We start from the raw sequence: 144,179 nt of genomic DNA on the forward strand, positions 1-144,179 counted from the left end.
TCAGTTTTATTTAAATTTTTAAAAATCACTCTATTAGAGCTACTTTGAAGTGAAGTAGACTTCTTTAGGAATTATTTGAGTGTTCTCTCCCTCCCTGGAAGTTAAATGACTATTTGTCAGGGGAGATTCCCATTAAGATATTGAATTAGATCAGTTCTGAAAATCTTTCCAACACTAAGGTTTTGTAATATCTGATTCCTATTTCTGAACCTCAGTGCTTATGGTTAGGACCAAAACTTGCTAATAGACTTCCCCATACTGAGCAGCTATTTGAAAAGATCTCTACACATTTCTTACTTCTAGATTCCCTGGTTGCTCTGCTTTTCCCAATTGAGATATCATCCTAGACCCCTATGCTGATTGAAGTTCACCCTATTCTTGACTACTCAGAGATTATCCTATTGTCTGCCCTGCTGGAATAGATCTGCCTAATGTTCAAAGCCTCCTTCCCTTTCTATCTTCCCAATATTCTTCTGCCCATCCTACTTATCCCATCCACTGCCCTGAACTCTTTGATCCAATGACACTAGCCTCATTACTATTTCAAAAACAAGACTTTCCAACTCTAGGCCCTGGATATCTTCTCTTGCTATTCACTCTACCTGGAATGTTCTTCCTCCTTATATCTACCTCCCAACTTCCCTAGCTTCCTTCAAGTTCCAATTAAAATCCTTCCTTCTACAGGAAGTCTTTCCCAACCTAGTGTCTTCCCTCTATTTATTCTGTCCTTTTAATTCTGTATATAGCTCAGCTCAATTGTACAAATTTGTTAAGTTGTTGTTTCTCCCCATAGTGTGAATTTCTTGAAAGTCTCTTAACTTGGCATTGCTAGACATATCCTTCTGTTTCTGGTCTTGTTGTCCCTAATTTTCTGGTGAAATGCAAAGCCAAATCCTTTTTTTTTTCTGACTGTCTAGCATAGGGCCTAGGACAAAGGAGTTGTTTAATAAATGCTTATTCACTGACTAAGAGACTGACTTGCTGAGCTTGCCTGAACTGTCTCATCTTTTCATGAGCTGAGTCTCAATTTTGATCCATTGAATTCTTTTTTTGTGTTACAGTTTTTATATACACATCTTTTTTTTTTAAACAAACTAGATTATAAGTTCCATGAAAAATGGATAGATAAATGGATGAATGAAATAGGATTTGTTAAGAACTTACTATATGCCCAACTTTACGCCAATAAATTCGACAACTTAAATGAAATAGAAGAATACCTCCAAAAATATAGCTTACCTAAACTAACAGAGGAAGAAGTAAATATCCTAAACACTCCTATCTCAGAAAAAGAAATAGAACAAACTATCAATCAACTCCCTAAGAAAAAAACCCCAGGACCAGATGGATTTACATCTGAATTCTATCAAACATTTAAAGATCAATTAACTCCAATGCTAAATAAACTATTTGAAGAAGTAGGGATTGAAGGAGTCCTACCAAACTCCTTTTATGACACAGATATGGTACTGATACCTAAACCAGGTAGGCTGAAAACAGAGAAAGAAAATTATAGACCAATCTCCCTAATGAATATTGATGCTAAAATCTTAAATAAAATATTAGCAAAAAGATTACAGAAAATCATCCCCAGGATAATACACTATGACCAAGTAGGATTTATACCAGGAATGCAGGGCTGGTTCAATATTAGGAAAACTATTAACATAATTGACTATATCAACAACCAACCAAACAAAAACCATATGATCATTTCAATAGATGCAGAAAAAGCATTTGATAAAATCCAACAGCCATTCCTAATAAAAACACTTGAGAGCATAGGAATAAAAGGACTTTTCCTTAAAATAGTTAGGAGCATATATTTTAAACCTTCAGTAAGCATCATATGCAATGGGGAAAAACTGGAACCTTTCCCGGTAAGATCTGGAGTGAAGCAAGGTTGCCCACTATCACCATTATTATTCAATATTGTATTAGAAACACTGGCCTCTGCAATAAGAGTCGAGAAAGAGATTAAAGGAATTAGAGTAGGCAATGAGGAAACCAAACTATCACTCTTTGCAGATGATATGATGGTATACCTAGAAAACCCCAGAGATTCTACTAAAAAGCTATTAGAAATAATTCATAATTTTAGCAAAGTAGCAGGATACAAAATAAATCCCCATAAATCCTCAGCATTCTTATACACCACCAACAAAATCCAAGAGCAAGAGATACAAAGAGAAATTCCATTCAAAATAACTGTTGATAGCATAAAATATTTGGAATCTACTTACCAAAGGAAAGTCAGGAATTATATGAGCAAAATTACAAAAAAGTTTTCACACAAATAAAGTCAGACTTAAATAATTGGAAAAATATTAAGTGCTCTTGGATAGGCCGAGCGAATATAATAAAGATGACAGTACTCCCTAAACTAATCTATTTATTTAGTGCTATACCAATCAGACTTCCAAGAAAATATTTTAATGATTTAGAAAAAATAACAACAAAATTCATATGGAACAATAAAAAGTCGAGAATCTCAAGGGAATTAATGAAAAAAAAATCAAATGAAGGTGGTCTAGCTGTACCTGATCTAAAATTATATTATAAAGCAGCAGTCACCAAAACCATCTGGTATTGGCTTAGAAATAGATTAGTTGATCAGTGGAAAAGGTTAGGTTCACAAGACAGAATAGTCAACTATAGCAATCTAGTGTTTGACAAACCCAAAGATTCTAAATTTTGGGATAAGATTTCAATTTTTGATAAAAACTGCTGGGATAACTGGAAATTAGTATGGCAGAAATTAGGCAAGGACCCACACTTAACACCACATACCAAGATAAGATCAAAATGGGTCCATGACCTAGGCATAAAGAACGAGATTATAAATAAATTAGAGGAACATAGGATAGTTTATCTCTCAGACTTGTGGAGGAGAAAGAAATTTGTGACCAAAGATGAACTAGAGACCATTACCATCACAAAATAGAAAATTTTGATTATATCAAATTAAAAAGCCTTTGTACAAACAGAACGAATGCAAACAAGATTAGTAGGGAAGTAACAAACTGGAAAACATCTTTACAATTAAAGGTTCTGATAAAGGCCTCATTTCCAAAATATATAGAGAACTGACTCAAATTTATAAAAAATCAAGCCATTCTCCAATTGATAAATGGTCAAAGGATATGAACAGACAATTTTCAGATGAAGAAATTGAAACTATTACCACTCACATGAAAGAGTGTTCCAAATCACTATTGATCAGAGAAATGCAAATTAAGACAACTCTGAGATATCACTACACACCTGTCAGATTGGCTAAGATGACAGGAAAAAACAATGATGAATGTTGGAGGGGATGCGGGAAAACGGGGACATTGATGCATTGTTGGTGGAGTTGTGAACGAATCCAGCCATTCTGGAGAGCGATCTGGAATTATGCCCAAAAAGTTATCAAACTGTGCATACCCTTTGATCCAGCAGTGTTTCTATTGGGCTTATACCCCAAAGAGATACTAAAAAAGGGAAGGGGACCTGTATGTGCCAAAATGTTTGTAGCAGCCCTGTTTGTAGTGGCCAGAAACTGGAAAATGAATGGATGCCCATCAATTGGAGAATGGCTGGGTAAATTGTGGTATATGAATGTTATGGAATATTATTGCTCTGTAAGGAATGACCAGCAGGATGAATACAGAGAGGCTTGGAGAGACCTACATGGACTGATGCTAAGTGAGATGAGCAGAACCAGGAGATCATTATACACTTCGACAACAATATTGTATGAGGATGTATTCTGATGGAAGTGGATTTCTCTGACAAAGAGACTTAACTGAGTTTCATTGGAGAAATGATGGACAGAAACAGCTACACCCAAAGATGGAATACTGGGAAATGAATGTGAACTATTTGCATTTTTGATTTTCTTCCCGAGTTATTTTTACCTTCTGAATCCAATTCTCCCTGTGCAACAAGAGAACTGTTCGGTTCTGCAAATATGTATTGTATCTAGGATATACTGCAACATGTTTAGCATATATAGGACTGCTTGCCATCCTGGGGGGGGGGGGAAGGGGAAAAAATGAAACATAAGTGATTGCAAGGGATAATGTCGTGTAGAAATTATCCTGGCATGGATTCTGTCAATGCGAAGTTATTATTAAATAAAATAAAATTTATAAAAAAAAAAAAAAAAAAAAAAGAACTTACTATATATTATATACTATGATAAAAGTTTAGGAGAAAATACAAATGTGAAATTGTTCCTCACTTCAGGTAAATTATACTGTAATAGGGGGAGACTATACACATAGGGAAATGATGGCCAGAGAAGGTAGTTTTGGTTTTGAGAGTTACAGGAATAGTAAAATAATGTATAGGATAGTCGATTAACCTTCCTTTTTTTTTTTTTTTAACATTTTTTAAATCTTTCTTTTTCTTTATTAATTGTTTTATTTTTTTCTTGTTACACATGCATATTAACCTTTAAATATACATTTCTTTATGAGTTTTGTTGGGAGAAAAAAAATCAGAACAAAAGGGAAGAACCGAGAGAGAAAAAAATAGGGAAAAAATGAACATAACTTGTGATGACCACGTATTTTAAAATCACCCAGAGTCAGGAATTCAGGTTAAGGGAAAATCCTTGATCTTTATTGTTTCAGAGGTGAAGGGGAAAATGGCGATATGAAGTCAGAGCAGTCCAACATGCAGTGCCTCTGCCTCTCTCACTCCACCCACCAAATCATCTACACAATCTCCTATACAACACATCCAATTTGCATGGAGAGTGGGCAGGGCCATTCTTTCTCCAAGCATATATTAATAGAGTATTGTCCAATTGCTAATTAACCTCAAGTGCTAAGAGGAACTTCAGTGCAACAAGAGCTTCAAGAGCTTCAGCCCATTACAATAATATGTGTTCATTTATATTTAATCTCCATAGTTCTCTTTCTGGATATAGATGGCATTTTCTATCCAAAGTTTATTGGAATTGCCTTGGATCACTGAACCACCGAGAAGAACCAAGTCTTTTATAATTAATCATTCACAATCTTGCAATTACTGTACAATGTATTCCTGGTTATGCTTGTTTTGCTCAGCATCAGTTCATATAAATCTTTCCAAGCCTTTTGAAAATCAGTTTTTTCATCATTTTTATAGAACAAAAATATTCCTATACCACAGCTTATTTAGTCATTCCCTAATTGATGGGCATCTACTCATTTTCCAACTATGCAGATGGCAACATAACCTGAATATATGGATAGATGGCTATGAATGTGAAGTCTGATACGGGTCTCCATCACCTATATACTGTGAACTATGTCCTTTTTTATATTTACCAGTCACCAGGAAAATTGGTTAATGATTAGGGGACAAGCTCCAAAAATAAAAAGAATAATTTCACAAGGCATTGAGAGCAGAAACTGGTAGCTTAGGGGGTCAAAATCAAGGTCTGATACAGAAGGTGCTGATGTAGGTAGTGAGAAATGGGGAAGTGACAACAGGTAGATAGTAGAGAGCTGGAAGGATGATTGGATTATCTGAGAAAAGTCTCTTAACTTGGCATAACTAAACAGATTCCTTTGTTTCTGGTCTTGATGCCCCTACTTTTCTGGTGAAATGCAAAGCCAAATCTTCAAATGCCAGCTGCATCTCCCATATTTCAATGACAATATTGGCTCTACTCCAGAAGACAATATAAAGACAAGACATCTTAGAAGTTAGAGCCATCTGTTCTCCAGATGTTCCCTCGGAATCAGTGGTTCTTGTCCCTTTTCTCTACTACAGTTCCATTTAAAAAATTCAATGCAGATTTCAAGGTCAGACCACAACTAGCTATACCTCAAGTCATCTTGGATCTTAACCCTGTGGTATTGGTACATGGAAAAGTCAAAGACCGTTTGTCATCTATCATTGTATTTTCCTCAACACACAGTAAAATTGACATATAGTTGGTATTCAAGAAATGGTCACAGTATGAATAAAAGTAATTTTAAGGAATATTAGATGATTCTTTTCCCCCTCCCTTATGCTCTCTCATCCTATTATTATTGATTTTAAGAGGAAGAAATATAAAGTGATTAAATATAGAAAATTTCACCTCAGATGAAAGACTGTGCTTCAGAGAAGTTGGCTTGATTCTTCTTTCCTTCCTCTTCCTTCCTCCCTCCCTCCCTCCCTTCCTTCCTTTCTCCCTTCCTTCCTTTCCTCCCTTCCCCTCCTGTTTATCTCCCTCTCTCCTTCCATTTCTCTTTCTTTCTTTTTCTTTTTCTGTTTCTCTCTCTCTCTCTCTCTCTCTCTCTCTCTCTCTCTTCTCTCTCTCTCTCTCTCTTTCTTTCTTTTTCTTTCTTGGTTGCTTGCAATTTTTCCTGACAACCCAAACCAACTCATACAGAGCTCTGGTCTACTAATGTATGATATGTTCTCTGGAAAGATATGAATCAGCATAATTTAATTTGATTAATGATTAGCTTTTTGTGCTTTTAACATAACTTATGTTATTTTTTCTTTTCATATCACCTTCATTATATACATCATACTATTATATATATATATATATATTCTTTCTTTCTTTTCATTTCATTCCTTATTAAAAAGAATTAAAAAGAAAAAAGGAAAAGGCATTTTAATAAAACCAAAAGATATAACTCCCAATTCTGAAATTACATGTATTGTTCCATAACTACAAGGCCACCCCTTTCAAAGCCTGAAGGAAAGGTTCTCCTAGCTCTTCTTCATGGCCATATTTGCTCATTATGAGTTCATGGCATTCAGTTTTTAATTTTTGTTTTGTTTTCTTCCCTTTGGGCTTTTTTCACTGTCATAATTTTAATTATTGTATCTAGTTCTCTTAATTCTGCTTATTTCCTATTGCATCAGTTCATGTAAATCTGCTCATTTTTATTAATTCCTTATATTAATTTTTTCTTATGATAGTTTCCTGTGAGCCAATTTTGAGTTATCATGACCTCTCAAAAAAATGAGTTTTCAGCATTACCTCACAAGCAACTTTTATCATTTCTTTAGGTCTTGTTAGTTTTTGGAAGGAAGAAGGCAGGGGATTCTGGCAGTTGCTTCATATAATATTAAAGTTCACTAATAAGATCAGGAGTATTTGTTTATAAACTTGGATAGAAAGTAAATACATTGAAGGTAGTTACTGTTTCCTTTTTTGTTTTGTATCTCTAGAACCTAGCATAATGTCTGACACATAATAGCTTAATAAATGCTTATTGATCAAGGAAAAGAAGACCCTGGGGAGAATATAAAGGCTATCCTCAAATAGATGGGTTTGTGAGCTCTCTTTCCATAGCCTTTCACCCTGGGGAAGACATTTTGGATGGAAAATGATGACTTTGCAGGAACCCCCTTCCTCCCTCCCTTCCTTCTTGCTGTTTCTACCCTGACAAATGCCTCCTAAGGCCAAATATTTTCCTTTTAAGTTGCTGAAAGTGGAACTTTAGACCCAGAACTCCCACTGTTATAAAGCTGATAACAAGATAGACAGGAGAGAGAATAAGAGGAGGAAACACAAATACAGATGTGTTGTAACACCTCACATGCATACAATGCTTAACTCTTCCCAGAGCCTTGAATATCCAAAGAACCCTTAGGGGAACCTCAAACAGTTCCTTAAGAGTGTCAAAATAGACATTATTATTCCTATTTTGCCGATGAGGAAATAGAGGTTCAGAGAAGATCAGCTGGCTATGGGGAAAAATAATAAAACCTCAAGCATATGAGGACCTGAATCCCTAAAGGATCCCTGAAGGATCACTGGGAAAGACTTTAAAGACTTCTATCTAGTCCAACCATCTTACTGCTCAAAGGAAGAAGTTGAGGTCCCCAGAGGGAAAGTGATTTACCCAAAATCATCAAGCATATGGCTCCCGAATAGAATTCTTTTTGACATCAGTATTCCACACTCCTCCCTCCATCTCACTATTAATTCCCATGATTGTGAACTGATGAAAATACATTTTATCAACCAGAGCAGTTGATTCCTTAAGCCAGTTCCATATGTTCAAAAGCATCTCTTTCCCAGCTGAATGAACACGTGTATAAACATAGAAAAACACACTATGCACATGCATATACATATGTATGCACATGTGCGCGTACACACGCACACACATACACACACACACCAGCCCAGCTTGATTTTTTTGTCAATAGAAATGAATTTACTATCGACATTTTCCTTTGTTCTGCAAGCCAAGTTATTTACTAACTGTATTGATTGTAATCATATTTATATTGGTAGCAAGTAATTTATCTTAGTGGCATCATATGTGTGTGTAGAAGCAGAAGCCTGGGTATGTATCAAGTTATTAACTGATCTGCCAGCAGGCCTGTCTTTATTAATAATAGCATCTCTTCCTGGCAATCTTAATATTGGGCAATGTTAATGAAGTACCCTTGCCTCCCCCAGAAATTTTCCAGAAGACTTCTTACAATAGTTCAAATATCTAGGGCATGTTACTCTGCCCTTTTTGTGGGTTTCTAGTATCAGAATGGGACAGTAAAATGGCACAATGGATAAAGAACCAGGCCTTAAGTCAGGAGGACCTGAGTTCATATCTGACCCTCAGTTTCTAAGTTCCTTGAGGAGGGAAGGTTTTTGGTTTGGGTCCCTACACAATGACTTTCTTTCTTTTGGGGGCACTCAAAGAACTCTTTTCCCATCCAGGGCAAAGCAAAGTGCTTGGCAAACAAAAAAACTTAATAAATGCTCATTGATTGACTAAACTGAGGGAAAGACTCTCAAAAAGCACTTGAAAGAAAATACAACAAAATAGCTAATTATCATAGTGTGTTTATGTGTGGGGAGGTCCTGAAGGCCTGGCTGTAGTTAATTCTAGAATTCAATAGACATTTACTAAATGTCTATTCTGTGCAAGGTACAAAATCAGCAGATGTGTTCTAATAGAAGTTTGAATTTTGAACCAGGTTTGGAAGGAAGAAAAGGCCATGGAACTGACAAAAGAGAATGAAGTGGGAGAAGTGTGTTGAGGTGGTCTAGAAGTAGGCAAATTAGTTGTGTGAGGAAATAGTAGCTAAACTAGCTCAAAAATATAGAAATGCTTTATAAAGTAGTGATAATACATTGGGCTAGAAAGAATGGAGGTGAAGGCAGAAAGTGAGGTACAAGGTTCTGAGGGTTGGTTCAAGACTTCAAATGAATTTTATATGAGAGTCTCTTTAGATAGTGATTTGTTCCATAAAGAATAGAATCATAGAAAGACTCAGAAAGAGCTTCCAAGACCACTTAGTTCAACCTATTGATTCTATGAATAAGGAATGAATAAGGAATTTAACATTAAGTGGCTCCTCTGGGATGTACTTTGTCTTGCATCTTGCTAAGGTCTTTTTTTTAGGTATTACTGTAAACTCCAGTTATCTATAATTGGGTCTAATTACCTTGAGAGACTGTAAACTTCATGAGGGCAGTGATCCAATTTTTTATATTACTTTAATTCTACATTTAATGAGCATCTGCCATAAATGTGTAAGGTCTTGTGCTATATTGCCAAATTATCAAAACTTTAGATCTTGCCAATTACAAGATGGTATTCTGCCCCAAGTAGGCTTTCAATAAATATTTGTTGACCTATTCTGTAATTTCAAAGTAAGTATCTATAAGATATTAATCACTAAGAATTGTTCATAGATTTGGAGTTCATTTGATTTAGAAATCATCTTTTCCAACTCCATTTTAGAAGGAGAGAAAGTCAATTATAAAGGTTATGTGACTTGCCAAGGATTATGTAGGTAGCAAGTGGCAAAGCTGAGATTTGAACCTAGATCCCCTGAGTTCAAGTCTAAGGTTCTTTTCAGGGTACTGTGTTGCCTTGATGGGTTAAAAACAAAAACAAATATACAAAACTCTTGTGAAGCCTAAAGGAAAAAATGACAAATGGTGAAATTCTAGACACCAGTTGGGGAAAAATATTTTGGAGGCTGCAAGTTTTTTGCTAGTCTCCCTAAAATCAGAATATCTTCTGTACATGAATTCACACAAAACTAAGTTATAACTTAACTAGCTATTTTTGTAGAGGGAAATAGAATACAAGATATACATATTTGGTTTTAGCAGTGGAGTTTAGGAGATGATAGGATGGTCTGTGAGTTGTCATTCTGAAATAAGTAGAGAAAGCAATCTAGGATGGGCTGATATTCAAATCAGCTATATTTTCAGCAAGTAATCTGGTCCAGGAGTTAGTTATCAAGGGGATGTCGAAGTACATGCTGGGGTTGGATTTGGCCATGGATGCCTGGGCTGGGCAAGAAGGCAAAGACAGAGGCAACAATTGGGACCAAGACAAGGATTCCTGCAGGAGGTGTCTGCAAAGCTGCAAACAGCCTATTTGAAGGCAAATTTTCTTCCTCCATCTAATCATGCAGGCTGAGTGCATGAACTCACTAGAGTGAGTTTTAAGAAATGCTTTAATGTCAAAATTCTTAGATCTTTATGCTACAAACACCTAATTACCAGGCTTTTCTATCATTAGAATTTTCTCACCATAATGTTATATTACAGCAGTTTTTTCTGAATTATTTTGATCATGTCCCTCATCAGTAAAAAAAAAAAAAAATTAAACATATACCCCCTAAAATATGTGTTTATCTAGAGATTGTGTAGACATAACACTGTGCTAATAATTTGGTGTATTGTAAAACTTATATAAAATATACATTTAAAAAAGATGAGATAAAGATGAAATTATTTTTGACCCTAGAGGCAATAGAGAGCCACTGAAGTTGGTTGAGTAGGAGGAGGAAATGTTCAGACCTGGGCTGTAGGATAGTCACTTTGGCAGGTGTGTGGAGCATGGATTGGAGTAGGGAAAGACTTGAGGCAGGGAAATCAAAAATCCAGATGAAAGATGATGAGAGCCTAAACTAGGAGAGTAACTATGTGAATAGAGAAAGGGGGAGAAATGTGAAGGTAGAGATAACAAGATATAGAAATCACTTGGCTATGTGGGGTGAGTTTGGAATTGAAGATAACACCAACATTGTTACTTTGGGAGACTGGAAAAGGGTGATGCACTTGATGGTTAAAAAAAAAAAAAGAGTGGGTGAGATATAGAGGTGGGAATGAAATTTTCAATGAAAGTCACAATACATACTTGCCTGTGCATTATATGCCATTAACTCTCTTCCAATCCAATCCAAATCCAAATCCAATCCAAAAGTCTGGGAGATAGAACTTTTATTCCCTGTCTATTATTAAAGAGAATAGACTCTATCCTGTAATCTGGAGAACAGAGAGTAGGTTTGCAGAGAAGGGTAAATTTTTCCAATGAAGCCTATACAGCTGTTGCATTCCCTGAAGATGGTTAAGTTGTAATTATCCTGAAGTACTGACACCATTTTTAGAAGAGGAGAGCTCCGATTTTGCATGCTGGAGAGATGGGAACTTACACAGAGACTAGGACAAAGCGAGGAACATTGGGATAAGGGTAGATGTTTATTGTGTTGGAGACAAAACCTATGATTGGCTATCACTGAGAAGATGGGACTCTAAGCATCTTCCCATCCTCTGACTGGCTAATCATATGCCTTATGGGGTCAGGTCAAGGCCTCCCTGGGAAAAAGTCATTCTTCCCATCCCACTTCCCCCCATTTAGAGTCTACAGGATTAGAATAACTATTGGGAATTTGTAATAATAGGGGGGAAATCTCACAATTTGCTTTACAATTTACAAAGTACTTTTCCCATGCTAGCCCAATGAAAGCAGGTAAAATTATTACAGTCCTACACATGAAGAAATTAAGGCAAAGGAAAACTAAGTTACTTGTCTCTTGTCCTAAATAGGTAAGTAAAACAAACTGGTACATCAAACATGTCTGATGAGTAGTCTACTACGTCCTTATCAAGAGAAGAGAAACTTGTTTCATTACCAATCCTCTGAAATCAAGACTGGTCATTGAATTCATTAGAAATCTGCCATCCCTTAGATTTGTTTTCCTTTACATAATTGTGATCATTATGTTCATTGTTCTCTTGATTGTTTTCATTATTACACCAGTGACCAGCTCATACAGGCCTATGTAAATTTGTCTGCATTTCTTATATTTGGGGCAACTAGGGTGTCTCAGTGGATAGTGTTTATCTTGCAGTCAGGTAAATGAGTCTAAATCCTGCTTTCTTAGTTGTGTGACTCTGGGCAAGTCACTTAATCACTCAGCCTTACTTTTTATCATTAGATAAAGAAATAGATAGAAAGAGATATCTTACAGAGTTATTTGGAGGATGAAATGAGGTAACATGTAAAGTGTTTTATAAACCATAAGGCACTATAAAATGCTAGCTATATTTAATGTTTCTAGTGATGCAATAAAATTTCATTAGTTTCAGATAAGTTCATATATCACAGTTTGAACCATTTCTCAATCACTGGACACACACTTTGTTTCCATTATGATTATCATTTTTGCTTCCAAAGAAGGTTCTGGACTAGTTTTTGTTAATACATAGCTGGGCTGTCCCCATTATATCTCATTCCCCATAGATCACAAGAGGCAGCTGCCACTGACCACTGTCTCGACACAATAGCAGATGTTGTGAACATCATCCCATCCTTATGGAAAAAGTCAGCATGAATTCAGCCCCAAATCTAGTACACCAAGAAAGAATGGGTCACAAATTTGGCATAGAACTTTCCAAAGACTGCCAAACCCTGCACTCCTGACCATGAAAAGTTATTTGTTCTTTCTTGATCCAAACTACCTGTGCTTCCCTGGGAAACCTCCTCATGTCAGTTATGTCTATTTGAGGTGAGCTGGTTCTCAGTGACTACTATTGACTACAGGACAATAGGAAGATCACTAATTCCATAGCAAAGGATCCAGAATCAAATACTGTCTCTGAAGTTTATAAACTGTGTGATCCTGGTCACTTGGCCTCAATCCCTCTTAGCTTTAATTTCTTCATCTTTAAAATGATATAGTTGGACTAAATGGTCTCTCAGGTGTTTCTTAGCTCTTGAGTTATGGTTCTATTATCTAACAAAAGAGAAGGAATGTACTCTTTGAATCCCTTAGGGAAGAGGGAAAGGAATAAACATTTATAAAGCAACTACTATGTGTCAGACACTGCTAAGTGCTTTTACAAATATTACCTCATTTGATCCGTTACTAATTCTGTTTCCATAAGTAAATCACAGCTTCTCTGAATCTTGAGTTCTATATCATTAAAATAGGTATAATAACACTTGGATTACTTACCTCCAAAACTGTTGTAAGAAGAAAATTTTAAAGTGTTGTAGTAGAGCTTTGAATGATTACTATCAAGAAGCTAGGTAGTACAGTGGATAGAATGCCAAATCTGGTTTCAGAAACTAGCTATATGACCCTAGACAAGTCACTTAACTCTGCCTCAATTCCTGATTTATAAAATGAGCTGGAAAATGAAATAGTAAACTACTTCAGTATCTTGCCAAGAAAACCCCAGACAGGGTCATGAAGAGTCAGACAGGAGTGAGACACCTGAACAACAACACTATTATATCCCAGCAAAAGTTCTTTGGAGTTTGCCAGTTCTTTAACCATCACCAGTTGTTAGCTCATCCCACCTCCATTCCACAGTCACCTGTTTTCTTCCTTCTCTGTGGAAAATCTACCTTTAGAGCTGGGGCTCTTGGCTTCCCTCTTCAATTATACATCTCTTTATCAAGGGTGTTAAATGTTGGGGTTTGGGATTCCTGGCTAATGAGCTTCTTTCCTTTCCTGCAAGGGAGCCCAGCCAGTTGCTAAGCTGCCAAGTGCTTGACTGTTTCAGTACAGAAAGCCAGGAAGGCTGCAAACAGCAGCACAGATGTGGCTTACAGGGGGCCCCTTCTCCTCCCCCCCAGCATGGGGCTGGGCCAGTCTGCCTCTCTCAGGCAACCATCCAGACAGCTCAGGGAACAACAACAAGCAAGAGAGGGAGTACTGAGGTATTGCAACCCCCCATTTAGCCAATTAGGGAGCAAAATGTGTGTTTTCAGCATGATTAGCCTAAGCTTGGATAGCTTTTATTTGTTCTCATCGCAATTTCCCCACACACAGGTCATAATATTTTGTTCTCAGGGGCTCTTATCTCAAGCTAAAATGGATACGTGTCAAGTGCAAGAGGATGGTCTAATAAATACTAAATTCATAAAAGAGCTTAACACAAATGTTTGGAAGATGTTGCAGGGAGAAATGGAAAAGCTGAGAGCCATAATAAACCAGGTAAATGGGTGTTGGGAGGTAAGAAAGAAAGCTTTTCTGGGAGGTTTTCCTTGATTGCAGTATAAGTGAAACAGCTGCTTAAAGAGTTGATTGCATCTTAGGTTACATGAATAGAGAGACCCAGTGTCCAGAGCGAAGAAAGAGCTAATTACGCTGTCCTTTGTCCTGATTAGAACGCTTCGATAGTACTGTAGAACTCAGTTCTGAGATTCATGTTAAGGACATCATTAAAGAGTATATATGTATGAAGGAGATAGATGGGACAGTACACATATATATATATATATAATTTTCATATCATCATCATTACTTGAAACATACACCAATAACTATGTATATGTATATGTGCATAGATACTTATATGTTCATATGTGTGTATTTACACATGTGTGTGTATACACATACATATAGGTACATGTGTCTGCATATTCTAGTATGAAAATGAAAGGTCTTGTTTTTTGGAGGTAATATGTGACCTACATGGGGTCATATAGCTCATAAGTGAACAGAGGGTTTTGATAAGATTTTGTTTAAAAGAACTAATATTAGGCAGTTTTGTTCAAATAAAAGGGAATATAGTTTTGAGCATTTTAAAATCATTCCATAACCTTTTGAACTTCTGTGTTACCTTAGAAAATACTGCTATGGATTAAACACCATAGATGAAGGTGGAGGGAGTTGGGGAGAGCCACAGTCTCAAGCCTGATTATAGAAGGGTGACCAGACTACGAAAGGTCTGGAAGTCATATCAAAAAATGGTCAACTAAAAGATCTAGAGATACTCTTGGAAATGAGAAGGATGAGAGAACATGATATTTATCTTCATAGATTGAACAACCTGTCATGGAAAAGAGGTATCAGATTGAATGATAGAAGGGATCTTAGAAGCTATCTTATCCAACCATTTCATTTAATGGATGAATGGAATGAGGTCTAAAGAGATTAAGAGATTCATCCAAGATTACACAGATAGTTCATGACAGAGACAGGATTTTAACTTTGGTCCATACTGGATGTTTTCTACACATCCCCTGAAGAGAGAACTCAGAGAAGTAGATAGAAATTAGAACAAGATAGAGTTCAGTTCATAGGATCATAAAATGTAGAAATGGGAGTGAATCCTTCTCTTTTTTCAGAAATGGCAATTGAGGCCCAAGGAGATTTATTCATTTGTTCAAGGTCACATAGGTAGAACTGGGAGCTAAACTCAATTTCTCTGATTCAAAATCTAACTCTTTCCCCACTCTAGCATATGATCTCCCTATATAGGGTGAGCCAAAAGAAAATGCTAAATTTCTTAATCAGAGAGAAGCTATTAAAGCTTTAAATTGTGCTCAGATTTTTTAGACACTTTGTAAAAAGAACATTTTAAAAGTCAAAAGTGATTGATAAGCAAAACAGGCTGCCTTTTGAGTTAATAATGAACCGGAAATGTTCAGTCAAGAGCTGGATTACTGTCCTTAATGGAATTTATAGAGGAAACTCTGGCAGGGCTAAGAAGCTGGACTTTAAAGTGTCACCCATCTTTAAAATCTATAATTCTATGAAGCAACTCCATCCCAAATGTATACAGAGTTACTCCTACCTAAAATCTAATTCCTACCTAAAATTTGTTCCATATAGAAGAGACTTTCTAGTAAAACTGGGCATTTATAATTGAGCACTATTGTTTATATCTCTATTTATAATTATATTAAATTTATATTTATTAAATTCAAAATATTATTTAAACTTAACAAATATATAAATAATTTAATAAAATAAATTTACATAATTATTTATTAAATTTAATTAAATTTATATTTATAATTAAGCACTATTGTTTGATAGTTTGATTCCAATGAGAAACTGAGCTTCTTAGTCCCTGCATCCAGAGACGGTAAACTGTCCACTTTGGCCTAGTCCAAGTTGTTTTACAGAGAGGAACTCCAGTTCTTCCACACAGTAATGAAATATGATACAAAGCAGCCTTGTGTCAATAAATCTACGGGAGAAAGGTCAGGTTTACATTGCTGGACGGAACTGGTAAATGCAATTGTTCTTGCAATGTCTGTGTTTTAAATGCCACCCTCTGATGAACCTGGAGCTGAAACACACTCGAGAGGTTGATGAGATGTCAGTTTCACTCAGTCCTGATCAAATACGATGAATGAAACTGAAGCAAGAACAAAATATAACTTGTGACTTGGTTTTTATTTTTTGTGTCTTGTGCTTGTGGGGAACTGGGTCAGTTGGGAAGATTTCTCTTAAACAAATAATAAATGTTGCATGATATCATTCATAGATATCCCACTCGGTGAGGAAAAACAGCTTTTTTTTCCAGACGAGGCTCCTCTGGGACTGTAATAGGTTTCTTCAGTGAGGATGGTCCCTCCATAGCCTCTTCTCTTGAACAATCCTTGTCTGTATTTTTCCATAAATTGTCCCTAAAGCTTCTCCTAAACACTTGAAACCTTCTCATTGTTTGGTTGTATTGGGAATACCAATGTACTGATTGAGGATCCATTTGTTGTCTCTGACTGTTATTGAGTAACCCACCCACCTCCTTGATTAGTCACACATGTCCTTGAGAGAGTTGGCTTCTTTTCATTTTTATTCATATTTTTGAGATGTAGCATGATGTCATCAGAAAAAGTCAGCGGTTTTGAGTCATGTGACTCAAGTTTAAGTCATGACTCAGTCATTTGAATCCTGCACCACTTAATTTTGTCTTCTTGGTCTCAATTTCCTTAGCAGAAAAAAAAATGGGTTAGGTAGAAAAATGAAAGTTAAGTCAATAGGGAGGCAAAAATTACTTATAATCACTATGTGCCAAACTAGGAGACAGAGCATTGGGTTCAAATCTTGGTTTGGTCATAGAATTATCGATCTTACAGGGTCCATATATTTTATTGGTCCCATAGAACCTATAGAACAAGAAGGGATTTCAGAGGCTTCTTCACATTTTTTCTAGATGAGAAATAGAGACCAAGGAAAGTTAAATGGCTTAAGGTCACTACTCATGGGTGAGGCTCAGATTTGGGTTTGGATCCTCTTATTACAGTCAATGTCCTTTCCACTGTATCATATAATGACCTGAGAGAATCCACCTAACCTCTCTTGGTTTCAGGTTGCTCATCTACAAAGGAAAGTGTGGGAATATTTGGCCTCCTAAGTACTCCTTGCCAACCAATGGTGGGCCCCATGACCCTATCTCTAGATGATCTTCAAAGTGTCTTCTGCCTCTTCTCCCTGATGATCTCCCACTTTCAGCACCCTTTGCATTCTTGGGAACATGCTGCAGTCTGCTTCTTCCAACCATGTGTCTTTTCTTTGCTTATTAGGTTCTTTATGATTTTTCCAATGCTATGATATTTTAAAATTCTCTTCTACCAACCTGTTTTATGGACGCCCCATAGCATATTTGTGGAAGATACAAATGAGAGTCACACAGGATGGGGGAGGTGTAGATGGGTTACCTTTCTCCCATTTGTTGGAATCATCCCTATGGATGAGATTGCAATCGTGTTGAAGTATTAAAAGAATCATATTGTTATCAGGAGAACACTGGCATTTAAAAAATATGACAAGGCTTTTGCAGCAGTAAACACCTTTTTCAATAGAAAAAACTGAGTAATTTTCCCAAAACAATCAAGCCAAACTCTTTTTACTCTCAGTTTGGGGTCTAGCTTTCTGTTGATGTGCATTGACATTCCTAATTATATGTAGGAATAGAGGCTGGGCTTGGGATTTAATTGGCACATGAAGCAACTGGATCAACACACTCTCTGTCAGTACTGAGTCTTCTTTGCCACTTAAAGTCTTAAAGGCTGAGGCCAAGTTTGGGTTTGAGCCGAAGTCTTCTTGGCTATTAGGCTGGTTCTCACTCTGCCAAGCTACCTCTTCTTTTTTTTTTTTTTCAAGCTACCTCTTAAGATATACATTCCAATGAGTGGAAAATTCAACAGGTTGCCTGGCCAGCTGCACTTCATCATCTGCAATGTATAGGGGTTTCCTCCCATTTGTCTAGCATGGATAGCCAAAGAGATTACAATAGCAAAAAAAAATTACTTCAGAGAAGTCATAAACAAAATCCTTTTCCTTCCATTCTGAAAGATAACCCATTTCCTGGCTTATTTTATTGAATTGAAAAATTAGTTTCTAAATTAAAATTATCCAAAAATTAAAATCTAAATTAAAATGTCTAAATAACTTATGTGCTTAACTTTAAGTAACAATACAAGTGATTGAGCATACATCTGTATTTACACTTGATAATGAATCTCTACAAAGGACACACATGTCCTTAACATCTTATCTATTATTTTTACTACTTCTCTTTCCATTTATCTCTGCATTTGCATATACATTTTTCCTTTTCATATTGTCATATGTGCACAGTGTTCTTCTGTCCTCATTTTCTTCATTTGGCATTTCTTCTGATGTCTTTCACTTTGCATTACTTTATGAAGTAATTATGAAGTCTTTCCAAATTTCCTGTTATTTCTCATTTTTACAATTTTAACAGCACTTATTTAGCCATTCACCAACTGTTGGATAATTAAGTTATTTGCACTTTTTTGTAATTACAAATAAGATTGCTCTTAATACTTTTGAACAGAAATCTCATTTTCTTTTTATGGTGACTTTCCTAAAGTATATTGCTGTGAAGTGGATCTAGGGGTCAAAGATAGTGGTTGTTTTTGTGACTCCAGTCATGTACTACCAGAATGAGTTCTAAAGTGAGGAGTTCTAAACATAGTACATTCATTTTCAAAGTCAAACCAATCTAAATCATGACTATTTATGGAATAAGATCCTGAGTTAGACCAGACAGCCCTGGACAAGTAAGCCCCAGTCCCTGCTCCCTTGGAGTTGAAAGTCCAGTTTGGGAGAAAAAAACAAAATACTAGAACTATAGTAGAAATACAAGATTAACACTTCTAAAAAAGTCATCCCAAAGAAGTGTTTGAACAGTTGCCAGAGAGATTATATACTAAGACATGAATAAGATTCATTCAGGATAACGAGATCTGGATAGACTACCTCATGTACCACTGAAGAAAACCTTCCTATTTATGCTATTGGAGTTCAGAGTTATTGCTATCACTTGGGTAGATTAGGAAAAGGGAAGGAGTTGAAATTGAGCTAGATATTGAGGGACAAGTAGGATTTGGATTAGCAGTGAGGAGAAGGGAAGGCATTATATGTAAGAGGAACAGAATAAACACAAATGTCACCACCCTCAATAAAGAAATGGAATTTCTTTTTTTGGATAGACAATTGGGGTTAAGGTCACACAGCTAGTAATTGTCAAGTGTCTCAGGTCAGATGTGAATTCAGGTCCTCTTCGTGCCAAATCTGGTCACTGCTCCTTCTAACTACCCCCACAAAAAGTCTTATATAAAAATTTATCAAAATACTGGATTAAATCAAATTAGCTTATCTATGTATATCCCTTTTCTAATAATAATAACTCCTCTCATGTACATTGTATTTTACACTTCTTGAAAGCACTTTCTTGTTGAGTATGGGAGACTCTAGTTTAGGAAAAGGCCTCCTATTTTTGACCTTAGAGAATCTGAATTTGTGTTCTAGATCTACAGCTGACTAGTTGTATGACCTTGGAGAAGGAACTTTCTTTCTGAGCTTGTTTCCCCATCTTTGAAATGTAGATTGGTTTGACTTTGAAAATGAATGTACTATGTTTAGAACTCCTCACTTTAGAACTCATTCTGGTAGTACATGACTGGAGTCACAAAAACAACTACTATCTTTGACCCCTAGATCCACTTCACAGCAATATACTTTAGGAAAGTCACCATAAAAATAGTAAAACATTTTTAAATCATAAATCACTACATAAATATGAATTGCTATCACCATCTCCCTTGACCCACTCAGTGGTCTTTGACAGCAAGTAGGAGAGAGGATTCCATGCCCATTTTATAGATGAGCTATTTCTTGCATAAAGATGCCATGGTTACCTTCAGTGATACATATCACATGAGTTTTGTATTTTGCATTGCTTTCAAATGAGAACCCATCTTCTTCAGAAAATATGTTGTACTATTTTTGGAATGCTTTTTAAATTTTTTTCTTATTTATTTAACATTTTTTCCAATTACACTGAAAATATTTTTTTTTACATTTTAAAATTCTCAATGTCAGTAATTCTTTTTAAAATTTTTTTATAATTATAGTTTTTATTTTTAAAAATACATGCAAAGATAGTTTTTAATATTTACCCTTGCAAATGCTTGGGTTTCAAATTTTTCACCCTCTTTCCCCACTTTACTGCCTCCCTAGGCAGCAAGTAATCCAATATAGGTTAAACATGTACAATTTTTCCTAAACATATTTCCACATTTATCACGTTGCACAAGAAAAATCAGTTTTAAAGGGGAAAAAATTAGAAAGAAAAAAAAAAAAAAACAAGCAAGAAAACAATAATAAAAAAGGTGAAAATAGTATTGTGCTCCACATTCAGTCCCTATAGTCATCTCTCTAGATGCAAATAGCTCTTTCTATCACAAGTCTATTGGAATTGGCTTGAATCACCTCATTGTTGAAAAGAGCCAAATCTACCATAGTTGTCATCACATAATCTTGTTGTTGCTATGTACAATGTTCTTTTGGTTCTACTGACTTCTTTTAGCATCAGTTCAGGTAAGTCTCTCCAGGACTTTCTGAAATCACCCTGCTGATCGTTTTTTATAGAACAATAACATTATATAACATTCATATATATACCATAATTTATTCAGCCATTTCCCAACTGATGGACATCCACTCAGTTTCCAATTTCTTGCCACCATAAAAAGGGCTGCTACAAACATTTTTGTACATGTGGGTCCTTTTCCATCCTTTAAGATCTCTTTGGAATACAGACCTAGTAGAGACACTGCTGGATCAAAGGAATGCACAGTTTGATAGCCCTTTGGGCATAGTTCCAATTGCTTTCCAGAATGATTGGATCAGTTCACAACTCTATCAAGAGTGTATTAGTTTACCAGTTTTCCCACATCCCTTCCAACATTTATCATTATCTTTTCCTGTCATTTTAGCCAATCTGAGAGATGTAGAGTGGTACACCAGAGTTTTCTTAATTTGCATTTCTCTAATCAATAGTGATTTAGAGCATTTTTTTATAGGATTAGAAATGGTTTTAATTTCTTCACCTGAAAATTGTTCATATACTTTGACCATTTATCAATTAGGAAATTACTTTTATTCTTATGAGTAATTTTCCATATATTTTAGGAATGAGGCATTTATGAGAAACCCTATATTTACATTTGTTTTTTTTTTTAAAACTTTTGAGTTCTAGATTATTTCCCTTATCCCACCCCTAATCCCTACTAAGAAACCACATGTAAAGTTATTCAAAACATTGAAATGCTTTTGTAATATTTTGAAACAGTGTCCTATTTGTCCTATTTGAGCCTCTCTCTTTGGATTGGTAAAACCAGCTTAAAAATGTGACTCCTAAGTGAGTACTGTAATGTACTCCTAGGAACTAGTTTCCTATAGAATAATAGCTTTTTAAAAATTTACAGATGTCCTTTATACTTCAGACCATTTTGCTTTAGGTAAATGCTCATGTTTTTCTTGGTATGTCAGAAATGAGGACATCTACTATCCTTGAACCCACTGCCTAGGACAAGAGACTTATATACCATGAAACGCATTAGCCAGTTTCTGCCCCTCTCCCCCCATTCTAGAAGAGGGGAGGTAACAGAGGAGGGTTAAGGGCAAAGAACAAAAGATTCTTTTCAAATCTCAGGCCACTACTTCTGATTACAAAAGTCGGTCCCTCCCACAAGTGCAAAAATGTTTGTGGCAGCCCTTTTCATAGTGGCAAGAAACTGGAAAATGGGTGGATGTCTATCAGTTGGGGAATGGTTGAATGAGTTATGGTACATGAATGTTAAAGAATATTATTGTCCTTTCAGAAACTATTAGCAGGATGATTTCAGAGAGCCCTGGAGAGACTTACATGTGATGCTAAATGAAATGAACAGAACCAGGAGATCATTATACATGCCAACAACAAGATTATACGATGATCAATTCTGATGGGCATGGTTGTTTTCAACAATGAGATGTTTCAGACTAATTTCAATGATCTTGTGACGATGAGAGCCATCTAGACTCAGAGAGAGGACTGTGGAAACTGAGGGTGGATCACAACATAACATTCTCTTTTTGCTGTTGTTTGCTTAAATTTTATTTTTTTCTCATTTTTTAATCTGATTTTTTTTTGTTTGCAGCAAGATAATTGTATAAATATGTATGCCTGTTTTGAATTTAACATGTATTTTTTAATTACATGCCATTTAGGGAAGGGAGTAGAAGGAGAGGGGGAAATTGGAACACAAGGTTTTTCAAAGGTCAATGTTGAAAAAATTATCCTTGCATATGTTTTGAAAATAAAGAACTTCAATGACATTTTTTAAGTCTGTTCCTGCCCCTGTAATGCTAGAGAAACTGAGACAAGATAGAGATTATAGAGTTTATAATGTTTTATTTGAAAGGGAGAAATATACTGGGACCAAATGGATCCATGGTTTGGTCCCAGAGCTGAATGAGACTATTGTTTCCAAGAGTTCAGCAAACAATGAGAGTTTTCAATGACCTATATACACATGTTTCAGACTCAGAGGTAGACTGAGGTGGGGGCAGAGTCAAGGTGCTGAGAGCAGGAACAGGACTTTGACAATCTGGTTTTGACAGGGTGAGGAGAGGCATGGGAGGAGGAACCCCGGAGATGGGGAGAGGCATCTTGATAAGAGATGGTATCTGACATTCTGATAGCTTGGGATAGGAAGAGGCATTCTGATATTCTAAAATATAAGCTCTTTTATTCTTATCAAATACTCTGATAAAGAGGGAGGGGAGGTTTTGCAGGACTGAGCTTTGAGCTGAAGCAGAGAAAGTGAGTCAGGACTTGGTCAGGATAATTATGGAAACTGAGAACAGTGGCATAATACCCCCAAGGAGCTTACATTCTTTTGGGGAAAGATAAGCTTCCATCCTTGATTATTCTTTGATGTTCTTGTACATTTCAGTTTTCTAATTTAAGTTTCAATTCTCCAATTTAATTTTCATAACTGTGGAAACCAAATAAATGCCCATCCATTTCTCACATAGTCTATGGGCCCTAGAGATATTCATAGAGTTCATTATACTGACAATTCTAATGTCTATCTTAGAATGATCATAACACAGATGGTCAGAAGAACAGGAAGATGGGAGTCAACAGCAAAAACACAAGGATAGTAATTGAGATATTGTCCAATTAAATTGATTTGTTTTATATTATTATTAGGATATATAAATATTATTAAGAGACTAAAATAGAAAATAAATCTATGATTGGAATAGGGAACATCTACCAATGCATCTTGATATCTTTTCTGCAACTTAAACTAAGTGACTTGTCCAAGGGCACAGAAAGTCCATCAAAGTCCAAATTTGAACCCAAGTTCCTGACTCTAGAGTCAGCTGTCTATTCCCCTATATCTTGTTGCTTGTGCATGAATATGCATAGCAATAGTAATTGTCATAATTACTGGCAAAATACTTTGTCAGCTTCCTCTTGGAGACAATTTCATCTTACATTTCTTATTAGAAAGTTCTATTTGGTTGGCTATTGTCCTTCATTCTTCAAGAGGTCCAAAGTGACATGACTATGTTAGGGTCAAGATACAGTATTCCAATAGTAGCTGATCAAACCAATGAGTCTTGGAAGACTCTACTACAGGTAAAGTGCAAATAGTCCTTATGAACATTTAAAGTAGAGATATCCTTAAATTTGCATATTTACATCTCAAGGTTACACTTAACTTTTAACCAAAAAATAACAATCCCAATAATCTCTCCAAATATAATCCACTTATATGTTTATGTATCCTTTTTTTGGTGTGTAATTGTTTCAGTCATGTCCAATTTTTCATCACTCTATTTGGGATTTTCTGGCAAAAATACTAGGTGGTTTGCCATTTCCTTCTCCTGTGTGTTCAGTGGCTCAATTTTTTCAGAGATGAAATGCCCAGGGTAACAATTAGGAAGGGTTTGAAGCTGAATTTGAACTAAGGTCTTGCTGACTCCAGGCTTGTGCTCTGCTATGAGGCAACTGGCTCCCTCTATAAAGCATTTACATTGTGTTTTACTAGAATAATCTATGTTCATATATATATATATATATAAATAATTCATTGATTGGGTAATTATTGAAAAGTCATATGAAAATGCCTAATATTAATAACACTTTTATTGTGTATTGATCCTTCATTGATTTCTGTAAAGTTTTTTATTCAATTCTGTCCAAATAATTTATTCATGTATTTCAATTTCATAAAATATATTTCGAGAAAGAGTACTGGAGAATTTGATGTCTATATGGAAAACTCTATTTAAAACATGCCTCAATACTATTATGTCAAGAACAACTGAAATAAAACATGACATTTTTCAGGAAGACAGATTAAGAATGTTATCATTCTGCTTAAACCATAAACTAATTAATTGTGTCTCCTGAACAGAACTGATTCTAAGTCAAAGAGGAAGTGGTATCATCATATTAATTATTTATTGCATAGTCATGAAATCAAATTATATGATACCATTGAAAAGCATGTCAAATAGTTTCTTTGTTTCATAGAAGCTTTCTCCAGTAATGTCTTATTTAGATTTGATAAGTGTAAACTTTTAATGTATACTAAAGAGAAATAGACATAGCTCTGAGCTAGAATTCATAGGTTGAAAACAACTAATGAATTAAGACAAACTTATAAACATTTTGGTCTTTTCTAGGCAAAAATATGTTAATTATAAATTTGTCAAAAAGAATATCAATGAAGGATATGTCAAGAAACTTGCTGGCATCCTAAAGTCAAAGATAAATGGAAAGAGCACATTTAGAGCAATTAACCCCTATCTTAATGTATACTTTTGGGAGAGTAAAATGATCAATAATGGATTCAGAAGACATTCTAACAATAACCTATACAATATTAATAAAACACAAGCCCATCATTACAAGGCATTTATAAGGAAGATTAATAGTTCCTTACCAAAAAGGAGGAAAACAATTGATATGTTCTCAAAACACAATAAACATGTTAATGACTTATAGAAATATACAAAAGATAAAGGCCAACAGTAGGTACATTATATAGGACTTATATGTAACAAATATAGTATAATCTCCATATAGAACCCTCAAAATGACATCTGAAACAAAAATTTAAATGTTCTCTATGAACAACATCTTTATAAATTCAACTAAAAAGATGGAGACAAAGAATAGTCTAATCACTTGGAACTGTTTACAAAAAAAGAAGGGATTTACAATAATAATTCAAAATCAAGGTCATTGTCCTCAGAAGTGAAAGGTTCCCCTTAAGGAATCTCAGTTTAAAATGCAGATTATACAAGGATATATTGAAAAATATGCAATATATAATAGCAGCTTATAAAAATTTAACATCTTCTAAATACCTAATACATTTACTTTTAAACACAAAGATATCATCTTTTGGGATAAGAATGCACTATTTGATTGCACTAACATAGGATAGTTTACCTCTCAGATCTGTGGAGGAGAAAGGAATTTGAGACCAAAGAAGAACTAGTGATCATTATTGATCACAAAATAGATAATTTTGATTATATTAAGTTAAAAAGTTTTTATTAAAAAAAAAAAACTAATGCAGACAAGATTAGAAAGGAAGCAATAAGCTGGGGAAACATTTTTACATTCAAAGGTTCTGATAAAGGTCTCATTTCTAAAATTTATAGAGAATTGACTCAAATTTATAATAATTCAAGCCATTCTCCAATTGATAAATGGTCAAAGAAAACAACCAGACAATTTTCAGATGAAGAAATTGAAACTATTTGTAGTCATATAAAAAGATGCTCCAAATCACTATTGAACAGAGAAATGCAAATTAAGACAACTCTGAGATAACACTACACACTTCTCAGACTGGCTAAAATGACAGGAAACAATAATGATGAATGTTGGAGGGGATGTGGGAAAACTGGGACACTGATACATTGTTGGTGGAGCTGTGAGTGGATCCAACCATTCTGGAGAGCAATTTGGAACTATGCTCAAAAAGTTACCAAACTGCATACCCTTTAATCCAGCAGTGTTTCTACTACTACTTCTATCCCAAAGAGATCTTAAAGGAAAGAAAGCGAGCCATATGTACAAAAATGTTTGTGGCAGCCCTTTTTGTAGTGGCAAGAAACTGGAAACTGAGTGGATGCCCATCAATTGGAGAATGGCTGAATAATGTGGCATATGAATGTTATGGAATATTATTGTTCTGTAAGAAACAACCAAGAGGATGATTTCAGAAAGGCCTGGAGAGATTTACATGAACTAATGCTGAGTGAAATATTCAGAACCAAGAGATCATTGTACATGGCAACATCAGTATTATACAATGATCAATTCTGATGGATGTAGCTCTCTTCAACAATGAAATAATTTAAACCAGTGCCACTTGTTCAATAATGAAGAGAGCTATCTACACCCAAAGAGAGGACAGTGGGAACTGAGTATGGACCAAACATAGTATTCTCACTCTCTCCGTTGTTGTTTGCTGGTATTTTTTTTCTTTCTCAGTTTCTTTTTCTTCCTTCTTGCTCTGATTTTTCTTATATAGCAAGATTGTTATATAAATATGTATAGATATATTGGATTTAACATATATTTTACATATTTAACATGTATTGGACTGTCTGACAGCTAGGAGAGTTAGTGGGGGGAAGGAGGGGAAAATTTGGAACAAAAGATTGTATAAGGGTCAATGCTGAAAAATTACCCCTGCTGGGTTTATATCCCAAAGAGATTTTAAAGAAGGGAAAGGGACCTGTATGTGCAAGAATGTTTGTGGCAGCCCTTTTTGTAGTGGCCAGAAACTGGAAACTGAGTGGATGCCCATCAATTGGAGAATGGCTGAAAAATTGTGGTATATGAATGTTATGGAATGTTATTGTTCTGTAATAAATGACCCGCAAGATGATTTCAGAAAGGCCTGGAGAGACTTACATGAACTGATGCTGAGTGAAATGAGCAGGACCAGGAGATCATTATATACTTTGACAACAATACTATATGATGATCAATTCTGATGGACATGATCCTCTTCAACAGTGAGATGAACCAAATCAGTTCCATGGAGCAGTATTGAACTGAACCAGCTACACCCAGCAAAAGAACTCTGGGAGATGACTAGGAACTACTACACAGAATTCCCAATCCCTCTATTTTTGTCCGCCTGCATTTTTGAGTTCCTTCACAGGCTAATTGTACACTATTTCAAAGTTTGATTCTTTTTGTATAGCAAAATAACTGTTTGGACATGTATATATATATTGTATTTAACTTATACTTCAACATATTTAACATGTATTGGTCAAGCTGCCATCTGGGGAAGGGGTGGGGGAAGGAGGGGAAAAGTTGGAATTGCAATTGTCAATGCTGAAAAAATACCCATGCATATATCTTGTAAATAAAAAGCTATAATATAATAAAAAAAAAGAAAAATTACACATGCATATGTTTTGAAAATAAAAAGTTTTAATAAAAAAAGATTTACTTTTAAAGCTTGCTATCTTTCAAAACCTAATAGTTTCCCAATTTCAAACAACAAATACAATCTCAAAATATCCTTGAAAATTCAACAACAAAACTATATTGGAATTCAACCATTATAACAGATCAAATGAAAACCCATAATCCCTCTGACATAGCAAAGATTAAAATTTAGGAACTGTTTGAAAATTTATTACCATTCTGGATCCTCAAACCTCCATGCTACATGGAATGAAAAGTTTTCAAAATATTAAGACCTCATAGAAAACATCAAAACTTCATGGAAAGAAGATAAAATACACATTATCCCCGTCACCTAGTCTACTAATAGAGCTATAACAAGGATATCTTCAGAGTTAACAGTGGGTGAGCTTCTATCCTAACACTTATTTCATTCTACTAAAAAAAGTACTAATTTTATCCAATTGTGCCATAGTTCATAACATCTTCAGTGTAAAAAATAATAGTAGGATAGCAACTCCTTAGAGGATCATTTCTATTTGAACCCCATTGAGAAAAATGAAAAGGAAGGAAATATTTTAAAAGCACCTATTATATGCCAGACACTATAGTAAGTCCTGTACAATATTATTTCATTTGATCTTTATAATACTCCTGAAAGGAAGGTGCTATTATTACCCCTATTTGAGGAAATTGAGGCAGATAGAGCTTAAATAATTTATCCAAAGTCACACAATTACACAGTCAATAAGTGTCTGAGGCACATTTGAATTCAGGTTTTTCTGACTCCAAATACTGTGCTTTATCTATAGCTGCCTCTAAGAATAATCCATGATGATAATAAGGGTGCTGGTAGTGATGATGATTATGGTGGTGGTGGAATGATGATGATGTGGTGGTGGTGGTGGTGAAGACAGGATAAACTTACATTCTGAACTTTAATTCAACTACAAAAAATTGTTGTTTTATCACATAGAATGACCTAATGAATATTAAATATAAAAGAATTGTAGAATAGTGACTTGTTCCAGGACCATTGCTATCTGAAGCCCATAAAGATTTGCAGAGTGTGTTACTAGTATTAATAATAGCATGATGAGCTTACATCCTGATTGTTTTACCCAACCAAAAACCCAGCCATTACATCTACTTGTGTAGCAGATCATAGAACTTTAAATATGAAAGAATATAGAATAATGACCTGTCCCAGGATCAGATTTTCTACATAAGCCTCACTTTAAAAAAAGGCAAGAAGAATCAGAAGAGTGTAAGAAGGATGATAGACTTTAGTACTTCAAAGATAGTCATTTTCTTCCTCAATCAAGATCACAACTTCTCTATTGTTAGTAAACTGTTTTCGTGAGTTGCTGTAGCTATGTGCAATCTGATAATGGGTCTCTGACTATTATTAGGCTAGGACAAATTCACAATCCATTTCTAGCTATGTACATGAAGGCTCTCCCTTTCAGTAGAACATGCCACAGTTTACCTTTGACTGGCACAATAGCCTTCAAGAATCCAGGGTTACTGTGCCTCACAATGAAGTGTCTGAGGGGGGCTTTAATGAAAGAATAGCAACAATAATGAAAATAAAACTCTTATGGCCAACGACTGAGCAGGATGTCTTCACTTCTCATTATTAATATGATAGTATGTGTACAACAGTGAGCCCTTAATAAACTCATCCTATTCTGTCCCGTGAAAATACTCTACCAAAAACAAATAACAAAAATCCCTTCACATTTGCTGACTAATCATTTTGTTCTTCTCTATGTGGGTGCCAGTTGCATTTTATAAATGACTTTAATTTACAAAGCATAATGTTTCTATGTATTTCATGCCTCTAAATCCCCATGCAATATTTTGTATCTTTTCCCTTGATAGTTTAACAGTCTCTAACCTTTTTTTGCCCAGTTTTTTTCCTTGTAATGCCATCCAACTATTTCTGCCTGAAAGTACCTGATAAATTTTGAGATATCTGTTTTTTGCAGCATCTCTATTGCCTGCTTGGTAACCTTTATGTCTCTGTTAATATCAATTATATTCATTTTATGCAAATATTTTCCCAGGAAGAATGTCCCAAGTCAGTGCCTTTGCTTTTGCAAATATAAAAGCAAAGCACGAACACACAATAAAGGCTTCACCTGTGCCTTCACCATAGCTGACATGACTGAGCAGCCATCATTCTGCAGGAATTTATTATCCTCATCTGAAGCCACTATCTTCCCCACTTTCTTCTCTCTCCTCTATCTCATCGCCTGGCAATTAAAAAATATATGTTAATGATTAGATTAAAGGAGCCAAAGGATCATAGATTTAGAGCTGGAAGAGACTTTGAATGTCCTTTTTGTTACAGCTGAGGAAACTGAGGTACAAATTAAGTATATGGAAATATGTTTAACATGATTTTGCATGTATTGCCTGTAGTAGATTGCTTGCTGTCTTGGGGAGGGAGAGAGAAGGAAAGGAGAGAAAAATTTGGAACTCAAAATCTTACAGAAATAAATGTTGAAAAATGTCTTCACATGTAATTAGGAAAAAATACTCTTAATTGCAAGAAAAAATTAAGCAGCTTGCTTAGAAAGTTTGATCTGAAGCCATCTGAATATTTCCCATCAGTCAATCAGTAACTACATATCTAATGTTGTTTTTCATGATTAGAGAGGGTGTGAGGATAGCAGAGGGACAGAATAAACAACTGTATTTTGTTAATGCAATGATATATAAGCCTCTTTGATCTGTTGCCCTCCGTTGCCTTTATTTTTCTTCCTATTAAAATTCTTCACAAGAACCAAACAGAATGATATTCCTTGTTCCGGGAGAACAATCAATGAATATGGAATCCAATTCTGTTCAATCCAACACTTATTTAACTACTTACCAATCATGTGTAAGATGCCATGCTGGGTCATGAAATAGATATAGACACCTATACACACATACACACATGTACATGCATGTGTATATATGTATATGTGGGTTATGTGTATACACATATACATACACAAAGAGAAGAGCAAGGGGGGAGAGGGAGGAAGGGGGGAGAGAAAGAGAAAGAGTCAGAACTGTGTTTTTTTTTTTTTTTTATTACAATGACATAGTTTCTTCCCCCAAGGGACTTAACATTCTACTGATAAATTTAAAGCAGAGAATAACAAAAGAAATGTCTGCATTCAGCATAAACTTGGTATTTTATTATCTTTCATACACATATGTGACACTATTAGTATACATCATGCAGTATCCACTTTGGGTTATTTTCGTAGTAATGGAGATGGGACTGAACTGGTGTGTTCAGACTTGCTCTAGAGTGAAGACTTGCTGAGAACTTTCAGAACTACTTGTCCATCTTGTTGTCCGACTCGCATCTGTGGTTCCAAGAAGTTGTGCCCTGCTCAGCAACCATACTTCTGTAAAATCATCTCAGCAGATAGGCTAAACCAGATTGGGGATAACTGACTGAGTTAGGGAGATGTCTATCCCAAGCATATGAAGAATTCCCTCAGCAAAATAGGCAGATGAGAATAATTTGTTCTGATGACCATGAAGGTGGCTAACGTAGGCACTGTGACGCATCTAAAGCTTGGTCATGCATCAGACCACAAAGTCATCGATTGCATCCTGGACTATTGTCCATCTTTTTGACTTTTGTCCTGTCATTGAACTTCAATAATATGGAAGAAAGAGTGAGACATATGGCTTTGTGCATCTGTGCCTCATCTAATTCCAGTTCACGTGCAAGTTGACATCACCCATTATCCACTATTTTACTCCTATATCATGATGTCATTGAACATCTTTGAAAATGAATGGTGAACAACAACTGAGCCAGTCACACCCTTTTTCACCTAGTTCCCTTTGTGATACAAAACATGTATTTGTGAAATGGTTGTTTTAAAGATGGAGTCAATAGTCACAAAATCCAGTCGAAATCAAGAATCACTAAGTTCTTTCTATATGCAAGGCAGTATTCTAGGAGTGCAAAGACAGATGTAGCATTATCCTTGACCTCAAATATCTTACAGTCTAATTATAAAGATAAGTCTTTAATATTTCCATACATATGGGATAGAAATACAGGTATTCCTTCCACCTGTGCAGACTAAGACTCATTGATGCTTTTTCATCCAATGCAATCTTATTCATATCTTCCTATAAATCTCCCAAAAAAGAATAAACTCAAAATTCTAGAAGATTCCCTTTGGTCCCCTTTTTATTGCTTATAAGTTCCACACTTCAGCTCTTTTATTTCACTTGTTATCTTTTATTGGCTATATGAAGTTATCTCATTTTATAAGCATTCATGATTTGATGATATTAAGGTAACAAATGGGAAAGACATTGCCATAATTATTTGTTGTTGATTTTCAACCATTCAGTTGTGTCTGACTCTTTGTAACCCAATGGACCATACTGTCCATGGAATTTTCTTGGCAAAGATACCGGAGTGTTTTTGCCATTTCCTTTTCCAATGGATTAAAGCAAATTGGTTAAGTGACTTGCCCAGGGTCACACAGTTAGTGTCCGAGGTCAGGTTTGAAATCAGGTCCTCCTGGTTCCAAGACTAGTACTCTATCCACTGTACCATCTAGCTGCCTCAGAATTATATGTTTAGAACTGGAAAGGACCTTAGAAGCCACCAAAGCTAATCCCTTTCCTTTAGTGATGAAGAAACTGAGGCAGACAGAAGTTAAATAAGTTGCCAAAGTCCACACAGTCAATTGAGTCTAAAGTGAAGTTTGAACTAAAGGCTTCTTGGTTTCAAATCCAGAGTTTTGTCAGGGAAAACCTCATAGAGAAGGGAGTACCTGATTTGAATCTTAAAAGAAGGAGACTAGGAGTAAGGGAATTCATTACTAGCATGGAGGAATAAAATAAGCACATTATAAGATGGAATAAGCATGTGAAGAGAAGTATTATGAGATAAGGTCACTTGGGTCAGTGGAGGGCCATGAATGCCAGTTATCAGTTTTTTTGTTTTATTTAGTAGACTAATTGGGAACTTCTGAATGTTGAGTAGGAGAATGTTTCAATTGGAGCAATGTATTAGAAATATTATGTGGAAATTGGTGTGGACAGATTAGAAATGGGAGAGATTAAAGGCAGAAAGGTCAGTAGAATTTTTTCCATGTGCAATGGAGATTAAATACTTGATTTGGATCTGTTAACAGTAAACTCCTCTGCTGATGCTGTGGGAAGACAAGCACAATATTGCACTGCTAGTGGAACTGGGAATTGGTCCCACCATTCTGGAAAGCAATTTCAAATTACCCTTAAAAATGACTAAAATGTCCATATCCATTGAAGTTAAGATTCCACTGCTTGTCATATGGAGGAGGAAGGAAAAAATATTTCTATAGCACCCACTATGTGCCAGGCACTATGCTAAGCACTTTGTAAAAATTATCTCGTTAATATATGCCAAAAAGGTCAAAGATAAAAAGAAAGGTTCCATATATGCCAAAATTCTTATTACAGCCCTTTTTGTGGTTGCAAAGAATTGTAAATAAAGTAGGGTATTGCCTAAACAAATTATGGGGCACAGATGTAATGGGATATTTTTGTAATACAAAAAATGGTGAATATGGAAAATACAAGAAAACATGGGGAGGTTATACAAAATGATCCAAGTAGATTTAGGCAAATGACACATAGGTGCATAGATAGATATTTAGATAGATGTATATATCCAAATATAATGACTACAACAATTTAATTAGGAAAAAATAATCTTCAAGTTCCACAACCTGAAGTATATTTCTAATGACCATACTTAGCAACAAAGAAGAAATAAGAAAATGTACCTCCCTCTTTTCTTGGCATATATATATATATATATATATATATATATATATATATATATACATACATACATGTATATATGTATGTGTGTGTATATATATATATATATATATACACACACACATACATATATATATATATCACACTTGGTTGAGAGATTAGTTTTGTTGAATTACTTTTTTTCTGTCTCTCTTTTATTCTATATTATAAGAATAGCTCTCAGGGAGAGATATATTTGGAAATAAATATTATGTCAAAACAAAGGATATCAATAAATGTTTTTAAGGAAACAAATGAAGAACTATGAACTAAGGCAGAGTAAAGTAAAGGCTGACCCAGGAAAACAAGCTATATAAGACTAGCAATGAAATGGAAAGAACAATTTTAATGAAATGTAATATAATGTTATATAATTATAATAATGATCAAGCTTGATTCTAAAGAAGTGATAAAAAAAAAAAAACATAACCCCTCTTCCTTGATGTGGTGAGGAACTATGACCATGAAAGAGAGAGAATAAGAACTTATAAAGTACTTATTATGCTCCAGGCAATATGATAAATGCTTTATAAATATTATCCCATTTGATTTTTACAATAAACGTGTGAAATAGGTGCTATTTTATCCCCATTTTACAGTTAAGAAACCTAAGTCAAATAAGGCTTAAGTGACTTAACAGGCTCACAGTTTGAAAATTTCTGAGACTAGTCTTCCTCACTCCAAGCCAGCCCCTATACCCTGTGCCACTGTATATAGTGTCAGGTTTACTGACACTTTTTCTTTTTCTTTTTCTTTATCAATCTTTGTTTCAGATATGATGTCACTGTGTAAAAAGGGAAAGTGTGTTTTGGGAAATGGATACAATACAAAAGCAGAAAGAATTAATTCCATGCCCCCTCAAAAAAGCACTTCAGTCTTGTGGTGGATAGGTCTTTCCTTCATGATTATAACATCCTTTGAGTGTTGGACTTTGCCTCTGTCAAATGTGTGATTTCAGGAAGACAGTTCCTTGGAATGTTGATTTTTTTCAACTCTCCAAACTCTTTTCCTCTTCCTCCATTATAGTCTTCTATCTGATCCAGGCCCATCCTTTTTTTTTTCCAAACTCAGTAAGTTTGTCACTGACTCAAAGATTTCCTTTTTCTGGTGTGTTCTTTCCCCCCACTCTTCTCAGGTTCTAAAAATTCTATTCAGTATCTGGGTCCAGTTTAAGATCCATCTTCTCCATTAAGTTTTCCATGACCCACCCTAGAACAAACTGCTCTCTCCCACATCTGAACGTCTACATTAATTAATTAGAGCTCATATTTCTATAGACCTTTAAAGGTCACAAGGCACTTTGCTCACAACAAGTCTGTCAGACAGGTAATACAAGCATAGGAGTACAGAATCTAGAATTTGAAGGGACCTCAAGGCTAATTCATTCAACCCAATCACTTCACTACTGGACGGCTTTTGTCATGGAGAAGGGAAGTAACCTGATCAGGGTCATACAAGTGGAAAGGGTCAGAGCTGGCATTTAAAATCACATCTCCATACTCCAAAGTCCAAGCCCTTTTCCTTACTTTCCATGTCAGCCATTGGGCAATTAGCATAAACTATGAAGCACTATAGTATTCAAATCTTGCCTCTGAAAATTTTCTAGCTGTGGGACTATAAGTACGTTTTTTAACCTCCCCTAAATCTTAATTTTCTCATCTGTAAAACTGTGATGATAATAGCTAGCATTTATATAAAACTTTAAGAAATATAAAATACTTTATATGTATTGTCTCATTTAATTCTCAAAATAAATTTGTGTAAGTTGACACTGTTGTGATCCCCATTTTACAGATGAGGAAACTGGTTAGTAAACATCTAGAAAAGAAAGTAGTGATCACAAAGAGCCAATATGGCTTCATCCTGAATAACCCTTGATATAATAATCTTATTTCCTTCCTTTCCAATGAGGATTTCTAAACTGATCTAAACCTGATAGGTTATTGGAATGCTAATAGATATGTTTTACCTTGATTTTAGTAAACCTATTGATAAAGTGTCTGAAGTTATTCTTGTTGAAAAGATGAAGAAATACAGGCTAGATGATAATACAATTAAATGAATTTGGAGTTGATTAAGTGGCCAGATTTAAAAAAGCAGTCATTAGCAGTGCAATTTCAGCTTCTAAAGAGATCTCCAGCAGAGTTCTCTAGGGATCTATGCATGGCACTAAAGTGTTTAATATTTTTAATGACTTAGATAAAGACATAGACTTAATTCAATTCAACAAGATTTCATTAAGTGCTAGGGACTGGCACATAGTGGGCATGCTTACTCAAAGCTGCACATGGCATGCAGCTGGGCCAAGCAGTTAATTTACTGAAAGACAGACTCAAGGATTCAAAAAGGATCTTTATAGGTTAAAAATATAGAACTAAATCAAATAAGGTAAAATATAAAGGATAAACGTAAAGTCTTTTACCAGGGTTCAAAAAATCAACTTTATAAGTGTAAGATGGAGAAGCATGGCCAGACATTATTTGTCTGAGAAAGATCCCTGAATGGCTAAGCTTAGTAGAATGCAAGGTCAAGGAGCCAACAAGTTGCCATAGCAACCAACCAAGAAAGCTGGCCTGCTCTTAGGCTACAATAAAAGAGGCATCAAGTCCAGAAAAAAGATTACAATCCTCCTATCATCTGCTCCAGTCAGATCACAATATGTAATATAGTGTGTGGTTCTGAACATTATATTCTAGGGATATCATTGATAAGCTGGAGAAAATCCAGAGAGAGGGGGCCATTAAGTTGGGGAAGGGTCTCTGGATGATGCTAAATAAGATCATTTGAAAGAACAAGGAATGCTCAGCCTGGAAATGGAAGGACAGCATAGTATAAAAGGAAGGCTATCTATGGGCAAGGAATTTAAAGACTGTGAGGTGGAGGAGGTTCTAGATTTGCTCAGCTTCTACCCAAGGAAAAACAAGGATAAGGGACAGTAGCAAAAGGGTACATTTAAGCTGCCTTATAAGGACAGTCTTCCTAATGATTAGCACTGAGCTATTTGAGGCAAGAGATTGAGTCTACTCGTCCTTCCTGTGGGGGATACAGGGGAAACCATCACTACTACCTGCCTGAGCTGAAATTGAAGCTCTCCCTTATATTGGGATGATTAAGGCCAGCACTTCCACAAAGGCAGGAGCTGGCAAATCACTAAGTTCCATGATAATTGACTCCATTACTCCATCTGGTACCCTCACAACGCCTGGAATTTATAAAGTCACTGCCAGTTTATGCAAAAGCTCTCTCTTTTAATTAAGTGTCCTAGAATCATCCGCTTCAGCAAATAGTGTGACAGGGGCAGAATTTATCAACAGGGACCAATGTTCTGAACAGGAGAGCTGCTGGCCTCAGTGGGAATGCTGCCTGCATATGGTGCTGCTTGGAGCGAACGGTCCCTAAAGGACACTGCTGTTTCAGTGATCTCAGACCAAATATGAGGGCTTATAGGGGTCCCCAGCTGGAGAAATTCTCTTTGTATGCACTGACTTCCCAGGTTCCTTGACTTCTACAGGACATAATGAGATAGAGGAGGTCTGTTAAATGAGATCCTCACAATCCAGAGGAGAGGGGAGGCCCCTGCTGAGATTTTGGATATAAAGTCACAGAGCGAGGTGGTTTGCTTAAAAATGTAGAAAAGAAACAGTTCTTCTTTTAGCTGGCCAAAGTAGAACTTCACTTTTCATGCTACCAAATATAGTTTCTCAAAGGAGTATAGAACTTTTAACTGAATGCTTTAATAATAAACAGTCATTAAAAATTTGTTAAGCTCCTAGTAGGTGCCAGGCACTGACTAAGTGCTGGAGATACAAAAAAAGGCAAAAGACAGCCGTCTCCTGCCTTTGAGCAGCTTACAGTCTAAAGAGGAGACAACATGTAAACAAGTATGTATGAATAAGCCAAAACCAGGATAAAATGGAAATAATCAACTGAAAGTTGTTTGAACTTCCAGTATGGAAACTCCCTCAGATACAGCACAGTTCTAGATTTAAGTCAAAAACAAAAGTTCTAGAGGTTCAAGAAGTCAGCTACCTTCCAAAGGAAAGGGCAATGGGAAAGCAAGAAAAGAGAAGGGAATATATCAGCTACAGAATTAATTGAGATCAAGATTTATTAGAGACCAAAGACAGAACCCCTCCCCCATCATCAGCCAGGAAGTAGGAGAAATCAGGAGTCATAGAATACCTTGCTCAGGTTTCTCACATAATGTCTGGGACCTGAATGTCCTCAAAAGCTGCTTAGAAATTAAGCAACTCAGAGATAGAAGGCAGATAAAGGAGCTGTGATTTCCTAAGACGACCATAGATATGATCCCCCAACCCATCACAAGCTTTCCCCCTTTCCTATTGCCTTCTCAGTTAGGACACTGTTCCATAAAGTTGGTATTTGTGTCACACAGGGAAATTTTTAAATGCTGTATTTGGAAACATGAATGTGTAATGTCTCCCTGGAAATCTACACCATCACGGTGAAAGATACAAGTGCAGTCCAAGACAGACATGTTTAATTAGTGAGCAAACTTGACATTTCCAGTGTTTGGACTAGACAGAGAGAGAGCCAAGAGCAAACCAAGATTTTTCCTCCCTTTTTTTGCAAAGCTTGCCAACAGAGAATAATGTAGTGGGCTCAAAGAAAAATGAATGTCTTTACATTGACAAAGAAGGAAAGTTCATGGGAACCAAAGGTATGTATTAACTGATTGGTTCTATTGATGACTTCATCATTGCCCTGATCGTGTGTTGACTGCCACATAGTGATCTGCCCAGACAGATATTTACAGCAGAAAACATCCCCTTAAAAAAGCCTCATCTCATGTCTCAAATTGACTCAGGAACAGCTTGATGATAACATTAAGAAAAACAGCTAGCAAATATATAACACTTTAAACTTTACAAAGTACTTTACATATGTGAGGGGAGGTAGAAGAAAGAAAGAGAGACAGAAAGAGAATTATTTCATTTGATGCACAAAACAACTCTGGGAGACAGGTGCTATAATTATCTCCACTTTACAAAGAAATTAAGACTGAAAGATGTTAAGTGATTACTCATAGGCACAGAGCTTAAGTGTCTGAAGCAAGATTTGAATACAGACCTTCTTGACTCTAAATCCAGCACTATCTCTGCTGTAGCATCTAGCAAAGGGTGTTCAAATAATACTGGAAAAAAGCTGGGTACTCTGTCACTGCTTTAGAGGATACATGGTTAGTCCATATGGTCAGCCCCCACTACAAGCTACAATAATAGGCTAAGGAAGTCCTTTGGAAATGGTCAATTCATCCCTAAGCTGGTGAGACGCAGAGACTATGGCTGTTCTTTAAATTGTGAAACATGTTCTAGAGATGGTTCTTTTAGACCAGAATTGTTCAATGCATTTGTGCCTGAACTCAAAGCCAGTGATGTCAGTAGACCCTGAAAAGGTTTACCCCAACCTCTCACTCACTGGGTTTCCTAAACCAAAGATGCTCACTTTGCTCAAGGTACCATGGACAAGGGAGCAACCAGATGATGCAGTGGATAAAGCATGGGGCTTGGCGTCATAGCAATCCATCTTCTTAAGTCCTAACCTATCTTCAGACACTTATTAACTATGTAACTTTGGCCAAGTCATTTAAGCCTATTTGCTTCAGTCCTTCATCTGTAAAAATGAACTGGAGAAAGAAATGGCACATCACCCCAGTATCTTTGCCAAGAAAACTCCCAATAAGGGTCACAAAGTGTCAGAAAATGACTGAAAAGCAGAAATGCAACAATGATGATGACAACAACAAATTATGGAGAAAAAATTATTCAACATAAGGGGGATCATTAAAGGAAAAGATAATTCCTGAAGCTATGACATTTGAGGCAGGCACAAAGATCACAAGCTATTCATTTATCAACATTCTAGGGATAAAGAAGCTAGAAGGGAAAAAGGATGCAGTGCATATATAGTCTTGCATTCCTATCTTTCAGAATGCCCCATACATAGCTTTACCTTTCTAGCTTTTACAATTCCAGCTCAAGTGCCACCTGCTTCACAGAGCCTTCCCTGGTCCAACCCTTTAATTTTATAGATTAGAAAAGTGAGACCTGGAAAGGCTAAAATATTTGCCCAGTCACACAGAGCTTAGCATAATGTCTGGCACTTAATTAGTTGACTGACAATAAGTAGCAAAGCTGGGATTTGAACAAAGGTCCTCTGGCTTCCAATTCATTTATCTTTACACTATGTAACCACTTAGATGGTTTATAACACTCGTATATTTTTGGATGCAATTGAAGCTTTATTTCTTCTTCACATTTTTAATCTCCAAAGTCATTCTCTTTCCCGCTCTTTCCCCCACAGAACCCTCATCAAAAGCAAAGAAAAACAGGGAAAACTCAATTTTAGCGTGATCATATTTGATGGCATATGCAACATTCCTCACCCACAGGTTCCACCTCTTTATCAAGATGAGAGAAGCATTACATTTTTAAACTATCATAAATCACTTCATATTATTGCTTCTGTTTAAGCTAAAATTAGATTAAGAAATTGCAGAGCAGATAACTAGTCTTTTCCTCTTGCCCTCTCCAAACTCTCCATCCTTTAGTTCCAGCATGTCACACAGAACTAGAAGAACTATGCATTGAGTACCTGTAATGTGCCAGACTCTGTTGAATGTTGGAGGAAGCCCTATTTAGTTGACCACAAGATAGTGGAGTTAACAAGTCCAAGAGATGAAAATGTCTCTATTGTTCATAGACATGGTAGGTTAGACAAATATTGAACCCCCTACTCTATTCCTTCCTTGGCAATACAATAGAATTCATTCAGAAATAAAGTAATGTAACCCCTTCTCTCAGTCTTCCAGCTGACCGCCTAGCCACCCCCCAATGTTGGGCATCTGGTGTGAAATGTCACACTTAGAATCAGATCAGCTTGGTACGTTTAAAAATACTCTGTTCCAGGAACAAAGAGGTGTTTACAAGAAACAAACACTCTGCTAACAGCTGTTTCTTAACTCACACTGAGCCCCTACAGAGAGACAGACAAAGAGGAAGAGTTTTCTGCTATGGGTGATTTACCAGGCCAGCCTTGGGGCAGTGGGATAAATTGTCTTCTAATTCTTCTCACCTACTCACTGAAAACCCTGGCATTCAGACCCTTCACAGAGCAAGAGGGAACCAGTCTCAGAATGTCAAACCCCTACACAGGATGATCTAGGAGCTCATTCTTCACTCCACAAGACCATCTTTAGGCACAATCAGGGATATCACTCTCTTCCCATTCTCAGTGTCTCCTTCACACCTAGAATTTCTTCCAACACACACATACATATACACACAAACACATACATTCCCCACGCAAAGAGTCATATCATCTCATCTCATCCAGGACTCACCCCACATTGTAGACCTAAACTTCAGTGAGGCAAAGAATTTGTTATTTTTTTGTTTTCTTAAAAAATTGCTTAATCCCTGCATGTCGATATGATTGATTTCTTTTGTAATCTTATCTATTTTATTTTGTGCATTTAAAAGCATTATTCTGAGAAGGAGTACATAGACTTCACCAGATGTCCAAAAGGAGTTATGACATAAAAAGATTAAGATTTTCTAGTCTTGAAGTGGAGCCAAGATGCTAAAGTGAAGGCAGAGATTTAACTGATCTCTCTCAAACCCCTCCAAATACCTTTAGATGATGATTCTAACACAAACTCTAAAGTGGCGGGACCCACAAAGAGATGGAGTGAAACAATCTTCTAGCCCAAGACGATTTAGAAAGTTGGGAGAAAAAAAAAGATCCGTTGCACCAGGGTGAAATAGTAATACTGTTTAGCACAGACCAGACCCTGCTCCAGCAAACCAGAAGCAGATCTTAGGATCATTGATTCAATGGCAGCATTGGAAGTTTCCAGACCTCTGTCCATAAACAGTAAGGGAATCAGATGGTAGGTCAGACCTTGGTGATGACACCAAGGGCAAGACTCAGTTGTGTTGTCTATATTTGGCTCTGGATAGTAGTCCTGGGTCTCATTCTCTGGTCTCAGTTCCAGTGTGAGGAGGATTAGTAGCTCAGCAGAGCTGTTATCCATAAGGAAGAAGGCACCCTGGTCATAGTTCCAGGTTGAAAAGCGTGCTTTTTGTCACTTACAAACCAGTGTGAAGTACAGGAGAACAGTAAACACACTTCTCCCTTGATCAAAACCAATTTGGAAGAGCCAAACTTGCAGGTCCCAAGAATCACTTCTGAAAACAGCTGCACAAAAAAACCTGAAGCTTGAGACAGTGTCCCCTCCACTTGTGAAGCAGAACACCACTTTAGCACTTAATAGTCAAAAAATAACCTGGTAAAATGAAAAACCAACAGGGAAAAATATGATCATATAAAGTTACTGTGGTGATAAGAAAGATCAACACCACACTCAGAAGACAACAAAGTCAAAATGTCTACACTCAGAGCCTCAAAAAATATGAATTGGACTCAGGACATGGCATAGCTCAAAAAGCACTTTTAAAAATCAAATAGGAGAAGTAGAAGAAAAATTAGGGAAGAGAAATGAGTGATGCCAGAAATTCATGAAAAAAGAGCCAACATCTTGTTAAGGAGGTACACACACACACACACACACACACACACACACACAAAAAGAGAAAATAACACCTTAAAATGAGAATAGGCCCAATGGCAAAAGAGATGCAAACATCCAGTGAAGAGAAGAATGCCTTGAAAAGTAGAACTGACCAAATGGAAAAGGAGATTAAAAAAGCTCACTGAAGAAAATAATTCCTTAAAAATTAGAATTGAGGAAATGGAAGCTGTTGACTTTATGAGACCTAAAGGAACAATCAAAATTAAGAGAATGAAAAAAATGTAAAATATCTCACTGGAAAAACAACTGACCTGATGTTTTAAATTATTGGACTATTTTTAACAAAAGACCCTGGACATTATCTTTCAAAAAATTATTGAGGAAAACTGCCCTGTTATTCTAGAACCAGAGGTTAAAATAGAAAATGAAAAAATCCATTCATCACCTCTTGAAAGAGATCCCAAAATGAAAAGTACCAGGAATATCATAGCCAAATTCTATGTCTCTCAGATCATCAAGAAGAAAATACTGCAAGAAGCTTAAAAGAAACAATTGCAACAGGAATTATGATTTTCATGTTAATTAAACATATATAATAAATACACCAATAATTTACATTTTTCAGAGCTACCACTTTTCTAGTAAATTCTGACTTGGCATTCAGAGTTTTATAACACAGCTTGAAGTTACAAATCAGTTCTTAATAATGCTCTCACAATCACTACATTCTTGTGTCTGTGTACATCATTAAGTGAAGACAATGAAAAATGAAAGAATCTGTTTCCATTACAAAACTCTGGTTGGCACTGAGAAATTATCTCCAGAATTTGAAATAATCATTTAAGAACTGTTCCCAGAGGACTTGAGAATGCCTGTATTGGATTTGCACTCTTGGGCTTGTGGTGGGAAATCACTTGGGACTCTGGAAATGATTGTGTTATAACTTCCCTTTCTATTTGTGATTTCTATATATAAACTTTACCTTCATTCCAGCATGAAGAACTCTCCTCAGGAGAACTTCAAATACTTTGGAAATAATATTCCCCATTCTGAAAGTAATTAATTGAATTGCTACTTGTCTGACATTCCTATTTCTGGCCTGCTTTGTGCAGTTCTGCTTAATTCTAGGTTAGAGACTGGTCCTATCAGGATTATATTTAAATTCTGTTAATATATCTAAAATATTGTAAAGCCAGAGTCAATATAAGACAGGATTTAACAGCTTCTACATCAAAGAATCAGAGGGCTTAGAATTTGATATTTCTGAGGGTAGAAAATTAAAAGCAAGATTCACCTACCTAGCAAAACTGAGTACAATCTTTCAGATGAAAAAAAAATGAATATTCAAAGAAATCGAGGACTTACAAGCATTCCTGATGAAAAGGTAAGAGCTGAATTTAAAAAATTGATTTTCAAATACAAGATATAAAAGAAAGATAAAAAGGTTAACAGGAAAGAAAAATCATAAAAGATTTTTTTTTTGCATGTACAATCAACCCATTTTATTTTTGGACAAATCTTTTATTGAAATAATTTAATTTTCTTTCTTTTCTTTAGGTGCATTTTATTTTTTTATTATATTTTTAATAGCCTTTTATTTACAAGTTATATGTATGGGTAATTTTACAACATTGACAATTGCCAAACCTTTTGTTCCAATTTTCCCCCTCCTACCTCCCACCCCCTCCCTTAGATGGCAGGATGACCAGTAGATGTTAAATATATTAAAGTATAAATTAGATATACAATAAATATACATGATCAAACCGTTATTTTGCTGTACAAAAAGAATTGGACTCTGAAATATTGGATAATTAGCCTGTGAAGGAAATCTAAAATGCTGGCAGGCAAAAATATGGGGATTGGGAATTCAATGCAATGGATCTTAGTCATCTCCCAGAGTTCTTTTGCTGGGCATAGCTGGTTCACTTTATTATTGCTCCATTGGAACTGGTTTGGTTCATCTCATTGCTGAGGATGGCCAGGTCCATCAGAATTGGTCATTATATAGTATTGCTGTTGAAGTATATAATGATCTCCTGGCTCTACTCTTTTCACTCAGCATCAATTTGTGTAAGTCTCTCCAGGCCTTTCTGAAATCATCCTGTTGGTCATTTCTTACCACTACAAAGAGGGATGCCACAAACATTCATGTACATACAGAACCCTTTCCTTTCTTTATGATCTCTTTGGGATATAAGCCCAGTAGTAACACTGCTGGATCAAAGGGTATGCACAATTTGATAACTTTTTGAGCATAGTTCCAAATTGCTCTCCAGAATGGTTGGATTCCATCAACAATGTATTAGTCTCCCTGTTTTCCCACATTCCCTCCAACATTCCACATTATCTTTCCCTGTCATTCTAGCCAGTCTGACAGGTATGTACTGGTATCTCAGAGTTGTCTTACTTTGCAATTCTCTGATTGATAATGACTTGGAGCATCTTTTCATATAGCTAGAAATAGTTTCAATTTCTTCATCTGAGAACTGTCTGTTCATATCCTTTGACCATTTATCAATTGGAGAATGGCTTGATTTCTTATAAATTAGAGTTAATAATTCTCTATATATTTTGGAAATGAGGCCTTTATCAGAACCTTTGACTGTAAAAATATTTTCTTAGTTTACTGCTTCCCTTCTAATCTTGTCTGCATTAGTTTTGTTTGTACAAAAACTTTTCAGTTTGATATAATCAAAATTTTGTATTTTGTGATCAATAATGATCTCTAGTTCTTCTCTGATCATAAATGCCTTCCTCTTCCACAGGTCTGAGAGGTAAATTCTCCTGTGTTCCTCTAATTTATTTATAATCTCATTGTTAATGTTTAGGTCATGAACCCATTTTGACCTTATCTTGGTGTATGGTGTTAAGTGTGGGTCGATGCCTAGTTTCTGCCATGCTAGTTTCCAATTTTCCTAGCAATTTTTGTCAAACAGTAAGTTCTTATCCCAAAAGCTGGAGTCTCTGGGTTTGTCGAACACTAGGTTGCTATAGTTATTGACTGTTTTGTTCTTTGAACCTAACCTATTCCACTGATCAACTAATCTATTCTTTAGCCATACCAAATGGTTTTGGTAACTGCGGCTCTTTTTTTTAAATTTTATTTTATTTAATAATAACTTTATATTGACAGAATCCATGCCAGGGTAATTTTTTACAACATTATCCCTTGCACTCGCTTCTGTTTTGATTTTTCCCCTCCCTCCCTCCACCCCCTCCCCTAGATGGCAAGCAGTCCTATATATGTTAGATATGTTGCAGTATATCCTAGATACAATATATGTTTGCCGAACCGAACAGTTCTCTTGTTGCACAGGGAGAATTGGATTCAGAAGGTAAAAATAACCTGGGAAGAAAAACAAAAATGCAAATAGTTCATATTCATTTCCCAGTGTTCTTTCTTGGGTGTAGCTGTTTCTGTCCATCATTTATCCATTGAAACTCAGTTCTCTTTGTCAAAGAAATCAACTTCCATCAGAATACGTCCTCATACAATATCATTGTCGAAGTGTATAATGATCTCCTGGTTCTGCTCATTTCACTTAGTATCAGTTCATGTAAGTCTCTCCAAGCCTCTCTGTATTCATCCTGCTGGTCATTCCATACAGAACAATAATATTCCATAACATTCATATACCACAATTTACCCAGCCATTCTCCAATTGATGGGCATCATTCATTTTCCAGTTTCTAGCCACTACAAACAGGGCTGCCACAAACATTTTGGCACATACAGGTCCCTTTCCCTTCTTTAGTATCTCTTTGGGGTATAAACCCAGTAGTACTGCTACTCTTTAATATAATTTTAGATCTGGTACAGCTAAACCACCTTCATTTGATTTTTTTTTCCTTAATTCCCTTGAAATTCTTGACCTTTTGTTTTTCCATATGAACTTTGTTGTTATTATTTCTAGTCATTAAAATAGTTTTCTTAGGAATCAGATTGGTATAGCGCTAAACAAATAGATTTGTTTAGGTAGTATTGTCATTTTTATTATATTTGCTCACCCTATCCAAGATCATTTAATATTTTTCCAATTGGTTAGATCAGACTTAATTTGTGTGAAAAGTCTTTTGTAGTTTTGCTCATAAAGTTTCTGATTTTCCCTTGCCAGATAGATTCCTTTACTTTAGTAGTTACTTTAAATCTAATTTCTCTTTGTAACTCTGACTGTTGGATTTTGTTAATGATAGTGGGCAACCTTGTTTCACTCCTGATTTTATTGGTTATGGTTGCAGTTTTTCCCCATTACATATGATGTTTACTGATGGTTTTAAATAGATGTTGCTGATTATTTTAAGGAAAAGTCAATTTATTCCTATCCTCTCAAGTGTTTTTAATAGGAATGGATGTTGGATTTTATCAAATGCCTTTTCTGCATCTATTGAGATGATCATATGTTTTTTGTTAATTTGGTTATTAATATGGCCAATTATATTGATAGTTTTCCTAATATTGAACCAGCCCTGCATTCCTGGTATAAATCTTACTTGATCATACTGTATTATCCTGGGGATGATTTTCTGTAGTCTTTTTGCTAATATCTTATTTAAGATTTTAGCATTAATATTCATTAGGGAGATTGGGCTATAATTTTCTTTGTCTGTTTTCAACCTACTTGGTTTAAGTATCAGTACCATGTCTGTGTCATAAAAGGAATTTGGTAGGACTCCTTCATTCCCTATTTTGTCAAATAATTTATATAGCATTAGGGCCAATTGTTCTTTAAATGTTTGGTAGAATTCACATGTAAATCCATCTGGTCCTGGGGATTTTTTTCTTAGGGAATTGATTAATAGCTTGTTCTATTTCTTTTTTTGAAATGGGACTATTCAAACAATTAATTCCTCCTCTGTTAATGGGGAAGTCTATATTTTTGGTAGTCATCCATTTCACTTAGGTTATCAAATTTATTGGCATAAAGTTGGGCAAAGTAACTCCTTATTATTTCTCTAATTTCCTCTTCATTGGTAGAAAGTTCTCCCTTTTCATTTTTAAGACTACTAATTTGATTTTCTCCCTCCTTTTTCTGATCAGATTTACCAAAGGCTTATCTATTTATTGGTTTTTTCATAGAACCAACTCTTAGTTTTATTAATTAGTTCAATAGTTTTTTTTTTACTTTCAATATTATTAATTTCTCCTTTTAATTTTAGAATTTCAAATTTAGTATTTGATTGGGGATTTTTAATTTGGTCTTTTTCTAGTTGTTTTAGTTGCAAGCCCAATTCATTGATCCTCTCTTTCTCTATTTTATTCAAGTAAGCCTCTAAGGATATAAAATTTCCTCTTATCACCACTTTGGCTGCATCCCACAAATTTTGGTATGATGTCTCATCGTTATCATTATCTTGAGTGAAATTATTAATTTGTCTATAATTTGTTGTTTCACCCAATCATTCTTTAAGATGATATTGTTAAGTTTCCAATTATTTTTTGGTCTATTTACCCCTAACTTTTTGTTGAATGTAGTTTTTTATTGCACTGTGATCTTAAAAAGATAGCATTTACTATTTCTGCCTTCTTGCATTTAATTTTGAGGTCTTTAAGTCCTAATATATAGTCAATTTTTGAATAGGTTCCATGAACTGCTGAGAAGAAAGTATATTCCTTTCTGTCTCCATTCAGTTTTCTCCAAAGAGAATATCACACCTAATTTTTCTAATATTCTATTTACCTCTTTAATTTCTTTCTTATTTGTTTTGTGGTTTGATTTGTTTAATTCTGAGAGTGCAAGGTTGAGATCTCCCACTATTACAGTTTTGCTGTCTATTTTTTCTTGCAACTTTCTTAACTTCTCCTTTAGGAAGTTAGATGCTATACCACTTGGTGCATAGATGTTTAGTATTGCTATTGCTTCGTTGTCTATGCTACCCTTTAGCAACATATAGTTTCCTTCTTTATCTCTTTTGATTAGCTCAATTTTTGCATTTGCTTGACCTGAGATAAGGATGGCTACCCCTGCTTTTTTTGCTTCACCTGAAGCATAATATATTCTGCTCCAATCTTTTACTTTTATTCTGTATGTATTTCCCTGCTTTAAATGTGTTTCCTGTAAATAACATATTGTAGGGTTCTGGCTTTTGATCCAGTCTGCTGTCCATCTCTGTTTTATGGGAGAGTTCATCCCATTTCACATTTATGGTTAAAATGACTAATTCTGTACTTCCTGCCATCCTATTATCTCCAGATTATGCTTTTCTTTTTCTTGCCTCCCCTAACCCTCTTTCCCAGTTTTAAACTTATGCGCACCACTTGTATCACAATGCTCACCCTCTTTAGGATCCCTCCCTCCCCACCTTTGAATCTCTTCCCCTTCCTTGTACCCTTTCTTTATTACTCTTTTTCTTTTCCCTTTTCCTCTCCCCCTTTTTAATGATGTGAGAGAAGATTTTCTGTAAAACAAGTAGGTCAATTATTTTCTCTTTGAGCCAACTCTATGAGAGTAAGATTCACACAATGTTCCTCCCCTTCTCTGAGTTCTCTCAGATATAATAAGTTTCCTTTGCCTTTTCGTGGGATGTAGTTTCCCTCTTTTTATCCCTCCTTTCCCCCTTTTCTATTTCTACTTCCCTTTTTTATGTTATATCAGTAAAATCAAATTATATATGTAGTCTTTTTGTATATCCACAACAGAAATACAATTCTCTCTTTTTTTTTTCCAATTTGATTCTCATCTATTTCTTTCTTTTTTTTTTTAATTTTATTTAATTTAATAATGACTTTGTATTGACAGAATCCATGCCAGGGTAATTTTTTACAACATTATCCCTTGCACTCGCTTATGTTTCGTTTTTTCCCCCTCCCTCCCTCAACCCCTCCCAAGATGGCAAGCAGTCCTATATATGTTAAATACGTTGCAGTATATCCTAGATACAATACATATTTGCAGAACCGAACAGTTCTCCTGTTGCACAGGGAGAATTGGATTCAGAAGGTAAAAATAACTCGGGAAGAAAATCAAAAATGCAAATAGTTCACATTCGTTTCCCAGTGTTCCTTCTTTGGGTGTAGCTGTTTCTGTCCATCATTTATCCATTGAAACTCAGTTAGGTCTCTTTGTCATAGAAATCCACTTCCATCAGAATATGTCCTCATACAATATCGTTGTCGAAGTGTATAATGATATCCTGGTTCTGCTCATCTCATTTAGCATCAGTCCATGTAGGTCTCTCCAAGCCTCTCTGTATTCATCCTGCTGGTCATTCCTTACAGAGCAATAATATTCCATAACATTCATATACCACAATTTATCCAGCCATTCTCCAATTGATGGGCATCCATTCATTTTCCAGTTTCTAGCCACTACAAACAGGGCTGCCACAAACATTTTGGCACATACAGGTCCCTTTCCCTTTTTTAGTATCTCTTTGGGGTATAAGCCCAATAGAAACACTGCTGGATCAAAGGATATGCACAGTTTCATAACTTTTTGGGCATAATTCCAGATTGCTCTCCAGAATGGTTGGATTCGTTCACAACTCCACCAACAATGCATCAGTGTCCCCGTTTTCCCGCATCCCCTCCAACATTCATCATTATTTTTTCCTGTCATCTTAGCCAATCTGACAGGTGTGTAGTGATATCTCAGAGTTGTCTTAATTTGCATTTCTCTGATCAAGAGTGATTTGGAACACTCTTTCATGTAAGTGGTAATAGTTTCAAAGAAATACAATTCTCAAGAGTTCCTTTTACCTTTTCTGCATCTCTTGAGTCCTATAGTTGGAGATCAAATTTTTTGTTTAGTTCAGGTTTTTTCCTTAGAAACAAATGGAATTCATTTGTTTCATTAAATGTCCATCTTCTTCCCTGGAAGAAAATGCTCAGCTTAGCTGGGTAGTTTATTCTTGGCTGCATTCCAATTTCTTTTGCCTTTCAGAATATCAGATTCCAGGCTCTTCGATCCTTTAATGTGGAGGCATCCAGATCTTGGGTGATCCTTATTGTGGTACCTCAGTATTTAAATTGTTTTTTCTGGCTGCTTGTAAAAATTTTTTCCTTAATCTGATAGTTCTGAAATTTGGCCACAATATTTCTTGGAGTTTTTATTTTAAGGTCTTTTTCAGAAGGTGTTCGATGAATTCTTTCAATGCCTATTTTACCTTCTGATTCTAATACCTCGGGACAGTTCTCTTTGATGATTTCTTGTAAAATAGTATCTAGGCTCTTTTTTTCATCGTAATTTTTAGAAAGTCCAATAATCCTCAGATTATCTCTCCTAGATCTATTTTCCAGGTCTGTCATTTTTCCAAGTAGATATTTCATGGTTTTTTCCAATTTATCGTTTTGTTTTTTGTTTGTTTGTTTGTTTGTTTGTTTGGTTTTGCTTGACTGATTCTTGTTGTCACAATGAATCATTAATTTCTATTTGTTCAGTTCTGATTTTTAATGATTTTCTTCATTAGCTTTTTTTACTTCTTTTGTTAAATGTCTAATTGAGTTTTTAAATGAATTGTTTTGTTCTATGGAATTTTTTTCCATTTCACTTATTTTTTTTTTGTGAATTATTTTCTTTTTCCAATTCATAGATCCTACTTTCTTGGAAATTCTTTATCTTTTCCAATTCACAAATCTTACTTTCCAGAGATTTTGTTACTTTTTCCAATTCACAAATTTTGTTTCCCTGCACTTCCTGGGAAATTTTTTCCTTTTCCAATGAATACTTCAGCAAGTTTTTACTTTCTTGCATAGCTTCTCTTTTCTTTCCCCATTTTTCTTCTAACTCTCTTTTGAGACTTTTAATGGTCTCTTCTATGAGAGCATTATGTAAGAGGGGACAGGTAACATTCCCCTTTGGGGTATTGTCTGGTGGTTGTTTGCTATTAGTCTCTTCAGGATTGCAGGATTCTTTTTCTGTATAGAAGCTATCGATTGTCCTTTTCATTTTTTTAATTCATTTTTTAAAACCTTTAGAGTATGCCTTCAGGGCAAGGGGGTTACCAACTTCTGCAAAGCAGGGAGAGATGTAAACTGGCTTCTGGGCTCTGAGGTATGGGAGTGCTCTGAGTGAAAGTTTCCCCTTCCCCCAACCGGAGGTGATTTAGTACAGGCCCAACTATGGAAGTGTCCAGTGGAGAACCCGCTGTGTGGTTTAGCAACTGCCCTAAGGCTAGAGACTAAGTGGTGAAAGTGTCACTGCCCCAGGCCAGAGCTCCTTGTGGGGCTGTGGGTATTAACAGCTGACCAGAGAATATCCCTGTTCAGACCTGAAGTCTCTGCCTGGAAGCAAATCGCCCTGCATAAGTTTTATTGCCCCAAGCTGAACTCCTCACTGTGCAGATTAGAGGCTGCTCTGGGCTATGCCCCCCTGCTGTGCAGGTTTGCAACTGGCCCATGGAAAAGCTCTGTACTGAGGGTTGGGGCTTCCGAGCTTGTGCTGTGATTTGTGCTCTCACTTCCAGTTTGGGGCTGTGCTCGGAGCCTCTAGTTCTCTCCCTGCCCGCACTGATCTTCCCCTGGCCCAAGGACAAACCTTTTCTGGTGAGATTCCAAATAATCTTCAGCTGGTGAGTTGATGTACTTCTAATCTTTATGAGTTATAGCAGTCAAGCCTATTTTTGAGGCTGGATATAATATTGATAGTGAGGGTAAGAAAGGAACTTAGAAAGTTGTGTGCCTTCTCCGCCATCTTGGCTCTGCCCCCATAAAAGATTTGATAAGGTTAAACCATTTATATTTATATATGGGGAAAATGATATGTATCACTCTTAAAACTGTTTACATGGCATGTGCACTTAGAAGGAGTATACATAGACAGAAAGCAGAAATGTAATAGTATAATTATTTAAATCGTATGAAATGATGCAATTATCTAAAATGTAATGGTACAATTATCTAAAAAAATAAATTAAGGGATGAGAAAAAAGAATGCACTGGCAAAGGGGAAAGGGAGGTATAGAATAGGATAAATTAATGACATACAAGAGGGCTGAAAGATATTTTCCAGTGGAGGAAAATGAGGAAAGTGAGGAGGGGAGCCCTTGATCTTTACTCTCATGAGAATTGGATCAAAGAGGGAAAAATATACACGCTCAATTGGGTGTAAAAATCTAACTTACCATAAAGGATAGTAGGAAGAAAATGGAGATAAGAGAAGAAAGGGAGGAGGAGATGATAGAAGAGAAGGCAATTTGGGGGAAGTCAAAGTCAGAAGTAAAAATTTTAGTACAGACAGGGTGAAAAGGGAGCAAGAATAGGATAGGAGGAAAATAAGATGGAGGGAAATATATAGTTGGTAATAATTACTGTGAAAAAGAATTTACAATAAGTATCTTTGATAAAAATGTTACCTCCCAAATATATAAAAAACTGAGTCAAATTTATAGATTTAAGAGCCATTCCTCAATTGATAAATGGTCAAAGGATATGATCAGGAATTTTTTTAGACAAAGTAATTAAAGTTATTTATAGTAATATGGTAAAAATTCTCTAAATCACTGTTGATGAGAGAAATGTAAATTAAAACAGCTCTGAGCTACTACCTCACATCTGTCAGATTGAATAGTATGATAGAAAAGAAAAATGATAAATGTTAGATGGCATTTGGGAAAATTAAAACAGCAATGTATTATTAGTGAAGATGTGTACAAATTCAATCATTCTGGAGAATAGTTTAGAACTATGTCCAAAGGGTTATAAAAGCATGCATATCTATTAACCTAGCAATGCAGCTACTATATTTGTATCCCAAAGAGATAAAAACAAAAAGGGAAAAGACCCATAGGTACAAAAAATTTTTGTGGTGGGAAAGAATTAGAAAATGAAGGAATGTCCATCAATTAGGGAATGGCTGAACAAGTTGTTGGAATACTATTGTCCTTTAAGAGATGAAGAATGGGGAGAAGGGCCAAGATGGAAGAGAAGACACATGCTTCATTCTAAGCTCCCCTTCTACCCTTATTATTGATTACCAAATTCAGCCTCTGAAATAGTGCTTGACTGGTAGAATCCATGAATATTGGGAGTATAACAAATTACCAGCAGAAGATAATCTGGAAGATTGCCAGAAAAGGTTTGTCCTGATTGGACAGCAGGAAGCCAGCGCAGGCAAGAAGACAGAACACTGAGGCTAGCACAGGTTGAGCGGACCAGGGGTGGGTGCAGTCTCTGCAGGTGGATAATTTACAGGGAGGACATTACCACAGATTGGCTGCTCTGCTTTGGTTGCAAAGCAGTAGATCAGCAGAGAAGTTACACAAATACCCAAGATAGAGTGTACCCCCCAAAACATCAAAATTTAACAGGACCTGGGCTACACCCATCCAGCACTGGGAGTGACTCAGCATGGACCACGGTGCAGCTGCGCAGCCACAGTCCACAACATGGGGCTTTGCCTGGGGCAGTCACACTTCTGCAGGAGAGAGGACAGGGGCTCTGCCCAGCAGTGGCACTTCTGCAGCTCTGCAGCTCTTTGCAGCCCATTTGCAGGACTGTTACTGTCCATCTATCTATCCATATTCTGTAGAGGAAGCTGGTAACTTCCTTGCCCTGAAGGCAGACCCTAAGGGCTTTTTTAAAAATGAGTAAAATAAACCAACCGAACTTTTAACTATAGATAGCTTCTATACAGAAAGAAAGCAGGTTTCCAACCCCAAGGAGACTAATAGCAGACTGTCTCCAGACAAACCCCCAAATTGGTATATAGCCTGATCCCCTTCACACAAGGCTCTCCTAGAAGAAATTATAAAACATCTTAAATGAGAGCTAGAAGAAAAATGGGGAAAAGAAAGAGACGTTCTGCAAGAGAATATGGAAAAGGCATGTAACTCATTAAAAGAAAAATTTGATAAAATGGAAAAAGAAAACAACTTCCTGAAATGTGAATTGGAAAAGGTAAAGAACTCCCAGGGAAACAGAATTTGTGAAGTAGAAAAGATAAAGGATTCCCAGGAAAGTATGATTTGGAATTGGAAAAAAAAAATATTAGTGAAATGGAAAAAAATTCCATAGAGCAAAACAACTCATTTAAAAACTCAATTGGACATATACAAAAAGAAGTAAAAAAGCTAATGAAGAAAATAACTCATTAAAAATCAGAACAGAACAAATAGAAATGAATGATTCATTGAGACATCAAAAATCAGTCAAGCAAAATCAAAAAAAAAAAAAAAAGAAAGAAAGAAAGAAAGAAAAGAAAAAAATGCTAAATATCTACTTGGAAAAGCAACAGACCTAGAAAAATAGATATAGGAGAGATAATCTGAGGACTATTGGACTTCCTGAAAATTATGATAAAAAAAGCCTAGATACTATTTTAGAGGAAATCATCAAAGAAAACTGCCCAGATGCAATAGAATCAGAAAGTAAAATAGACATTGAAAGAATTCATCAAACACCTTCTGAAAGAGACCTCAAAATAAAAACTCCAAGGAATGTTGTGGCTAAATTTCAGAACTATCAGACTAAGGAAAAAATATTAAAAGCAGCCAGAAAAAATGCAATTCAAATATCGAAGAGCCACAAAAAGGATCACTCAGGATCTAGCTGCTTCCACATTAAAGGATTGAAGGGCCTGGAATCTGATATTCCAGAAGGCAAAAGAACTCGCAGTGCAGTCAAGAACAAACTACCAAACTAAGCTGAGCATTTTCTTCCAGGAAAGAAGATGGACATTCAATAAAACAGGTGAATTCCATTTATTCCTAATGAAAAAAACCAGAGGTAAACAAAAAAAATTGACCTCCAAATATAGGATTCAAGTGAAGCATAAAAGATAAAAAGAACTGTATTTCTGTTAAGGGCATACATAAAGAGCGCATGTATAATTTGATTTTACTGTTGTAATACAACAAAAGGATAGTACAAGTGGAAAGGGGATAGTATGAGAAAAAGGGAAAAGGGGAGATAAAAGAGGGAAATTACTTCCCATGAAGAGGCAAAAGAAACCTATCATATCTGAGGGAATTTAGGGAGGGAGAGGAACATTGTGTGAATCTTACTCTCATCAGATTTGACTCAAAGAGAAAATATTAGACATATTTGGTTTACTGAGAAATTTCACTTACCTCATTAAAAAGTGGGAGAGGAAAAGAGAAACGGAAAAGAGTAATAGGGGAAAGGTATAAGAAAGAGAAAAGGACTCAAAGGGGGTGGGAGAGATTCTAAAGTGGGAGAATTGTGTGAGGCAAGTGGTGTCCATAAATTTAATACTGGGGAGGGGAGTAAGAAGGGAAAGAACAATAAAAGCATAATCTGAGGATAATAAGATGGCAGGAAATACAGAATTAGAAGTTTTAACTGTAAATGTGAATGGGATGAACTCTCCCATAAAACAGAGGCAGATAGCAGACTGGATCAAAATCCAGAACCCTACAATATGTTGCTTATAGGAAACACATTTAAAGCAGGGTGATACATACAGAGTAAAGGTAAAAGACCAGAGCAGAAACTATTATGCTTCAGGTGAAGTCAAAAAAGCAGAGGTAGCCATTCTTATCTAAGATCAAGCAAAAGCACAAATTGATCTAATTAAAAGAGATAAGGAAGCAAACTATATCTTGCTAAAGGGTAGCATAGATAATTATAATAATACTAAACATATATGCACCAAGTGATATAGCATCTAAATTCCTAAAAGATAAGTTGAGAGTTGCAAAAAGAAATAGACAGCAAAAGTATAATAGTGAGAGATCTCAACCTTGCACTCTCAGAATTAGAGAAATCAAACCACAAAACAAATAAAAAAGAAGTTAAAGAGGTAAATAGAATATTAGAAAAGTTAGGTATGATAGATCTTTGGAGAAAACTGACTGGAGACAGAAAGGAGTACACTTTGTTCTCAGCAGTTCATGGAACCTATCCAAAAATTGATCATATATTAGGACATAAAGACCTCAAAATTAAATGCAGAAAGTTAGAAATAGTAAATGCATTCTTTTCAGATCATGATGCAATAAAAACTACATTCAACAAAAAACTATGGGTAAATAGAGCAAAAAGTAATTGGAAACTAAATAATCTCATCCTAAAGAATGAATGGGTGAAATAGCAAATCATAGACACAATTAATAATTTCACCCAAGAGAATAACAACAATGAAACAACATACCAAAATTTGTGGGATGCAGCCAAAGTGGTAATAAGGGGAAATTCTATATTTTTAGAGGCTTACTTGAATAAAATAGAGAAAGAAAAGATCAATGAATTGGGGTTGTAACTTAAAAATCTAGGAAAAGAGCAAATTAAAAACCCCCAGGTACTAAACTTGAAATTCTAAAATTAAAAGGAGAGATCAATAAAATAGAAATTTTAAAAACTATTGAATTAATAAATAAAACTAAGAGTTGGTTTTATGAAAAAATCAACAAAATAGATAAACCTTCAGTAAATTTGATTAGAAAAAGGAAAGAGGATAATCAAATTGTTAGTTTTAAAAATGAAGAGGGAGAACTTTCCACCAATGAAGAGGAAATTAGAGCAATAATTAGGAGCTGCTTTGCCCAACTTTATGCCAATAAATTTGATAACCTAAGTGAAATGGATGACTACCTTCAAAAATATAGGCTGCCCAGATTAACAGAGGAGGAAGTGAATTGCTTAAATAGTTCCATTTTAGAAAAAGAAATAGAACAAGTTATTAATCAACTCCTTAAGAAAAAATCCCCAGGACCAGATGGATTTACATGTGAATTCTACCAAACATTTAAAGAACAATTAACTCCAATGTTATATAAACTATTTGAAAAAATAGGGAACGAAGGAGGCCTAACCAAATTCCTTTTATGACACAGACATGGTATTGATACCTAAATCAGGTAGGTTGAAAATGGAGAAAGAAAATTATAGACCAATCTCCCTAATGAATATTGATGCAAAAATCTTAAATAAAACCTTAGCAAAAAGATTACAGAAAATCACCTCCAGAATAATACACCATGACCAAGAAGGATTTATACTAGGAATGCAGGGATGGCTCAATATTAGGAACACTATTAGCATAATTGACTATATCAATAACCAAATTAACAAAAATCATGTGATCATCTCAGTAGATGCATTTGATAAAATCCAACATCCATTCCTAATAAAAACACTTGAAAGTATAGGAACAAATGGACTTTTCCTTAAAATAGTCAGGAGCATATATTTAAAACTGTCAGTAAGCGTCATATGTAATGGGGATAAACTGGAACCATTCCCAGTAAGTTTAGGAATGAAACAAGGTTGTCCACTATCACTACTACTATTTAATATTGTATTAGAAATGCTAGCTTTGGCAATAAAAATTGAGAAAGAAATTAAAAGAATTAGAGTAGGTAACCAAAGTATCACTTTGCAGATGATATGATAGTATACTTAGAAAAAAGAGACTCTACTAAAAAGCTATTAGAAATAATCCACACCTTTATCAAAGTTGCAGGATACAAAATAAACCCACATAAATCATCAGTTTTCTTATATATCACTAACAAATTACAACAGTTAGAGTTACAAAGAGAAATTTCATTTAAAGTAACTGCTGATAGTATATAATATTTGGGAATCTATCTGCCAAGGGAAAGTCAGGAACTATATGAGTAAAACTACAAATAAAGTCAGATCCAACCAATTGGAAAAATATTAATTGCTCTTGCATAGATCAAGCACATATGATAAAGATGATAATAATACATAAACTAATCTATTTATTTAATGTTATACCAATAAGACTCCCAAAAAAATTATTTTAATGGCCTAGAAAAAATAACACAAACATTCATATGGAAAAACAAAACTTAAAGAATTTCAAGGGAACTAATGAAAAAAAAAAATCAAATGAAGGTGGCCTAGCTGTACGAGATCTAAAACTATATTATAAAGTACCTGTCACTAAAACCATTTGGTATTGTCTAAGAAATAGACCAGTTGATCAATGGAATAGGTTAGGTTCACAGGACAAAACAGTCAATAACTTTAAAAATCTAATGTTTGCCAAATCCAAAGACCCCAGTTTTGGGGACAAGAATTCACTGTTTGACAAAAACTGCTGGGAAAATTGGAAATTAGTATGGCAGAAAATAGGCATTGACCCATACTTAACACTATACACCAAGATAAGGTCAAAATGGACTCATGATCTAGGCATAAAGAATGAGATTATAAATTAATTAGAAGAACAAATGATAGTTTACCTCTCAGACCTGTGGAGGAGGAAGAAATTTGTGGCCAAAGAAGAACTAAAGATCATTATTGATCACAAAATAGAAAATTTTGATTATATCAAATTAAAAAGCTTTTGTATAAACAAAGTAATGCAGACAAGATTAGAAGGGATATAATAAACTGGGAAAACATTTTTACACTCAAAGGTTCAGATAAAGGCCTCATTTCCAAAATACAGAGAGAATTGACTCTAATAAGAAATCAAGCCATTATCCAATTGATAAATGGTCAAAGGATATGAACAGACAATTTTCAGATAAAGAAATTGAAACTATTTCTAGCCATATGAAAAGATGCTCCAAGTCATTATTAATCAGAGAAATACAAATTAAGATAACTCTGAGATACCACTATACACCTCTCAGATTGGCTAGGATGACAAGAAAAGATAATGATGAATGTTGGAGAGGACGTGGGAAAACTTGACACTGATACATTGTTGGTAGAATTGCAAATATATCCTGCCATTCTGGAGAGCAATTTGGAACTATGCTCAAAAAGTTATCAAAATGTGCACATCATTTGATCCAGCAGTGTTACTACTGGGCTTATGTCCCAAAGAGATTTTAAAGAAAGGAAAGGGACCTGTATGTGCAAAAATGTTTGTGGCAACCCTTTTTGTAGTGGCTAGAAACTGGAAATTGAATGCCCATCAATTGGAGAATGGCTGAATAAATTGTGGCACATGAATGTTATGGAATATTATTGTTCTCTAAGAAATGACCAGCAGGATGGTTTCAGAATGGCCTGGAGAGAACTGATGCTGAGTGAAATGAGGAGGACCAGGAGATCATTATATACTTCAACAGCAATACTATATGATGATCAATTCTGGTGAACGTGGCTCTCTTCAACAATGAGATCAATCAAATCAGTTCCATTTGCTCAATAATGAAGAGAACCAGCTACACCCAGCAAAAGAACTCTGGGAAATGAGTGTGAACCACAATCAATCCCTCTGTTTTTGTTTGCTTGCATTTTTAATTTCCTTCTCAGGTTAATTTTACCTTATTTCTGAGTTCAATTTTTCTTGTGTAGCAAAATACCTGTATGGATATGTATACATATATTGTATTTAACATATACATTAACATATTTAACATGTATTGGTCTACCTGCCATCTGGGGAAGGGGGTGGGTGGAAGGAGGGGAAAAGTTGGAACAGAAGGTTTTGCAAGGGTGAATGTTGAAAAATTATCCATGCATATATTTTGTAAATGATAAGCTATAATTTTTTAAAATAAATAAATAGATAAAAAAGAAATGATGAATGAGATGCTTTCAGAAAAACATGGAAAAGCTTACATGAAATGATACAAAATGAAATTAGGAGAACCAGGACAACACAATACACAGTAATAGCAATATTGTGCACTAATCTACTTTGAACAACTTAGGTATTCTCAGCAATATAAGCCAGGACAATTCTCTAGGATTTATAATGAAAGGTTCTGTCCAGAGCATAAATATGATATTAGAGATATATTATTTCATTTTTTTTTAGAGAAAAAGGTTGTCTGTGAGGTTTTTTTTCCACAGAATGACTTGCATGAAAATGGCTATCCATGTATAATCTATGTCAAATTACATTTGAAATTCAAATTTTGAAAAAAAAAAGGTAGAATTATTTTTACATGTAATTGGGAAAAAATAAAATATTAAATATTGTATTTAAATCTCTACTTTCAGCCATTTTTCTTCTTTCTACCCCTGTTCTTATTTCCCTGCTAAGTGAATAGCAAGTTAATCAGTTACAGTTAGGGTGAGGTAGGTTGATGCTGGGTTAGTGTTTGACCTTCTGAGGAATATAGATGCCTAGTAGAAGACCTTTTCATAGCAGCCAATGGAAGAGACCTAATCCTCACAATAAATATAGCAAGTAATAGAATGATTTCCAAGGTGTAGAGTAGCATTTTATATATTGGGATACCCAGGGAATAAAATGTTCAAGCATCTATCCCTTTCTCCACTACTGCTCCTTTCCCCACCCCACTCCTCCAAGGAACACACCCACTGCTCTGGAGAGTCGATTTTTTTCCTCCTTATTAGGTTTTTGCTATCTCCAAGGTTAACCACTTTGGTTCATCTCTGTGACTTTCAGCATTTATTTGAAATCCATCTGGAGTAGGGGAAGAGGGAGACATCACCCTGTATGGCTTGGGAGATGTTGGTAAGAATGCTCTGGAAAGAAGTCGTGAAGCTGTCTGAAGACACCTGACCACTCCCACCAGCCCCCAAGAAGATGATATATTACCACCTTGAGTTTTGAAAGAAATTGTGCAAAGAATGATGGATTTGGAGTCAGTAGTCAGTGAGACTCTTTTTGTTACTATCTGTAACTCACATTGACATTGGACAAATTCTTTTCCCTATCTAGATCTCAGTTTCTTCTTCTTATAAAATTAAAGAGTGTTGACTAGATGATCTCAAATGTCTTTTTCTGGTCCTGAATCAATCCTCCTCAGGAAGTCTAGATTCTGCTTATTTCTCCACTCTGACAGTTTTGTGCCATTTGTCTAGAATGCCCTTCCGCTTAACTGACACTGAGTTTCCCTGGCTTCCTCCAAGGAATAGGGACTAGATCCATAATATCACTTGTATAGAGAGTTCCCAAGTAAGAAAAAAATGTTTCTCCATATAACTCAGCACCTTCTTTGTAAGTCACAGTCTAGGAATTATCTAGAACATTGAGACTTGCCTAGGATTACACAGATAGTATGAATCAAAGGCATTACTTGAACCCTGCTTCTTTTAGTTTCAAAGCAAACTCTCTTTCCACTATAGTACATTGTTTTCTCTTCTTTCAAGGCTAAATCCAAATTCTTGTAGGAGTTGTTTCATGATTCTGTTCCCTTTCTCTCAACTCTGAGAACCTTTCCCTACAGTATTACCTTTCATCTACTTTGTTTATATTTTATATGTACATAATATTATTTATATTAGATGGTAAACTCCTTGAAAGAAGGGTCTAGTTTTTGCTTTTCTTTGTATCCACAGCACTCAGCAAAGTGCATCCTACATAGTAAGTGCTTAAGAAATATTTATTGACTGACTGCCACCACCTTCGTTCTTATTCCTCATCCCCACAATATGTGCTTACATACAGCCTGCTAGGGATGCAAGACTCCAATCCCTCCTCCACAGGCTTGCAATATGATGCTTCCCAGTAAGGTCTAAAGGCAAAAGGAAAACATTCTCTTGACATTTAACAGTCCATTGAGACAGCAAATGTGATGCCGAGAAGCATGGCTTTACAGCAGCTGTCTGTTTCTTCTGCAGCAGCAAATGTCTCGCTCTGCATTGTGTCCTGACATAATTCAGCTCAACCCACAGCAGACCTCGGTAAAAAAAAAAAAAAAAAAAAAAAATCAACAACTTCTTCCCAGTGCCTTCACCCCTTCCAGATTCATGAAAGGAGAAGCAGGTTGATGGGAGTCACATCCAAAAGGAAGTGGGGAATTAATGTGGCTATTCAGCCTCTGGTTACTGCAGAGATGAGGAGCCTTGAGCCCTGAGATTCAGGTCCAGTTGTAGGAAAAGCTTATAATTTGGCAGTTTTACTAGTGCTCACAAAATAGTAATAAAAGTAGACTCTTTAGTTCCCCACTACAGAAAAATAATGAGTGAATTCTCTATCACTTGAGGTCTTCAAGTGAAGGCTGAATATCCATTTATTGGTAATGCTGAAGAAGGGATTCCTGTTCAGTTATGGTAACATTTGAGATTTCATTTTAACTTTGAAATTCTATGATTATATCATTTCCAAGCCACTCTGATACAATTAAACTCATATATGTTAACTGAAGAGAAAATGTGAAAGAGTAATTGAACAAATTTCTCCTACTTTGTATTTAGGTTAATTTATTTCAAGAATAGGGAAACTGCAAGGTGTTTTATGCTCCTATGTATACTATGAAAGTCATCTCTTCCCTTTAATAATTTGTGTATTTGAGAGAGTGAATCCTAGATTTTAAGGCAATAATTTTCTATTACTCTTTTTCTTGTTAGTTTACAAAGACCTTGTACACAAACAATTTGTGGGCTCTTGTTGACTAGTGGAGAGTTTACAAGCTGTGATTTTCATTGCATGCATTCCCACAAAGTACTTGAACATGGGGTAGCTTTGTGAGAATGCCCTATTACTTATTGCAATCATCCATTGAAAAGTTTCCCTCAATGATTGGACAGCATGGTTTCAGTGTGTATGTTTATAAAGGTCAGAGCAACTGCTGGAAAATAACTATCATACTAACATTTATAAAGTGCATTGAAGTGTTTTGTTTATCAACACTGCTGAAATGATTGTACCATTGTAATTGAGTACTGGGTTTAGTAGCCACCATAACTCTTCAAGCTATAGAATCTTGATGCTGTCACTGGAATTAATCCACAGATTGTGGGAATACTTCTTGATTATGCTGACAATCATATTGAATGGATTTTACATCAGGCTGAGAGCATATTTATGGGAATCTAAGGTACTAACTGAAGAATATAGGGATAGAGGAAAAAAATGATGTTAATATATTATCTTAAATAGTGAAATGTTAAAACATTTTCAGAGAGACAATTGCTAAAAGGAATATCTGAGAATTATTTAATAAATTCTTTAATAACAACCTTGTGTAGTAATTATCAAAGTGGTCTGAAGTTTAACTGGAGAAAGGAATGACAAAGGGCCTTCTCCATTGGCCAACATCATGGTTCATAGGGCATCATATATAGCAGATCTTATATCAAGTGAATCATTGCATAGGGATAGACCACCAATTCCAGATTTAGTAATTATAGTTAAGGAAAGCAGTGTGTGATATTTGCCTATCAGTTCTAACCAGGGAGATAGTGTGCTGTAGTAGAAAGTATTAGATTTGGAGATAGATGACATAATTTTGAATCTCAGTTCTGCCATTCACTATCTTTGTGAACTTAAGATATTATTTCCTCTCTCTGGGCCTCAATTTATTCATCTATAAAATAAGAGACTTGGATGAAACAAGCTCTCAGGTCCCTTTCAGCTCTAAATGTAATACAATTATGTCACATTTCAAGGTAACTCTCAAGTGTTTAGTAAATAATTCATGATAATATACTGATGCCAACTTCAAGGTGACTTGTCAGTTACTAGAATATAGCTGATGATAAGTAGATGAGACCATTCTTATCAGTATAAACAATCATTTGTTAAGGTAACCAGATATACTCATAACAAGCATCTGGTTATAGTGACTTATACAACCCAATTTTTACATACTTATGTGTTTGGAGTGTTGTGCTTCTTACAATTTCAGGATGGAGTCACTCATGTCAAGAGTATACTGATGCTATTACTTCAGGAAATGATACAGTATCCTATATCTAACATCTAGGCGATGTGCTTGAAAAGTACCAAGAAGGAAAAAGTAAGTGCCTCCAAGCATCATCCTGGAAAGTAATTCCCTGGGGAGATGCAGCCTGACAGCTGCTTCTCCAGATCTTGCAGATATAATTTCTAGCCCCCCCCAAAATACATTTCTTCCAATAATAGCAATAAGAATAGCTAACAGTTATATGATTCTTACAAAATCCTTGGCACTGTTAAGCATTACTGTTTAAGATCAGAAACTGATATGATTTTATCAGTGGAGATAACATTAGAGAAGAGGCATTGCCATCTGTCTTGTCACTTCATCCTAAAGACCATGAGACCTAAACTGCTTGCATTTTTGTTTTTCTTCCCGGGTTATTTATACCTTCTAAATTCAATTCTCCCTGTGCAACAAGTAAACTGTTCGGTTCTGCACACATATATTGTATCTAGGATATACTGTAACCTATTTAACATGTAAAGAACTGCTAGCCATCCGGGGGAGGGGGTGGAGGGAAAGAGGGAAAAAATCGGAAGTGAATGCAAGGGATAATGTTGTAAAAAATTACCCTGGCATGTGTTCTATCAATAAAAATTATTTTAAAAAAAAAGACCATGAGACCTTTCCATCTGACTTACTACTAAAATTTTCCTTATGTTTTCTTTTTTTGTTTAGTATTTTATTTTTCCCCAGTTATATGTAAGAATCATTTTAAATATTTGTTTTTTAAAACTTTGAGTTTCAAATTATTTCTTTTCCTCCCTCCCCAAACCTATCATTGAGAAAGCAAGCAATTAGATATAGACTATATATATTTAGTCACGCAAAATATTTCCATATTAGGTTGTGGAGGGGAAAACACCTCAAAAAAGCAAACTCAAGGGAAAAAATGCTTCAATCATTTCTTTTTCAGAAGATGGATAGCATTTTCATCACAAGTCCTTCCAAGTTGTCTTGAATCAATGTATTGCTGAAAATAGTTGTCATTCACAGTTGATTATCTCACAATATTGCTGTTACATTGTAGACAGTGTATTTCACTTGGCTGATGTCTTTCTGATAGCACAATAGTATTCCATCATAACTGCATACCACAATTTGTTCAGCCATTCTCCAATTGATAGGCATTCCCTCAATTTTCAATTCTTTGCTCCCAGAAAAGAGCTGCTATTAACATTTTTGCATATATGGGTCCTTTTTCTTTTTGTTTTTTAGCTCTTTGGAGATATAGAGCTAATAGTGATATTGTTAGATCAAAGGATATATATGGTTTTATAGCTTTTAGTGTATAGTTCCAAGTTATTGTAAAGAATTGTTGAATACGTTCACAATTCTACCAATAGTGTGTTAATGGCTCGTTTTCCCCACATGCTCTTTACCATCATTTTCCTTTTCTGTCCTATTAACCAATCTAATAGATATGAGATTCTATCTTAGAATTGTTTTAATTTGCATTTCTCCAATCCATTTTAATGGCGTTAAATAACTTTACTTCATCTGAAAACTGCTCATATCTTTTGATCATTTCGTGATTGGGGAATGGCTCTCATTTTTTATACATTTGTCCCAATTCTCCCAATTTTCTTGTCTCCTGTTTTTTCTTTCGTTTTTTAATTGTTTGCTTATTTCTCATAAAGTCATTAGTTTCCATTTATACAAGTCTAACTTAAGGAATTATTTTCTTCAGTGAGCTTTTGTATCTCCTTTTCTATTTGGCCACCTCTACTTTTTTAAGATATTTATTTTCTTCAGTGAATTTTTGTGCCTTTTCTCATTTGGCCAATTCTGTTTTTTCAAAGCCTGATCTGTTCTGGGGTGGCCTGAGCTAGACTGTTTCCTGATACAACAGATCTTTCCTATTTACCTTCTAAATTGTCTCTGGGCAAAAAATTACTTCATCCTGTTCTTTTGTGGGTTCTGTTGCTTAAGGAATTATTTTATAGCATTATTTAAAAGTTTTTGGAAGAATTTAGAAGAGATTTCAGACAAGTCATTGACTTTTCTAACCCATCTTGATTCTATCCCTTTAGAGATGTTTTCTCTCCCATTAGAATAGTAGCTCTTTAAGAGCAGGAATTATCTTATCTTTTTATTGGAGTTCCCATCATTTAACATAGTGCTTTACCCATAGTAAGCAGTTAAATGTTTCATTATTTATTTATTCATTCAAAAGATGGGGAAAGGGTTCATAAGACATGAGGAAATATGGAATATAAAAGATTGTGATTAAATAAAAGATTTTTAATTTTTGAACAAATATGTGGAGCACTTATAAGTGATGACAAGATCAAAGATGTGACTGTTCCTGTATGAGGCTGAGGTAGTATAAAGAAGAAGAGTAGGTTGAAAAATTGAGAAATTAGAGTATTTGACATATATATCAAAATATATATATTTAAGTATCTTAATGGGAAGATCAGGGAATTGGTTTGGAAAAGGACACTACAAACCAGAAATAAAATTCATGGAGAAAAGAAGGAAAATATTATAGAGTTGGCAGATAATAGCCATAGTGCAGTATGAAGTCAGAAAGGCCTGAGTTTAAATCTGGCCCCAGATACTTATCAGCTGAATGACCCTAATTAAATCACTTAACCCAGTGTGCCTCAGCTTCCTCATCTGTAAAATGAGCTGGAAAAGGAAATGGAAAATCATCCCAGTGTCTTTGCCAAGAAAACCCTAAATGAGGTCACAAAGACTCAAGACAAGATTGAAACAGACTGAACAGCAAAATCTGGATTAGGAAATAAATTTGAACAGTGTGTACTTCAGAGGATTGCATGTTATTCACCTAAATTCCCACCTAAATCCAGCCAAACCAAGTAGCAGGGAACAATGCCTGACCATAAGTCCATCAGAGTGACATACTTAGAGAAGTTCAGGATATCAAGGAAGAGAGAAAATAGCCAAATATGACCCCTGAGGAGAGTAGTAAAACCATGATGGAAAGCCCAAACCCAGCAGTGAATTGTATATAGAAATGAGTAGACCCAAGGGCAGAATAAAATCATTAAAATACATTGACAGAATGAGTGTCCCTGGCTCTGAAATTTGTCTATATGTGTATTCATGTATAATCACTATGTGTTTCCACTTTTCCCATTGATAGTAAATGTAGGAGAGAGGAATCTAGATTAAAAGAAGAAAATTTCCAGGATTATTTTCCTTACTATGTAATTTCATCAAACGGCTTTGCTTGAACTACTGGTGTTTTCTGAGTAGTTAACACATTAATGAGGACTCAGCAGCGAAAGCTTTCCATGAATTCAAACCTGGAGAGTACCTTGCTCCTGCTGGTACTGGAGAGTACCTGCTCGACTTATATCGGAGCCCCATCTGCAAGAAAGCAATGTGTTAAGTAAAAATGTTCTGCTTAGAATGAAATGATCCATAATCATGAATAGATGAAATGGTATGTAAATTTCTTTAAATGTGGTGGAATCTCACAGTAGAGAGCAACACTTTCACATACTGACATTGTGACTGAGGTGTGAGGTCTCATAGTATGGCACAGAATTTCTTGGGATTCTGGTATTCCAGGTGATGAATGGAGACTTCACAAGAGAATTTTGATGTAAGATATGTTTTCCTTTAAAATTTTATTTTTTTTAAAAAGTGTTATTGATGTATTTTGTTTTTATATGATAAACATTTTGCATACTACTTCCACTCCATGAGATCTAACAATATATAGTAATGTCATCTGAAAATATATGCAACAATTCATTTCTGTAGCACCCTACTATGACCTTTCCACTTTTAAATTTTTTCTTACTGAATAGAAATTTATTTTCTTTCCTCATTAAAAGGGATGTGACGGAGCTGTTGGAGAGGGGAGTAAATTTCTTGTAACAACGATGCAGGCATCTAGACAGCACAGTGAATAAAGAGCCGGGACTGGAGTTAGAAAGACTATCTTCCCAAGTTCAAGTAGTCTGACCTCAGACATATACTAGCTGTTGTAATCCTGGGAAAGTCACTTAATCCTATTTGCTTCCAGTTCCTCATCTGTAAAATGAGCTGGAAAAGGAAAATGGCAAAACAGTCCAATATCTCTGACAAGAAAATCCCAAATAAGGTTACAAAGAATAAGACACAGCTAAAAATAACTGAACTACAACAACAAATATATATGGCCAAGAAAAATACATTCCCTCATTGTTTGTATACAAAGATATATCTCATTCTGAACCCTAAATCTCTTTCCTTCCTCTCAGGTAGACAAAATGTTTCATCTTTGGTCATCTGGAATCATAGTCATTGTACCCTATTATGACCTTGCAACTTTTAAATTTTTTCTTACTGAACAGAAATTTATTTTCTTTTCTCATTAAAAGGGATGTGAGGGAGTTGGAGAGGGGAGTAAATTTCTTGTAACAACAATGCAGGCATCTAGACAGCACAGTGAATAAAGAGCCGGGACTGACAACTTTCACAATTATTCTTAACAATGTTATTATTATATAAATCATTCTTCTTTCTCTGCTAATTTCATTCTTTATCAATTTTTAAAAGTCTTGAAAGTTGTTTATTTCATAATATTGATATTTTAATGTCTATTGCTCTTCTGGTGCTGCTCACTTCCCTGTGCATCATTTCATATACATCTTTCCATGTATTTTTGAAGCCAATTATTTCCTCCTTTCTTATAGCCCAACAATATTTCATCATATTCACATATATAGCTTACTCAGCTTTTCTGCAATCAACAGGTCAAATTTTTCAATATGAAATTTTGTGTCAAAAATTCTTGTGCAAAATAATCTTAACATATAAAAAGGCTTATTTTTGCTTTATTTTTCTTCAAAATTTCCCAAATCTTTTCATTTGGGCACTCTATGCCCCTCAAACCTTTGAAATCATTATTTATGAATTCTGTCAATATATTTCAATCTCCAATATTCCATGCCTACATTAATTTGGGGAAAATTAGACTTAACAAATGGTTATCAACTTAACTATAAACAGAACCAACTGTACTGTTTTGTTCTTGGATCTCACTGATTCAAAATTACTGTAGTATCACTATACAAAATGTACCTCTCTTTAGGAAGCAAGATAACCAGAGCATGTATGACTCCTACTGAAACCGCTCAATCTATCTCACCCTCTCTGCCAATACTTCCACTGTCAGAATTGGGCAATTTTCTTACCAGTTCTGGGAGCAGTAATTATATAGCCAGGATGGATGATGAGATCATAAGAAGTAGAGAAGACAGAAAAAAAGTCTCTTAGTCCCCAGTCCAGATTTTTTCTTTCTTCCTCCAAATCTTATATGGAACAGACACTATCCATCCCTCTCTTGGCCTCCTGGAAAATCTATTGGTATGGGTTCTAGACATGAGGGGCAGAGGTAGTGGGGGGACTTGCCTAGATCTCACCATAGAGCCCTGGGAATTGGCCAAGGTAAATCCTCCAAGAGATTATGAATCCCAAGAATTATGGGACTATTTGATGAAGGGTCTCTAATTCAGGCTTATCTCTGACTCAGATCTGTCCCTATTTCTTCAGTCTTGCTTTTTTGTTTCTGTTTGTTAAATCCTAGAATTCTTGAATGGAAAACTATAGCATAATAGGGACAGTGAGTTTCCTTCATGGTCAATTGAAACCTTTTTTCTCACTGCAGAATTGGGGTGGGCATGTAGTGGAGAACAGGAGTTACTTATTCACAGCTAGAAGCTGGTTACCAATAGGTCCTCCCAGGAGTATAGATTGACAATCTGAGAAAGTCAGAACAGAGAAGGTGAGAAGGAATCTGAGCAAAGCCTTCTATGTTTTGGCCTTTCCAAATGGTTGAGAAGTCTATAAACCTTGGTTCCAGTGCCCCAAGGAGCAGGTCCCTGAAGGGCAAGCACATATACTACTGTAATGTTGGGGGATGGTAGGAAGGAAGATGCATTCTCTCTAATATGTGGGAGGGTATGCTTTGTTCCAGAATATTAGCCCATGGCAATAGGAAAGAGAGATGAGACTGTGCTGTGCTCCCCAGCCCATAAAGGAGCGTGAATGATGGAAATTACAGGCTCATATTACACGGAGCATGTTGGGGAAGTAGCTGGAGGTTGCTGATACACTGAGAATTCAGGTAGTGTTATTGAGAATTGTGAAATGAAATTCTGTATCCAATATGCCCAGATTCTAACTAAAAAACTTTCTCAAGCAAACAAAAAACAATAAAGTTACTCCCCCTCTCCCTGGAATTGTAGCTATAATACCAGAAAGTTTTTGTTTTTAAATCCATAAGTCCTAAGCTTTGTTTTCCAGACTAGAATTTTTCCAGGAATAAAATTTAAAATGTGATTATCTATTTAATTATCTTTGAAAATGTGACTATAAAAGAATTGGAAAAATTTCAGCAGGATGTAAGGAAGAGTTCCTAATGATGAAGGGTATTACACACTTGAATTTCAGGGAAGAGTATAGAAATGTTTCTCTTTCTGTTTAGCCTGCTCTTAGGAATAGTCTGGCTAGAGGCAGAGGAAGGAACTGGATAATTCCTGAAAATTCCTTTTGGTTTGGACAAAGCTCTGAAAAACATAATAAACCTAGATGAAAGATCTGGCTACCTATGTGATGTTGAACAACTGAGAACCTCTCTGAACCTTAGCATACTTATCTGTAAAACAGAGATAATAATTCATGCTCTACTTAATTTTTTACCCTCTCTCATTTTGATCACTACATTATTCAAGCCAATGAGTCTTCTTTATTGTTCTATCTCTCATAAATATCCAGCATTAAACAGCTATTCTTTTGTATTTTTATTACATACAAAGCAACTGTGTCATTCATTGAGGATTTAGAGAGAAAAAATTATATAGTCTCTGATGCTCTAGAAACTTAAAAATTCTACCATGTGGAATTTGACATATACATAGAAAAGGATTTGTACTCTGTACACACCTGTAGGGAAAATCTAGGCTTGTCCTATTGCTAGTTTTTTGGGGATATGGAGGGTTATGTTATTCCAAAATCTTGGGGATAGCTTAAGCTGGGATCTGCAGGTTTTCAGTACTCCCAAAGTAGTCTGAACCAGGGCAAAGTGTAATTGCTGCCATCTTGGTTTGACCTTTACAAATTTTTAATGTAGGTAAAGTAGAAGACAACTGCTAATCACTGGATTAGCTTTCCACCTAATCAGCTGGAAAGTTCTGCTGCTTCAATGATATTCTGGGTCTTCTTTGTTCTGGGATTTCTTTCCTATTTATTTTTCTATAGCTTGGGCTAGATGCTGGAACTGAGATCATGCTCTTCTCCTGGGGACTGAGCCACACCAATGTTATTTGCTTTTAAACTTGCTCCTTTCTCCCTACCAAAAGTCTCCCATTGCTCACTACTCAAGAATTCCATTTAAGGATTCAGATCCCTTTTCATTTCATTTCATCTGTGACACAGAACAGAGTAGTGGGTTACATAGATGCCACTTGTCACTTGTTCTTGACACAGTACCCTGTTATGGGTCTGGGACTTTTCCTTTTTTCCTTGGTACACTGCCTCTGCCTAGGTGCTGAAATGCTTTTCATGTGGTGCATTGAACCCTATCTGTAATGTCTGCAGACCCCTCTGTCTCTTTATGCTGATCTGGGCTAGAAAATGACTCCCTATGATTTTTTTTCTTAAACTTTCTCACCAGACTTTGGTGCATTTTCCAAGTCTGTTTCGAGGAGTTTGGGGAGGAATTTGGTTTACTGCTCCCTACTACTCCACTATCTTGGCCTTGCTCTGTCAAACTATTCTCCAGTTGAAAAATTATTGAAAGAAATGAATAGATAGTTCTTTATAACCTAAATAAAAATACTCTGAATATGCTAATAATTAGAAAAATGTATATGAAAGTATCTCTGACATTCTATTTCATATCTACCATATTGGCAAAGTTAATATACACATATACGCAGAAAGAAAATAACATGTTGGAGCAGCTTTGAGAAAAATATGCACATTTTTGATGGAGCTGTGAATTAGTCCAACCATTATAAAAAGCAATATGAAATGATGACCCCACTTTTATGCAACTGTATATATTCCTTGACCCAGCAATACTACTAAGTCTAAACTACTAGGAGACTAAAGAAAATAGAAAAGGTCCTATATATGCAAAAATGTAGCAAATATTTTTGTGCTTTCAAAGAACTAAAAACAAAGGAGTTGCTCAATCCTTGGAGGAAATCTGAATAAATTGTGATTTAAGTATGTAATGGAAAACTATTGTAACAGAAAGAAAAAAAAAGTATAGTTTCAGAGAAACCTGAAGAAATCTGTATACTGATGCATATTGAAATGAATAGAATTTGAAGGAGAGTGAATATTATAGCATCAACATTGTTCTAAGGGGAAAAAATGTTGAAGAGGATATGGGAAAAGTAAGATATTAATTCACTGTTGGTAAAACTATGAACTGATTCAACCATTTTGGAAAGTAGTCTGGATTTATGCTCTTTGACCCAACAAGAATACTAATAAGTCTCTTTCACAAGATGATTAGGGAAAAAGAAAAAGAAATTATATGTTCTAAAAATATTTATGGCAGTTCTCTTTGTGGCAGCAAAGAACTAGACATTCCCAGGATGCAATGGGGAATGACTGAACAAGTTATAATACATTTTCCTGATTGAATACTATTGTGCTATAAGAAATGTTGACCTCGATGATCTTTTAAAAAAATGGATAGACTTGCACAAAATAATGAAGAGTGAAATGAGGAGAACTAAGAAAATATTGTGTATGGTAACAGCAATATTGTTTTAAGAACTGTGAATGACTAAGTCATTTTAACTAGTATAAATAATTAACTATGAATGACATATGAAGATACTATCAGAATATAGAGGAAGAATTAACAAATAGAAATATGTATAGAATGCTTTTACATAGATAAATATATTGTGTATAATGGTAGTCTTCTGTAGGGTGGGATGGGGAAAGGAAAGGAAAAAAGAGAGAGAAAGTTATATAATTTTAATATATTTAAAAGGAATATCAAGTTGTCCATAATAGATTTATAGTTTTGTGTGCAATCTTTTTTTTCTATTCCATTATGTTAATAATAGAACTCAGGTCTTCTTGATTCTAGGTCCATCTATTGTGCTACCTTGCTGCCACATGAACTATTAAAACAGTCTCCTGTTCCAATCCTTATTTTTTCAATATATCTTCCACACAACTGATATGTTATCATTCCCAAAACAGAAATCTAATTATATTATTCTCTTCCTAAATTTTCATTAGCTCCATTATTGTTTCTAGAAATAAAGTATAAACAACTCAATTCCACATTTTGAGCTCTTTACAATCTTATTTTAACCACTTTTTTTAGTTTGAATTTATCTCCCTTCTCTCTCAATTTTTCCAGCCTCCTTAGCCTACCAATTCCCTAATGAACTCAATCCTTAACCTCTTATTTTCATACCTTTGCACAGACTGCCCTATCTGCCTAGAATGCACTCATTTTTTCTTGGTATTGTTAACTTCCTTTCAGGCTCACTTCAATTGTTACTTTTTTATGAAAAGCAATTCCTGAGTTGCCACCTCCCAAATCATTCTTGCTCTCTCCTTTCCTCAAATTGCTTTATATTTATTTATCTGTTGCTCATCTGGTTCCCAGTAGTAGAATATATATTTCTTCAGTACAGAATCTGTTTGTTCTCAGTCTTTGTATTCTGTGCATGTAAGAAAGTGCCTTTAAAATAGTAGGATCTTAATGTTTGTGGTAATTAAATGAAATATGTGATAAGTGAATTAGCACTATCTAAAATAAAGTGCTATGTGAGATCTGTGGAAGAAAGTCATCACCAACCAGAAAGACCATGGAAGGCTTTGTGGAGAAGTTGTCCTTAAAGGAGAAGCAAAGAGTCAACAATAAAATAAGAAAAGAGGATGCCTTTCTGGAAGAAAGAACAGCATTAGAAAAGGCAAAGAGGCAAGGAAATAACTCAAGTCTAGGAAAGTGGGAATAATGCAGTTCAGCTGAAAAGAGAAAAAAGTTCACAGAAAAGATTTAATATGAGATAAGCTGGAAAAGATAGGGTGTTATCTAATTCTCAAAGGCCTTGAATGCTACAAAAAGAGTAGAGTTTGCCTTTTATTTAATAGAAAATTGAGAACTACTGAATATTTTTGAATAGAGAAGAAACCTATTCATATCCACATATAAGATTAACCTGATGAGGTATGAAGGAAGGATGGATAGATCAGGGTTGGAGCATAGAGGAAGGAATCCTGATAGATTGGGTGGATGTCATAAAGGGGCAAGTCATAGGTAATGAGATCCTAGACTGTGGTCATGGTGGTGGAGAGTAAAGGGATGGATGTGGAAATAGTACTTTAGATGGAAGCAATTTAACTGGACTTAGTAAATGATTACCAAAAGGAAAATTATCAGATCCAATACAAAATCCATTGTATTTGGAACCAGAGAATCTGGGTTCAGATCCTGGTTCTACCTTTTTCTCTGTGTATACTTGCATAGGTCACTTCATTTACTTGGGCCTCATTTCCTCATCTGTAAAATGAGGGAGTTGTTCAAGATAAATACTAAGTTCCTACCTATTTCTAAATCTATGCATATTTTTCTGGGAGAGAAAAGCCAAAGATAATCAAGATTATAAATAGAAGAGACAGAAAGAATAGTGGTGTCCAAACAAGTACAGTATAGAGACAACATGGTGTAAAGATAGAAGAATTAGCTTTGGGGTAAGGAGACTTGAGTTCAAATTCTGGCTCTGTCATCGACTATAACTTTGGGCATGTCTCCCACTAGATCTTCATTGTAAAATGAAGTGATTGTTGGGCTAGATGGCCGCTGAGGTGGCTTTCCAGGCTTCAACTCTAGACCTAGGATCCTATCATTCTCTGTCAGCTAATGAAGTTGGTCTAACTTATAGTGGTTCTCAAACTTTTGTTCTCAGTATCTTTTTACTATTAAAATTTTTGAGGATCTGTTAAAAGAGTTTTTATTCATGTGAGTTATATTTATATTTACCATATTGAAATAAAATTTAAATCTGTAGACCCTCCAAAAGAGTTTCAGAGATCCTTAGGATTCTCTGCACCACACTTTGAGAACCATTAACTAATACACATTGAGTTCAGGTGCTGGCTGCACACAGGGAGAGATGTCTTATAGATAGTGAAAATCTATAAATCTATAAAGCTATGTGCAGGTCAGGGTAGAGACTAGGCCTCAGAATACATATATGCAAGTCCTCTTCATGGAGATGGAAATGGCTAAAGCTATGGACACAAAGGAGAATGCCAAGGGAGAATGTTCATAAGAAAAAGGAAAGTGTTATTTTTGGGGAAGAAGAAGTTTGGAGGTAGGAGTCTGAAATGTTTGATGTGTCAAAAGGTAAAAGTTGTGGGAAGATAACTGCAGAACAAAAGCACCTGTGAAGAAATTCAACTACAGCTCTGTTCTCTCTTCTTCTCCAACCTGCCTGCAATCTTAAATTTCACAGTGAATTAAGAAGTGATAATTACTCCACAAACAGCACAAGTTCAGGTACTCTTTCTTTAGAGGTGGTAACTAATAAAAGGAAAGCATTTCTTTTTCAGTCAGAGCTGAAAGGGGTATCAAATGTAGAAAAGTCTCCACCCTCAAGGAACTGATATTCTATTGGGAATAAACAATAGTTCAAGCAATCAGTATCATTTATTAGGCACTTAATATGTGTCTAGCACTGATACAAAAGCAGAAAATGAAGCTGTCTCTATTCTCAAGGAGCTTACATTATGTACATACAAGATGGTGGTGGTTGGTTGTCCTTCTCAAAGCGGACCATGACATCAATGAGGTGATGTTGTGATGTGCAAGTGAACTGGATTTAAGTGAGGGTGGGCTGGACAAGGTCACCTACCTCACTTTTCCTTCCAGATCATCTGGATCCAGTGGCAAGGAAGAGAACAAGCATTCATATAGTACTTAGTATCTGTCAGGCACTGCTCTAAGTCTTCACAAATATCTCATGTGATCCTCACAAGAAACCTAGGTGGCGAGTACCATTTTATAATTGTGACAAACTGAGGCAGATAGACATTAAGTGACTTTTTCAGGGTCACATAAGTAGCTAATATGTGTGATTATATCTGAACTTGTCTTCCTGACTCTTAAGCCCAGTATTCTTTCTATTTTCTTATCTGATTTCCTTTATATGTAAAATAGATACAAAGTAATTTCTGGAGACTAGGAGAAGCTACTAGTAACTGAATGTATATGTTGCAGCACAGAGAGATCAGGACAGACTTCTTATAGGAAATGGTTTTTGAGGTGAGACTGAGATAAGGAAGTCTTCTATTACCAACATGTGCAGTCATGAAAATGGGAGGTGAAATATCATGTGCAAGGACCAGCAAAAGAATCATTTTGTCTAGATTCTATATAAAATGTATGAAAGAGAGCCAAGTACAATAATCTTGGGAGGGTAAGATAGAACCAGATTGTGAAGGATTGTAAAAGTCAAACAAAAAAGTCTGTATTTTATCCTCAATACAAGAGATATTGTTTGCAGTTTCTTGAGTAGGGGATTGGCATAGTCAGACCCGTGTTTTATGAGAATGTCAGCACTTTGAAGATGAATTGGGGAGATAAATCAAGAGGATATCACGGCATTCCAGGGAGAAGTGATGGAATGCTAACTAAGATGGCGATTCTATAAGTAAAGAGAAAGGGATTGATGCAGAAACTGTCATGGAGGTAAAATTGGCAAGAATTGGAAACTGACTAGATTTGTCAGCAAGGAATTTGAGGAGTTTAAAGTAATAATAAGGTTATGAACCTGGATGAATAAAATAATACTCTTTTTATCCAAAGAAATGGGGAAGTTAAAAGAGGGGGTTTTAGAGAAAAAAAAAATGAGTTCTACTTTGGATTGATGAATTTGAAATGTCCATAGACTATTTAGTTGCGAATTTACAATAGATAGTTTGTAATGTTGGAATGGCATTCAGGTGAGAAATTATCTCCATAGATAAGACAATTGAATTCATGGGAGATGATGAGATCAAGAAAATAGAAGGAAAGAAGAGAAGAGAGTCCAAGACAGAGATTTGGTTTACACTACATGTTATTTGGGATGTGGATCAAGATCCAGCAATGTTTATTAAGTTATGGGCAAACCATCAGGAAAACAAAAAGAAAAGGAAGTGTCATAAGAACCAAAGAAGGGACATCTATAAAGGAGGGAGGAACACAAAATGTCCATGTCAATTCAACCAGACTCATGCTTGTTGAATCAAAATTATGTTTCTTTTTTTTCTTTTTTGTTCTTTTAAAATTTATTTTTATTTTAAAGAAGTTTTTTTAAATAATTTACTTCTCCCCTTCACTATACCTAATTGAGCCATTTAAAATCCTTCAGAAGTAAAATCCTCAATAAATATTTTCCTAGATCAACAAAACAAATCTCTGCATTAGCCATGACCCAAATGTATGTCTCTTTCTGCATTTTAAATTCTTCACCTCTCTACCAGGAGATAAGTAGAATGTTTAATTTTCATCCTTCAGGACTTATGGTTTATCATTACATTGATCAGAGTTCTAGTCCTTCAAAGTTATTTTTTCCCCTGTGACATTCTTATAACTTGTTTTATTTCCAGTCACTTAGTCCTACATCAATACTTAGGAATCTTACAAGTTTCCTCTGAAGTTTTCCATTTTAGCATTACTTAGGAAACAATAATGTTACATTTACATTCTACCATTTGCTTAATTATTCCCAATTAGAAGATACTCCCTTAGTTTCCAATTTTGAGCTACCATAAAAAAGATGATATAAACATATTTTTATTTATATGAATCCTTTTTCTTTGATTTTCTTGGAGTATAGTTTTAGTAGTGATATACCCGGGTTAAAGGATATGAACAGTTTGGAAATTCTTGAGGCTTTTCAGAATGACTGGCCCAATTAATTCAAAGTTTTACCAATAATGCATTGGAGTACTTATTTTTCCCACAGTCCCTCCAGCTCTCATTATTTTTTCTCATTATCTTTGCCAATCTGACAAGTATAAAATGGAATGTCAAATTTGCTTTAATTTGTATTTCTATAATTATTATTCATTTAGACCTTTTTCATATGACTGTTTACAATCTCACTATTTCTTTTGAAAACTTCTTGTTCTTATCCTTTGGCCATTTATCTATTGTGAAATAGTCCTTAGTCTTATAAATTGAATCAATTCCTTATATATTAGAAATGAAGTCTTTATCAAAGATATTTTTTGCAAAAATTTTTCAGTTACCTATTTCCTTATTGATTTTTACTAGATTAGATGTTTCTGAAAAAAAAAACTTTTAAATTTTATGTGGTTGAAATTGTCCTTTCTACAACTTAGCTATAAATTGTTCCCCTATCCATAGATCCAACAAGTAATTTCTTTCTTGCTCTTTTGTGACAAGATCTTTTATATCTAAGTCATATATCTATTTGAAACTCTTTTTGGTGTATGGTGTGAAATATTGGCCTAAATCTAATTTTCCCAGCAGTTAATCATTTCCTCAGTAATTAAGTAAGAAATTCCTTTTTTGGTTAAAGTAGCCTAACCATAGCCTTGGGAAAGGCTTAGCTTGGGCTGGACCTGGATGAAACAAAGTGCTTTCTATACTTTGCTCTTTTACCTCCATCTACCCAGAATTGTCTACCAGAATATCTATGTGTTCTTAGATTGGGTGGGGATCTCTAGAAATGATTCTTTCTCAATCTTAATAGAGTGGTACATCTCTAAGCCCTGATCTGAAAGGGGATCTGGGTTCGTCTCTATATCCCAGCATACCACCATCTTTCCACAATCCTTCTGGAACAGGGACTTAGGAGTTTATATTTGTTCCTAGAGGAGTCACTGGAGTTTATTCAATAGAGTTATCATTTCTTAGAATCTTGAAAAAATCATTTTGATATGTGATAGACAGAATAGGATAGAGAAGAGACTTGAGATAGGAAGCCCAAGTAGATAATTATTGAAATAGTCCAGGTGAGAGGTAACAAGAGTATGAACTGGGAATGTGGATGTGTGAATAAAGAGAATGAGACATATTTGAGAGCTGTTTTGGGGACAAATTACAAATTTTAGCAATTGTTAAGACATATGGGGCAAGAATGAGGCATTAAAAATGATACAAACTTCAAATCTCAATGACTGCAAACGCAGGAGTATCTCACAATAATAAGAGGGAAGTTCAGAAGAGTAGTAGGTTGGAGGATAAAGATTATGTTTTGGACAGGATGAGTTTGAAATGCCTGAAGGACATCTAGTTTGAGGTGTTCGATAGGCAGACAGTGATTTTAGACTGTATCCCCAGAGAAAAGTTTGAGTTGAAGAAATAGAGCTGAGAATTATCAGTATATGTGTACTGATGAGATCACTAAGCAAGATAGAATAAAGAAAGAAAAACCCCGGATAAAGCCTTCAAGGTAGGGGTGTGCTGATAAATATTTAACAATCAGCACTGAAAACATATACAATACTTCAAAATTTAATCTGCATTATGAACATTTTCCCATAACTTTCTTAACTCTGAACAATCAACAAAGCAATAAATAAAACCCTGATTTAAGCATTTACTGATTTCTGAAGCATAACATTTCATACTGAGAATTTAACAATGGACTCTGTATTGTCATTCTTCACTGGCTACAATATATACCCCTTCTTGGAGGATGTATGCAGTTAGTGAATATGATACAGATAAAGATCTAACAAAGGAGACTGAGAAAACTTTGTCAGATAAAATAGGAAGAGAAAGAAGAAAAAGTAGTGCTACAAAAACCCAAAGAGGAAAAAATATCCAGGAAGAAAAGATGGTTAACAGTGTCAGACATGGCAGAAGAATGAGAATGACAAAAAGTGATTCAATTTGGCATTTAATAAGTCATTAGCAATTCTAGTTAGAGAAATTTCAGCTAAATAAAAATTCAAGTCAGGTTATAGAAAGATTGGATAAAAGTAAGAAGGGAAGAAAGGAAGAAAGAGAAAAAAAGAAAAGAAAGAATAAAATATAGATTGTTCAAGGATTTAGCTGAGAAGATGAAGGGAGAAATGAGATGAAAGAGAGCATGGTAGGATCTTGGGATGTTTTTAAGGAAGAAAGAGACTTGCTTGTATTCGTAAACATCAGAGAAGAAAGCGGTAGATTATGAGATAGTGAAAATTAGAGAAGAGGGATAATAGTAGGAATAATCTTTTAGAGAAAACAGAAAGAGATAGGATGAAAGATGGAAGGTTTTCTTTATCAGAGAGTGTAATGAAGGAAACTATAGTAAGACATGATGTTGGAATGATGTGGGAGGAGGATAAAAGAGAGAACCCTCACCAAATGTCTATAATCTTTTCATGAAATATGAAAAGAAAGCCTCAGCTGAGGAGTCTTAGGGATTCTCTTCTTTTGCTTTCCAATGCTTTGAGGAATCTCTCCAAGAGATAAATAGATGGTATGATGGAAGGAATGTTAGGATAGATTGTCTTCCTGAGTTCAAATCTGACTTCAAAAAGTAGTTGTATGATCCTGGGTAAGTCATTTTATGCTATTTGCCTCAGATTCCTCATCTGTAAAATGAATCAGACAAGGAAATGGCCAACCACTCTACTACATTTGGCAAGAAATCTCCAAATGGGGTCACAGAGAGTTGGACATAACTGAAAATAACAGAACAACAATGGCTGTCAGAATATCTATATTTGATTCCTTCCTCCAAAGCTAGTTATGTGTCCTTTGAAAAATCACTTCACCTCCCTGGATCTTAGCTTCCATATTTTTAATGAGGTTAATAATATTTGGTACTATTCAATGAGCTCAATAGAAAGTAGGCCATAGGAGGTGCTCTTTTTCCTCTTCCTTTCCTACTCTTCCTCCCCTTCTCCCTTGCTCTCTTCACTTCTCTCTCTCCCTCTCCACCTCTACCTTAACTTGCTCATCTGGTTGCTGGTTTATCTCACTTGGATGAGCATGGAGCTACCAGTTACAATCTTTCCAATAAGGTGAAAGCTATATGTTTAGCCATCTGCCCTTTCTCTGCATCGTCTGCACATACCACTGAACTGCATCATATACCCAGTCCCTATGCTCTCCATATCCCACTCCAACACCAAAATTGCTATCTTGACTGCCAAGGTGCTCTAAGGAACCTTAGATTCATCAGCAAGCCTGAAGACATAGCATTTAGGATTCCTGGGCTTTATCATAAACTCTATAATTGACCTTTCCTACATTTGTAATTTCCTTCCATTAAAATATGAGATCTTTGAGAGAAGGAGCTATCTGACTTTTAGTTTTGTATTTCCAATACTTACCATAGTGCTTGAGATTTAATAATTTTTAATTCATTCATTTTTTTCACTTATTCCCTCCCTACTTCAAAGGCTTGTGAAGAAAGTGCTTCCTAAACTTCAAGTAGCTACAGAAATGTGACTTGTAGTTGTTATTGTTATTTCATTCTCATCTTTTTGAATGGGATTTCAGAGAGAACAGACTTGAAACGGGTCTATATCCAATAAGTATTCATTTATATTCAATATCCAAATGCACTATTGCATGGAAGGAAAAAAATTGCTTTTTGTAGTTGAATAAAAGAATTAGTATGTGAGTTTTCCTTTCATAGATTCATGGAAGGTAACAGACAGAGCAACAAGAGTGATACCTATCATGCTTCGCCTGGGGCCCGTGAACTTTTGATCTCTTTGACCATGTCTCTTTGAGAGCTTTCCATTCTAAGGACTTTGGAGATTATAAGTATTGGGAAGAGCAATATATTTTTAAACTTCTTGATGATAATGATGATGATATAAATTGGTGACGTACTAGACACTCTGCTGGATTTGGAGTTAGGTAGCTTAGATACTTTAAGCTGTGTGATCTTAGACAAATCATTTAACTTACTCAGTCTCAGTTTCCTCATCTGTAAAAAAGGAGAAATAACAACACATACTTCTCATGGTTGTTGTGAGGATTAAATGAGATAAAAATGTAAAACACTTTGCCAACCATAAAGCACTCTATAAATGCCAGATATCATTTTGATGATCTCATTCTCATCTTTTCTGATGTTCAGGCAGAAAAGGCCTGAGGTAAAGTCATTTTTCTGCCATCAGGATAACAAGGGACACTGGTCTTAGGAATTTGTTGATTTGCTAGATCCCTGACAAATTACTTCCTTCTCTAAGGTCACACAACAAACATATGTCAGAGAAGTAAACTGTAAATTCAAGTCTTCTGACTTCCAATTCAGTTTTCTATCTACTATACTTTGGCTATTATTATTTTTAATGTTTAATCTTTAATGATTGCAAAGGTGGATAAAGTGAATGCTTTTGCAATTAAATAAAAATATTGGAATTTAAGTTTATCTCCTATAGACTCACTGAAAACATCTTCAGAACATTCCCAAAGAAAAGGGAAGGGAAAGAGGATAAGGAACAGGGGGAAGAAGAGAAGAAGAAAAAAAAAGGAAGATGGAGAAAGGAAGAGAGGGAGGGGGAAGGAGAGGAGCAAGAACAGTGAAGACTGAAAAGACCCAAAGCAAATCTGCCCCCCCCACAGTCCATTGGGACCCCTGGGGGCCATGACATTTCTAGGCATCAAGGCTCTTTTGGATAAGCTCCACTAAGCAAAGACAATTTGTGAAATCAAAATGTGTGGCTGTGATAGAGATGTGGCATTTCAGTTTATTGATCAATGATATAAGAAGTAAAACACAAGGATAAAAATGCATTGGGAGGTCTTGTTGTCAGAGGCAAATAGAGGCTTCTCTTGTCTATTTTGGGAGGGGGGAGAGAGAGAGAGAGAGAGAGAGAGACAGAGAGAGAGAGAGAGAGAGAGAGAGACAGAGAGAGACAGAGACAGAGGGAGGGAAAAGAAGGAAAGGAGGAAGAACAGCTACAAAGCAAGAAATAAATTGCATCTAAGGATTTATATTGGTTTTTAAAGGTTTAAAGCCTGACTGCCACTGGGGAAAAAAGGAATTCAGGAACTTTTAATATTCTCTGGATTGGTCTTGTGCTCTGCATAAAGGAGTAGGTTGATAGGGAGAAATTCTCACTTGACAGGCAAAGGGTATGTTTCTGTTTGTCTGCAGACAACCCAAAGGATTGGGATCTCAGCAAACATTCCAGCTGCACATCATTAGGGTGACAACTTTCTGTATATGTGCAAGACAGACCACATGCCTGCTTTTCCCCATTGCAATTCTCTCCCCTCCCCTGGTGACCCAGTTGTGGGCCTTCTTGTCAGTGAAACAGCCACTGTAGAAGTTTTTCTCCATGAGTGTCACTCAGGAGCTAAAAGACCTAAGGCTGTTCCAGTCTGGCTTCAGGGTGTGTCTGTACATCTGACCTCTAATGTATTTGCCAGGAAGGACTAAAAAGAAAGTACCATAGATATAAAAGGGATCAAAAGATCAAAAGGTGGAAGAGACCATAGAGATCACCCAGCCCAATATCCTTTCATTTTCTAGAGAAGACAACTCAGGTCCAAGTCAGTCAAAAGTTTTGTGCCGCCCAGGATCAGAAAAATCCTGTGATCCAGTAAACAGGAATGCTGAGATTTAAATCTAGACTTTTCATTTCCAAATCTAGTATTTTATTCTCCTACTCAAAAGTTCAAATATAATGTCAGTGGGATGACAGGGATGAGTCTTTACTGAGACTCTGTAAACCAGATTCATAAATAATAGCTCACATTTAAATAGAGATCAATATGTTTGCAAAAGACTATCTATCTATCTATCTATATATGTATACACACACACACACACACACACACACACACACACACACACACATATATATACACATATAGTCTCATTTAGTCCTTACAACAACTCTAAGCTAAGTGCTATTCTTTTCTGCCCCCCCCCCAGGGGATTATTTATTTATTATAACTTTTTATTGACAGAACATATGCATGAGTAATTTTTTACAACATTATCCCTTGTACTCATTTCTGTTCTGACTTTTCCATTCCCTCCCTCCACCCCCTCCCCTAGATGGCAGGTAGTCTTACACATGGTAAATATATTATACTATATCCTAGCTACAATATATGTATGCAGAACTGTATAGTTCTCTTGTTGCACAGGGAGAATTGGATTCAGAAGGTAAAAATAACCTGGGAAGAAAAACAAAAATGCAAACAGTTCACACTCATTTCTCAGTGTTCCTTCTCTGGGTATAGCTGCTTCTGTCCATCGTTGATCAATTGGAACCGAATTAGATCTTCTCTTTGTCGAAGACATCCACTTCCATCAGAATATATCCTCATACAGTATTGTTGTTGAAGTGTATAATGATCTCCTGGTTCTGCTCATTTCACTTAGCATCAGTTCATGTAAGTCTTTCCAACCCTCTCTGTATTCATCCTGCTGGTCATTTCTTACAGAACAATAATATTCCACTACTTTCATATACCATAGGTTATTCAGTCATTCCCCAATTGATGGGCATCCATTCATTTTCCAGTTTCTAGCCACTACAAACAGGGCTGCCACAAACATTTTGGCACATACAGGTCCCTTTCCCTTTTTTAGTATCTCTTTGGGATATAAGCCCAGTAGTAGCGCTGATGGATCAAAGGATATGCACAGTTTGATAACTTTTTGAGCATAGTTCCAGATTGTCCTCCAGAATGGTTAGATTCATTCACAACTCCACGAACAATGCATCAGTGTCCCAGTTTTCCCACATCCCTTCCAACATTCATCATTATTTTTTCCTGTCATCTTAGCCAATCTGAGAGGGATATAGTGGTATCTCAGAATTGTCTTAATTTGCATTTCTCTGATCAATAGTGATTTGAAACACCCTTTCATATGAGTAGAAATAGTTTCAATTTCATATCTAAAAATTGTCTGTTCATATCCTTTGACCATTTATCAACTGGAGAATGGCTTGGTTTCTTATAAATTAGAGTCAATTCTCTATATTTTGGAAATGAGGCCTTTATTAGAACCTTTAACTGTAAAAATATTTTCCCAATTTGTTTCCTTTCTGTTTTATGGATAAGTAAATTAAGGGCCCAGAGAGGTTAAAGGGCTTGCTGAAAGTCCCATAACCGGTAAGTGTCTAAAGTAGGATTTGAATCCAGTTTGGGGTTCTCATATTGTAATATGTCATGGCCTTTCTAAATTAGACACGTGACATTGGGAAAATCTCTTCCCTTCTTATGGTCTCCTCAAGTATAAAATGAAAAGCTCAGACAGATGATCTCAAAAGTTCTTTCCAGCTCCATCATTCTATGATCTCTGAATCTATGACTGATTAACTTTTTAAAATATATTTTTTCACGAAGAAGTTTATGATCTTGGTGACTTTCATGACTTCATTTGATGCTTAATACACAGTACAGAGGGGAACATTGGTCTCTGAGTGAGGAGTAACTGGGAGAAAGGGAATTGGAGTTTTATAAATTATTTACAAACCTGCTGCCATCAAACTATAAAGGGAACACAGCCATAGCTTTCCCATGGCAAACTGAAAGTATTTTGTTCTTGAGTTTCCTCTATTCAGAAAAGGAGATAGAAAAACATAGGTTTTGCTTAGGACATAGCAGGGAAACAAAGTGGAGAAAGAAGGGGGAAAAAGCATATCAGTGGAGGAAATGACCACAGCTAAATTCTAACCACATTGAGAATAATAACACTGATGATATGATGATAATGGATTAGTTTCTGGAACATTCAGAGCCTACCTTAGAAAACTAACAAATGTGCTAAAGGGATGCCTGTTTTCATCCTAAAGAGATACTTATATGATCTTTGATGCAAAGGGATAGGGTATATCCTTTTAGTAAAGTACAAAGGGAGTACTACCTCAATAAGAGCCAATAATTAGACATGGAAGCTTCCCAAAAAAATTGTTAATGCTTTAGGTTGCCTTATGAAAGGTCCAATGAGGCTCTTTTCAACAATGAGTTGATTCAGGCCAGATCCAATGGACTTGTGATGAAGAGAGCCATCTGCACCCAGAGAGAGAACTGTGGGGACTGAATATGAATCACAACATAGTTTTTCATCTTTTTTGTTATTGTTTGCTTGCTTTTTGTTTTTTCCCTTTTTTTCCCTTTTTGACCTGATTTTTCTTGTGCAGCATGATAATTGTGGAAATGTGTATAGAAGAATTGCACATGTTTAACCTATATTGGATTACTTGCCCTCTAGGGGAGAAAGGAGAGGAAGGAAGGGAGAAAAAATAGGAAAACCAGATTTTGCAAAGATGTGTTGAAAACTATCTTTGTATATATTTTGAAAATTAAAAAAAAACTATTTAAAAATAAAAAAGAAAGGTCAAAGATCATGCTTACTTTGGGGGCATATATGCTAAAATTGGAATGAAACAGAGAAGATTAGCATGATCCCTATATAAGGATGACACACAAATTCATGAAATGTTTATTAAAATTCTCAATTAAAAAAAAGGTCCAGAATCTAGTCATAAGAGCAGGTGGGCTCATCTCCTGGTCAAACTACATCTGTATTATTGCATTAGTTCTAAATATCTCATTTGATGAAAAACCTTGACAAATGAAAATGAATCCAGGGGAAATTGACCTGGATAAGAAGGGTACTGGAAACCATGCCATACCACCTATATGGAAGGACTTAGTCTACTTTCCTTAAAGAATAAAGGACTTGTAAAAGACTTAAAGATATAGCTATCTTTGAGTAGCTGAAAAGTTAACCTGTGGAAAACAAATTAGTTTTGTTCTGCTTGAATCAAGAGACAAGGATGAGGAACAAAAGGTAAAAATTGCAAAAAGTAGAAAGGTAGAATTCTACAAATGGGGAATAAGCTGTTTCAGGAGATCATTGAGCAATCTCAATACTGGAAGGCTCAAGAGGCTGCCTCATTATTTGTCAAATATACTGTATAAGAGGAGTCTTTATTCTGACACAGGTTGGAATAGATCCCTTTCAACTCCAAGATTCTTTCATTCTGTGACCTTGAAACACATATGGAAATTTATTAAAAGAAAGGTAAACATCACAGTCCAATTTATACCTATCAAAATTAAACTAGGAAATTTACCATCCAGGCTTCTCCCCCAATACCATACCCTTTGTAGTCATGTTTCTGACCATCTGCTTTCATAAAAGTATAACTTTAGTGTGGCAAGTGATCTTGGAAGTCATCTAGTCAGGTTAGATTTTACAGATCTAATTTTACAGATGAGGAAACTGATGTTTGAGATCTCACATAGTAACTGGAAGAGGTGAGACCTACTTATCTTTCTCTAAGGAATGTGTCTTAGCTGTCTTCCTTGTTTGTCATGGACCCACATGCTATTTCATGACTCATAAGTAATTAGTGACCTGTAAGAATATAATTACTTCTTACCAAGTGATCCGGATGTTTATTGGACTTGGATCAGTGTCTCCAATCTGTTGATTTGATTTCGCAAAGAATCACATCCCAATAGCTGTCCCCTCTGCTTCCTACTCAGCAATAGATAATAGAGCAATCTTTAAATATAGCAAGCAGCCTAGGGTCTGAAATGCTCTCATAGGAATAAAAAAACACACCAATGGTTCCATGGCAACAATGGAACTGTGTATTATGTTACCTTGAATCCTCAAGGAGAGAAATATGCTGATTGAATTCCATGACTCCCTGGCCAGTCAAAGACAAACATTTAGAACAAGGTCGGTCTGAAACTCACCTTCCATAGAAAGAGCCAAGGAATGTTTCTCCCACTGTGGTAGGGATTGGGAAAGGGAGTCCAGTGCTTGTGTACTCAACCATCCCCTACCTAGAGAAACATAGAGGGTCTTGAGAAAGCAGCCCTATTCTTATTCTGAAAATAATGCCAGCTGTAGGGTGAAATCATTGTGTCCTTGGAAATGGAAAAGAGGCTATTTGTGTCCAGTTTTCCCTTTGAGTCAATGTAAAATTAAAAAAGCAACTAGTTGTGTTTTGCTGTGAAAGGTATAGGCTGGCATATTTAAGATGAAGTGTCAAGTACATCTAAGTTTGGATTATGTGAAAGACTCTGAACTCTCCTGGTGGGGGGTAGGAGGAGATATATTTAGACTAATGCAATTGCAATTAATGACAAAAGATTCTTAGGTGACTGTCCCAAAATATCCATACCTCCTGGCTGAAGCTGCTACTCAGAGCAAAAAGTCCCATGTTTCTTTATGGCTCAAGACAGCTAAGTGGTCCAATAGAGAGCTGATCCTGAAGTCAGGAAAACCAGCTTTGGACATTTACTAATAGACTATCCTGAGCAAGTCACTTAAGCTTGGTCAATCTCAGTTCTCTCATAAAATAGAGATCCCTCCCAGGGTCATTAAGCAGATAAAATGAAATAATATGTGTAAAGTCTTTTGCAAACCTCAAACTGCTACATTTGCTGTTGTTGCTGTTGTTTAGTAGTTTTTCAGGCATGTCTGACTCTTAGTGACTCCATTTGGGGTCTTTTTGGCAAAGATATTAACAAAATGGTTTGCCATTTCCTTCTTCAGTTCATTTGACAAATGAATTTTATGGGGTTAAGTAACTTGCCCAGGATCACAAAGATGGTATGTACCTGATGCCAGATTTGAATGAAGGAACAGGAGTCTTCCAGATTCTGATCCCAGTGTTCTATCCACTACACCACCTATTCATGATGAAACCTTCCTTTTTTTTGATGTATTCCAATTCTTTTCTTCCCATGTCATTCAAATAGCCTGAGCACTAATCTAAGGAATGGCAGAGAGTAAGGTAGGTTTGGGAATCTCTCCAGAGCTGGCCTAGAATATCAACAAAGCTGCTGGTTACTTCTATAGCATAAATAGATGCTAGAGATAGATGGTAGAAAGACCCATCTGCATAGAAATAACTCACTGCTGTTTTTTTCAATACTGTTGGGGTCTGTCCCCATTAGAGAGGCAGCCTGGGATAGGTGCTGAATTAGATGATACAATGAGTAGTGAATTAAAACTAGAGTCAGGAAGATCTGTATTCAAATCTCACCTTAGATACTTACTAGCTGGGCAAATTACTTAATTTCTGTCTCAATTTCCTCATCTGTAAAATGGAGAGAAATAAAGCACAGTTGTTGTAAAAATAAAATGAAAAAATATTGGTAAAACACTTAGTTCTATGCCAGGCATAAAGTAGGCATTATATGTTAGTAATCCATATTATTATATATATTCCAATTCTTATAAGACTTACTAACTTGAGTGACCATGAACAAATCAACTAGCCTCTGAGACTTGGTTTCCTCATCTGCAAAATAATGATAATAGCACCTGTAGTGTGTCTGCCTAGAGCTCTTGTGAAGAGCAAATAAGACAACAATTGTGAAGTACTTTGTAAACACTTTGGAGATAAGTACCATCTACATAGTCAGTCTCACTCAGCATGCACTCAAGTCATGTTCACTGAATTTAAATTAATAACATAACTCTCCTCCTCTTACCATCACAATGTGTCACTAAATCCAATGGAAATAAAGAGATTTGGAGTTAAGGTGTTGAAGGGCCCTTCTAGAAGGAAAATATATCAATAGGAAGGGGAGAGAGTTTCACTTCTCAGCCATTAATCCTTCATGTGATTTATCTCATATTAGTCAGACCTTAGCAGGGAGGACACTGTATAGGTAAATGCTATTGTGGGAGAGAGGCAGGAATATCCCTCTGTCCTGAACTCTTGGGAGGGCAACCAAGAAGCCAGGGATCAGATATGAGGCACCAGATAGAACTGCAATCTTTGACTTACATGGGACCCAACCTGATTTCTATTCTATAGATGTTCAATGTCATTACATCATTTTTACATTTTTCCTTCTATCACCTTCCTTACCCCCTCCCTATCCCTAGGTCTCTGTTAATGCCCTGGAATTTTCAGTATTATCACATTCCCTCTAACACTAGAAATTGGATCTAAGGGCCTGGCTCTGACATTTATTAGTCATGTAACTGGACAAATTATATCTCCTTTCTAAATCTTGTTTTCCTCCTTTTAAATTGGGAATAATAATACTTGCAAAGAGAGACCATGTAGACTGGACACCAAGTCAGGAAGACCAAACCTCCAATGCATGCTAGACCAAAGGCAAATCACCTTGGGAACTTCTTTGGGAAAAATAATAAAATTTTGTGGATTTCTTTTGTTTTTATAGTGCCTGAATTTTCTCCAGAATCTTTTTCTCCCTTCTCTCAAAAAGCCATCATATAGGACAAAGAATATTTTAAAGGAAAAAAAAATCAGAAAAACTGAAAACTTAAAAAATCTGACAACATATGCAGTATTCCACACTTGTGGACTTCCTACCTCTGCAAAGAAGTAGAAGAGATGTCTTCTCCTATCTATTTTTCCAGCCATGTTTATTCTTTGTAATTATGCATTGTTCACTTTTAATTATTTTATGGTTGTTCTTTCCATTTACATTGCTGTAGTCATTCTGAATATTGTTTTCTTGGCTCTGATTAATTCACTCTGTATCAGTTTATTGCTGCTCTGTATTCATTAGTCATCATTTATTACAGCCCAATAATATTTGATTGCATTTAGGAACCATCATTTATTTAGCCATTCCTCGACTGATGAGTGCTACTTCATTTCTACTTTCTTTTGCTTTTATTTACCACCACAAAAAGGTTTGCTATAAATATTTTCATTTATAGAAGGATTTTCTTCTATTAATGACATTCTTGGAAATATATGTCTAGTTGTGTTTTTCCTAGATCAACACATATGGACATTTTAGTCACATTATTTGTATAATTCCAAATTGTTTTCTAAAATGGTGGTATTGATTTCATAGTTCTGTCAACAATGCATTGGTGTGCCTATATCTCAAAAGCCCTCCAACACTGACCTTTTTTGTCATCTTTCTTCATCTTAGTCAATTCCTAGTATGAGGTGATATCACAGGAAGCTTAATTTTTCAATGCTCCCAGATAATTCTCTAAGGCTCTAAATTATTGCTGCTTTACATCTGTGAAGGCACTTTCCAAACAAGAGCTTCTTGTGCTCTTAAATTCTCATTTGGTTGCCCTCCTTTGAGACATTGTGATTCCTACTTCATGTATTAGGAAGTTCATTTCTCATTATCTTGAAAAATTCCATCAGCCTCATTGTCATCCTATGCCCTTCTGATTGGAGGGTAGGTTCATGAACTCCAAAACATCCACTTAAGAAACAATTTAAACTGAGTGTAGTTCATCTCATTTCTTATCTGGTTGCACTATCCTGAGATTTCTACACCATACCTTTGTTGGACCCCTTCTCCCTCCATCTTTGTTCCCTATTTAGTTTCTTTTATGCTTTGTCATATCTCATTAAATTGTAAACTCCTTGAAGGCAAGAACAGTTTCTTTTTTTTTCTTTTTTGTATTTGTATCCCCAATGCTTAATACAATGCCCAGAATATATGAGGTGCTTAATGTTTATTAACTGACTGACTGACCTTTTTAATTTTAGTGCCTTCTCAAACAATGAATTGGACATACAACTAAAAAAGCTTAAAAAAGAATAATTAAAGAACAATTAAATACCAAATTTGAAATTCTAAAAATAAGAGATTAATAAAATTGAAAGAAAACAATTGAATTAATAAACAAAACTAAAAGTTGGCTTTATAAAAAACCCAACAAAATAGATAAACCTTTAGTTAATTTGATTAGAAAAAGGAAAGAAGACATTGAAATTATTACTATCAAAAATGAAAAGGTGAACTTTCCACCAAAAAAGAGTAAATTAGAGCAATAATTAGAAGCTATTTTGCTCAACTATGTGCTGATAAATCTGATAATGTAAGTAAAATAGATGAATACTTAGAAAAAACATAGATTGTGGGGATGGAGCCAAGATGGTGGAAAGGACACATGCTTCATTCTGAGCTCCCTTCTACCCTCGTTTACTGATTACTTAATTCAGCCTCTGAAATAGTGCTTGATTGGTAGAATAATGGAATATTAGGAGTACAACAAATTACCAGCTGAAAATAACTTGGAAGATGAACAGAAAATGTTTGTCCTGATCTGCGGGAGGAGGCCAGTGCAGACAGGGAAGTAGAACATGGAGGCTAGCCCACGCTGAACAGACCAGGGGTAGGGGCAATCTCTGTGGGTGGAGAATTTTCAGGGAGGACTCTACCACAGGTTGGCTGCTCTGCTTTGGTTGCAAAGCAGTAGATCAGCAGAGAAGTTATGCAAATGCCAAAGGTAGAGTGTTCCCCCAAACCCCAGTGTTAAACAGGATCTGGCCACACCCACCCTGCACTGGAAGTGACTCAGCAGAAGCACAGTGCAGTGTGCAGCTGCATACCACGGCTTGGGGCTCAGCTCAGGGTAGTCACGCTTCCACTGCTCAGCCGCTCATCCCAGGGCAACCACTGTTCCACAACTCAACCGTTTATCCCAGGGCAGCTGTTCTGTACAGCAGGGCTCTGCCCAGGGCAGTCACACTTCTAGCACAGTAGAGTTCTGCCCAGGGCAGTCACAATTCCAGCACAGCAGAATTCTGCACAGAACAATCACACTTTCAGCACAGTGGAGCTCTTCCTGCTATTCCCAGGGCAGTGGCACTTCCACTGGATGGGGCTCTTCCAGGACAGTCAAACTTCTGCAGCACAGCTACTCTTTGCAGCCTATTCACAGGACAACTACTGTCTATCTGTCCCTGTTCTGTAGAGGAAGCTGAGAACCTCCTTGCTCTGGAGACAGACCTCAAGGGCTTTTTAAAAAATGAGTAAAAAGGCAAAACGAGCTCTAACTATAGATAGTTTCTATACAGAAACAGAGCAAAAATTCCAACCCTGAGGAGACCAATAGCAGACAGTCACCAGACAAAATCACAAAGGGGGAATGTAACCTAGTCCCCACTACACAAGGATCTCCTAGAAGAAATTATAAAAGATCTTAAAAGAGAGCTAGAAGAAAAACGGGGAAAGGAAAGCAAAGCTTTGCAAGGGAATATGGAAAAGGCATATAACTCACTAAAAGAAAGATTTGATAAAGTGGAAAAAGAAAACAGTTTCCTGAAATATGAATTGGAAAATGTAAAGAACTCCCAGGAAAGTAGGATTTGTGTATTGGAAAAAGAAAATAATTCAGTAAAAAAAAAAAATTAGTGAAATGGAAAAAAAAATCCATAAAGCAAAACAACTCATTTAAAAACTCAATTGGACATATACAAAAAGAAGTAAAAAAAAGTTAATGAAGAAAATAACTCATTAAAAATCAGAACTGAACAAATAGAAATGAATGATTCGTTGAGACATCAAGACTCAGTCAAGCAAAACCAAAAAAAAAGAAAAGAAAAAATAGAAAAAATATTAAATATCTACTTGGAAAAACAACAGACCTAGAAAATAGATCTAGGAGAGATAATTTGGGGATTATTGTACATCCTGAAAATTATGATGAAAAAAAGAGCCTAGACACTTATTTTACAGGAAATCACTAAAGAGAACTGACCAGATATAATAGAATCAGAAGATACAATAGGTATTGAAAGAATTCATCAAACACCTTCTGAAAAAGATCCTCCCCCCTCCCAAAAAAAAACTCCAAGGAATGTTGTGGCTAAATTTCAGAACTATCAGACTAAGAAAAAAAATATTAGAAGCAGCCAGAAAAAAAAAAAAATTCAAATACTGAGGAGGCACAATAAGGATCACTCAGGATCTAGCAGCTTCCACATTAAAGGATCAAAGGACCTGGAATCTGATATTCTGAAAGGCAAAAGAACTTGGAATGTAGTCAAGAATAAACTACCCAGCTAAGCTGAGCATTTTCTTCCAGGGAAGAAGATGGACATTCAATGAAACAGATGAATTCCATTTATTCCTAATGAAAAAGCCAGAGCAAAAAAAAAAAATGATCTCTAAATATAGGACTCAAGAGAAGCATAAAAGATAAAAAGAACTCTTGTGAATTGTATTTCTATTACAGACATACATAAAGAGCATGTGTATAATTTGATTTTACTGTTATAATATAAAAAGGGAAGTAGAGGTGGAAAGGGAATTGTATCAGCAAAAAGGAAAAGGGGAGATAAAAAGAGAGAAATTATATCCTATGAAGAGGCCAAGGAAACCTATCATATCTGAGAGAATTGAGGAAGGTGGAGGAACATTGTGTTAATCTTACTCTCATCACATTTGGCTCAAAGAGAAAATATTAGACATATTTGGTTTACAGAGAAACTTCTCTTACCTCATTAAAAAGTGGGAGAAGAAAAGAGAAAAGGAAAAGAGTAGGCTAAATAGAAGGGAATACAGAAAAATAAGGAAAAGGTATAAGAAAGGGGGAGGGACTCAAAGTGGGTGGGAGGTATTCTAAAGAGAGAGAACTGTGTAAGGCAAGTCGTGCCCAAAAGTTCAATACTAGGGAAGGTGATAAGGGGGAAAGAAAGAGAAAAGTATAATCTGGGTATAATAAGTGGCAGGAAATATGGAATTAATAGTTTTAACCATAAATGTGAATGAGATGAACTCATAAAGCAGAGGTAGATAGCAGATTGGATGAAAAGCCAGAATCCTGCACAATATGTTGTTTATAGGAAACACATTTAAAGCAGGGTGATAGATACAGAGTAAAAGTAAAAGGCTGGAGCAGAATCTATTATGGTTCAGGGAAGTAAAAAAAGCAGATGTAGCCATCCTTATCTCAGATTAAGCAAAAGCAAAAATTGACCTAATTAAAAGAGATAAGGAAGGAAACTATATCTTGCTAAAGGGTAGCATGGACAATGAAGCAATATCAATACTAAACATATATGCAGCAAGTGGATAACATCTAAATTCCTAAAGGAGAAGTTAAGAGAGTCGCAAGAAGAAATAGACAGCAAAACTATAATAATGGGAAGTCTCAACTTTGCTCTCTCAGAATTAGATAAATCAAACCACAAAACAAATGAGAAAGAAGTTAAAGAGGTAAATAGAATATTAGAATAGTTAGGTATGATAGATCTTTGGAGAAAACTGAATGGAGACAGAAAGGAGTACACTTTCTTCTCAGCAGTTCATGGACCCTATACAAAAATTGACCACATATTAGGACATAAAGATCTCAAAATTAAATGCAGAATGGTAAAAATAGTAAATGAATTCTTTTCAGATCACGATGCAATAAAAACTACATTCAACAAAAAGCTAGGGGTAAATAGACCAAAAAGTAATTGGAAACTAAATAATCTCATCCTAAAGAATGAATGGGTGAAATAGCAAATCATAGACATAATTAATAATTTCACCCAAGAGAATGACAACAATGAGATAACACACCAAAATTTGTGGGATGCAGCTAAAGTGGTAATAAGGGGAAATTTTATATCTTAGAGGCTTACTTGAATAAAATAGAAAAGAGAAGATCAGTGAATTGGGCTTACAACTTAAAAAGCTAGAAAAAGAGCAAATTAAAAAACCCCAAACAAACACTAAACTTGAAATTCTAAAAATAAAAGGAGAGATCAATAAAATTGAAATTAAAAAAACTATTAAATTAATAAAACTAAGAGTTGGTTTTATGAAAAAAAATCAACAAAATAGATAAACCTTTGGTAAATTTGATTAGAAAAAGGAAAGAGGAAAATCAAATTAGTAGTCTTAAAAATGAAGAGGGAGAACTTTTCCACCAATGAAGAGGAAATCAGAGCAATAATTAGGAGCTGCTTTGCCCAACTTTATGCCAATAAATTTGATAACCTAAGTGAAATGGATAATTACCTTCAAAAATATAGGCTGCCTGGATTAACAGAGGAGGAAGTAAATTGCTTAAATAGTTCCATTTTAGAAAAAGAAATAGAACAAGTTATTAATCAACTCCTTAAGGAAAAATCCCCAGGACCAGATGGATTTACATGTGAATTCTACCAAACATTTAAAGAACAATTAACTCCAATGTTATATAAACTATTTGAAAAAATAGAGAATGAAGGACTCCTACCAAATTCATTTTATGACACAGACATGGTACTGATACCTAAATCAGGTAGATTGAAAACAGAGAAAGAAAAATCTCCCTAATAAATATTGATGCAAAAATCTTAAACAAGATATTAGCAAAAAAATTACAGAAAATCATCCCTAGGATAATACACCATGACCAAATAAGATTTATACCAGGAATGCAGGGCTGGTTCAATATTAGCAAAAGTATTAGCATAATTGACTATATCAATAACCAAATTAACAAAAACCATATGATCATCTCAATAGATGCAGAAAAAGCATTTGATAAAATCCAACATCCATTCCTACTAAAAACACTTGAGAGTATAGAAATAAATGGACTTTTTCTTAAAATAGTCAGGAGCATCTATTTAAAACCATCAGTAAGCATCATATGTAATGGGGATAAACTGGAACCATTCCCAGTAAGATCAGGAGTGAAACAAGGTTGCCCACTATCACCATTACTATTCAATATTGTACTAGAAATGCTAACTTTGGTAATAAGAGTTGAGAAAGAGATTAAAGGAATTTGAGTAGGCAATGAGGAAACCAAATTATCATCTTTTGCAGATGATATGATGGTATACTTAGAGAACCCCAGAAATTCTACTAAAAAGCTATTAGAAATAATCCACACCTTTTAGCAAAGTTGCAGGATATAAAATAAACCCACAGATGTCATCAGCATTCTTATATATCACATACAAAATCCAACAGTTAGAGTTACAAAGAGAAATTCCATTTAAAGTAATTGCCGATAGTATAAAATATTTGGGGATCCATCTGCCAAGAGAAAGTCAGGAACTATATGAGCAAAACTACAAATAAAGTTAGATCCAACAAATTGGAAAAATATTAAGTGCTCTTAGATAGGTCAAGCAAATATGATAAAGATGACGATACTACCTAAACTAATCTATTTATTTCGTGCTATACCAATCAGACTCCCGAAAATCTACTTTAATGACTTAGAAAAAATAACAACAAAATTAATCTGGAAGAACAAAAAGTCAAGACTTTTAAGGGAATTAATGAAAAAAAAAATCAAATGAAGGTGGCCTAGCTATACCAGATCTAAAACTATATTATAAAGCAGTGGTTACTAAAACTATTTGATATTGGCTAAGAAATAGACTAGTTGATCAGTGGAGTAGGTTAGATTCACAGGACAAAATAGTCGATAACTTTAAGAATCTAGTGCTTGACAAACCCAAAGACCCCAGCTTTTGGATAAGAATTCACTGTTTGACAAAAACTGCTGGGAAAATCGGAAATTAGTATGGCAGAAAGTAGGCATTGACCCACACTTAACACCATACACCAAGATAAGGTCAAAATGGGTTCATGATCTAGGCATAAAGAATGAGATTATAAATAAATTAGAAGAATATAGTATAGTTTATCTTTCAGACCTGTGATGGAAGAAGGAATTTGTGACCAAAGAAGAACTAGAGATCATTATTGATTACAAAATAGAAATTTTGATTATATCAAATTGAAAAGCTTTTGTACAAACAAAACTAATGCAGACAAGATTAGAAGGAAAACAATAAACTGGGAAAATATTTTTATAGTCAAAGTTTCTGATAAAGGCCTCATTTCCAAAATATATAGAGAATTGACTCTAATTTAGAAGAAATCAAGCCAGCCTCTAATTGATAAGTGGTCAATCCTTTGATATGACCAGACAATTTTCAGATGAAGAAATTGAAACTATTTCTAGCCATATGAAAAGATGCTCCAAAATCATTATTAATCAGAGAAGTGCAAATTAAGACAACTCTGAGATACCACTACACACCTGTCAGATTGGCTAGGATGATGGGGAAAGATAATGCTGAATGTTGGAGGGGATGTGGGGAAACTGGTACACTGATACATAGTTGGTGGAATTGTGAATGCATCCAACCATTCTAGAGAGTAATTTGGAACTATGCCCAAAAAGTTATCAAACAGTGCATATCCTTTGATCCAGCAGTGTTACTATTGGGTTTATATCCCAAAGAGATCTTAAAGAAGGGAAAAGGACCCATATGTGCCAAAATGTCTGTGGCAGATCTCTTTGTAAAGGTTAGAAACCAGAAACTGAGTGGATGCCCATCAGTTGGAGAATGGCTGAATAAATTGTGGTATATGAATGTTATGGAATGTTATTGTTCTGTAAGAAATGACCAGCAAGATGATTTCAGAAAGGCCTGGAGAGACTTACATGAACTGATGTTGAGTGAAATGAGCAGAACCAGGAGATCATTATACACTTCAACAACAATAGTATGTCATGATCAACTCTGATGGACATGGCTCTCTTCAGCAATGAGATGAACCAAACCAGTTCCACTTGTTCAATAATGAATACAACCAGCTACACCCAGCGAAAGAACTCTGGGAACTAAGTGTGAACCACAACATAGCATTTCCACTTCCTCTGTTTTTGATTTCCTTCTTCAGTTATTTTCACCTTATTTCTAAGCCCAATTTTTCTTATGCTACAAAATAATTGTATAGATATGTATACATATATTGTATTTAACATATACTTTAACATATTTAACATGTATTGGTCTACTGGCTATCTAAGGGGTGGGGGGAAGGGGAAAAGTTGGAACACAAGGTTTTGCAAGGGTCAATGTTGAAAAATTACCCATGCGTATATCTTGTAAATAAAAAGCTATAATTAAAAATAAAATAAAATAAAGTTTTTCCTGGAAAAAAAAAGAAAAATGTAATTTGCCCAGATTAACAAAGAAGGAAATAAATTACTTAAATAGTCCCTTTTTAGAAAATAGAAATTGAACAAGCTATTAATCAGCTCCCTAAGAAAAAATTTCCAGGACCAGATGGATTTCCATATGAATTTTACCAAACATTCAAAGAACAATTAATTCCAATATATGCAAACTATTTGGAAAAACAGGGTAAGAAGTCCTATCAAATTCCTTTTATGACACAGATATGATGCTGATACCTAAACCAGATAGGATCAAAACAGAGAAAGAAAATTATAGAACAATTTCCCTAATGAATATTGATACAAAAATCTTAAATAAACTATTAACAAAGAGATTTATAGCAAGTTATTATCAGAAAAATACACCATGATCAAGTAGGATTTATACCAGGAATACATGGCTGGTTCAGTTTTAGGAAAACCTTTAGCATAATTGACTATATCTATAATCAAACTAATAGAAATCAGAAATCTGTAAAACTGACAGTGAAAAAAAAATCATCATATCTATAATGATACCAACTGAGGTCCAAGATAGCCATGGGAATCATAGAACTATGAATTTAGTTCTGTAAGGAGAGAAGGAAACAAACATTTAAGTTTCTACTATGTGCCTCATTGTGTTAAGTACTTAACAAATATTCTTATTTGATCCTTACAACAACCATGGAAGATAGATGCTATTATTATACTCCTTAATTTATAGTTAAGGAAACTTAGGCAAATAGGAGTTAAGTGATTTGTGTAAAATAATACAGTAGTAAAGAATTTGAAGCAAGATTTGAATCCAGGTCTTTGAGACTTTGGGCCCAGAGCTCTATCCACTGCAATGTTGAACAAAATTGTTGTTGTTCAATCAAATCTGACTCTATGTGACCCCCTCTGGAATTTTCTTGGCAAAGATACTAAAGGGGGTTGCCATTTCCTTTTCTAGCTCATTTGACAGATGGGAAAACTGAGGTAAAGAGGGGTAACTGTCTGGAGCCAGATTTTAATTTAGGAACTTGAGTCATCCTGATTCAAGGCCCAGTGTTCAATCCACAGCACTTTATAGTTGCCTAATTATAAGGGACCTCAGAGTGTTCAAATATCTCATTTTACATATAAGGAAATTCAAGTTCCAGACATGGAAAGTGAATCACTTGTGTGATGTCACATAGGCACCAACTGACAGAGCTAGAATTTGAACTTGACTCTTCCAACTCCTGATCTAATAAGTAAGTAATCCTAGCACCATGAATATTTAAGATGGCAGGAACCTTGAGCATCTAAAGCAACAGTGTCAAATTCAAATAAAAATAGGAGTCACTCATCCTCACATAAGGATCCTTGTGGCTGCCAAATATTAATTTAGTTTTAAAATCTAATGTTGCCTTATGTTACGTTGTATTTGTACTTATTTGGTTAATTATTTTCTTGTTCCATTGTATACAACAGCAGCAGTATTGTGTGATCAACTATGTTCAGACTTAGTTCTTCTCAACAATACAATGATCCAAGACAAGTACAAAAGACTCAGGATGGAAAATGTTCTCCAGAGAAAGAACCATAGAATCTAAATACAGACTGGCTCAGACTATTTTCACTTTTTTTTCTTTCTTATGGTTTTTCTCCTTTGTCCTGATTCTTCTTTCATGATATGACTAATGTGGAAATATGCTTAAGATGATTGTACATATATAACCTACATCAGCTGTCTTGGGGAAAGGGAAAGGAAAGGATTAGGGAGGGATGGTGGAAAATTGGAATTCAAAATCTTACAAAAATGAATATATTTACATGCAATTGAAAAAAATAAGATACTATTAAGTGTGAATTTTTTTAATTTAAAAAAGGAAAGAAAAATATATCCCAGTTCCATTTTAAACACTTGGAAATATTGTGAGCTAAATATGACTCAAGGACCAATTTTTTTACACTTCCAATCTAACCAAATCCCTGTGTATTTAAGAAGAGGAATCTGAGACTCACAGAGGTAACATAACTATGGCAACCACTTCTTCCTCTCCTCTTCCTCCCATTATACACTGAAAGGAGAAAAGACCCAGGCTAGAAGCAAAATCTAGTTTTGGAAGTGGGAACAACCTATGCTATTAATAAAAGCTAGGACTCTCAGTCTAGGCCTTTTACTATGTGTAATAGTGCCTCTCTCAAGGCTTAAAAATGTTTTCTAATTTACACACAAAGGAATTAGCTTTCTTTTCATGCCCAAAGTAAGAAGCTCAAGTTGAGTTGCAAAGGCTTACTAAAGTTTACCTTTCTTAGGGGATTTATGCATTATTTACATAATCAGATTTTTTTCTTAAGGTGCAGAAAAACTAATTCAAAATGTAGTAACACGATATTTCACATTTCACTATTTAATGGGCTCTTCATCACTCCCCTCAGAGAGGGCACGTGGAATCTTGGAGAGATAATGAGGAGGCATCTACTGTGTGTTCAACACCAAAGTTGCAAAGACTGCAGAACTACAATTCCCAGTGTACAGTGCAACCTGTAGCCCATTTCTCCTTTAGCTGACTCTGGTTAAAGAAGAAATCAGGACTTGCAAGGGCAGCTCTGTGAGAGAGATTCAAAGCTGGAGGATAGTGCTTCCACAAGAGGAGGAGAGCAGAGCAAACACAGCCCCAGTGGCCAGCTCCTTGGGGGCCTTCTCAGAGGCAGGAGAGGAGCCTTTCTCTTCCCGAGCCCTTCATGTTTTCAGTTTCTTAATAAAGATGGGCTAGCCTGAATGGTTAAGGTCACAGCCCCTGCTTCCTGGTTAAAGATGAAGGGAGCAGAGTGCGGAGCCTGGAGACAACTTGCCTTTTTTCCCAGAAGAGGTAATCTCTTGATAACATTATCCTACTGACCTCTTCACTAATTTATTCTCTGAACATGGGGATGAAAGGACACTGTGTTGTTATATTGCTAAAAAAGGATCTGATTCCTGAGGACTGAGGACCTTGACCCTAACCTCTTCTCTTAGAGCATACCAAAGGAAAAGAGAAGGAAAAGGCTCCTGCAATCTAGGATCCCCGTGGTGGGTGGACTCCCATGGGCAGGAGTCTAGGTAGAGTGGTCGCTTGAAATTAAGACTTCTGAAGGAAGTGCTCTGGTATTCACCATAGCGCAAAGATGTGGGTTTGGATTTTGGAATAAGAACCCCTGAATCTGAATCGCAGCTCTTCTATTTACTACTTATGTGATCTTAGACAAGCTCCCAAGTATCTAAGGACTTCAGTGTCTCCATATATAAAATTATGCATCACGCTAGGATCATTGGATGATAGACTCCCAGATTTAGAGGTCTCCAAGGTCCCTTTCATCTCTCAATTCTATGATCTTAAGAAAGACCCAGGGACCAGAAAAGTACTAACTAGTGGTGTGACCATGAATAATCACTTAACTGTAATTGTTGAGAGATAGAGATAGACAGACAAACAGACAGAGAGGCAGAGACAGAGACAGAGACACACAGAAACACAGAGAGAGATAGAGAGAGACACAGAGACACAGAGACAAAGACAGAGACAGAGAGAAGACCTGAGTGAAGAGGGACAGGCAGGCTCTGGTTACTAAATCTGAGACCCTTATGTGGGAATTCCACTCATCCCCAGGTATCACAAAAATCCTTTTGGTCTTAGAGGATAGGGAGTATGAACTAAAATCTGTTAAATGGAAAAATTGTCACAACATGAAGACAATTTGCTCTTTTACTTTGTTCACTTATTGGAGCAATAAGGAACCAAAATGGTTAGCATTTTCTACAGATGAGCTGTCATCTGATACCTGCCCTTTGCCTAGAATGATTGCTTAGAGTATTGCATAAATATGTTTATATATATTGGATTTAACATATTTTAACATATTTAATATAAATTGGATTGCTTGCCATATAGAGGAGGGATTGGGGGGAAAGAGGAGAAAATCTGAAATAGAAGGCTATGCAAGGGTCAATGTTGTCAAATTATCCATGCATGTGTTTTGAAAATAAAAGGCTTTTTAAAAAAAATAAGCAATTTAAAGAGGAAAAATTTTTTTAAAATAGAATGATTGCTTATGAAATCTCTGTGTCTCTATGTCTCTCTGTCACTACATAGGATACTGGTGACATATAATATAAGGACCAGATACTGTCAACAGAATGCTCATCCATCATTTGCTCTGCTCACCATTCAATCCCCAAGTTCTCTTTGACTTTCATAACTGACTACCTATCTTCCTTTAATTCTGTCCCTTTGTAGACAAGGGTAATACCTGGATAAAATGATGCCTTAGAATCAGACTGGAGTTTATATCCTACCTTAGACATGTTAACATTGGATGACCCTGGGCAAGCCACTTATCTTCTTTCATTCTCAGTTTCCTTGTCAATAAATTAAAGATGATAATGGCACCTACTTTTGAGGGTTGGTATGAAGTCTAAATCAGAAAGTAAGAATAAAGTGCATGGCAAAGCCTAAAACACTATGTAAATACTAGCTTTATTTATGAAAATTAGCTCCAAATGACACCATGACATCCATTTAATTGGATGGAACCCCACTTATCTTCTGCTGGTGAAGTTAGAAATTCCTTTTATGGCAAACCTTAACATAGAAGCCATTACTATAGGACTATTCCTGTGGTCACCATTGTTGATCATTTTCAGTCTTCTTATTTGTCACACAGTATCACTTCTGGGAAAACATTAGGGTTTCTAGTCCACAAAGCCATATCAAGAGTGTAGTTTTAAGGTAGAGAGTGTTAATACCAGTCATAGATAGATTATTGCTGTAGTCTTCCATCAGATACATTTGCCCAAGTGAATCAATGGTGTTCTGAGATTAAGTGAGCTTCAACAAACTCCTGGAGTGATCGTTCCTTATACTGACCCCAAACAACTTGAGGAAAATTAGGTTTTTGCTTTTCTTTGCCCTGGTGCTCACTTAAGAATAACATGATGAGTCCATAATAAATGCTTATTGGCTGATTGAATGAATAGAAAAAAATGTAAAGCCTACCAATTATCTTGACCTTGGTTTCCTCAGAAACAAAGACTGTATTCTCAGTTTTGGCCACTTTGTGGGACAAATTGACTCAAACATCACAGAAATAGCTCATGCTTTCTGTAAATTCTCAGGAAAAGAATAACTGTGGTTTGAGACCCCAGACACTTTTTCTAGTGATCTGCCCCCTAGAAATGCCCCTGGCATACCAATTAGAGAATCCCCCAGCCTGAAAATTTATCCAAAGCCAAACAATTAAACTTAAAGAATATTCCAGCTTTAGCAATATTATATAATAATAAAAATATGGATATAACTGACACTCACATATCTCCAAGCTAAGCTAGTGTGACATTGTTTCATTGGGACTATATTAGGAGTTAAAGGACCTACATCTCAATATCGTTGGTGCTATTTGTATGATTAATTCAAAAAATAAGTTAAGTATAATAAGCTCTATTAGTAGGGTTAAAAAAGACAGGATTTGGGGTACAAACTACCTTGGACACCATTCAATGCCATTTCTTCATTACTTTATATATGGGAAAACTGACATCCATTGATAATTAATGACTTTCCATGAGAAGTAAGCTGCAAATTCAGAAGATCCAGAGAAGTCACATTGTATGTCAACCTTTTAGCACACTGTTCTCCACATTGCATTAAAAAAAATTTGCTTTCTACACAAGAAAGTTGGTTTTAACTCATCTACCAGTCACTTAGATTTTAAAAAATCATAATAACAAGTGGATGGAATTTCAATCTTAACAAGGAAAAAAACCATATTATGTTAAAGTAAGAAGGGAACTTAATAGTCTTCTAGTCCCTTTTTCTTACATTCAAATTTGGGAACCAGGGCCCAGAGGTAAAATGATTTGCCACCATCATTATCATCACCATCATGATCATTGCCATCATCACCATCACTCTGCAACTGCTGGTTTCAATCTCATCACCACGGTGCTAACTCAAGCTTTGATTGATACCACCTCCCTTAATCTTCTCTCCCCTCTGATTGGAAGACTAGAAGATGGAGTACCAAAATCCTCTGAAAATCTTACTTTATATAGGGAAGAAATTGAACTTTCAGCTAATTCCACTCTATTTACTGCTTTGCTTGGTTTCAACTCCACTGGATAAGATGACTGAATAATCACTGGTGTCTCTTTTCCCTAAACCATCTATTATCCTATCAGGTCAGGGACTGTCCTTTTCCCTCAATTGTATACTCAATACTTAGCACATTGCCAGTCACATAGTAAGTACATAATAAATATTTGTTGAATTGAATTGAATAGCTATCATCTCTTTGGTATTTTAAGTATTTATATAGTGCTAAAGCACTTTACATATATTACCTCATTTGATCCTCATGCCAACTTTGTGAGGTAAGAAAAGTACCATTATTCTTTTCATTTTATAGATGAGACTGAAGGAAACGACTTGTCCAGAGTTACAAAGCTGATGATTGAAACAGGATTCAACTTAGGTCTTTTTGCCTCCAATTTGGTTCTCTATTTATTGAGTCATTTTGCTGTTTGTTTAACTGTGTGATTGTAGAAAGCTAGGCAGAATTTGAACTTGTGTCTTTTGCCTCAAGATCTAGTGTACATTACAGTATCTCACACTGCCCCATAGGACATTACCCAATGCTCTGTCCTCTGTATTTGTGTGACATAAGTTTCTAAGTACTTTGCCTTTTTTGTCATTGAATGAAATTTGTGGCTGTTGGCTATATCTGCTCACCTCACCGTGAGCTTAGTTGCTGGGGATGCCTTAGTAAGGCTTAACTTGTTTACAGAAGATGCCTACTATTTCTCAAGCTAGAATTATGCTATCCAGTTCAGTTCAAGTCAACAAACATTTGTTAAGCATGTGTTGAGTGCAAATATGTGTTGGGTCCTAGGATCACAAAGATACAAACAAAATACTTCCTTCATTCTACTAGGAGATATATAAACATATAAACAAATAAATATGGCACAAAGAAAAAGAATGACTAAAAATTATCAGAGAAAACTCCCTGAATGAGGTAGAACCTGAATTAAACTTTGAAGGGAAATAGAGATTCAGGAAGGGAAAAATGAATGGACAGTTCATTCCAGGTATGAGAGGTTGCTAGTACAAATGCACAGAGGTAGAAGATGAAATGTTGTTTTCATTTTAATCTATAAAATTCATCTTAATTCAAGATTAAAATCTAGTATTTATGAAAATAAGATAGTATAAAATAAGTCTGTAAGATGAGTAGTACCCATACCATGAAGTAGCATCAATGTTAGACTAAGAAACTTGTAATTTCTCCTTTAGGGAATAGAAAACCACTAGAGGTTTAAAAATAGAGGGGTAACATGGCTAAACCTATGATTTAGCAATATTATTTCATTAGCCATGTGAAATATAAAATACATATGGGAAGAGTCTGGAAGCAGAAAGATCAGTTAGAAGAATACCAAGTAACCCAAGTTAGAGATGATGAGAACCCGAATGAAGATGGTGGTTGTATGAAAGGAAAAAAAGACATGGATGTGATGGGTGTTATGGAAGTAGATATGGTGGCTGACCAGATATAGAATGGATGTGAAGAAACAGAAAAAAACAGAGTTAACTGAGGCTAAAGTCCTGGGTGACTGAAAGGATAAGATACTCTAAATAAAAATTGAATTTTGGGAGAGTGATAGCAAGATGGTGCAATAGATAGTAGGTAGCACCTGGATTTAGGAAACAACTGACTTTAAATCTATCCTTAGATGTTTATAAACTATGAGATCCTGGATAAGTTATTTAAATTCTCTGGGATTTAGTTTTCTCATATGAAAACTGAATATAATATTCCCCCCCCTCTAGAGTTGTTGTGAGAATAAAATAATATTTGTAAGGTTCTTTAGGAGTCTTAAAGCACTATAAAAATGAAAGTTGTAATCATTGTTTAATGAAGAAAATTATTCTGTCATGGACATATAAAATTAGAGATACCTATAAAATATCCAGGAGATATCCTCTGTTTTTTCTATTTTTCTATCTATCTTTTCAGGAGATATATTAGAGATAGATATATTGATTGCAGTCATCTGCACAGAGATAGCAATAGAACCTATAGGTGAGATTTTTAAGAGAGATAGTATATACAGAAAAAAGAGGGGCCAGGGTGGTTCTAAAGAATAGTCACTCTAATGGGGAAGGAGATAGATGAATTATGAACCAGCAGAAGAGACTGAGAAGGAATGGCCAGTCAGATAGGAATAGAATCAAAAAATGAGAAGTGTTAATAGCAGGTAAGGGAAGAAAGAATACCTGAGTGATCAACAGAATCAAAAATTGTAGAGAGATAAAAAATGATGAGGACTGAAAAAAGCCATTGGACTTAGCAATAAAGATTTCATTGTGCTTTGATTGTACCAGAAAACAGAAAATGAAACTTCCCTCTGCCATCACAACATGGATATGAAAAGCAACTAGGACAGAATACAGCATATATTGTTCGATAATTTCTATATTGGATATTTTGCTAAATTATTTTCTTTGTCATAAAGAAGAATTAATTCTGGAGAATAATACATGAAAATGGTTGTGATGTAAGACAAAAGGTATCAATGAAATGTGTATATATGTTTTTATTGCTATTTTCTATTTCTCACAACACCAAATGTATCTCTCTCTCCTTCCCCTTCCAGATAATTCTGAATGCTATTTTTTGAAATGAAAAATGCTATTTTTAGAAAGAGGGGTAGGAAATTAGCACAATTGACTGACACATTGAAAAAGCCTCAAAACATGCATAATGTGAAAGACCTGTAAATCTCTCACTTCCACAAAAGGATGAATTGGGGGTGTCTTCTTATATCTCTTCATTCTAGTCCTGCTTGATGTTCATAATTGTTATATTTGCTTCTGATTTAATGTGTTATTATTCTTTTCCATTATTGTGGTAAATGTGTATAGTATTTTCTTGAATCTACTTAGTCATTCTGCATCAATTTATACAGATCTTTCCATACTTCTTTATATTTCTTTCACACTTAATTTCTTACAGCACAATAATATTCCACTACATTCAGGTACCACAATTTATTTCATCATCCCTTAATTGATTGACATTTACTTTGTTTCCAAATTTAACTATCACCAAAAGTGCTGCTATAAATATTTTGGAATATATGGGGAATTGTTTCTTATTTGCGGCTTTCTTGGGGTATAAATGCAGTAATGGAGACTGGTCCAAAGAGCATGGACATTTTAGTCACTTTATTTGCATAATTCCAAATTGCTTTCCAAAACAATTGTACCATTTCACAGCTTCATCAGCTAGGAATTAGTGTGTCTATCTTTCTGCAACTCCTCCAATATTTAACATTGACATTTTGGGAGTAATCTTTACCAGTTTTCAAAGTATGAAGTGAAACTTCAGCAGTTTAGTTAGCATTTCCAGAATTAAATCAAATAATAGTTGATAGAGTGGGCATCCTTACTTCACTCCTTTATTTATTTGAAAATGTTCTAGTACATCCCCACTGTGAATGATGCTTGATTTTGATTTTAGATAGTTAGGATATTAAAAAACCAGTCTGTGTCTATACTTACAGAGTTTTTTTTAACATGAATGAGTATTATACTTAGTCAAAGGCTTTTACTGCATATATTGAGATGAATATATAGTTTTAGATTTGGGGTTTTAATATGATCAATTAAGTTTTTTGTTTTCCTAATGTTTAACCACCATTGCTTCTCTGATATAACTCCCACTTGGCCATATGAATGATTTCTTAAATAAATACTGGTAGTCTGTTTGATAGGCTATGCTTCAAAGTTTTTAAGTTAATTGTTCATTAATGATATTGGTTTATAGTTTTCTTTCCAAGTTTTGTCTTTGGCTAGCTTAGGTATTAGGGCTATATTTGTCCCATAAAAAGGGTTTTGGTTGGGTGAAATATAGATACATAGATGCATAGATAAATGATAGCTAGATAGAGATCTTTATTATTATTATTATCATTATTATAGCTTTTTATTTAAAAGACATATGCATTAGTAATTTTTCAGCATTAACCCTTACAAAACCTTCTATTCCAACTTTTCCCCTCCTTCCCCCCCAGATGGCTGGTTAAAGTATATGTTAAATGCAATATATGTATACATATTTATACAGTTATCTTGCTGCACAAGAAAAATTGGATTTAGAAAGTCACCAACCTCATTTCTACTTAGTATTGAGATGCATATATTTTGTTTTGCTTCCCTAAAATTTTGGTTCTCTGTTTATGTTATTTTTCCTAGAAGCAAAGCAAAGTTTATTTACATTCTCGAGAACAGGCGTCACACCAATCCAGCAAACAATCGAAGGGAGGAGGCACTGTAGGGGGTAGGGTCTGCGCTTTTATCCCTAACGCAAATTCCCCCTCCCATCACTGACCATCATCCTTATTGGCTAAGGATCTTACATTCTAAAAGCCGGAACTATCCAAGAAATTGGAACTTGACCAATAAGTACCTAGTTACCCATATTTGGCTGAAATAGGGAGGATAACAAGAAGGGGACTTAAGTATGCCCTTAGGGGGCTAACAGGGAGGGGATAGCAGGAAGAGACTTTAAGTATGTCCTTAAGATAGCAGGGAGGAGACACTTTGCAGGGAGGAGACACTAAGTATGCCCTTGACCTTAAAGTCCTTCAGGCCTACTCAAACTTTGAAATAGATGAAGCCTTACTCGATTTTCTTTCTTTTTTTTTTTTTTTCTGAGGGGTGGCAAAAGTTTATTATTATTTTTTTTAATTAAGATAATACAAAATTGTTAATAGGCACACATTAAAATTAATATATAACATATAACACAAAGATTGTTAATAGGCACATATTAAAATTAACACATAATATATAACATAAAAGTGTTAATAGGCACATATTAAAATAAACATATATAACACAAAGGTTGCTAATAGGCATATTAATAAGGGCATTTGGGGTGGCACAGTGGCTAGAAGGCTGGTCCTGGCATCAGGAAAACTTCTCTCTGGTTGTTGCTCAGTTGTGACAGCCTTGTCCAGCCCTTGTTGTCCCCATTTGGCCTTTTCTTGGCAAAGATCTTCCCTAGTGGATCCAGTGGATCCATTTTGTCAGAGGTAAAATGACATGTCCAGGGCTAGGCAGGATGTGAGGCTAGATTTGAATTCAGTTCTTCTTGATTCCAGGTCCTGTGCTCTCTTTTTTTTTTTTTTTTTTTTTTTTTTTTTTTTTTTTTTGTGAGTGGATTGGGGAGGAGACATTTATTTGGTCACCCCAAATACAGGATTTGGAGGCACAGGAGTCAAGGGCATGTTACAGTGTGCCTGACCATGGGAAGCATAATGGCAAGTGAAAAGAACATCGACTCTGAAGATAGAGGACTTGAATGAAACACTTGAGTCTTGTAGTGTATCCTTCAATTTCTCATCTTTGTTGAAGTAGTTGTAGGAGGAGTTGGGTTGAACTGTATTCTCTTACTTTACTATGTTGTCTAGTTTCTCCTTTTTCTACTTCTCTTGATTCCTGTTGTTGGAGATCAAATTTTTTGCTTAAGTCTGGTTTTTTCCTTAGAAACAGATGGAATTCCTCTGTTTCACTAAATGTCCATCTTCTTCCGTGGAAAAAAATACTCAGCTTAGCTGGGTAGTTTATTCTTGGCTGCATTCCAAGTTCTTTTACCTTTTGGAATATCTGATCCCAGGACCTTCGATCCTTTAATGTTGAGGCAGCCAGATCTTGGGTAACCCTTATTGTGGCATCTCGGTATTTGAACTGTTTTTTCCTGGCTGCTTGTAAATTTTTTTCTTTAGTCTGAAAATTCTGAAGTTTGGCCACAATATTCCTCGGAGTTTTTATTTTAGGGTCTTTTTCAGAAGGTGTTCGATGAATTCTTTCAATGCCTATTTTCCCTTCTGGTTCTATTACTTCTGGGCAGTTCTCTTTGATGATTTCCTGTAAAATAGTATCTAGGCTCTTTTTTCCATCATAATTTTCTGGTAGTCCGATGATCCTCAGGTTATCTCTCCTAGATCTATTTTCCAGGTCTGTTATTTTTCCAAGTAAATATTTGACATTTTTTCCCAATCTTTCATTTTTTTGGTTTTGCTGGACTGATTCTTGATGTCTCAATGAATCAGTCATTTCTATTTGTTCAGTTCTGATTTTTAGTGAGTTATTTTCTTCATTAGCTTTTTTTACTTCTTTTTGTATATGTCCAATTGAGTTGTTTTGCTCTATGGAGTTTTTTTCCATTTCACTATTTTTTTTTTTAGTGAGTTATTTTCTTTTTCCAATTCGCAAATTCTGTTTCCCTGTACTTCTTGGGAGTTTTTTATCTTTTCCAATTCAGATTTTAGGAAGTTGTTGCTCTCTTGCATAGCTTCTCTTTCCTTTCCCCATTTCTCTTCTAGTTCTCTTTTAAAGTTTTTAATAGTCTCTTCTAGGAGAGCCTTTTGTACTGGAGACCAATAATTGTCTGGAGACTGTCTGCTATTAGTCTCTTCAGGGTTGAAAAGCTGTTCTTTTTCTGTGTAGAAACTATCAATCGTTCTTTTGATTTTTTTTACTCATTTTGTTAAAGACTGTAAGGTTTGCCTTCAGAGCCAGGAGGTTACCAGCTTCCTCTGCAGAGCAGTGAAAGGTATATGGATGGGTAGCTGTCCTGCCAGCCTGCTACAAAAAGCAGCGAGGTACTGGAGTGCTCTGGGTAAGAGTTCCCCACCCAGGAGTAACTCAGGCCTACAGGGCCAAGCTGGGAAAGTGCCCTGCAAAGAACCCGGGTGTGTGAGATAACGACTGCTCTGGGGCTAGAAGCTGAGCAGTGAGAGTTTCACTGCCCCAAGCCAAACCCTGCCCTGGGGCTGTGGGTATTAGCAGCTGAGCAGTGAATGGATTTGCAGGGTCGGGAAGTGTCTGCCCGGAAGCACAGTCAGCTGGGAAGGTTCTATTGCTCCAGGATGAGCCCCCCACTCTGTCGATCAGAGGCTGCCCAGGCTGTGCCCCCTGCCGTGCAGATTTGTAACTGCCCCCGCAAAAGCCCCGAACTGCAGGATGTGGCCAAAGGGCTGCGGTAAAGTCTGCCTGAGTCACTTCCGGGTTTGAGGGGTTATAGCCAGATCTCATTAGGTTCTGGCGTTTTTTAGAGGACCCTTTGTTTCAGGCATTAATTTCTCTGCCAGTTTACTGCTTTGTAGTCAAGGCAGAGCAGTTAGCCTATAGCAGAGTCATCTCTATAACTTCTCTAGCCACAGAGATCACCCCCACCCTTGGTCTGCTCAGGACGCTAGTCTCTCCCTGCCTGTGCTAATCTGTTCCTGGCCCCTCAGGACAAACCTTTCCTGGCGAGCTTCCGGATTGACTTCGGCTGGTAAGTTGTAGTGCTTCTCATCTTCATGAATTTAAGCAGTGAAGAGCTATTTTTGAGGCTGGATTAAATAGTTGGTTATGAGGGGAAGGAAAGGAGCTTAGAGAGTCGTGTGTGCCTGATCCGCCATCTTGGCTCCGCCCCGCCTTACTCAATTTTCACAACTCTGGTTCTCTGTTTAAATAACATCAGACTTTGGACAAATCACCTAGATGTTCTCAATATTGTGATTTATAAAATAAGATGTGGGTGGATTAGATGTTTTCTAAAATACCTTAATTCTAAATTCTATATTATCTAAGTATCTACAAAATATACCCTAATATATAGTCCTAAAAGCACACCTACTCTTGGCTCTTCCCACTTGAGTAGGATGAGGAAAGTAGTAACAGCAGTAGTTTTCCCCAAATTTAGTCCAGTTAATTAGAACATTAAGAAATCAAATTCTCTTTTTGAAAAATTCAGTAAGGATTTTTTTTGTTCCATAGACATTCATCACATCCCAAATTTCACCTACAAGCTTCAAAATAGGTACGCTACAGGGGATTTCAGGTGAAAGAGTGTGGGTGTATTCTTTGAGGAATAGTGAGATACAGTGGAAAGAGCTGTCAAAAGACAGCTTATTATCTGGCTTTACAATTGCACAGTTGTGTGATCTTGAATGAATGAATGTATGAATGAATGAAAAAGCATTTATTGGGTGATTACTATGTGCCAAGCTCTGCTAAGTGCTAAGGGATACACATACAAAAGCAAAGGTAACTTACAGTTTAATAAGTGGAGATATCATATATGGGGAAATGATGGTCAAAGAAAGATATTTTAGTTTGGAAAGTTACAATGAAGCCCAGAAGAATAGACTGATACACCCTTTTCAATAACAATGATAGAGTTGATATGATAGTAGTTCTAAAACAGGAAAGGGGAGAAAAGGAGAGCAAAGAGGTTATTGCACATTGGGGTACAGTACCTTTTAAGAAAATGATCAAGAAGTTAAATCTAGAAGCAGTTAGATGGTGCAGTGGGCAGAGCACCAGCCCTGAAGTCAGGAGGACCTGAGTTCAAATCTGACCTCAGACAGTTAACACTTCCTAGCTGTGTGACCCATGGCACAATTGCTTCAGAAAAAAAGAAGAAAAAAAAGAAAAGAAAAGAAAGAATGAAAAAAAGAAGTGAAATCTGCCTAAATGTGGGCATTGAATTAGTAAGCAACCTAGACAAATACCAATAAGAACAAGTAATTTAATTTTCTAATCCTCTTAGAATTCAAGGAAGATACAAGACAGAAAACATAACTAGTTATAATTTGTCATTTTAAAAGCAAAGGAAACAATGAAGATGACATAACATCTGAATCCCTTTTGTCTTCATTCCAGGGTATGCCACAGGAAGACATGAGATCCTTCCAGAAGTTGGCCAGTTTTCTCAGAATGGCAAACTGAATGTGAGTGATTCCTTGTCACTTCACTCACAGGGGATGCATTATTTTATACTCAAAAGTAAACAAAGGGAATCAGCATCCTTTCCAAATGAATCATTTTAGGTATAAACAAACTCACATACCCTTAAATCAAGTCAACCACATAAGAATGAACCATCAATTTAACATCATTTTTGGTACACACTTGCTTACCTTTGGACTCACAATTTACTGTAATCATTTCTATGTGTTTCTCCTTACATATCTGGCTAGACTTAGACTACTTGTGTTATAATGTCTGAGACTGTTTTCTCACTTGTAAAATGAGGATAATAATCCATTAGTCTATCACAGAATTGTTGCAGGAATCAAATGAGACAATGAGACAAACTGTGCTTTATAAATTAAAAGGTCGTACATATGCAACAAATCTGTGATTTAGTCAGTGTGGAGAACTCTCAATTTGAGAATCTATATAAATTGTAACCATTTGGGTTTAGAAAATTAATATTTAGGAGTGACCTGAGTCACAAAGGTTCTAGGCTCAAAGGAATGGATGTTAGGTGTTCTCTACCCCCTTCATATTACAGATAAGGAGATTGACAATCAGGATAACACAGAATTTAGCAGCTTCAACATTAAAGAATAGAAGGGCTTGGAATATGATATTCCAGAGATTAGTGGAGCTAGGATTACAACCAAGAATCACCTACTCAGCAAAACTGAATATAATCCTTCATAAGAAAAGGTGGCTATTCAATGAAATAGAGTATTTTCAGCATTTGTGATGAAAATACCAGAGCTGATAGGAAAATCTGATTTTCGAATTCAGAACTCTGGAGAAGTATAAGGAGGTAATCAAGAAAGTGATATATAATGGGCTTAATAAGGGTTATCTGTTTACAATCCTCTATTGGATACTTGTACACATGATACTTGTAACTCATTAGAACTTTCTCATTATTATGAACGAAGGGTACAGGTCTGAGTTGAATATGAAGGGCTAATATCTTTTTTTAAATGATGACACTAAGGTGTAAAAGACAAATGTACTTGGAGAAAAGAAAAGGGAGAAATGGAATAGTGCATATTATCTGCCATAAAATAGAGGCAAGAACAAGCTTTTATAGTGGAGGGAAAGAGGAGGATGAAAGGGGGAGTGAGTGAACCTTAATCTCATCAGAATTGGCTCAAAAGAAAAATAACATACATGCTCAATATAGGCATAAAATCTTGCTCTGAAGGAAAATAGAAAGGAAGTGGGATACAGGAAGGAGGGGAAGGTGATAAAAGAGAGGGCATATTGGGAGAGTGAGTGATCAGTAACAAGATACTTTTGAGAAGGGACAGGTGAAAAAAAGAGAATAACTGAGGAAAATATAGTTAGCAATAGTAATTAAAAAAAAAAGAATTTTGAAGCAAGTTTCTCTTAGAAGGCCTCATATATCAAACTTAGAGGGTAATGAATCAAATTTATTAAAAAAATTAAAGTCATGCCCCAATTGATAGATGGTCAAAAGATATGATCTGTGCCCACAGATCTATAAAATCATGCATATCATTTGACCTAACAATACCACTATTAGGCACTAATGCCAAAAGAGATATTTTTTAAAAGAAAAATGACCTATATGTACAAAAATATTCATAGCAGCTCTCTTCTCATGGCAAAGAAAAAGGAAAATGAGGGGATGACCATCAATTGGGGAATGGCTCAATAAAGTGTGCTATGTGATAGAATATTGTTGTTCTATGGGAAATGATGAGTAGGATGTTCACAGAGAAAAAATATCTGGGAAGTCCTCCATGTACTCAAGCAAAGTGAAATGTACTGTATACAAAGTAATAGCAATGTTCTGGGATGACCAGCTGTAAATGTCTTTGCTATTCTCAGCAGTATAATGATTCATAACTACTCTGAAGAACTTGTGATGAAAAATCCTCTCCATACCCAGAGAAGAAATAGATTTTATCTGAATACAGAATAAAGCAATCTTTCTTTCTCCCTCTCTCTTTTTAAAAATTTTATTTTTCTCTAGGATTTTTATTTTCATTAGGGTAGGAGATCTATTTTTTTTCCATGACATGGGACATGTTATGGAAATGTTTTGCATAGCTTCATATGTGATTTATTCATTGTGAATGAGAAAAATAGAGAGAACCTAAAACTCAAATTCTTTCAAACAATTTTTAAAAATGTTTTAAATGTAAATGGGGAAATTATTAAGTAAATAAATCAAATAAAAATAAATACAATTTTAGAAGATTTTTTAAAAATTAAAAAAATATATAAAGAAGCTGAAACCCAGATGTGTTGCCAATTATTCAGGGTTACACAGTAAGTGTGAAATTGGGAAATTAACTTAGTTTATGCTGATTCCAAGCCCAATATTTAATCCAATATGCAATAATGCTTCTACTATATAAATATAAGGTGGTAATATTATTTTTATTGTTCAAATATGTGATTTAATTTACATAAGGGACTCTTTATGAAAAGAGATTGGCAACTATTCTGCAATTTTTAAAGAGTTACCTGGGGATATTGTGAGATTCTTGTCCAGGGTCATGTGGCCAATAAGTGTGAGAGGCAGAATATGAATTCAGCTTATTCAACTACAGTTGTATTTTTGATCCCCACTCTCTCTTATCAATATTATATTAATGGTGGTGGTGGTGGTGGTGGTGATAATCCAACAAATTCCTTCTTCTACTAAAGTCTTTCTCTGATACATTTTGGCGTGAAAGTTTCTCTAATAGATTTAAGGCTTTGCCAGTGAAATGTAAACAGGTCCTTCTAAAAGTGAAAAAAAATCTTTCTGTATGGACCCAGTTATGGAATATGTATACATCTTCTATAAAAGAACCTAATGAAATGAGGAAAAATTCATCATCTAAAGGTTGGTCACCATGACATTATTTTTATAGAAGGAAGAGGAGGAGATAAGTGCTTACTTAGTCAAGTATCTGGCACATAGTAGATATTTTTTAAGTTAATCAATTAATTTAATTGATAAGACATAGAAGATTTGTGATTTGTATCAGTGAAGAAAGTCCACACATTGATAACATAATAAGTATTGAAGAGTATAATAATACTTTTGAAGAAAAAATACAAACAATAACTGATCATCAATAATAGGAAAAAATTCAAAGTACTTGCCCTAGTGAAAATAGCCTAAAAGATCACATGACATAATGGGAAAAGTCCTGAATTTGCCATGAGTAGACAAGTTCCAGTTTCGACTACATTACTGATTATTATGTGATTTGGAATAAGTCACCTCTGTCCTCTTGGCCTCTGACATGAGAGAGCTATAATAAAAGTGCCTAATGTTCCTTCTAGTCCTAATAGTCTCAGCTTCTTCATCTGTGAAATGAAGTGATTGGGTTAGGTGGTCTTTAAGGTATCTTTCAGTTCTAAATCCTGTGGGACTGACTGTAGGAAAGATTATAGCCATTGGAAAGAAAGGGAAAGTGAAACAGTCATAATCTCTTTGGTGCTGTCCAAGGTTCTAACTAGAGTTACAACTCCTTTTTGTTAGCTTGCTTGGGTAGCGATATTTCCCCTGAGGGTTCCGTGTCTGAATTGAAGCAACCAAAGGCATTAGGAGTCCCAAGTATTCGAGGCTATACTCCAGAGTAATGTAGAAGCTTGGATGGAAAATTCTTCAGGTGTAGGGTGGCAACCAACAAACATGCAAACCAGTTCACTTTACTACTTATCACTGAGCAAGACAGGAAGAGCAAAAAATTAAAGCATAATATGTGTACACGAGTACACACACACACACACACACGTACACACACACACACACACACACACACACATCTCCCAAAAGTTATTCTGCAAATAATAACTAGACTTCTTCCTAAAGATAGTTTGTTTCAGGCCCAGACAATTGCGAGTAATAGTTCCACCATGTCAATGTAGAAAAATTTTGGCTATTTACATAAATATCTTCTGTATTCAAAGCCACACATCAGATTCTTTGCTTGATTGAAAAAATGCTTTGATGTTTCCTAAAGAATAGAGACCTGAATGCAATAGAGAAGAAAATGAATTTTTCTTTGGAGGATGTCAATCTGGCATAGGGAAAAGTTTTCTGTGGGCAGAGGAGGGGAAACAAAGTAGTTCCCCTCAAGAATATAAATGAGGAAATGATATATTTGGTTTTGGTTTATCCTTTAAACTAGATTTATAGAAAACAGTATGTAATTATTAAATAACAGTTACAAAACATTTCTGTACTTTGTTCCAATGGCTCAATTTCTGGGACTTTGCCTTAAAGAGATTAGTGACAAGGGAAAGGTGCAAGACTTATCTACAGGAGAATATTTCCACTAGAACTTTTGTGGGGAAATGGGGGAAAATTTTAAGTATATACCAATTAAGTGATAACTAAATAAATGATATAATGGACAGCTAATTAGCTTTCTGGCACATACTGTTTAATCCTGAACAGGTCTCTCTCAATGCTAAGCAACTCTTTAAGACTGGACATTGTTAAAAAGATGCTAATGTGCATTAGTAGATGAAGTTTTCTCACTGACACAAAAAACTCACAAGCCCTAGCCTTATCCTTATGCAAACATAATGAAATAAAATTGTTCTATAAGTATAGGTGAATACAGAGAAGTGAGAAAACATGAGGCTTCTATGAAGTGATTGGCAGCTAAAGAAGATAGAACCAAAATAACTATCTTCATATTGAGTAAAACCATGTAGTTAAAAAGCAATAATAGCAATAAATTCATGTTACATACATAGGAAAGTTTGAGTGTTTTGGATTTTTTCTGGTTTATTGGTTTTTGTCATTTTTGTAAAGAATAAAACAAATGCTAGGTCAGTACTACTATGATAAAGTCAACATGCACATCTTGTGAGGGCATGGTAATTTGGCACTGTTTCTGCAGCTGTAATACCTAACTTTATATCCCGCCTCTGTCATTTACTGTTTTGTGACCTTGTATAACCTTTCCAAAATGCCAGAGCTGGATTAGATGGCTTCCAAGTTCTCTGCCAACTCTAAATCTCTGATGCTATGATCTTATGATTAATAAATAACAGAAATTACAGACACATTCAGGTTTCTACACTGGGTGGTACATTAGGTAGGTAGAATGCTAGACCTGTTTAAAGTCAGGAAAACCTAAGTTCAACTCCTACTTCATGCCGCAGACAAATCATTTAGCCTCTCTCAGTCTCAGTTTCAACATCTGCAAAATGGGGATGATAGCAAGGTTGCTGTGAGGATCAAATTAGGCAATATATGTAAAGTGACTTGCGAACCTTAAAGTGCTATATGAATGTTATCTATTCTCAATTAGTTGGGTTCTAATTTATATATCCTTTTTTTTTACTTTATTCTTTTACTAGGTTTAATGCAGTGAATATAGTTCTGGATTTGGAATCAGAAATAACTGAGCCATTGTTCTCACTAATTGATAATGACCTTTGCTCAGTATCCCTTCTCTTCAACACCAAGGCACTTATAGAATTTGATACCCTTGAGCACAATCTCTTCTGTATAGTTTCTCCTCTTTAGATTTTTATGACACCCCTCTTTCTTTGCTATCCTCCTGGGTTTCTACCTGGTTTTTTTGCAACTTCCTTTGCTGGATCTTCATCTTTTCCATATTCCAAAGTATCCCCCACAGACTATGTCTTTAGCTAGCTCCTCATTTCTCTATACATTCTCTCACTTGATGACCATCTCACTTCCCATGGTTTAATTATCTTACTTATAGAAATGATCCCTGGAGTAGATGCCCATCAGTTGGGGAATGGCTGAATAAGTAATGGTATATAAAAGTAATGGAATGTTATTATCCTATAAAAGTGATGAAAAAAATCATTTGGAAAGGTCTGGAAAAATTTACATGAACTGATGTTGAGTAAAACAAATAGAACTAAGAAAACATTATACACAGCAACAAGGTTGTGCAAGAATCAACAATAATAGACTTGGTTCTTCTTAGTGATTCAGTAGTCTGAGGCATTCCCAATAAACTTTGGATGGAAAATGCCATCTGCATCCAGAGAAAGAACTATGGAGACTGAATTTAATAGACACATGGTACGTTCACTTTTTTCTTTTGTTTTATTTTTCTTGTGGTTTTTCCCTTTTATTCTGATTTTTCTCTCCCAACATGATTCATATGGAAATATATAAAAATAAATGTACATATATAACCAAAATGTTATATGTGTAACAGGGGAAAATAAAAATATTTTTAGAAAAGAAATGATTCCTAGATCTATATATCTACCCGTCTCCTGAGCTTCAATCCAAAATCTCCAACTGCTCATTAGACATTTTGAACTTGTATCTTATAGACATCTCAAAATCAAAATATCCAAAATAGAATTCATTTTCCCCCTCCAATTCCATCTTTATTCCCAATTTATCTGTTATTTTAATCTAACTATCATCCCCAAATCCCCCAGGTTCATAATTTCAGCATTCCCTAACTCTTTACTCTTGCTCATTCCATATAACGAACTAGGTGACATATCAGTTGACAAGGATTGTGTTTCGTGATATCTTTTGTATAATCCTCCTTCTCTGGATTATTATAAATAGTCTTATATTTTGTACCTCTGCTATTGGTATCTCACCACCCAAGGCCATACTCCACTCAGCTGTAAAATTAATTTTTATAAAACACATTTGACCATGTTGTCTACTCTATCCTCATCCACCCCCATTCAATCAATTTCAGGGGCAATTTTACCTAGAATAGATTTTGTTTCCAGGATCAATAAAAATCCTCTGTTTGGTTTTGAAAATCCTCCATAACCTGGTCACTTTCTACATTTTTGGTCTTTTTATACCTTACATCCCTCTGTTCTCTCTCATTCCTGCCCCCTCCACTGCATATCCTGCAAAACAGTGACAAGGACACACAAGACATTCTAATTCCTGGTACTAGCTTTTTTTCTGACCATACCTCATAACTAGAATTCTCTCCCACCTCATTTCCACCTCCTCATTGTCTCAGCTAAGGTCTCATATTCAAGAAGAAGTTAGTGCTAATAGCGTTCTTCTATTATTTATCTTCATTTTCTTCAGGACAGACTTTGTACATGTTTGTTTGCACCCTATTTCTTTCTTTACACTGTGAGCTCCTTGAGAGCCTTTGTACTGCCTACAACCATCTCAGGGATCCTCCCCCTGTTCACTTCTGTTTTTTTTACATCATGAGCCTCTTTATTTGTGTCCCTGTGGCTTAATACAGTGCCTGGCACATAGTAAATACTTAATAAATGTTTATTGACTAACTGACTATTACAATAGCCTCCTAATTGGTCTCCCTGACAAGTCTCTCCCCACTCCAATCCATCCTACATGTAGCTGCCAAAGTGATTTTCTGAAAGCAACATTCTGAACATGTGTTAGTTGTTTCAGTAATGTCCAGCTCTTTGTGATCCCATTTGGAATTTTCTTGGCAAAGATACTGAAGTGGTTTATCATTTCTTTCTCCAATCCATTTTACGAATGAAAAAACCAAGGCAAATAGGTTAAGTGACTTGCTGAGGGTAACACAGCTAGGAAGTACCTGAGGGCAAATTCTAACTCAGGTCTTCCTGATCTCAGATCTGGCACTTTATCCACTGAGCTATCTAGCTGTCCTTTCTGAATATGTTACTGTAATCAATAAATAAAATAAATAATAAATATAATAATAATAATTAAAATAAATAAATAAATCTAGTGGTTTCCTATTGCTTCTAATATCAGATATGAAGTCCCCTATTTGGTATTTAAGGTTCTTCACAACCTAGCTCCTTCCTATCTTGGTAGCCTTCTCTTGCTTCTTATTTTGCTTTACACACCTAAGCATCCAGTGATTCTGGTCTACTTCCTATTCATTTGCCTTTGTACTGTATATACCCAAACTGGGATCCTCCCCCTACTCACCTCTGCCCCTTGACATCACTAGCTTCTTTCACAATTCAGATCAAATCTGACTTTCCACAGGGGGACTTTCTTGTTTTTCTAGCTACTTGAGCCTTTCTTTCTAAAGCTACATTCCTTCTATTTGGTATGTATCTTGAAAGCACCTATTATTTCTTTACATGTTTTCTCTCTTGTTAATTTGTAAAATGCTTGAGGATAAGGATGATTTTGTATTTTGCCTTTTTTTGTGTCTCTGGCAATTAGCACATTGCTTAGCACATAGTTAAAGTTTTTAAAATGTGATGAAATACTACTGTACTATAAGAAATGATGGATGAGCTTGATGGTTTTAGAAAAAACAAGGACTTGCACAAAATAATAAAAAGTAAAATGAGCAGAACCAAAAAAACATTGTATACTACAACACCAACATTATTTAAGAACTTCAAGCAAATAAGTCATTTTGACTATTATCAATACCCAAATTAGCCCATCAATACCCAAAGGACATATGAAAAAAGATGCTATCTACATCCAGAGAAAACATTGATAAGTAGAATTATAAATAGACTTGAACAGACTGATTTTAGATAGATATACAGATAATTAGATAGATAGATAGATAGATATTTGTTTGTAATGGTAGCCATCTTAAGGTCAGGGATGAGGGAAGGGAAGAAAAAAATTGATAGGACGACTTTATTATGTATTTAAAAGGAATAGCAAGTTATACAAAATACATTCAGTTTCATGTGCAATTTTCTTTTTATTATACTGTGTCATAGAAATGGTTGCTTTATTCCAAAAATTAAAAATAAAATAAATATTTTTGAATATTGATTGATTGATTGCCAAACACCTACTAAAGATATGAAAAACAAAGTGAAAGTGTCTGCTTTCAAAGACTAAATATTTCAGCAAGGGAGATCTATGCCCATACTTAGGCATAAGCAAGAAACAAGCAAAATAAACGTAAGGTAATATTGAATGGGAAAACATTTTCTATTGAGGATACCAGGGAGGCCCTCTTTCAGAAAGTGGTCCTTGAGGTGTCCTGGAAGAAATCAAAGACTGCAAGAGGCAAATCTAAGAAGGAAGAGCATTCTAACCTCATCCAAGGCAAATGTATACAGATAAGAAATGGAAATAACTTGTTTGAGAAATGGGAAAAAGATCTATATGGCAAGGCCATAATATGCAGAGGAAAGCAACATATAAGAAGACTGGAAAAGCAAAATGGGTTCAGGTCTAGAGAGCTTTAAATTCCAAACAAGAAATAGGAGGATATGTACATGCATGTATGTATGCATATGTATACTGTATATAATTTAATATTTTATTTTTCCCCCAATTATATGTAAGAACAATTTTTGTCATTTGGGGTTTTTTTTTTAATTTTTTAGTTCCAAATTCTCTCCCTCTCTTTGAGAAAGAAAGCAATTTGATATGTTATAAATGTGCAATTATGCAAAACATTTTCATAACATGACTATTTCAAGGATTTTAACCTGGAGGTCTGTAAAAAATTTAATTGATAACTATATTTCAATGTATTTTTCCTTTATAATTCTATGTATTTTAATTTATGTATTATTCAGAGACATTATAGATTAAACATAAAGTCATTATTCTGAAAAATAGATTTCATCAGACTACCAAAGGGATGTAGAACATAAAGAAATTTTAAAAGTTAAGTAGATTCTCCTTGTATAGATGAGAGAAATGAAGCTGCAAGACTCAGACTAGACTTCAGATCTCCCCATTCCTAACCTAGAGTTTTTGCCTTATCCTAAGGACCATTTCAAAGCTTTTTACCATCTTCTCACCAGGTAGAGAATTCTTAAGGAAGGTCTTATTAGATACAGATCAGTAACTAGTAAATAGGAAGAAAGCCTAAAATGAGTTTCTTAGCTATATCTCATTATCCCCTAATTAGATACGCTCTGTAGGACACAAATTAAAGTCTTCTACATCTGGCTAGACAGTGGCATTCCCTATGGTCACACCTCCAAGCCAGTCTCTGACATTTCTAAGATTTGGTCTGAAGGAAATAGCAGACCACAAAGTGGCTGCTTTCATAGAGCCTCCATCTGACAGTGAACCCACAGTTACTTTATTTCTTAGGTTGTTTTTTACTTTGAATATGTTTGACGTCCATATGAAGTATATAGTATATACTTCATATATATAGTATATGTATAGTATATAGTATAGTATATTATAGTATAGTAGATGAAGTAAAGCATGAACACAAACAAATATGATAAAAGCCAGAATACATTAATGGTACAAACATATAATGAACAGAATATTACATGAGAGTTTTGAGGAGAGACATTAGTTCCTGATTCAAGGAAAGGGAAGAGGAGAGATGAGGATTCATAGATTTTCTAAAAAAAAAAAAAAAAAAAAAAAAAAATCTCACCATTTTCCATTAACTGTGGCTGGTACCTAATAGGTGCTTAATAAATGCTCATCTATTTTAATGGAGATTGTTCTACTAATTGCACACAAAATGCAACACCAATAAAGCAAAATCACTGAAAAATAGCAGAATCATAGAAGAGTACAAGATTTCCTGCTATGTTCTCTCTTTTTTTTTTTTTTTTTTTTTTGGCTGAGGCAATTGAGGTTAAGCGACTTGCCCAGGATCACACAACTAGGAAGTAAGTGTTAAGTGTCTGAGGTCAGATCAGGGCTGGTTCTCTACCCACTAAGCCACCTAGCTGCTCCTGTATTCTCTTGGTGTCTGCTTTCCCACAAATATGTGAGTGGCTAGGAGCTCTTATTCATGATCATATTTAGCAGAGTCATTCATACATGTGAATGATTGTTGTTGTTGCTGGTTGTTCTTTTCTGAAAGATGAACAATGACATCTGGAAGGTGATGTGTTGACTTGACAGTGAGGGAAGGCCCTACAAGTCACTCACTCTCTCCTCCTGAGCCATTTAGGATCGGTGGCAAGATATAGATCAGGAGAGTGGATTCAACTCCTAACTTTGACATTTACTAGAAATGACACAATAGGCAAATCATGTAATATTCCAAGTCTCTGTTTTTCATTTGTGATTTGAAGAAAATAATACCTTTAGTATCTCCACAGGGTTACTGAAAGACAGGCTTTACAAATTTCAAAGTATATTATGGTCTGCTAAGGGAAATCTTTTTTTATATAATCTATAAAAATTTGCCTGGGCTACTTAAGATGTTAAGTAACTTGTCAAGAGTTACATAATCAGCAAAAGTGTCAGTATCTGGACTTAAATCCTCATCTTTAACTGACTTGCCACAGCAACTTTTTGTTCTATGAACTGATTCCCTTCACTCTTCTATGTGCTTTGTCCTGTGAGGACAAATTTAATTTTTGTCCTAACTTGACTTCAATTACTAGAGCCTTAGCCATCAAAACTCGTGTGTGTGTGTGTGTGTGTGTGTGTGTGTGTGTGTGTGTGTGTGGTGTGGTGTGTATAAGAACTCAGGATTGGCTGGCCCTCCACATCAGGGGGTGATTGTCTTCTTGCTGTTCAGTAATTTTTTCAGTCATGTCCAACTCTTTGTGACCTCATTTGAGGTTTTCTTGGCAAAGACATTAGAGTGATTTGCCATTTCCTTCTCCAACTTATTTTACAAATAAGGAAACAGAGGCAAACAGGGTTAAGTGATTTTCCCAGAGTTAAGTGACCTTCCCAAATACTTACAGCTAGTAAGTATTTGAAATTGAAACTGAATTTGAACACAGGTCTTCCTAATCTCAAGCCTGGTACTCTATCTACTATGCCATCTAGTTGCCCCTCTGGTGGTAATTGTCAGCATTCTGTCATTATTGAGTCAACACTTACAAGTAGAATCTAAAAAAGCCCAGGAGGTGGGGTGAAAACCTTATTTTTTGTAGTTGTTGCTGTAAGTTAAACTATGTTATTTTCTTAAGAGTATCCTAGTCTGTGGTCATAGCAAACAATCTCCAGGATGGCAACGTGAGGTCTCAGGGCAGCTGTATGTTTTATATTCAGAGAACTTTGGGGAAGGCAGCATGATCTTTCTCAGAGATTCCAGAAAATAGCACCCTATATTATACTTAATAGTATTTTTTCCATCTACAAGTAAAGATAGTTTTCAATATTTATTTTTGTAAGATTTTAAAACCAAAATTTTCCCCCTTCTTCTATCTCCCTTCTTTCCAAGATAGCAAGCAATATGATATAGGTTATATATACAACTATATGATATAGGTTATATATATGTGTGTGTGTGTGAATATATATAGGTTATACAGTCATGTTAAATATATTTCCATTTTAGTCGCATTGTAAAAAAAAATCAGAACAAAAGGGAAAAAACGAAAAAAGAAAGAATAAAGAAATAAAAAAAGGAAAATAGAATGATTTGATCTGCATTCAGTCTCCATAGTTCTCCCTCTGCATACAGATGGCATTTTCCATCCCAAGACTATTAAAATTGTTTTGGTTCACTGTATTGCTGAGAAGAGCTGCGTCTATCATAGTTGATTATCACATAATCTTGTTGTTACTATGTACAATGTTCTCTGGGTTCTGCTCACTTTACTTAGCATCAATTCATGTGAGTTTTTCAAGGCTTTTCTGAAATCAGCCTGCTCATCATTTCTTATAAAACAATAGTATTCCATTATATTCAAATATCACAACTTATTCCCAATTGATGGGGATCCACTCGATTTATAATTCCTAGAGTTACTAAGAGTTTTACACATGTGAATCCTTTTCCCTCTTTTATGATCTCTTTGGGATACAGACCCAATAAAAGCACTGCCAGATGAAATGCTATGCAAAATTTTATAGCCCTTTGGGCATATAAACAAATATTTATGAGAACTTCCTAAATATTTTATCTTTGGTTAGGTAATATAGGGAATACTAAGAAGGCTAAGGTTCTTTTCTTACTGTCAAAGAACTTATAATTTAATTGACATTTATACACAAATAACTATTATACAAATCAGAATTCAGTAAAGATGTAAGGTCATCAGATTAGAATTCATCTTTTTTTTGTCCCCTGCATTTAGCACTTAAAATGTAGTAGGCAACTTAATAAATACTCACTGAGTGATGTATCCATTGGAAGCAGGTTTTGGATTGATTACTTGAGTCTGAATTCCATCCTCTTCATTTGTACTGAGCAAACATGCTGAAAAAAAAAGGTGTAATACAGGGACCCTTCAAAGAATAGACAAACACTCTAATGTGCTGGGCAACCCTTTAGACAACAAGCAGATAGGGGTCATTAGTTTCAGTAAAAAATGTGACTTTCTGGATTTTATTCTCTGTGAAACATCAGTTGGATGGCCTGGCAAAAGGTAAAGAATTTCCCCGAGCGGGGCCGTTTCTGCTGCTACCAGGGGGCCAGGGAGGCTGGCTAGGAGGTCCTGCCCTTGCATCTGTAGAATTCGCTGGGCCTAGTTGTTATGGAAATGCAGCAGGATGGGGGTCTTAATACATGTCCTGTCTTCATTACAGGCGCCTGTGCTTCAGGAATCTCTGAGGCAAGGCCACTTACCTTGCTCCCCACTATGTTTAATCTCATTATATTCACTCTCCTAGTAACATCTTTATTCTACTTGAAAGAGTGGGAGGCCCTGGAGAATGTGATTACATTGGAAGCTGAATCTGCCTTATTGAATGGTATCCTGTGTAAATTCCAGATGTGAGCGTCTCCTCCATTCTGATGAGCACGGACGTACGACCTTGGGTGAATGGCTGCGCCAGGTTTAGGAAGACAGGAAACCCAGGCTCAGGCAATCAGCCCTGAGGAGCACCAAGAAAAAATAGGACCCCAAGCAGATTTACTCACCTACTCCAGCAGCAAAAGCTTGAGAAATTAAAACACCTGCAAGAATGCATTAAAACAAACTAACCATACAAGTTGTTAGAGCCAGAGCCATCTTGCCTGAATTTGTGTAGGAAAAAATATTCAATTGCTGCAAGAGTGGGGAGACTCATTAAAAATGAAGGAAGCATTCAACCCTACACTGTTGGATATTATTCCAACCCATACATTCCAGTGTCTTTCTTTTCTGCCTTATGCTACATTTCCTTTAATTTTAATATTTGTGTATACACACAGACACACACACACACAAGCCTAATTTTAATATTTGTGAACACACATACACAAGCATACACATACACTGCAGCTAGGTGGTGCAGTGGTCTGGAGTCAAGAATTCACATCCAGATTCAATTACTTACTAGCTGTGGGACCCTGGGCAAATCATTTCATCCCCATTTGACTTCTCTATAAAATGGAGACACATTAGAGAAGGAAATGGCTTGTCACTCTAGTTTGTTTGTTTTATTTTACAAGAAACCCCTAGGAACAAAGTCCATAGGATTACACAGAGTCAGATCCAACTACACAATTGAACAGTAACAATACATTCACACGTAAATACATACACACACACACACACACACACACACACACATATATATATATATATGCATATATATGTACTTTTATATATTCTTGACTCTCCATTAGAATTTAAATTTCTTGAGAGTAAAAATTATTTCATTCTTTTTATTTGACACCTATCACACTATCTGGTACAGAGCAGACACTTAAATGCTAGTTGGTTGATTGTTCAAGGATGTAGTTCTGAAATGACCAGTATGTCAGAAGAATGTTATAAATTCCCCACTTCCACATTCTATATTTCTTTATTGGTATGATAGAATTGCCTTATTTAATTCTGATATCCTACTGAACTGATGTTGTCATTAGATTCATAGTCATCAGAGCCAGAAGAGACCTTAAAAATATGAACGAGTCCCTTTATTTTTCAAATAAAGACCCAGAAAAGGGAAATTACTTTCCCAATATCAAACAACAACTCAGCAATAAAATCAGAGCTGAAAGGGATTCCCAATGTATACTTTACAACATTGTTTTACTCTGGATAGCCAAAGAAATAGATGACTAAAAACAAAATATATTCATTAACAAATCAGTGTTACCATGGAGGAAGCCTCCAACAGAGTGTCCTAGGAACCTGTCCTTGGCCTTATATTGTTTAATCTTTTTACCAGTTACATGATGAAGGCATGAATGGCATGTTGATCAACTAGACGGATGACACCAAACTGGGATAAATTACTAACACATTTTATGACATAAGATCACAGGCTTCAAACTTTTCTGATTATACAACCATGTCAGTAAAAAAGTGCATATTCACTTATATTTAATTTGTATAATATAATTGTACCTCATAAAACTTCTAACAAAAAAAGATATATTAAAAAGGTTGAATTAATATATGTAATAAAATTTGATTATATAATAATATGTAATGAAATATAATATAATAAAATATATGTAAATAAAATTTAATAAAATTATGTTATAGGGAGCCACTAGAGATTATTGAACAGGAGATTGAGATAACCAGACCTACATTTAGAAAAGCTATGTTGCCAGCATAGTTGAAATGGTTAGAATATGAGAGAAGATTAAGGAAGACCAACTAAGGGGCTATTGGAATAATTTGGTTGAGAAGTGAAGGTATGAATTCTAGTGATTGTATAAGGAAAAGAAAGGGATGGATCTAAGAGGTGCGGACATAAAAACTCCTTGGCATAAGATTAGAGACAGATTAGTTATATGTGATAAGAAAGGGTCAGGAATTGAAGATAACACCGATATAGTAATCTTGAGTGACTAAGAGTAGTGATACTCTCAACAAGAGTAGAGAGGTGAGTTTTGGAGAAAAATAATGTAATGAGATAATAACATAATTATCCATGCCTGCTCATCTTGTGTGACTTGCTCTATTCTATACAAAAATGAAAAGGGAGAGGAAAAGACCTTGATCTACTCTGGCAGACTTCTGAAGGGCATGTGCAAAGCCATGAGGAGATCTAGGGATCAGGGGACTGATAAGTTGAGAGATGGGAATTTTTCCCAATGGCACTTAAAAAGATAGTGGTGTGGATACCTGGATAGTACTTAATTATAATCTGTTATGAGGAGCCAATCCTTAGCTCAGAAATGGGGAATTTGGAATTTTATACAGGTGAAAGGGATGAAGTTAGGGAATGTTAAAGGGAAAAGATAGGTATGGTTGAGTTGGAGACAAGCCATAGTATTGGCTGTAGAGGGGAGAATGTGATGGGATCCACCTTCCAACCCTTCCTTGGTGGATCAAACACTTCTTGAGGTCAATTCACAGCCTTCTTTTTAAATAGTATTTTATTTTTTCAAATGCTTGCAAAGACAGTTTTCAACATTCACATTTGCAAAACCTTGTGTTACAAATTTTTTTTTCATCTCCCACTCACTTCCTAGACAGCAAGCAAATACAATATAAGTTAAACATGTGCAATTCTTCTAAATATATTTCCTTATTTGTCATGCTACTCAAAAAAAAATCAGATCAAAAGGGGAAAAAGGTGAGAAAGAAAAAACAACAAAACAAACAACAAAAACAAGATGAAAATACTATGCTTTGAAAATCCACATTCAGTTTCTGTATTTCTCTCTTTGGATGTGGATATCCCTTTCCATCACAAGTCTTTAATCACCTCATTGTTGAAAAGAGCCAAGTCCATCAGAGTTGATCATCACATAATCTTGTTTCTGTTCTGTAAATTTTGTTGGTTCTGCTAACTTCACTTATCAACAGTTCATGTTAGTTCACAGCCTTCTTTTTGAAGAACATTCAGCAAAAGCAATAGACTTAATCATATGACAATAGACAATCAGATTTACTAAGATGGAATTTAATAAGAATAAAAGCTCAAGTCCCATTTCACATTTAACTGCCTGAATAAAGGCTGGGAGATCTTAGACAAAATTTTCTCATGTAGTTTTGCTTTTTCTAGCAGTCAAAAAAATTAGCTTGACTTTAGTGTATATCAAAAGCATAAAGTTCAGAAACAAGGTTATCTTTTTGTGCTCTGCCATAATTGCTCCACATTTGTAGAGTTGATATTGAGACACTGCAGACAGCCCAGAGGAAGGTGACTGGGACAAAACAGATACTGGAGTCCAGGCTTTATGAGAATCCATTGAAGGATCTGGGGGTATTTATCCTGGAGAAGAGAACATTGGGAAAAGGACATATTGATTTTCTTCAAGAATTTAAATAATTGCCTTGTGGAAGAGGTTCTGCTTGGCCTCTGGGGGCAAAAGATGAAACATCAGCCAGAAGCTGCTGATTTCCCTTTCTTGCAAGGAAAATCCTCTAAAAATTCAAGCTGCCCCAAAGTGGAATGGGCTGCCCTAGGAGGTAGTGAGTGGTTCAGAAATTCATTGCTCTAGAGCTGTAAGTGACCTCAGAAGCTGTCTGGTCTTGCTGCCTCCTTTTATAGATGAGAACACTAGGCTGTACACAAGTCATTCAGAGGGGTCCTCCATCACTAGAAGTCTTTAAGCAGAGGCTGAAGGGCCACATCAGTGGCATTATATCATAATATAAAGGACACTTTTGGTAGGGTATAATTTGGACTAGACGTCTTCTGGGTCCCTTCCAAACATGAGAGTTGGTGAATCAAAGAGCAAGAACTGCTTTTTCTACCTGGACCCCATTCTCATCCCATTCAAATACTGTCCATCCTTCAGGATCCAACTTGACCTTTGCCTCTTCCATAAAGTCTTCCAAAACTACTACAGCAATACTCAGGGAACTTTTCCTCCTTTTATTTCTTATAATATTTCTTGTCTATACCATTTAATTTAACATTTAAATAGCAATTTGGGGGGAGGAGGATTTGATCTGTATTGTGTTTTACTTCTCCCAAAACTTACCTGAAGGCAAAGACGAAGTCTTATAAGACTATGGAGATATTTCCATATTTTCCATAATGCTTGGCAGAGGGCTGATATGGCTGGCAGCAAATACTTAATAAATATTTCCTAAATTGGATTCCATTCGTGGCCAACTGCATTACATTTGCATCCTAGTGTCTTTGGACTATAGTACTATCCACAATAAATCTCACTCACTTTACTGAGTGACTAGCTTTTGGGACTTAGTGTAAGCCCTTGGGCATCCTTTTTTAAAGATCCAGGCCCACTACTTGTCACTGTTCCTGACTCTGCCAATTTTCAGGGCCAGATGTATGCAATGAGCCCTGCTATAAAGGGCAGACCCAGTTGAGAACACTAACGAGATTGACAGAAGATATGTGATTTTCCCATTCCTCTGGAAAAGTTATTTCCTTCTTTAATTACTCCCTGTTGTCATCTTAAACACCTTTAAATGGTACTTCTGCTCCCATATCCTACATCCCCTACAGTGGAGGGAAGACTAACAAGTGGAACATCTTTGAAAAGCTTTCTAGGGACTTACACATACCAATTCCTATTTATTAGTGCAATCAGTGTCCAGCAGTGCACTGAGATCACTGATCAGTAAATGGTAGGTAAGTGGTGACAATCTACCAAAAAGTGTGCCCTATATGGACTGACAATGGGACTTCTCTGAACTAGAAGGTCAAAGTTTGAAGCTAAATAAGCTGAGACATTCTCTCTACATCATGTAATTAAGAGGAAGACCAAGGAAATAGTCTAAACCAGTAGTTCTCACAGTATGATATGGAGACTCTGAGACTCTTTCAGAAAGTCTGTGATATTATTTTAATAATAATAATATTATTAAGGTAGTTTAATGCCTAATACAGTAAATACTAATGGATATAATCCATATAAACAAAAGGTTTGGGGAGAATCCTCAAAAAACTTGAAGAGTATAAAGGAGTCTTGAGGCCAAAAAGTTTGAAAACTGCTGATTGAGACTATTTTGTAGAAAAGTTTAAAATAATCTCATGTAGAATGTTCTCTAAAATCTTAGCATTTTGGAATCATAAAAGCTTAGAAACTGTAGCGTATCAGAATCAGGATACACATGAGAAGTTATCTGGTCCAATCTACCATCCTCTGCAGGAGGGAATCTCTATAGTGTTCATAACAAGCTCTGCTTCAACATTTCTGGTGAAAAGGAGCTCACTATCTCATAAAACTGATTGCTTCATTCTTGTGGAGCCCTCATTATTTGGGCACCATTCTTTGGAGCTGAAGACTATCTACTTAAATAGCTTTAGACTCTTAGAGTACCACAGTCTTCTCCTTCTTCCATCTGACAACCCTCAAAAGATTTGAATTTTGTGATCATTTCCAAGACTTCTCTTTTCTAGGTTAACCAGTTCTAGCTCTTTTAGCTAACCCTCACATGACAACATTTCTAAACATTTAAATTTAACAGTCATCCTATTTTGGACGTGATCCAATTTTCCAATAACTACTTTATTATATATTGTTCAGAACTAAGACTAATAGCTAAATGTTCTTTCATTCCCAAACCCAATCCTTCCTCTACATACACACTATAAGGTTTCTGGGATTAGGGATTAAACCACATATAAGGAGAGAGTTATTTGACCATAGCAACTCATAAAAACTTTTAAAAGAAAACTTTTTAAATGACTTACTTTTGTGTGGTCCTCTTCTAGTTCTACAATAATGGTAGTAAAATGATGGAAAGAGGGGAAGACGGTCCTAAGAATCAGGCAGTTTATAAGTTATCTGATTGAGCTGTGGAAACTAAATGTCAGATATTTGTTCGTGGACCAACAAATTGATATTCATAGAATAACTAGGAAAACTGGTTCACATAAATATTGACATGCTTATGGTAAAAATAACCAGAAGACAAATAGAAGTTGCAGCTAAACCAAAGGATGGCTCAGAGGCTGTCTTTGAAAGGACAAATGAAGTCAGGAGGTTGATTTCATTAAATAACTGGTCATAAGATTTTGAAGAGGATCATGACGAATATAAACAAATAGATCAAATAGAGTTAATTGTCACACATGCACCACATTTGCTATAGATAATTAAGTAGTGAAATTTTTTGAAAACTAGGCAGGATCAAGACAGCTAGGTGGCGCAGTGGATAGAGCACCAGCCCTGAAGTCAGGAGGACCTGAGTTCAAATAGGAACTCAGACACTTAACACTTCCCAGTTGTGTGACCCTGGGTAAGTCTCTTACCCCAATTGCCTCAGCAAAAAATTAAAAAGAAAAGAAAAGAAAGAAAGCTAGACAAGATCATCCAAAGTTTGGAAATGAATAAAAAAGTAAACATGGGTGATAATGTCAAAAGAGTAAGAAAAATTATTTAGGTTTAATCAATGAAAGATAGCAATGGTTTGAATACCACTCAGAAGCCACTAATCCCTTTCCAAGCCTGTTCTTAACATTCTGGATTTCAAAATCATGCATCTTCCACTAACTTATCCTGAAAATTCTCTGATTATCTGGCACTTCATCCTAAAGCATCTCATCACCCCTGTGATTTGTTCCCTCTGGAATCTCCTCTTCAAGACCTGCTTCCTTCTCCCAAAGTGAGTTCTTCCTGGAGTCTTCTTTTAGTGATAAGATTTTGTCTAGCTTGTCTCTATCCCCCTCCTTCCTGACTTCCTAGATTTCAAAATCACATTCCTATGTGGGTATCATAATTCGCTATCCCCACCCTAATCCTGCTTTTTAAAAAGTTTCCTTTAGTGTTTTGTCTTCCCACATTAAAATGTAAGCTCCGTGAGAGCAAAGACTTTTTGGTCTTTATTTCTTTTATGTATCCAGAACTTAGCACAGTACCTGGCACGTAATAAGTGTTTAATAAATGTTGGTTTCCTTGCTAACATACATATTAAATGAATATTTTCTCCCAAAAGGGAGTTGAAAAGAACATGGAGAACATCAAACAACATCATAAAAAATGAAATTCTATTTAACAGACAGGAAAAAAAACAAGCACTGAAATGGGAGTCATATCAGAATCAGACATCTGTGTGCAGTAAGATCATCAACTAGTCAAAGAAAAGGTCAAAATTCACATAAAATTAAAAAGATATTGATGAGAAGAAAGCTTCAGCAGCTTCAATTTAACATTCAAAGAAGCTATTGAAACTGAAAAATAGGAAGTGAAAAAAAAACCCAGCAGATCCTTGATTACTACTGTCTTCTGAAAAAAGTTTTAGTAATGATATATAGTAATCATAACAATGAGGAAGCCAAGATATCCTCCCCAATCAAGAAATATTTGATCTTCTTGAGAGACATGGGAGCCAAAAGCAATATCAATTCATAATCTACCAATCATAATATAAGAAAAAAAATTTTGAAAAAGAAGTATGATGGAAGATTATAAAAAATATTACCCCACAAATCAGGAAAAATCAGTGGAGAAAAAGGAAGACTATGAAAGTCATAATGTGATTGAACTAAGCCATATCATCGCAAGATTATTCATAGATGAAACTGATAGGAAGACAACAAATAGAGAAAAAAATAAAATAGACTTTTCAGTATTTCTATGATGATCACTATTCAATATCAGTGAAAACAGAATCCTTACACTGGACACTAATATATCTACTCCCAATTTATTATGTGAAGAAATAAAAATAGTACTTAAGAAGATGAAATTAGGAAGAGTGGCTGAATCAGATCAAATATGTGCTAAGGGAATCTATTCCGAAAGTGATTCAATTTTTAAAGCATTAAATATTGTTTTACAAAATATTTCAAGGAAGAAGAAGAAATTTTTTAAATAGGAAAAATTACAGGCAATATTATCCACGTCAAAAGACAATCAAGATATTCTGGTCCATGGAACTGGTTTGTACATATATTGAGAGTAACCCTTATGAAAATATGAAAAAGGATTAAGTAGATTTTTTAAATGCTACATCTTTATAGTTAAAGAAGGACAGAATGCAGCACACCACTGTCTTTATTATTTATGGATTATAGGAAAAAATGTATTGAGAAATACAAAATTTAAAGTCTCTCCTCCAACATGAAGCATTTCATGTGCATCTGGATAGATTTATATTGACTCTACTTCTCTATTTTTCCCCTCTCACTTTTCCAACAATTTTGGCTAAGGGTATGGCACACACATAGGAACTGACAGTCAATTAATTGAGGCAATTAGGTAGCACAGTGGATGGAGTTCTGAGACTGGAGTTCAAATGACTTGAGTTCAAGTCCAGTCTAATACTTAATCATTTAACCTATCTTTGCCTCAATCTCCTACACTGTAAATTGGGGATAATAACAGCACCTTCCTGTTATGAGCCAGAACTTGAAAAAGGTATTAACTCACTGGAATTGATAGAAACAATGCTTAAGTTTACATCTTTGAGAGTTCACACATTAGCTCACCCATTAAAGTTCACAAGTCTGGGAGATTCACAAAGTAACACACAATCCCATTCTCTCAGAGGAGGAGTCAACCTTTGGGTTCACACCTTTAAGAGATCATATCTAAGAAGCTCTTAGAGCTTCAGTCAGTAGTCAGTTGAGGAGATTGAGAAGCTAGAGACTGCATTCGTGCAGAACTGGGGATTTGGAAGAGGAGAGGCTGAAGTTGGCAGAAGCAGAGGTAAAGGACTAGCAACAAGAGCTGTCAGAACCAAGGAAAGCTTACTGGGCTATTTTGGAAGAGATAAGAAAGAACTACTTTAACAGCTGGCTGCATTTGAGGTGATTATTAATCAGAACTGAAACTAAGGCTGCCTCCAGAAGCCCCCTAAGAAATCTGCCCACAGAGAACGATTACATATTAGAAAAGAACACTACACCTACCTTCCAGGTGAGGCTTAAAAGAGATAATATTTATAAAGTGATTAGCATAGTACCTAGTACATAGCAATAAAATAAATACTTATTCCTTTCCCCCAATCATCCTCAATGTGGTCTCAATGGGGCAACTTATGACAAGGCAAGGATTTTATATTTTATAGAAACATTATCAATGCCAGAAAAAAAAAGCATTGATAAGGATAATATAAAGCCTAAGAGCATTCACAGAGAGATATAATGTTCACCAAAGATGTTCCACAGTTATTGAAAAGCCCCCGAACTGAATGTTAAGAGAAGGCCATTGGTGAAACTTTCTTTATAAATAATATTGTGCTGATTATACAAATGTTCAAATATTGCTGGCCTCCTCAATAAGGTCCATGATTGAATAAAAGCAATTGGCTTAACAATCCATTTAGGAAAAACTAAATGGACTTCTAGGTTTAATAAGGGAAAAGTTGTGTAGAAGAAAGAGCCTGAGGGACTGAGATGCAAAAAGTGAGAAAAGAGAAGAAAAAATGAAAATTAATTATGAATGAGATTGGGAGTGTTTTAGGATTGTAAAAACAAAGTATGAAACTGGTAAAAGAAGTAAAAGGACTTAAATTATGATTATAAAAGCAATCATAGGTTTAAAAAAAGTGACCAATGAAGTGAAAAAATGCTAAGATGAGGGGAAAAGCAACAGTTCTGAAGGTGATAACAAACTACAATCTCCAACAACAAAAGATTGAGTATCTTACTTCCAACAAGTATGAAGAGCAGAGAGAAATTTATAATGACTTTCCTAGAGTGTATGATATCCTTAAATCTGCCAAAATCAAGATATTATTATTTATCTTGAAAGTAGATAATAGCTGCCCTTGTAGAAATGAAATATAGGATATAGCCTATAGAAAGGCTAGGATATAGCCTTTCAGTTAAGTTTTAAATGGATTTAGGAGTTCCAAGAAGCAGTGAGCAGGGAAAAACATCACAGGAATAGAGAAAATCTTATGCATAGGTACAGAGAAAGTGACTTAATAATGGTACAGAAAGCAGCATGGGAAAATTTTTGGCTTTAAATTTTGGCATAAGTAGCATATACAATATAAAGTAGCATATATGCTACTTTGCATATAATGACTATGTATTTTGCATTAATTTTCTTATATACCCACTATTATATTCCTCCCCAATCCACATCCCCATTCCTTCCATAGAATACATGCTCCTTGAAGGCAGGAATTAATTGAATTAGATTTTGGAAAAAAATGCACAAAAGAGAGAAATTAGGCCAAAATTTTGAAAAGATCAGTAGAGTATATAGCATTCTCCAGGTATGTATTAGAAACAATGATGTGTTCCTTTAAAAACAAAATTTGAAGGTCTTCAATGTTAAAACAAAGAAAAAGAATATGAGACATAAGAGACATCTGACCAATTTCAGAAGGTTACAGAGAATAAAGGATATGATTAGGGAAAAGAAGGAAGCAAACAACTAAACACAAGCTACTAAGTCATGGATTTGGGTCTCTTCTCAAAACGATGATCTGGATCCTCTGAAGACAAACAATTATTTGCTCTCCAAAGCATGATGATGGGACTCCATAGGTGCTCTCAGATGAAATAACATTCAGTAAATGTCAGAAGAAGAGTGTTGACAGGTCATGACTCCCAAATGAGGATACTGAATCAGCTATTTGTCACTCCATTAACAACAATAGAGATCTGCTGTCTTCCTGGGGCTCCTATCCAGGATAAAACAGAGAGCGTCCTACGACTTGTTAAATCAGATTACTACTACCCACTTTAAGTGATCCATGTGGGCACTAATAAAACTTCCAGGAATCTAGAAACATTACATATGAAATCTTGGGGAGAAGATGGAATTACTGTCAATAGACACCAAGACTAACGGAAGAGAAAGAAAGATTTGAAAAATGAATTGCAAGTTAGGAAGATGACTAAGAATGGAATTTGAATTTGAGGAGCCCATCTTAAAAGATAGGAATATCAGTTTCTTGGCCAAGTATGGGATGTCCCAGACAAAAACTATTAAGATATTCTTTGTTTTGAATGTTGCAAATCTTAGCAATAGAGTTTTAAACGGAAAAGAAAGGGGTAGTGGAGAAAATTGTTTAAATTTTCACAAGGCTAGGGAGTGTAAAAAAAAAAAACAGCCATGATATGGCAAGAAAAATAGCAAAATATAATGATATTTGGAATTTCAGAAATAAGAATCAGGATAGGAACGAACCCAACTATGAGTAATAAGGTGATGTAGAGATCCTAATTCAAAGAGGAAAGCAGTCTAGTATAATGGAAAGAGAGGACTGGCTCTAGTGTAAGAGAAGCCACGTTTCAATAATCTCAGGCACTTACCTCAATTACTTTGAACAGGTCCTGGACTTCAGAGCCCTCATTTTTAAAGCAAAGTAGTTGGATTCTAAAGTGTCTTACAACTCTAGACCTATAATCCTCTGAACATTTGGCTCCAACATTTGAGCTGATGTGACCATGACTGGAATATGGATCCGGATGGGCATACCTTATTTACAAGAAACAAGAGGAGTTTATATTGGATGCTGGAAATAAAAGGGAGCCAATAGAGTTCCTTGAGTTGATGGTTTGCGGGTAGGTTGGATATGAAATCATCAGACCTGCATTTTAGGAAAATAACTTTTATGATTGTGTGAAAGATATGAAAGATTACAGTAGAAAAAGATCTGAGGAAGGGACACCAACAAGGTTATTATATTAGTCCAGGTAAGAAGTTACTAGGGCCTGAACTAGGATAGTAGAGGGAAGAGAAGACATACTAGAAAATTCATGAAACTATAATGGATACGATTTGACAATTAGTTGGATATAGTGAGACTAAGAATTCAGTGAGGATCCCCAAGACTGAGAACCTGGATACTTGGAAGGATATTGGTACCCTTGCTAGTAATAGGGGAGTTTGAAGAGAGGAAGGTTTTGAAAGAAAGATGATGAGTTCAGTTTTAGATGTTCAGATTTAATTTGAAGTGCCTTTGGAATACCCAATATGAAATACCTCATTGAAAGGATAGAACTAGATAAATAGATCTAGTAATCATTTTCATATATATATATATATATATATATATACACACACAGAGAGAGAGACAGAGAGACAGAGAGACAGAGAGAAGAGAAGAGAGAGAAGAGAAGAGAAGAGAAGAGAAGAGAAGAGAAGAGAAGAGAAGAGAAGAGAAGAGAAGAGAAGAGAAGAGAAGAGAAGAGAAGAGAAGAGAAGAGTGTATTCAGGACAGAGCCTTGAGATCACACTCATAGTAGGCACAGAACAATTGAAGATTCAGCAAAGGAGACTGAGGAGTAATCAGACAGGCTAGAGGAGAACTAAGAAAGAATAATGTCCTGAAAATGCTGAGAGGAGAAATATATGGGAGGAGAAGATGGTAAAATGCCAAATGCTACATAGAGATGAGGGAGGATTAGGACTGAAAAGTCATTAGATTCAGTGATTAGTAGATCATTTATAATTGTGGAGAGGGCAGTTTTGGTTTAGTGATAAGGTTGCAATCAAGATTGCAGTAATAGGGAAGTTAGGAAGAAGGGAAGGTATGAGGAAAAGATAATAAGATTAGTTTTGGATATGGTGAATATAAGATGTCTATGGAACCTAACAGTTCAAGAAGTTTAATAGGCAACAAGAGACTGGAAGTGACAGAATGAGGCCTGAAACTCAGGTATCTTATCATTGATAAAATGGTCATGAACCTAATATCACAGAATCATAGAATTTTATGATTTTGGGGACCTCAAAAGAAATGTAGTCCAAATCATGTCAGAAAAAATATTTTGTCATTTATCTTCAATTTCCTGAAACATTACCCAAACTTTAAGCTTATATTTATGAACCAGGCAGTATGATATAGTGGATAGAAAGCTAGCAGCATCACTAAGAACTGATTTCATATCCACACTCTGTCATATGTTTTCTATATAACCCTGAGCTATTTACCTAACCTCTTAGTAGAGCTGGTATAATCTTGAATTGGTAAAGAGAGTTTTTCCCCCCACAGGGAGTTTCGTAAACTCATGAAATCACAGAAAGAAAAAAAAAGTAAGTTAACATTCACTCAGGGTTTTTGCTCAGTACTTCATGTATTGGGATGTCTGACAACCTCAAGATGAATCAGTAGGCAAGTACAAGTATACTGGAAATGCATCCATTACATTTTCCCAAGGTCAAACCTTCTCCTTGAGTCCTTGATTCTTGCTAAGCCTATACAATATTTGTTAAATGTTCAAAGCTGGTCCAAAGGCAGCATTACCCACCCCTTATATTACCTCTGTATCTCACTGGTACTTGGAAAGCATTTAAGATCCCCAAATCCAGCTTTCAAAGGATTATTCAGTCCCCACAATATAGAATGTGTCACAAACAGCATTTAAAGTGGCACTTTCTTTTTTACAAAATGCTATTATTTTTAGTGATCTTTAATTTTCATATCACATTCATTTCTGAATATATTTTTTCTCTCCCTCTACTCAGTGAGCTTTCCTTTGTATTATAGATTTTCAAAAGAAAGAGAGAATTTGATGCTTTTTAAATTTTTTTTTTTTATCTATAAAAACAATTCTTTGCTATGTGAGATAGAATGGAATGGGGAAAGGTGATTCAGCTGGAAAATTAACCAATGTAAAAACAAAAGACATCCAAAAGTGCATTTTTTTAAAAAAAAAAATAAAGAAAAAGAGAAAAAATCTAAATAACACAGTGGATAGAGCACCATAGATTTGGTATCTAGAAGATCTGGGTTCAAATACCAATCCTACTATTTACTGCCCGGGTTATTTTGTTCAAGTAACTTCTCAGCTCTGGGCTTTAATTTCCTCATTTATTAAGTGAGAGTTCTAAATCAGTAGTTGTATGATTCCATCTTCTCTCCCCTCCCATTTCCTGCAAAAGCTTGTCCCCCTCTTATTAACTCATTTTCTTTTTATTTTCTTTCTTTATCTGCAGTTTCCTTCCCTGTTGCCTGTAGCTGTAGATTTATAGATTGAGAGCTGAAAGAGCTTAAAAGCTATTTAGAACAATTCCCTCATTTTACAGGGGAGAATACTGAGGCACAGAAAAGTTAAATGACTCACTTAATGAAATCCTATAGTTAATAGCAAAGACTGAGTTTGAACCCATACTCAGGTCTTTCCATTTTAAAGGAAAAAAAAAAACTTCATTAGTACCATGCCCTCAAACTACTGTCTGTTTCCCTTTTCTAGCCAGAGTATTTTTAAAAAATTGGTCTTCATCACCTCAACTTCTTTCTCACTCACTTGAAGTTCCACCTTTAAACCTTGAAATCCAGCGTCAGATTCTACCTGTTAATTGTTCTTTCCAAGAGGACCAGCAATTTCCTAGTTATTAAATGCAGTGGTCTTAATCTTTCTTGCAGGTTCAAACCCTATTGACCAAAGTCACCAATCCTCTCTTGCTTTTGTGATGCTTCTTGTCCCCAGAGTCCCCTCCTAAAATATCTGAAGCTTCTTTGGAATAGTAGATCATCTTTTTTTTGTCCACTAATTATGGAGATTCCCCAAGATTCAGCCCTTTATCTACATCAATTTTCAAGCTCTATATAGATGAATCTCAAATTTTGTTTATCAGATCCAATATATCTTCTGAACTACATTCCTACATTTTCAAATGTCTGGGAAATAGTCTCACTTGGATGCTGCATCAGATATTTTTAGTGTGAATTCAACAAGTTCACAGTAGACCAAAATACCGGGATGACTTTTAAAATAAGATGAAATCTGATGGAGATACATGCAAAGTCCTGCACTTGAATTCAAAAAAATGAATTTCACAGAATGAGTATAACATGACCATCCTACAGATCCTGGTATATAGTAAATAATGAGGTCACTGAGTTGGCAGAGAAAGTCTGAAGTACTGATAAGATTATTTCCTGAGGCAAGCAAGGAAGGGCACTGATAGGAATCAATTCAATCTTATAGTTTCACTCTCTATGGAGGTCTTTGATAGCCCCACCTTGTTGGGTCCAGTCAGAAATCTAATGTCAAACCACTGAGGCTAAACTTCCCCTATAAATCTATTGCCTATGGCCCATACCATCTTTGTTGAATTCTTTTTGGGTTAGCCTATCTCAGCATTCTGCCTTAGGTCTTTCTCTTCAATCTTTCTCTTCAACTCCCCCCCCCCCCCATTAATCATGATGTCTTTCTTCTCATTCCCCCAAAATGTCTCATTGTGTCTTTCTCCTTTTTACAGCTAACTACCTCTTTCAGGGTGATGAATCCCTCTATGGATTTTGCCTTACAGTCAATAGAGTATTTCCACCTCATGATGTATTTCTTTAATGGATTCTTCCAAGCTCCTTTCCTTAGTTGTCCTAGTGCTCTCCCAAATCTAGTTCATATTTACCATTCATCTATTTTATCTCTTTATTTTGTCTATAACCTCTTCTCCTAATTAAACCTACCTTTTGCCAAAGAGAATGGCCATTGTGACTTTATCATATGACTGAATCCCAACATTCGATCCCAATTGCTCTCCTAAATAACATCATTTGGTGCCTAAATCAATTTCATCATTTGGTGTTGAACTTCAAACACATCACTAGATGTTTAATAAATGTTTATTGATTGGTTGATTAAGAGAAGCACAATATTGCTTCAAAAACTGGAAAGGTGCTAGTGGTGCCTTGTGTTCCATTCCAGAGATCATATTTTAAGAAGGGAAAATAAGTCGTTTGAAGGCAAGGATCATTTCATTTTTATCTTTGGATCCCTAGTGCCAAGCAAATTGTAGATATTTAATAAATGCTTATTAATAGATTGATTAATAAGTGGGTAAAACATGCACAGGTGATCTATAACAATGTAAAGGGCTTCAAGGTAATGACATATGAAAATCCCTTGGAAATACTAAAAATGCCTATCTAAAAAAAAAAAAGAGAGAGAGAGAGAGATGACTTGGGACTATATGATGGCCATTAAATGGAAATGGGATTTATCTTGTTCTTCTTAGTCACACAGGGAACTACTAGAAGCAACAGGTAGAAGCTATAAGAAGCTAATCCAAATTAATACAAGGAAAACCTGCCTAAGAATTAGAGAAATATCTTGATATATTGATCTCCCCTCTATCCCCCCCCCAAAGAAAATAACAAAAATTAAAATGAAACATAGTGAGGTCTAATTTTCAACACTGTTCAAACTTTATATGGTGTAGCCCTGTACTAGGAGACAGGATGGCTTACCTTGGCTTTTTATTGGCTCTGTCCATGACTAGCTATATAACTTCGTGTCTCTTGGTCCCAGTTTCCTTTTCTAACAAATGAAGGGAATGGAATCAAGAATTCCTATTCTCTTCCAGCTCTAACATTCTATTATTCTACTTTTTCCCTAATATTATTCCTTAAAAGTATTTACCTTTTCCTTTCCCCATATAGTACTGAGCATGGTGCTGAATCCTAAAGGGAACAGCAGGTTAAGAAAAAAAAAAAAAGAAAGAAAGAAAGAAGAAAAAAAAAAAAAACTCTGTAACTTAACTTGATATTGGAGCCCTGATTAGCAACAAAGAAAATCCTTTACATCCCCCAGAACTCCCTGAGGGTAAACTGGAGCCAACTCCATTTGCCAATTCAAAGAGGGTCATGATGGATGATGTTTCTACTAACTCTATCTGTCCCAGGGCTGAGCTATCCCTCCCAGATACACAGTCACTTGAGAGAGAGAAGAAGGGGAGGAAGGAATGAAGAAGAAACCCCAAATGCTTCCTTTCTTAGGATTTGGCACTTTCCTCTAAACCACAAAGTGAAGAGACTAACATAATCTTGTCCCCAGGGGCCATTTCTCAATTACTCTAGCCAGTCTCTTCAGTTGCATCCATCCACTTCTTGTGGTTATTGTCTATGGTGCTCTAGGGCACGGCAAATATCCAGCATTCCCAGAGGATTTTCTCTCTTTCCAATCCTTGTCAGAAAGGGAGAGCAATTCTTTCTTTTGGAGGGCCTGTTTTGGCAATTTAATTTCCTTTTTCTTCTCCTCAGCCAAGGGCAGAGTCAATTGAGTGGTAAGCAGCCAAGTAACTTGTAACCCTAGCTAGAGGCTGACACTGAGCCAGAAATGTCTCTGCTGTAGAACTGCTAAAGAGCATGGAGAGAAGGATGGGATGGAACAGAAGGGACTCATTCTGAACGTGTCAGGGAAGACTGAGGACTTCCAAAAGACAGCAAGAAAGTTCCTGAGATCAAAATGTTCCTGAATTTCTCTACCTAGCACTTCCCTCTGCAACATTTAGCCCAACACTGGAGAGATACAAGTGAATATAGGATAGTGTAAATGGTCTTGAATTTTTCATTGACTTTGCCTTTCTCCTCACTTTTATTTCTATTTCCTTTATATGTTGCCCCCCTTTCTCTCTCTCTCTCTCTCTCTCTCTCTCTCTCTCTCTCTCTCTCTCTCTCTCTCTCTCTCTGTGTGTGTGTGTGTGTGTATGTGTCTTTCTGTCTCTGTCTTTCTGCTTCTCTCTGAGAGGTCTCTGTCTCTATCTCTGTTTCTCTCTCCCCCTCTTCTCCTTCTCTTTTTCTCCTTTTCCTCTTTTTCTTTCTTCTCTCTCTGTACATGCCTTCCTTTTGATGAGGTTCGGCACACGGCAGAGAGTTATGGGAACCCCTTCTAG

The 144,179-nt window shown here is 35.6% G+C and overlaps 1 non-coding gene across 1 annotated transcript; it reads left to right on the forward strand.

Annotated features, from left to right (window-relative positions):
* Positions 1 to 85,897: 85,897 nt before the first annotated feature.
* Positions 85,898 to 86,004, forward strand: LOC127552547 (U6 spliceosomal RNA). The gene has a single exon (XR_007951423.1). It is a non-coding gene; the product is annotated as a U6 spliceosomal RNA (small nuclear RNA).
* The last annotated feature ends 58,175 nt before the right edge of the window (positions 86,005 to 144,179 follow it).

This window comes from Antechinus flavipes, chromosome 2 (genome assembly GCF_016432865.1).
Source record: "Antechinus flavipes isolate AdamAnt ecotype Samford, QLD, Australia chromosome 2, AdamAnt_v2, whole genome shotgun sequence".
Taxonomy (NCBI): Eukaryota; Metazoa; Chordata; class Mammalia; order Dasyuromorphia; family Dasyuridae; genus Antechinus; species Antechinus flavipes.